Source organism: Mobula hypostoma, chromosome 4 (assembly GCF_963921235.1).
Source record: "Mobula hypostoma chromosome 4, sMobHyp1.1, whole genome shotgun sequence".
NCBI lineage: Eukaryota > Metazoa > Chordata > Chondrichthyes > Myliobatiformes > Myliobatidae > Mobula > Mobula hypostoma.
This window is the reverse complement of record NC_086100.1, coordinates 48,792,203-48,936,381: the sequence shown is the minus strand read 5'-3', so window position 1 is coordinate 48,936,381 and position 144,179 is coordinate 48,792,203. Positions and strand designations below refer to the sequence as shown.

General features: G+C 40.3%; 1 protein-coding gene and 1 long non-coding RNA gene across 3 annotated transcripts; one reads left to right on the top strand and one right to left on the bottom strand.

The window, feature by feature from the left end:
- The first annotated feature begins 29,944 nt into the window (after nucleotides 1–29,944).
- Nucleotides 29,945–103,387, top strand: pde6d (phosphodiesterase 6D, cGMP-specific, rod, delta). 2 transcript variants are annotated; one of them, XM_063045751.1, is made up of 6 exons: nucleotides 29,967–30,199; nucleotides 74,384–74,428; nucleotides 78,354–78,442; nucleotides 81,830–81,955; nucleotides 86,178–86,283; nucleotides 100,946–103,387. In XM_063045751.1, the coding sequence occupies exons 3-6, from the start codon at nucleotides 78,361–78,363 to the stop codon at nucleotides 101,025–101,027; spliced, it is 396 nt and encodes a 131-aa protein (XP_062901821.1). In that variant the 5' UTR covers nucleotides 29,967–30,199; nucleotides 74,384–74,428; nucleotides 78,354–78,360; the 3' UTR covers nucleotides 101,028–103,387. The 2 variants fall into 2 exon arrangements, with proteins under 2 accessions (XP_062901820.1, XP_062901821.1); XM_063045750.1 differs by lacking the exon at nucleotides 74,384–74,428 and having other exon boundaries at nucleotides 29,945–30,149; nucleotides 100,946–103,385.
- LOC134345303 (uncharacterized) lies at nucleotides 78,739–130,267 on the bottom strand. The gene is made up of 3 exons (XR_010017654.1): nucleotides 130,111–130,267; nucleotides 98,495–98,630; nucleotides 78,739–80,506 (listed from the first exon to the last, which is right to left on the bottom strand). It is a non-coding gene; the product is annotated as an uncharacterized LOC134345303 (long non-coding RNA).
- Between the last annotated feature and the right edge of the window lie 13,912 nt (nucleotides 130,268–144,179).

Here is a 144,179-nt window from a genome sequence, read left to right as displayed (position 1 = left end):
ATTATGTATAATAAAAACAATGTGCCATTACGTGCCCAGTATTAACACATAGAATCATATGGATAGCCCTGTAAAATTATCTGAAAAAACTGTGGCTATTTTTCCCTTCTTGTACTTAGATTGTACAAGCTGTTGTGCTGTAACTTTTGTTGTAATATATTCCAACAGTAACATCCTGTACTCGGGCCTATCGCGATATGGGTTAGAAATGGAGGGGTCAAAGTACTAGAGAGAGGAAATATTAAACACAGTGTAATTGAGTTATAGAATAAGGAGGAGTCCAGAAGGGGTCAAGCGAAGAAAGTAAAGAATGATGAAAAGGTAACAGGATCATCACTGGAACAACAGTTAAAACGTGCAAATTAATACAAAAACTATGGTGGTGCAGATGTAATGCCTCAGATGGCCAGAGACCCAGGTTCAATTGTCATCTTAGGTACTGTCTATGTAGAGTTTGCATGTTCTCCTCATGAATATGCGAGCTTCCACTAAATGCTCCTATTTTCACCCACATCCTAAATACATGAGGGTTGGTGGATTAATTGCCCCTAGTGGAGGTAAGTAAGAGGGCCTAAAGGGAGATAACGAGAATGTGGGAAGCATACAAACTAATTTATATGAAGCTTATGGGGACATTGTAAACAGACGAAGAGAAAGTGTAGTGGGAGAGGCTCTGTAGAAATCTGGGACAAAACCACCTCATGGATACATGGCAATGTCTAGGTTTGTTGTGCATAGTAAGCCATAGGCTACCCAAAAGATATCATATCAGTGGGTGTTCACTCACTGTCTCAAATCTGAATCTGCAAGAAGACCAAGAAGTGGAAAATTAATTATGAACCAGCAGAGGTCAGCAGTCACTTTAGTGTTAGGAATGCACATAGAGAATCTATGATGCTGCTACTGAAACAAGATATAAAAGACGCAATGCCCAAAAACCAACTCTAATGAATCTCAAGGAGCCACATTATTGTTAATTGAATATTTCAGTAAAATTTGAATAATATTATAATATATTGTTTGATTAAGTGTTCTTTGTTTGTTACATAATTCATTACAGGCTATATGTAAGGTAAATAAATGGCATATGTCATTATGCCACATATGTGAACGCCTCACTAAAGTAAAAATCTAAGTGTACATATTCTCACAGGCTCCTGGGTTTTTCTTCCAATTAGTTGTATGTTTTGGAGTTACAAAACATAACAGTGGTGTTGAGGAAGTTTCAAACAAACCCAAGACAACTACCTTCCCATTGAAGAGCAGTGAGACGTTTGAGTTTTTAAAAAAAGCACAGCACAGTTTTTCTTCAGAAAGGGGGAGAGAAAAACAGTTGAGTTAAAAATAAAGGCAGGAAACAGATGAAATTCACGGGCTCCTAAACTATGAGGACTGGGAGATGATAATAATAATAAATAAATGAAAGTACAGAAATTGCTGGCTACGTGGGAAAGATAGACACATTTGACTGCACAACAGATATCTGGATTATGTATACTGAGCGAATTGAGCAGTATTTTGAAGCAAATTATATAGCCAATGAAAAGCAAGTACCAGTGCAACTGAGTGCAATAAGTGGAAGAGCATACAGTTTGTCTATAAGATTGACTCTTCCAACCAAACCAGCCAAAAGTTTTTGCTGATATTGTGGAAGTAATGCAGGAACATTGAGAACTGAAACCACAGTTGATTGCAGAACACTTGATTGAAGAAATTGCCCGAACATTGCCAGTTCAGTGATGGGGGTTAATGATGCACTGAGAGGTTGTTTAATTTGCAGAATCATACAAAAAAAAATCAAAAATAGCTCCTAAATGGAGCACGACTCACATTTAAAAGAGCAGTAGAAATTGCTGTATCAATGGAAACAGCAGACAGAGACACAACTGTGTTGTAATCAGGAATGAAAGTGAGCTCAAACAAAATGACATCTGAACAGAAACCTGCCTGGCTGGACAAATTGCATTACCATTGTGACAGGGACAGACAAACACCAGACCAATGCAGGTTTAAATGCAAAACTTGCAAATAATGCAACACAGTAGGACACTAATAGCATGTTTGGCAGACAAAAATAAATGGACTGCACGGGGAAGAGAAAAAGACAAAAAGTCAAGTTGCAGTTTCAAAAAGAGCACTAATATGCACGCTGTTGGTGAAAATTCTGATAATGATAAGGATGTCACAGGATTGGTAGCCGTGAGATTTACAAATGTGAAAACTAACTATAGGCAAGCAATAGGACTTACACCAGAAGTGAACAGCAAATTTATTAAAGGGGAATTGGACACTGGCTCAGCTATTTCAGTCATTCATCAAAAGGAGTTTGAATGGCATTTCAAAGATGCTGAACTGAAACCTGTGGATATTCAACTAAGAACTTATACTGGAGAAAAGATAACTCCTGTGGGAATGATATTCATAACAGAGAAATACAATAACCAACAAACCACATTGGTCTTGTATGTGGTAAAAACAGGAAGCCAGTATTGTGGGCTGTGATGGGCTGAGACAACTACAACTTGATTGGAGATCCATCCACCATTTGCATGCCATATCCCCAGTAACAGAGTCAACTGAAAGTGAATTAAGAAAGTTACTGGATGGTGCGACAGAAGTGTTCAAGGATGGCAATGGAAAACACAGACAAATCAAGGGTAAAATAGTGTTACATGAAAATGCCACATCCAAGTTTTACAAAGCCTGTCCAGTTCCTTAATAAGATCCATGATAAAGTAGCCAGCAAGCTAGGTTGCATGGAGGCTGCAATAGACACAATGAGCTGGAGGAGCTCAGCCAGTCAGGCAGCATCTATGGATGGGAATAAACAGTTAATGTCTTGGGCTGAGACCCTTCTTCAGGACTTGAAAGGAAGGGGAAAGAAGTCAGGTTAAGAAGGTGGGAGGAGGAGAGAAAGAAGTACAAGGCAGCAGGTGATAGGTAAAACCCAGAGGTGGGTTGGGGGTGAAGTAAAGAGCTGGGAAGTTAATTGGTAGAACAAATGAAGGGCTGGAGAAGGGGAATCTGATAGGAGAGGACAGAAGACCATGGAAGAAAGGGAAGAGGGAGGAGCACCAGAGGGAGGTGATGGACAGGTAAGGAGATAAGGTGTCAGAGGGAAACAAGAATGGGGAATGATGAAGAGAAGGGGAGGGGCCATTACAGGAAGTTCGAGAAATTGACGTTCATGTCATCAGGTTGGTGGCTACCCAGATGGAATACAAGATGTTGCTCCTCCAACCTGAGTGTGGTTTCATCTACTGTCCTGTGACAGCAGAAGAGGCCACGAACTGACATGTCAGAATGGGAATGTGAAGTAAAATTGAAATGGGTGGTCACCAGAAGATCCCGCTTTTCGTGGCGGGTGGTGTAGGGTGCTCGATGAAGCAGTCTCCCAATCTAAATTGGGTCTCAACAAAATATAGGAGGCCACAGTAGATGGCCCCAACAGACTCTCAGGTGAAGGGTTGCCTCTTCTGGAAGGACTGTTTGGGGCCCTGAACAGTAGTGAGGGAGGAGTAGGGGCAGGTGTGGCACTTGTTCCACTTGTTCAGCTTGCAAGGATAAGGGCCAGGAGAAAGATTAGTGGGGTTGGATGAGTGGACAAGGAAGTCATGTAGTGAGCAATCCCTGTGGACAGTGGAAAATGGTTGGGGAGGAAGATGTGCTTGGTGGTGAGATCCAATTGGAGATGGCAGAAGTTACAGAAAATAGTCCCCTGGATGTGGAGGCTGGTGGGGTGGTAGGTGAAGACGAGGAACCCTATCCCTGGTGTGGGTGAGGGAGAATGGGGAGAGGACAGATGTGCATGAAATGGAAGAGATGTGAGTGAGGGCTGTGTTAATGGTGGAGGAAGGGAAGCCCCTTTCTTTGAAGAAGGAGGACCTCTTAGTTGTTCTGGAATGAGAAGTCTTATCCTGAAAATAGATGAGGCAGAGATGGAGGAATGGAGAAAAGGGAATGACATATTTACAAGTGACGGGGTGGGAAGAGGAATAGTAAAGATAGGTGTGAGAGTCAGTGAGTTTATAAAAGATCAGTAGATAGTCTGCCTCCAGAGATGGAGACAGAGAGATCAAGAAAGCGGAGAATTCTTTCCAAGGCTGAATGGAGCCCATGGCAATGCTAATGGTCCCAGTAGCCAAGAAGAAAGGGTCTGTCAGGATCTGTGGTGATTTTAAGGTCACCATCAACCCAGTACTGAAAGTAGATCAATATTTCTGCTCAGGATAGGATATCTTTGCAAATACTTCTGGAGGGAAACATGTCAGTAAAGTGGACTTAGTTGAGGCCTACCTACAAATGGAGATAGAAGAAGAGTCCAAAATATTTCTCACCATAAATACTCATAAAGGGCTTTCTTGCTATAATAGGCTTATTTTTGGAATAGCATCTGCTCCTGCACTCTGACAGAAAGCTATGGACCAGGTGCTACAAGGCTGCCCAGGCACTCAGTGTCACCTCGATGACATCATTGTTACTGGTAAGGACGACAAGGAACATCTCCCAAATCTCAGAACGGTACTTAAAAGATTAGAAGATTATGGGGTTAGAGCACAATGTAACAAGTGTGAGTTCTTTATTCCAAACATCACTTACGGTGGTCACACCATCAACACACAAGGTTTACACAAATGTGCAGAGAAAATTCATGCCGTGGTGGATGCCCCAATTGACGTGTTATAATTGCAGCCCTTTTTAAGAACTTGTCAATGTTTGTTACTATAACAGGTTCCTGCCAAACTTGGCTACTGTGCTCCATCCCTTGAACTCATTACTATAGATCAGGAAGAAGTAGCAACGGACAAAACAGTGTGAGATGGATTTCCAAAAGACAAAGGAAATGGTGACAGCAGACACTGTACTCACACGTTATGATCCACCTTATCCAGTAAAGCTTGCCTGTGACACCTCGCTTTATGTATTTGGTAGGTGCAGTCATGTCACATGTTATGTGTGATTGAAATGATCAGCCTACAGCCTTTGCATCACGTTCCCTTACCATGCAGAGAAAAATTGCACACAAATTTATAGAGAGGTCTTGAGTCTAGTTTGGGGTTTAAAATATTTCAACTAATACCTATATGGGAGAGAGTTTACCCTCATTACTGATTGTCAACCACTAGTGTCCATTTTCAACCCACAGAAGAGTGTTTCACTAACAACAGCAGCACAAATGCAGAGTTGGGCTCTGCTTCTTGGAGGACACAATTACAAGATCGAATTCAAGAGGACAAGCAGCTGAGACAAATTGAGAGATCAACAAACAAAGAGGTTCTATGTTTCATTCCTGGACAAGCAGTCCTGGTGAAGGAGATTGTTTCACAGCCATGGCTCTCACATACTAAGCAGAGTGACCCCCTCCCCCACCCCCTGTCAAAAAGGATGTTATCCCACAAGTGTAAGAAATCCTCCACAGTGATTAAAACTTTAGGCCTGAATGGGAAAATTTTGAATTTACTGTGCTGTGGATGTGTCTCTCAGAGTTGTATTGTTATATTATATAGCATATTGTGTGCATATAGGAGCATTGTGTATTTAATATTTCTGTCATATTTGAGTAATATTGTAAGTATATTGTTTGATTAAGCATTCTTTATTACATAATTCTTTGAGTTTTATGTAAAAGTACATGAATGACATACATCGTTACGCCACTATGTCAAATGTGCATGTCTCACAAAATTAAAAAAAACTGTATGTACACATTCTCCTGGGCTTTTTCAGATAGTGTAATGTTTTGGAGTTACAAAACATAACACACATGACAGTAAAAAATTACGGTATCAGTGAAGGTGAAGCAACTGCAGAGTAAAGAAGGAACAAATGAGTAGTGGCTCATTGAACTCAGTCCTGCAAAGAATCATTCTAAGGGATGAAGGGAAAGAAAACAGGAAACAACAGAGCAAATGCAGCAACAATGCAGAAGGGTCCTGTGGGAAGCAAGAAATGAATTTGCTGGGGCCCTGGTTTCTTCTTATTTGTTCACCACAAGTGAGGATAGCTAATATTCCTTCATTTAAGCAGGGCCACAAGCCAGGTTACTGCAGACTGATGAGCCTTATAATCAGTCATAGGGGAAGTGGTGGAGAAAATTTGAAGGGACAGGGTTTACGTTCATTTGAAAATACACCGACTGATTAGGGAGAGTCAGTATGGTTTAATGAAGAGGAAATTGTTCTCAGTAGTTTGATTGAGCTTCCTGAGGAAGTAAAGAAATTGATGAAGACAGGAGTGGTTTATGTTGCCTGTATGGACTTCAGAAAGGCATTTGACAAGTCCCTATGTGGTGGGTTGAAAAGATTAATGCACATGGGATCAAAGGTGAGCTACTAATTGGATCCAAAATTGGCTTGGTGATAGAAAACAAAAGGGATCTGTGGTAGAATGGTTTTCTGATCAGAATTAGGACTTTTGTTGCTTGTGGTATATATTAATGACATAGGTGCAAATGCTGGAGGAGAGACTAATCAGTTTGTGAATCACATGAAAATTGTTGGAGCTGTGAACAGCAAGGAAGGTTGTCTAAGACTACAACAGGATAGTAATCAGTTGAACAGTTGAGCAGAAAGTTGGCAGATGATATTTAATCCCAACGATGTAAGATGATGCATTTTGATAAGACAAATAAAGAAATATTAATTTTATTTATCACATGTACATCAAAACTTTGAAACATACAGTTGAATGCATTGTTTGTGTCAATGACAAAAAACACAGTCCAAGTATGTGCTGGGGCAGACCGCAAGTGCTTCCGGCACCAACACAGTATGCCCACAACCCACGAGCCTTTCCCAAGCTGTATGTCTTTGGAAAGTGGGAGGAAACCGGAGCACCCAGAGGAAACCAACGTGGTCACAGGAAGAACTGCTTACAGAGCAACAGAAATTGAACACCAATCACTACAGCTGTCAAGTGTTGCTGCCCTAAAGGTAATAAGGGTACAACAGTGTATCCTGAAGGTGACAACGCAGGCTGTTAGACCATAAAGAAGGTGCATGCTTACCTGCATAGCCTGCAGCTACTGAAACTCTACTAAACATTGATTAGAGTGCACTGACCGCTGTATGCAGTTCTGGTCACTACCATAGAGGGCGCAGTCATAGGGTGACAGGTAGGAGATGTGAAGGTTTTAGTGGTAATTCCACTCACGAACCACTGCACCCCGGTTATTATCTGGAACTTGCTGCGAGAGAAGATAGTGGAATTAGATACAATTATGATGTTTAAGACACAAACACAAGAGGTTCTGCAGATGCTGGAAATCCAGAGTAACATGCACAAAATGATGGAGGAACTCAGCAGGTCAGGCAGCATCTATGGACAGGAATAAGCAGTTGACATTTCAAGCCAATAACCTTCAACACGACTGGAAAGGAATGGGGAAGAAGCCAAAATAAGAAGGTGGGGGGAAGGGGGAGGAGTAAAAGTTGGCATGGGATAGGTGTGTCCTAGTGAGGGGGAAGGTGGGTGAGTGGGGGAAGGGGGTGGTGAAGGTGAAAAGTTGGGAGGTGATAGGTGGAAAGGGCAAAGGGCTGAGAAAGAAAGAATCTGATAGGAGAGGAGAGTGGACCATAGGAGAAGAGGAAGGAGGAGGGGCACCTGAGGCAGGTGATAGGAAGGTGAGAAGAGAATCTTACCCCTCAATTTACCAGCAAGTACACCACCAGATGTTGTAATAATTATGTGCTGCTCAATCAGGTCGCCTGTGATTAACACAAGAGTATAACCACTCCATATACAACAAACTTGCTATCTTCCTGGAACCCCTTACTTCCAGTAAGATAGCGCCATTAGTGAAAGATGGCCAGCACTACCAAAGGTGACATCTTCAAGCTGATTCATGAAGCCATTCCTTTCACTTCTTTTACATCTTTTTTTAAAAAAATTCAGATATGGTTCTGAACTGTTAGAACCGATTCACAAACAAGAGAAAATCTGCAGATGCTGGAAATCCGAAATCCGAGATCCGAGCAACACACACAAAATGCTGGAGGAACTCAGCAGGCCAGGCAGCATCGATGGAAAAAAGTGCAGTCGACGTTTTGGGCCAGGTGCCAAGGGCGAGCAAGTGTTCAGTGCTGTCTACCAGCCTCTCCACCACTGCTGCCGGAGAAGGTGTCTGCATCTGGTGATCTTGCTTCCTGCTCCAGAGGGAAGGTCCTCGAGTTTGAATGATCTCTCTCTCCCTCGATGCTGTCAGCGGATGGTGCCAGAGCAAAGTTTAATCGATGTGGATTGTGGATTTTGACTAATTCAGTGTTATGACGTGTTCTAGTTTCTAGTTCTAATTCTGGTCGCTCTTTTTTGTTACTACTTTTGGGCAATTATTGAATTAGGGTGGCCTGCAGATAACGAGCGGAGTTGAACTGTACTGAAACACATCTTTAGATGTTGTGTTTTATAATCCGTGGTTTTGCTCATTTTCTTTAATGCTGTTTGTGCAATTTTTTTGTGTGTGGGGGAGGGGGGTTTTGAAGCTTGATGTTTTTCTTTGAATGGTTCCAAGGTTCTTCTTTGTTTTGTGACTGTGGGGAAAATGCATTTTGAATTGAATTGAATGGCAACCGTTTGTGAGCAGCTCTGATCAAATAGTCCCATTTAGGCTACAGCTGAAATCCATAGTCACAGCCATGGGTTCTTCAGTAAGAAGCATCTTAGTACGTCAAAAATCTATCGATACTCAAAATTGACGAACCTTGGACAGCCGACTCAGCAAGTACAGTTCCCCTTTAAGAAAATGGAAGTGTGGAAAGCAGGCTGGTCTGCAGAGGCCTTCGACTTTCACTCCCAGCTACCCTGCTGGTGAATGTACAATCCCTGGAAAACAACATTGAAGACCTCAGAGTGTCATTGCCATACTAGAGGAGCATCAGGGGCTGCTGTGCACGTTGCTTCATTGAAACATGGCTATCCCCTGCTATTTTGGACACAGAGCTGCAGCTCAATGGCTTCACCATTCTCAGCAAAGAAAGGACAGCTCAGTCTTTTGAAGACAGAAGAGCTGGAATATGCTTTATGTTTAACTTATTGTGATGTACCAACATGGCAGTTCTTTCTCAGTGCCGTCCAACTGATCTGGAACATTTAACAGTGAAATGTCATCCATTTTATCTGCCAAGGGAGTTTTCTGCCTTCATTCTGGTAATGGCATACATTCCACCTCAGGCCAATGTCAGGCACGTACTGGAGGAAATGAACAACATAATCAGTGCACCCTGATAGATTTCAACCAGACCATTTTGAATAAGTCTATCCAACATATCATCTGTGGAACCAGGGGAGCCAACACACTTGACCACTTTTATACCAAAATCAAAAATATTTACCACGCAACACACATCAAAGTTGCTGGTGAACGCAGCAGGCCAGGCAGCATCTCAAGGAAGAGGTACAGTCGACGTTTCGGGCCGAGACCCTTCGTCCTGACGAAGGGTCTCAGCCCGAAATGTCGACTGTACCTCTTCCTAGAGATGCTGCCTGGCCTGCTGTGTTCACCAGCAACTTTGATGTGTGTTGCTTGAATTTCCAGCATCTGCAGAATTCCTCGTGTTTACGTATTTACCACACCATCCCACGTCTACATTTTGTAAAGTCTGATCACCTGGCTGTACTTCTACTCCCGGCAGATAGGCAAAGACTAAGGACCCCAGTACCAGTGGTGAGGACCAAGAAGGTTATAAGTCAAAGTAAAATTTATTATCAGACTACATACATGTCACCACATACAACCCTGAGATTCCTTTTCTGCAGGCATACTTAACAAATTTACAGAGCAGTAACTGTAACCAGGATCAATGGATATTAAACTGTGTAAATGCAGATACAAATAAATAGCAATAAATAACGAGTATGAAATAACAAGATAAAAGAGTCCTTAAACGAGAGCAGTTACCCCCTTTTGTTCAGGAGTCTAGTAACTGTCCTTGAACCTGGTGGTGCGGGTCCTGAGGCATTTGTATCTTCTACATGATAGCAGCAGAAAGAAAAGTGCATGGCCTGGGTGGTGAGGATCTCTGATGATGGATGCTGCTTTATTATGGCAATGTTTCATGTACTGCAGATGTGCTCAATGGTTGGGAGGATTTTACTAGGCCGAATGTACTACTTTTTGTCGGATTTTCTGCTCAAAGGCATTGGTGTTCCCATACCAGGCCATGATGCAGCCAGTCAGCACCCATTCCACCGCACATTTATAGAAGTTTGCCAAGGTTTTCAATGATGTGCCGAATCTCCGCAGACCCCTGAGGAAGTAGAGGTGCTATCGTGCTTTCTTAGCAATTATATATATATATGATGGGACAAGGACAGGTCCTCTGAGATGGTAGACACCCAGGAATTTAAAGTTACCAACCCTCTACCTCTGATCCTCCAATGAGTACTGGCTCATGGACCTCTCGTTTCCCTCTCAAGTCTACAATCAATTCCTTGGTCTTATTGACAGTGAGAGGTTGTTGTTATTACACCACTCATCCAATTTTCAATCTCCCTCCTGTATGTTGATTCATCAGCAGCTTTGATACTGCCCACAACAGTGGTGTTCTCAGCAAATTTGTATATGTTGCTGGAGCTGTATTTAGCCACACAGTCACAGGTGTAAAGTGTGTAGAGCAGGGGGCTAAGTACACAGCCCTGAGGTGTTCCTGTGCTGATGGAGATTGTGGAAGTGTTTTTGTCAATCTGGACAGACTGGGGTCTACGTGAGAAAATCCAGGTTCCATTTGCACAAGGGAATATTGAAACCCTGGTCTTGGATTGAGGGGATGATAGTATTAAATACTGAGCTGTAATCGATAAAGAGAATCCAGATGTACGCATCTTTGCTGTCCAAATGTTCCAGGGCTGTGTGAAGAGCCAACCAGATAGCATCTGCTGTAAACCTGTTGCTTTGGTTGGCGAATTGGAGTGGATCCAAGTCACTACCCAGCCAGGAGCTGATGTACTTCAACACCAGCCTCTCAAAACACTTCATCATGTGGATGTAAGTGCTACTGGGTGATAGTCATTTAGACAGGTTACCCTGTTCTTCCTGGGCACCAGTAGAATTGAAACCTGCTTGAAACAGGTGGATACCACACACTGCTGGAGTAAGAGGTTGAAGCTATCTGTGAATTCACCAACCAGGTCTTCATTACTTGGCCAGGTACCCCGTTCAGATGGGATGCTTTCCTTGGATTCACTCTCAGGAAGGAAGCCCGCACGTCATCTTCAGAAACTGAGACCAAAGGAACATCCGGAGACATGGGGATACGCAATGGTTTGTCCCTGTTCTGGTGGTCAAAGTGAGCATAGAAGGCATTGAGCTCATCTGGAAGTGAAGTTCTGCTGTCCCCTATGTTGCAAGATACAACTTTTTACGAGGTTATGGCATTCAAATCCCGCCACAGCTGTTGATTATCCCTTGTTGATTCCAGTCTAGTCCAGAATCTCCACTTCACCCAAGAGATGGCTTTCCGGAGATCATACCTGCACCTCTTGTAGCATTCTTGATCTCCAGACTTGAATGCCTCTGATCTAGCTTTCAGCAGATTCCAGATTTCATTGTTGATCCAGGGCTTCTGATTGGGAAACACCCTGAATGATTTTTGTGGGGGCACACTCATCCACAGCTGTTTGAATAAAGTCAGTAATGACTCTGGAGTAGTCATTCAGGGCATCAGATGAGTTCTTGAACACAGTCCAGTCCACTGACTCAAGCCAATCCTGTAACTGTTTGTTGGGACCTCTGGTGCAACAGGTTATGTGCTGGTAATAATTGGCAGGGTTTTCTTCAAACAGGCCTGATCAAAGGAGACAGAGGAGAACTTACAGGACTACTTTGAGTCAGTGGACAAGACAATATTCAAGGTTTCATCTTTGACTCTAAATGATTATGCCACATTTGTCAGAACTGTGAGGATCAGTGTGTGCCTTCGACAACATATCAGATATAAACAAAACAAAAGCCATGGATGAACCAGGAGATTTGTAGTCTACTAGGGCCTAGGTCTATGGCATTCAACAGTGGTGACCCAGAACTAAACAAAAGTCCAGGTATGACATACGGAAGGCTATTTTAAGGGCAAATAAATAATTTTGCTTTAGGTTAGAGGCAGAATCAAATGCATGTCAGCTCTGCCAGAGTATGCAGGCTATTACTTCCAAAAGAATGAAACCTAACATCATGAATGGCTGTGATGCTTCACTCCCAGATGAGCTCAATGCCTTCTGTGCTCACTTTGAAAAGGAGAATAAAGCTACACCTGTGCGAATCCTTGCAGCTTCTGGTTACCCTTTGATCTCTGTCTCAGAGGCCGACAACAGAACATCCTTCAAGAGGATGAACCCTAGCAAGGTATCAGGCTCATGAAACCTGTGCCAACCAACTGGCGTGAGTGTTCAAGGATGTCTTCAATCTCTCACTGCTGCCGTTGGAGGTTCCCACCTGCTTCAAAAGGGTGATAATCGTACCAGGGCCCAAGGAGAGTAGGGTGAGCTGCCTCAACAACTATTACCCAGTGCCACTTACATCTACTCTGATGAAGTGCTTTGAGAGATTGGTCATGGCTTGAATCAACTCTTGCCTTAGCAAGGACCTGGACCCACTGCAATTTGCCTACTGCTGCAATAGGTCTACAGCAGATGCAATGTTACCTGGACAATAGTAATACTTACACTACATCAGTCTGCTGCTTACTGACCATTGCTCAGCACTCAGTGCAATCAAACCCTCAGTTCTACTCAACAAGCACCAAACCTGGGCCTCTGTAACTGGATCCTTGATTTCCTCACCAGGACGCCACAGTCTGTACAGATCGGAAATAACATCGCCTTCTTCACTGACAATCAACACTGGTGCACCTTCACCCACAGCTCTACTCTCTCTACACCTATGATTTGGTGGCTAGCCACAGCTCAAATGCCATCTACAAATTTGCTGACAACACAGCCACTGTTGGCAGACTTTCAGATGGTGATATGGAGGCATACAGGAGAGAAATAGATCAGCTGGTTGAATGGCAGCAACAACCTTGTACTCAATGTCAGTAAGACCAAAGGAGTGATTGTAGACTTCAGGAAGGGGAAGTCGAGAGAACACACCACAAGTCGTCATTGAGAGATCTGAAGTGGGAAGGGTGACCAGCTTCACGTTCCTGGGTGTCAGCATCTCTGAGGATTTATCCTGGGCCCAGCATATTGAAGCAACTACAAAGAAGGCATGACAACAGCTGTATTTCATTAGGACTTTGAGAAGATTTGGTATATCACCAAAGTCATGTGCAAGTTACTACAGATGTGCCATGGAGAGCATTCTGACTGGTTGCATCACCATTTGGTACGAAGGGGCCACTGCACAGGATCAGAAAAAGCTGCAGAAGATTAAAAACTCTGCCAGCTCTATCATGGGCAATAGCCTTCCCAGCATCCAGGACACTTTCAAAAGGCGATGGCTGAAAAAAGTGGCATCCATCATTAACGACCCCCATCACCAGGACAGCCCCTCATCTCATTGTTATCATCAAGAGGAGGTATAGGAGTCTGAAGGCAAACACTTAACATTTCAGGAACAGCATCCTGCCCTCCGCCATCAAATTTCTGAATGGATAATGAACCCATGAATACCACCTCAGTATTTTTCACGTCTCTTTTTGCGATATTAAGCCTGATTCTGATTCAATCCAGTGAATTTACAATCAAGTGAACTTTGTTTATGTAGTGCCCTGGTTCATATTTTCACAGTTATGCTGTATCATTTTGAGAGTTCTGTAAGAACAGCTTGTTTTCAGCGTCTTTGGGTTATTGTTGAAGATAAAGGACGATGTGGAATGTGTGCCATCCAATTAGCGGTAGGTTTTCTTGGTGAGGAACATAAGGTTGAGCTTGGGGCTTTTGTTTAGCAGGAGATGTATAGAAAAGACACTGGGGAGAACTGGTCGTAGCATTCGATCCGGTGAGAGAGCCGCTTGTTGGAGATGGATCGTGAGTGACGTTTGGAAGGTGGTGTGGGCATTCACGCCGACTGAGGGCCATCGCACGAGTGACAGAGAAGTTCAAGATGAGCTCCATCAGGTGTACATTTGACTGTTTAATTAGAATGCATCCTTTTCTTTTCATTATCCTTTACCAACCCTTTAGTTAAGATTCATAAATATAATCCCTTTAATCATATGCTGTGTACCGTCTGTTATTTTGTGGCAGTAATTTGTAACAGGGTAGCAAATTACACAGCACCCACACAAACCGGGGTTTGGGGTGGGATCCAGCTGTCTCAATCTCATGAGTTTGCCGGGACTTGAGAGTGTCTTCCCTAGACTTATGCAGCCAAGGAAACCAGGGTGTTTCATTTAATTCGCAAACAACAGGAATTCTGCAGATGCTGGAAATTCAAGCAACACACATCAAAGTTGCTGGTGAATGCAGCAGGCCAGGCAGCATCTCTAGGAAGAGGTGCAGTCGACGTTTCAAGCCAAGACCCTTCGTCAGGACTAACTGAAGGAAGAGTTAGTAAGAGATTTGAGTAGAGATTTCAAATCTCTTACTAACTCTTCCTTCAGTTAGTCCTGACGAAGGGTCTCGGCCTGCAACAGCTAGCTGTGGAATGACAATTGCTTTGGTTTAAATATTGTAACACGTTCCTTTTATAAATAAACAAAAGGTCGTCCTTCAGCCTTCTCTCACTCCACCCCCATTTCTGGCATTTCCTTTCCGTTAATGCCTCATTCTATTCTGGTATTTTACCTTTTATTTAAAACTTACCATTAAAATCTCTGATAAAGAGGTCAGACCTAAAATGTCTTCACTGCATTCCTTGAGCCAGATCTGGTCGGACCACACTCAGGATGCTCTATCCAACTGCAAGCCTGAAAAACATGTTTTACAAACTGCAGTTTTCCATTTAGTTACCATGCCACTCCTTACCCAAACATTATATCGATGGATTAAAATTCAAAGATTTCCCTCACATTGATCTCAAATTTGCAACTTGTGTTCTAGAACAACAGTCCCTTTGGCCACGATGCGCAGGGGTTATATACAAGTGTGTTTATTCTCGTTCTAAATGCCTATTCAATTTTGCTGTTGTAATTGCTTCCTCCACTTCCCCTGGTAACACATTCCAGGTGCCTTCCAGTGCAAAATCTTACCTTACAAATCTCCTTTAAACTTTTCCTATTTCATCTTAAAGCTATGCCCTCTATTATCAGACACTTGACCTTGACAAAAAAGGCTTTGACTTTTGTCCCTATCTACATCTCTCATAATTTTATGTATTTCTATCAGGTCACACCCCTCCCCCGCAAGCCTGTAACATTCCAGGGAAAATAATACAAAATCTCCTTATAGTTTCTAATCCTGGAAGTGTCCTGGTATACCTCTTCTGCACCCTGTCCAAAACTCCACATTCCTTCCTGTAATGTGGTGACCAGAACTACACATAAAGCTCTACATATACAGCTGCAACATCTTTCCAACTTTCATACTCAATGCTTCAATCAATGGAGGCAAGTATGCCCTATCTTTTTCTTTAGGCACCCGATCTACTTGTGTTGCTGCTTTCAAGGAGGTATGGATCTGAACCCCAAGATCCATTTGTAAAACAATGCTCCTACGGATCTTGCCACTTAATGTATATTTTCCTCTTTTGAATCTCAAAGTGCAACACCTCATACTTATCTAGATTAAACTGCCATTTTTCTGTTCATGTTGTCTACTGGTCTGTATTCTGCTGCATCCTTTGACAACCTTACTCACTATGCACAATACTGTCAATTTTTATGTCATATGCAGACTTACCAATCAGCCCACCTACATTCTAGTTTTTCTCCGGTCCTTTGTCACATCCCCACTGAGCACAATGTGGCATTAGACCCACCTGCTGCTCCCTCAACCTTATTCTGCCAAAGCTGTTCACCACCCAACTTCACTTTCCAGTTGCAGTCTCCCAAACTGCAATCTCCCAAATTATACTGTCCATTTCTTATTATGCCCTTTACTCAAATATCTCCAAGTAAGAGATTCAAATGAAGGAGAGGGGTGTTAATGAGACATTAAATTTTGCAGTTAGCTTGCAGTGACACCCTACCACAGCAATGAAGTGACTAATATCTAGATTAATAACATCTTATGATTATGTCAAAGGCATTAAGCATTGTAGTTAAGCATAACATGCCATTTGGGTATATAACGTAACGCTATCATCATGTGCATGACCTAAGCTCTGCTGTTAGTTCTTAATAAAGTACACACCCTTGTTGTGAATCTCCTGGCACCCTCTAGACATTATTGTAGTTATCATGTAATCCACAATCCCAGTATAGTCCAAATCCAAACCAAAATTCATTATAATTGGTGACAAGGATCATCTTTAGTTCCAATATAGATCAGTAGAAATGTTGTTGAGAGGAAAAGCGGTGTTGCACATCCCAAGCAATGCTCATTGTGCAAATCTAAGAAAACTGTGACAGTGAGGTAGAGCTAGGGGAACCACAACCGAGTGCTAGAGCTGTTAGCTGTGCATGGAGGGGCAAAGGGAGCAGAGGAGAGGGAAGAAATGCAAACATCAACAATTGCTTTTAGCACATCAGTATTCATTCTCAAATCTTCACCAATGGCTTTCAAATCAATAATATAAGGAAAATAGACCTTATTAGAATGATACATAATAAGATGTTTTGAGCACAAAGTTCAAAAGCACATGCTTGCATGAAAATTGTTGAGCCAGATAGCAAGGAAACAGGCCATTTGGCCTGCTCAGCCGATAATGACTATTGAGCACCCATCCCATTTTTGTTCTCCCCATCAACTTCTCAAAGTTCAAAGTAAATTATCAAAGTGTGTGTATGTATGTGTGTGTATATGTATGTGTGTGTGTATATATATACACACACACACACACACAATTTATATACTGTATATATGAATAAAATCGAACTCTTACGATTCATTTTCTTAGGAGCATACTCAACAGATCCAATAACCATGATAGAATCAACAAACATAAACACGAGGAATTTTGCAGATGCTGGAAATTCAAGCAACACACATCAAAGTTGCTGGTGAACGCAACAGGCCAGGCAGCATCTCTAGGAAGAGGACGGGTCTCAGCCTGAAACGTCGACTGTACCTCTTCCTAGAGATGCTGCCTGGCCTGCTGCGTTCACCAGCAACTTTGATGTGTATAGAAACAACAAACTGTGCAAAGTACCAAAAGAAAGAAGAAATAATAATAATACCACAAGTCATATTATGACCGATTCATGACTGCAGATAGGACAACACATAATAACCATCCGGATATAATAATACAGGATAAACAAGCAAGAACAATTATTCAATAGATATAGCCATTCCAAACACACATAACTTAAAAAAAATCAGTAAGTGAAAAACACCAGAAATATGCTGAATTAAAAGAGGAAATTTGAAACATAGAACATAGAAACATACAAAACCTACAGCACAATACAGGCCTTTCAGCACACAAAGTTGTGCCGAACGTGTCCCTACCTTAGAAATTACTAGACTTCCCCATGGCCCTCTATTTTTCGAAGCTCCATGTACCTATCCAAAAGTCTCTTAAAAGACACTATCGTATCCACCTCCACCACCGTTGCTGGCAGCCCATTCCACGCTCTCACCACTCTCCGAGTAAAAAACTTACCCCTGACATCTCCTCTATACCTACTCCCCAGCACCTTAAACCTGTGTCCTCTTGTGGCAACCATTTCAGCCCTGGGAAAAAGCCTCTGATTATCCACACCATCAATGCCTCTCATCATCTTATACACCTCTATCAAGTCACCTCTCATCCTCCGTCACTCCAAGGAGAAAAGGCAGAGTTCATTCAAAGCAACACTTTCAGTACGCTGGATGAACTCAACAGGTCAGGCAGCATCAGTTAGAAATGATGAGTCAACGTTTTGGGCCGGAACCCTTCGTCAGGACTGAAGAATGAAAGATGGGGAAGGATTTGAAGAATGCTTGTAGCTTCAGTTGAAAGACCAATGATTTGAAAGACAAAGGGGTGGGAGAGGGGAAGCATTGACATCATAGCCCTGAAAACAATGGGTAGTAGGAGAAGGAGGCAGAACCATGAGGGAGCTGGGGGAGGGGGTAGAGTGAAATAGGGATAGAGGAAGGGAGGGGGAGGGAATTACTGGAAGTTGGAGAATTCTATGTTCATACCAAGGGGCTGGAGACTACCTAGACGGTATATAAGGTGTTGCATTCTTCAAATCCTTCCCCATCTTCCATTCTTCAGTCCTGACGAAGGGTTCTAGCCCGAAATGTCGACTCATTGTTTCTAACTGATGCTGCCCGACCTGCTGAGTTCATCCAGCGTACTGAAAGTGTTGCTTTGATCACAGCATCTGCAGCTTATTTTGTGTTTCCGAGTTCATTCAACCTGTTTTCATAAGGCCTGCTCCCCAATCCAGGCAACATCCTTGTAAATCTCCTCTGCACCCTTTCTATGGCTTCCACATCCTTCCTGTAGTGAGGCAAGCAGAACAGAGCACAGTACTCCAAGTGGGGTCTGACAAGGGTCCTATATAGCTGCAACATTACCTCTCGGCTTCTAAATTCAATTCCACGGTTAAGGCACCGTATGCCTTCTTAACCACAGCATCGACCTGCGCAGTTGCTTTGAGTGTCCTATGGACTCGGACCCCAAGATCCCTCCGATCCTCCACACTGCCATGAGTTTTACCATTAATACTATATTCTGCCATCATATTTGACCTACCAAAATGAACCACTTCACACTTAACTGGGTCGAACTCTATCTGCCATTTCTCAGCCCAGTTTTGCATCCTATCAATGTCCCGCTGTAACCTCTGATAGCCCTCCACACTATCCACAACACCTCCAACCTTTGTGTCATTAGCAAACTTACTAACCCATCCCTGCAGTTCCTCATCCAGGTCATTTATAAAAATCATGAAGAGTAAGGGTCCCAGAACAGATCCCCGAGGCACACCACTGGTCACCGACCTCCATACAGAATATAACCCGTCTACAACCACTCTTTGCCTTGGGTGGGTAAGCCAGTTCTGGATCCACAAAGCAATGTCCCCTTGGATCCCATGCCTCCTTACTTTCTCAATAAACCTTGCATGGGGTACCTTATCAAATGCCGTGCTGAAATCCATATACACTACATCTACTGCTCTTCCTTCATCAATGTGTTTAGTCACATCCTCAAAAAATTCAATCAGGCTCGTAAGGCACGACCTGCCCTTGACAAAGCCATGCTAACTATTCCTAATCCTAATCCTACATGCTCAGACTTTTCAGTCTGCTGCAAGTCAGCACTACAATCACCAAGATCCCTTTCCATAGTGAATAATGAGGTATTCATTAAGTACCCCTGTTATTTCCTCTGGTTTCATACACACTTTCCCACTGTCACACTTGATAGGTCCTATTTTTTCACGTCTTATCCTCTTGCTCTTCACATACTTGTAGAATGCCTTGGGGTTTTCCTTAATGCTGCCTGCCAAGGCCTTCTCATGGCCCCTTCTGGCTATCCTAATTTTCTTTTTAAGCTCCTTCCTGTTAGCCTTATAATCTTCTAGATTTCTAACATTACCTAACTCTCTGAACCTTTTGTAAGCTTTTCTTTTCTTCTTGACTAGATTTATTACAGGCTTTGTACACCACGGTTTCTGTACCCTACCATAACTTCCCTGTCTCATTGGAACGTACCTATGCAGAACTCCACACAAATATCCCCTGAACATTTGCCACATTTCTTCCGTACTTTTCCCTGAGAACATCTGTTCCCAGTTTAAGCCCCCAATTTCCTGCCTGATAGCCTCATAATTCCCCTTACTCCAATTAAACACTTTTCTCACTTGTCTGTTCCTATCTCTCTCCAATGCTATTGTAAAGAAGATAGAATTATGATCATTATCTCCAAAATGCTCTCCCACTGTGAGATTTGACACCCGACCAGATTCATTTCCCAATACCAAATCTTTCTTTTCTTTATTAATCTTTTTATTGATATAGAGAAAACATATATACAGACAAGGGGAGAATTATCTCAAATATACATCAGCAACAATATAAACAAAAGATAAAATAGATATTATCATAAGCATACATAGTAATAAGCAAATATGCAATATACAATAAAAAAAGGACAACTAATTCTCCTATTATCAATTCATAAGGAGAGGAAAAAACTTTAAATTGAAAATAAAGAAAAAAAACCCCACTGCACTAAAAAAAAGAGGAAAAAGTAAGGACTGGGCAGTCCATTAGGAGGATACAACCAAGAAAAAAGGAAAGACTTTCTGATCAAATTTAAAACTTCAAAAACAATGAAATAATTGGAAGAATAATAAATCAAATGAAAATATAATAAAAGGTTGCCATATTTGCTCAAATTTAAAGGATGTATCAAATGTCCCACTTCTTATTTTCTCTAAACTTAAACAGGACATAATGGAGGAAAGCCAAAAAAAGACAGAAGGTGGATTAGATACCTTCCACTTCAATAAAATGGCTCTCCTAGCCAATATAGTCAAAAAGGCTATCATATGTTGAGCAGAAACAGGAATATTTCCTGATTCCGATGGGATAATCCCAAAAATTGCCTATGTAAATTAGGTTGTAAATCCAGATCCAAGACTTTTGATAGTATTTTAAAAACATCTTTCCAAAAGTTATCTAGCTTTATACAAGACCAAAACATATGAGTTAAAGTGGCCACCTCTATATTACATCTGTCACAAGTAGGATTAATATTGGAAAAAATATGTGCTAGTTTATCCTTTGACATATGGGCCTGATGCACTATCTTGAACTATATCAAGTAATGACGGGCACAAACAGATGAGTTATTAACCAAATGAAAAATTTTACTCCATTAATTATCTGAAAAAGACTCTCGAAATTCCGATTCCCAAGCACGTTTAATTTTATCATTAGATATTATTCGTGAATTCAATAACTGTTTATAGACTATAGCTACTAACCCTTTTTGAAATGGTTTAAGCTGAAAGAGAGCATCTGTCATATTAGGTGGATAAGCAGAAGGGTAATTTGGCAATGAACCACGTAAAAAAATTCCTAATTTGTAAATATCTAAAAAAGTGTACATCAGATAAATCATATTTATCCACTAACCGAGAAAAAGACATTAAACAATCCCCTAAAAACAAATCTGAAAAAGTTGTTATTCCCTTGGTTTTCCAAATTAAAAAGGCCTTATCCAAAATTGATGGTTTAAAAAATTAATTGAGATGGCTATTACTATAAAGAATAAAATGATTTAACTCAAAAAATCTACGAAACTGAAACCAAATTCTTAATGTATGTTTAATAATGGGATTAAAATCTTGCTTACTAATCTTAGAAAACAAAAAGGGAAGGGGAGCTCCCAGTAAAGAGGCCAAAGAGAAGCCCTTCGTCGAGTTTTCCTCCAAATCCAACCATGAAGGACGTTCATGTATATCTGAATAGTGAATCCAAAAAGTAATATATCGAATGTTAATTGCCCAGTAATACATTCTAAAATTTGGCAAAACCATACAACCATCCTTTTTAATTTTTGCAATAAGGGTTTACTCAATCTAGGATTTTTATTGTTCCAAATACAAGATAAGATTATAGAATCTATTCTGTCAAAGAACATTTTAGGAACAAATGAAGGAACTGATATATATATATAAAAAAGAATTTTGGTAAAACTATCATTTTAATAGCATTAATTCGACCTATTATTGATAATGTCATAGGTGACTACCAAATCATCTCTCCTCTTGTAGGCTTATCTACATATTGTGTCAATTAACCTTCCTGAACACACCTAACAAACTCCACCCCATCTAAACCCCTTGTTCTAGGGAGATGTCAATCGATATTTGGGGAATTAAAATTTCCCATCACAACTCTGTTATTATTACACCTTTCCAGGATCTGTTTCCCTATCTGCTCCTCGATATTCCTGTTACTATTGGGCAGCATATAAAAAACACCAAGTTATTGACCCCTTCCTGTTCCTAACCTCCACCCACAGAGTCTCCATAGACAATCCCTCCATGACGTCCACCTCTTCTGCAGCCATGACACTATCTCTGATCAACAGTGTCATGCTCCCACCTCTTTTGTCTCCCTCCAAAATGTTGACTGATTACTTTTGTCCATAGATGTTGTCTGGCCTGCTAAGTTCCTTCAGCATTTTGTGTTTAGATTTTTGGCACCCGCAGATGTCCTCCTGTTTGAAAGACTTTGGAACATGAACAGGGTATATATTGTCCTGATAGTAATACCTCCAACTGGTATCATCCCAAAGGCCTACACAATAGCATTAGACAATTAGGGCTACACAGTAATATCTATGTAAATCTTCAGAAAGTCACAATACTAACCACCACTAGAATAGCCTAAAAGTTCCTAGCAATTGACAAGTGAGCATGCTTGGCTATGCCCATACTTCAGGTTTTACCAGCTTGAGCTGAGAAAAAATAAACAATAATGAAAAATAAATAAGCGATAAATATCAAGAACATGAGATGAAGAGTCCTTTAAAGTGAGTCCATAGGTTGTGAAAATATTTCAGTGATGGGGCAAGTGAAGTTGAGTGAAGTTATCCTCTTTGTTTCAAGAGCCTAATGGTTCAAGGGTAATAATTGTTCCCCATCAACTTCTCAAAGTTCAAAATAAATTATTATCAAGGTATATATATGTTACCATATACAACCCTAAGATTCATTTTCTTGGTACTGGGAAACTTGAGGCTCTTGTACCTGCTTCCTGATGGCATTAGCGAGAAGAGAGCGTGGAACACACAAAATGATGGAGGAACTCAGCAGGTCATCTAGCATCTATAGAAAAGAGTAAACAGTCAATGTTTTGGGCCCGAAACGTTGACTGATTACCTTTTTCCATGGATGTTGTCTGGCTTGCTGAGTTCCTTCAGCATTTTGTGTTTAGATTTCCGGCACCCACAGATGTTCTCCTGTTTGAACAGGGAGCATGACCAGGGTGATGTGGGTCCCTGATGATGGATGCTGCTTCTAAGACAACACTCCATGTAGATGTGCTTAATGGTGGGGAGGGCTTTACACGTGATGGACTGGGCCCTATCCACTACTTTTTGTAGTATTTTCTGTTCAAGGGCAATGCTATACTAATGACAATTTATAGTGGCCAATTAACTTACCGTATTGTATCTTTCTGGGAAGTGCAGGAAGCTAGAACATCCAGAGGAAATTCAGTCATTTGCATACTTTGGACCGCCTCCAAGTTCAGGGATGAAGCTGTTTTCTGTGTTGGACTCCAACTTTGAAAGTATTATTAGCTGATGATAATAATTCTACTCTCTCTGTGTAAAAGGTGAATAATTTGCAAGGGTAGCAGAAGTTCCCAAAATTCCTAGCTCCGATGGATGGGGATAAAAGCACAAAGAATACCTGGTAAAAAATTTGCTTCCCCAAGTTGTCATGCTGGATGCTGGATGACAAAGGCAAAAAAAAATAATTTGACAATTGATCTGATTTCCATGGGTAGTATGGAGGATATGTTATGTGGAAGAACGGAAACAATATAACTGAGTTTTCATACAGCCAGAGGCAGTGCATTTGGGTTAATAGAGAATGATTCAATGGGTTGGTTCATCTAATTTAGCCAGCTCGCTGATAGATGGTGCCTATAGAACACTGATTCCCAGAGCACTGGATCTTTGGTAAACTCTGCACCTGGTGATTGCAAGGATTGTAGGTCAGATGTCAAACCACTTAGTTCTATTAGGTGATTGACAGGGAAGTCCTTGGAGGTATTTCAGCTTCTCAGCTGTGCCTTTTTACAGGATGAGGTTTGGCCATGTACTCAATCCCACTTCAAATCAGGGCAGGGCTGAGAGACTTCGTTTTCCATGTTAGTGACTCAGAGACAAGAACATATTAAAAAAAAACTGACAAACTGTCTTAGAATGAATCAGTGTTCCTCACACTTTCTGACTGTGAGGCCAAAGATCAGTACTGCATTCTTTTTCCAGACCTCAGGTTCCACCCTGAAGGAACTGAATCCCATCCTTCCTACATCAAGGATCCATCTCTAAATATCCTCCTTCCAGCCTCCTGAACTCAGAGACTGAGCCAAAACATTGTTCCTACTCACTCAGTCAAAGCTTTCCACTCAGCAGTCTAGATTTGTCATGACCCCCTCCGCAGTGCCTGGATCACTGAAATGGGAATCAGCCTGCTAATGCACAAGCCAAGAGATTGATGTCCCTTCCCTACAGATCAATGAGGAATTTAATTGACTGATTGGTGGTTTGGTGATTGATAGGTTATACCACAACTGTGGTCATCTTCCAGTTTCCATTACTGCAGGTTAATTCTTACCTGATCTTGTGATGGGCATGATACCATTCCATGAACACTTTCAGCAAATGTGAATTGGCAGTGAACTGATATGCATCAGAAACTACTATACACATTAACACTAATTGAGTAGTGATTCTCTGCTGGTTGATATTTAATGAGAATTCCAAACGTTGCATGCGACACTTCAAGTTGTAAACGTAACTTTGCTGGATCAAATAACGACAGCACAAAAAGATTGTTACTTATCTTTTCACCAGTTTATTTCTTCGAGCTCAGCCGGCGAGTAAACTTGGACCGGACATCAGGGAGAGACTCTTTGTCATCTCCCCAGCGGTTCTACAAGTTCACTGCCTGATGTCAGAATTGTCAGAAGTTATAAGGCCACCGATACAAAAGAACAATCAGTTTGATAACCATTCCGGTCAAGTCAATGGACTATTGATACAGAGAACAATCAGTTTGATAACTATTCCAGTCAAGTCAATGGACTATTGATACAAAAGTACAATCAATTTGTTAGACCCTTCAGCCATCTTAATTAAAGAAAAGAATATCCTACCTGGTTTGCTGGAGCCACAACTTGATGACAAGGATAAGAACATCCGTCAAATTTGTGCTTTAATTAAGAAAGGAATGTTCTGTCTAATTTCCATCAGGTACTGCTCTTTGTCAAAATCAAAAGGTGTGAAAAGCCCAGAAACATTATGTAGATCTGGGCGAACTTTAATCATCTTGCTCCAAAGAAGGCAGCTGTGAGACATTATTCAAACTCACTGCAGTCACAGACATAGTACTGAATCCATTGTTTACAGGGATCTGAGAATCCCCCATTCCCTTAAACTTTATCAAAGTTACAAATTAAGATGCTATCATTAGCCAAGTTACTGATGTGGGCAGACACTGCAAACTCCATTTGCTTCGTTCTTAACAAAAGCAATTGTAATTACATGTAAATGGAAGGGAGTGTGCTAGCAATTATCTTCAGTGTTTAGAAATTCTATCTGCTCCTACTGGGAAAATTCTTTGTTCTTATTAGAGAATAAAAACTGTCATTGGTGATCCTGAGGCAGAAATTCCAACAATGCATGCAAAATGGAACATGTTTGCTGTCATTCTCTGTTCATATAATTATATATTATTCAAGAAATCAAAATTTAATTGTACTCTATCCAGACTATTGCATGAACTCACCGATCAGGCAAATGAACACAAGATTTTCATGCTGCAAATAGATGGTGTGAATTCTCTGGCTGAACACACGAATTCCTGATGTGTGTCCTTGAACATATTCTGAGAGCATATCAAAATAAAGATCTACAAGCATGCAACAATAGAAAGCACGAACTATCAACTGACCAAAGTTGTTAGAAACAGGGACATTGAGTAAATAAATGTTCTCAGAAAATGAAGCCTAGAGGAGTTACATGGAGTGTACTGACATTGTCAATATAAAATCCATTACTGTGAGCTCTGAGTAGTGATCAAATTTTAATAAGACATTGTCAGAAATAGTTTCAATGTGTGAAGTCAGCCAGCAATGTACAGCAGTATCACACAGGACATTACCATAACTGACCTGGCCATTCCAATGACTGGTCCACTTCAACATTTTTTAGAAAAGGAAGAAAATGTTCTTATTCTTATTGATGCAAATCTTGGATCAATGTGGAACATTCATTTACTTGTAAAGAGCATACTGTTGAAGATGTGGATCTTTACGATACATGGACGTGTTATTGCTCAATTACCGAAACATTATCAAACATCCATTGATTAATCCATTTAACTTTGCTCCAAAAGAGCAAAGCTGTTAACGTATTATTGTCTTTGCATGTGATTGAGCTTGGTACCACCTAGAATGGAGGGCAAGTGTAGGTATTAGGCAAGAGAAGCAAAAGGTAGTGACTGAAGGCAAAGCAATTCTGAATACAGTCACCAAATCAGTGAGCAGGAATGATAGTCAGCAAAAGGAGTTGATGAAGTATTATGAAAACACATCAGGTACACATGAGAAATAAGATCAGAACTGTACTTATTGACCAGATGCTCACAGTAAGAGATCTACCTGAAGGAACTGAAGTGATGTGAAATGATAACTCTATTCATGAAGTCAATACAGAATTAATTATCATTGAAGTTACTGAAAGAAAGTAAAATCAAGGGAGTGGCAGCTCTTTAGTTCCAAAAACAAGTTCAACATCAGAAATAGATATAGAAATAGTCCTGATATGATTGAACTAACTAAGGAAGCTAGTTAAAAGACTGAATCTGTAGTGGCTCTGTATACTGTATTTTAAAACAGGGATATTGAAACTATTTTTCCAAAGCCTTATGGCGTATTTATATACACAAAATACTGTGCAGATGCTGGGGTCAAAGCAACACTCACAACATGCTGGAGGAACTCAGCAGGTCGGGCAGCATCTGTGGAAACGATGAGTCGACGTTTCGGCATGAAGGGTTCCAGCCCGAAACATCAACTCATCATTTCCACGGATGCTGCCCGACCTGCTGAGTTCCTCTAGCGGGTTGTTGGCATATTTATATTATGTGAATAAGCTATTTGGGTACAATGTGCAATGGCATCAACTCTTGATATTTGGTATATATGGCGCATGTGTCATGTGTTGGTGCGCTCTGCTGTTACACATGAACAAACTGCACATTTTAAAGCTTTTGATCTATAGATACTATAGTGACTAGAATTTACAAGCATAATTGATAGAGTCTCAGGTTCATCTGAAATACAATACACATTCCATTTATCTATCCTTTCTCATTCTTCACATACTTTGATACCACACAACCTTCCTTCAATTTGTAAACAGCTCAGTTAAATGTTTCAGCTGAAATAACAAATTTCTGCTTCTTATTTCTCTAATGCTGCACAAAAGATTGGTCTTAATTATCTGTTCTTGTGAAAAAGGAGGAAGTCCGAAATCAGTGATTCTGAGACACACCACCATCCAGCCAAGTGAAAAACTGATTGTTGCCTACTGTCTGCCCATAGTTAGGGCCAATATGATTCATAAACCAAATTAGACAATATTCTCTCTTACAGATTTAGGTTATATTTGTACTCCAATTCTTGTGTTATTACAAAATGAGATCCCTGCACCACTTTCACAGTAATGTAAGTTTGCCCTTAAGTATTAAATTTCAACTTGTTTGGCTTTTGGTTTCTGAGTCACAATTCATGAGATGCCTTCTTTGGATTTGTCTTTTAATCTCATTTGGTCACTAACCCATTGCATTGAGAATATTTTTTCTTCAGCTTTGCTCATAGTGTTAGCGGCTGACCACTGGCTGTGGGCCTGGTGATGACAATTCCAATCAGCTGACGCAGCCAAGATGAACTAGAAGCTATTGACACCATTATGCCAGCTGTTGAGTTGCACTGTATCAGCTAGGTTAGAAGTGGTCATAAGTTTTCAACAAAGTATACTATGGTCAACACACAACCAATGGCAGCACATATTTAAATAAGTCTACTTAAAAGGGAATCTACAGCAACAGATCGAATGATCAAAATCTGGTTATCTCATGTCACTTTGAAATACTTCAAAAGAAAAATCTCATGAGTCAAAGAGAACCACCCCTAGATCATACCTGAAAAATTCTTCCCATGCCATCTTTTCTTCTTGTAAAGTTTAATGGCGGTTGGCAGACCAACATAAGGTGCATTACTGCCACCTACTGAGTTGGAGTGTGGAGCAAAGGGACAGAAAGTATACCCACTAAATTACCCCCACCAAAAAACTCAAATAATATCAAAAAGTCAAAGACACACTCAAATATATTGCGATGGCAGTGATATCCTCAGAGCTCTTCCCTGTTAAACTCTGTCTGTCCCTAAAATCTCAAATTAGCAATTAGATATTTTCTTTGCAAATCCTAGGATCTGCATTCAAACAATAGATGCTGCACCGTTTTTTGACAAGTACACTCCCTACTGATGCCAAAATCATGTATATTAATTCTGAACAGGGAATTATTCAACCTAGTATGTTCAACAGATAAACATGTAAGTATAACAACTTTTCTCCTGTTATACCCATCTATGTTGAGTTCCCACCATTGTCTGAATTTTATATAAATGCTGTCCTTTCTTTTCCTTATCCCAAATTTGTTGCCACAGTGATTGAATAGACATTTTAATTATGGCTTTAATCTCCCCCTTATGCAAAAGCACCGCTACTTTTATATCCTTAATTTTAAGTGATTGCTTGACAAGAATGTCTGTCACCTCATGAACTTCAATTCCAACATGTGGAGGAACCCATATGAAATGTGTACACAGGCTTAGACCCTGCAGTCTCAACAGACGTTGGCCAATCTCAAGAAGAATGTCTGGCCTACAAGTTGAAGTACCTATTTTCATAGATGTCTAATCCGAGAATGAATCTGAGCACAGAAGCACGTAATCAAGGCGTACTTCTTCCAACCATTCCAAGGCTAAGATGATAGCAACCATCTCAGACATAAATACTGATACTTTGTCTGATAATCTTTTCTTCATAGTCACCTGAAACTTTGGAACAGAAACACATGTACAACCTGTCACTGGATCTTTTGAACCATCTGTGTAGATATGTAAGAATCCATAATATCTGCCTTGTATATATTGCTGAACTTCCTGTACTATTGATAAACAATCACTTCTCATTTTGATCTTTTCCTGAAAGCCCAAATCAACCACAGGCAAAGGGAAAAACTATGGCAGACTAACAGAAAAGGGTATACTGGGACCATAATCCATATTAAGCAACCCAAGACTTTGTGCCCGTTTACTTCCCATCCACTTAAAACTGAAGATCTTACAAATACAGTGCCTCCAACACTCTGATAATGTTGCCAATGATGGATGACCAATTTTATGTCCTCTTACATTAACCCAATAAACCAATGCTAACTGTAATCTACGTAGATATAAAGTTACTTCACGTATTTCCACCAGTAATGCCAGAATTGGGAATGATTTAATAACACCACAACATAATCTCAATGCTTGAGCTTCAATTTTATCTAGGGGCTTTAAGATTGCTAGTGAGACCGACCCATAAGCAACACAAAGACAGGTCTGATTTAAACAATATACAGTATAAGCAGAGACCTCCTACTTACACCCCAATCACACCCAGTTAAGCACCTGAGCACGTTAAGTGCTTTTTAAAAAAAAGTCTCTGAATTTTATTCACATGCACTTTCCATGCTAGCCTTATGTCCACTCACATACCTGGAAACTTTACCACGGACTCTTGTTTAAGAGATTTACCATACTGAGATCAATTGTGGGTGTAATGTTCCTTTTAGAAAAACAAATAATTTGGAGTCTTTGCAATAGGAAATTTAACCCCCCTCACCTACTTTTCCATTCCTCTCCTTCATGAATAGCTGCCCAGCCCATCACCATCAAATCCGATTTGTAGGGATGATTGACAGATAAATTATCCAATCAACTCTGTTGTGGCGACGAAGGGCGCGGTTATTAGATATAGCCGAATTTAGCATCTCCAGTTCCTGCCTACAAATGCGAATATGCGGCATCATTTGGCTACCTCGAAGTAGCGTCACGGGTTTTATTGGTTAATATGCCTGTCAATCTTGGTGCGACCAGCGCTCCCCCTACCCATTGGATGAGGTTGGGTTGATCTCTATGAGCGGAACGTTGCTGTGGCGATAATCGGCTTGTTGTTCGTTTTTTTAGAAACATATTGACATTACACTTTTGTGCCATTTAATCTCTTTTGTTCTGATTTATCAGAGGACTATCAGAAGATCTGCAATGTCTTCAACGGAAGACAGGGCCAAAGAGATCCTGAAGGGCTTTAAGCTGTATCCTTTACTGTGTGAATATTTCACTCCATGAAGTGGCGGTTCCTATGGTAAGTGAGGCCATGGATTCAGGCCTGGGCCTGCTGAAGGTGTGTGCAGCTAAAATGATTCAACCGTCCGGCTGCTATTGCGGATAAAGAGCTGAAAGTGACTTTAGCCGCAGAGTAGGGACGAGAAGACTGTGCCTAAATCCCCTCCATGCTTCAAGGAGAGGGATTTAGGGCAATGACAGCGACAGCAGAGGAAGCTGGCGAGATAGTTTTGTTAAATTTGGACGATTCACCTTTGGAATTAAAAAGGAGGCTAAAGGTTTAGCCGAAGTCTCAATATAGCTATATTTGTAAGAAATTGATTGGATGGTAGGGCTGCAAAGAATAATAAAAAAGTATTCTTTTTCACACTATGATTTGAAAAGCTTAATTTAGGTCGTTTTACATTGCTTTAATTGCCATTTCAGAACCATCAGAATCAAATTATTAGCACCAATTTTTCTGACGTGAAACTTGTTTTTGTGTCAGTTTTATGTTTTAAGTTAGGTATGATGTGTGATTAGATTGCAAATTAACTATGCTCAATCAAAGAATACTGTACTTTTAAACCTAAAATGAATATTGCAATATGCTAAATTTACTATTTTAAATCAAGGGACAATCAAGATTAGTTCGTAAGTTCTAATGGCATTTTAACTAAATTAAACAGAAGATATGAAGCAAATTATAAACTGGAGGGAAAGGACTCTGGATTACTGCCTGAGCCTTGTCCAAACTGTTATAGGGTAAGTAAGACCAGAGAACTCAACCTGTGACTCAAAAGATTAGTGTGGGGATAACATTTCAATCAGTGGGACACTAACGCCAGTATGGGAACATGGGAACTCTTACATAGGAATGTACTTCATTTGAATTGGGTTGGTACCAGTTTTGCAGTATATTGACTAACCAGTTCTGTAGATAATGCTTTCATAATCAGATTTATTATCTTTGTCTTGTATGATGTGAAATTTGTTGCTCTGCAGCAGCAGTACAGCACAAAAGCATAACTACTATAAATTACAAATAAGTAAATAGTGCAAATATGAAGTAACGAGGTGGTATTCTTGGATTTCCTTAATACTGCGTTTGGAGGCAGGAGGCTTCCAGTGAAGGGAAAATTAGTAAGCTGAAAAATAATAGATGTTGGCGCAGTGTAGAAAGTAGGTAATGATCGCCAGAGTCTAATGGAAGAACAGGGCAAATAAATGTGTAAGTACAGTATAACCAGTTGGAATCAGAGTGGAGAAAAATGGTAACAAGACAAAGTTGAGAGTTTCATTGATTGTATGTAGCATTCGTGACAAGATAGGTTCATTAATAGCACACTAGACATTAAGGGGCATGATCTGATAGCCATTAGGGAGATGTTGCAAAGTGATCAGCTTTGGGAATTAATTACTCCAAAATGTGTAGGTTTCAGACATGATGGAGAACACGGTGGATGGGGCTGAATTGCTCTGACATTACAGGATTGGATAAAGGCTGCAGTTAGAGAGGAAGATACTTAAATCAGATAATTAAGAAGTGGTAGGTGAATCTAAGAAACAAAGAGGCAAGGTATTTGTGTATGGTAATGCAGGATATAGTATAAATCAGGTGTGTAACAAAGATCTTAGGGAACATCAATCTGCATAGACTAGATAAACCAAATAAGTAGTAAAAGTGTGGACAATAAATTTGTGCTCTATTTAAGAAATGGTTTTCTCGTTAAGTATGTTAGGAGCCTGTATGGGAAGAAGCTACTATTGTATAAAATAGTTGATAACCTGATAGTTAGAGTCTTTAAGGAACAAGGTTCATGATTTTCCATTGAGAGTGAGGGAGATTCAAACAAGAGGACATGAGTTGAGAGTTAAAGGGCAAAAGTTTAGGGGTAACATGAGAGGGAACTTCTTTACTCAGAGAGTGGTAGCTGTGTGGAATGAGCTTCCAGCAGGAGTGGTTGAGACAGGTTCGATGTTGTCTTTTAAAGTTAAATTGGACAGCTATATGGACAGGAAAGGAATGGAGGGTTATGGGCTGAGTGTGGGTCGGTGGGACTAGGTGAGAGTAAGCGCTTGGCACAGACTAGAAGGGCCAAGATGGCCTGTTTCCATGCTGTAATTGTTATATGGTTATATGATTTAATATGAAAACTGAAAGTGATTGTAATTCAGTATGAAACTGGGATTCGAAATCTCAGTAAAGTACTCTGAAGATGTGAAATGGCACAGATACAGTAAGCTGGGAAACTCCTATTTTTCAAATGCAGTTGTAGTTACTTTTTTTAAAAAGTTGCCCAATTAGATTGCAATGTGATTTGTTAATTTTTGTATACTTTTTCGGTTTCATTTTGTCTTTGACTTCCATTGTCTTCCACACTTGCCTCATCATCCATTGAGATTATCACTGCTTTGGGAAGAAATGATCCTACATCTTCACCATTGCTGTTCTACAATCTTTCCTGCTAGGGTCCCTTTCCAATCTTCTTTGGCCAGCTCCCCATTGGGACTCTGTAGCTGCTTTACTCAACTGTAATACCTACATATTTTAGTTTCTCCTTTTCAAACAGCAGGGTGAATTCTATCACTGCTTCCTAGGGGTTGTCTTACCTTAAGTTCCCTAATCAAATCTGGTTCACTGCACAACACCAGATCCACAATTGCATTTTCCCTAGTGGGCTCATCCATAAGCTGCTCTTAAAAAGTAGGTATTCTGCAAATATCTTCTCCTGGGATCCTGTCCCAACCTGATTTTCCCAGTCTACCTGTGTACTGAAGTCCCTCATGACCACCTTAACAATTCCTTTCCTGCATCCTGTTGTAATTTGTTCCCCATAATCTGGCTACTATTTGGACTACATTTAACTCGCATCAGGGTCTTCTTACCCCGACAGGTTGTTAACTCTACCTACAACAATTCTGCATCTCAGATCCAATGTCACTTCTTGCTAAGGAGTTGATTGCACTTTTCACCAATAGAGCCAGCCCCACACCCCTCTGCCCATGTTCTTGTCTTTTGATAGGATGTGTATCCTTGGATGTTTATCTTTCATAGCTGATTTTCTTTCAGCCAGGACTCTTGCGGCCCACAGTGTCATACCTGCCAACTTATAATTGCACTATTAGCTCACCTACCTTGTTTTGTGTATTGCTTGCATTCGAGTATTACACCTTCAGTCCTGTATTCACCGACCACTGACCCGCTTCTCAAATTTGTCTCCATGTTGCCTGAAGTTAAATTCATATTCCCTTCCAGACAGTCTTATTTTTAATTCTGGAGACCTTTGTAACCTCTCCTGTGCACTGCTTCCCTTAACTTTTCCAATCTGTTGAAACCCACCTCCCCACTATTTAGTTTAATGCCCAATCCTTAGTCCTTGTTATGTGAATTGCCAGGATCCAGTCCCATCATGCCTTTGGTAGAGTCCATTTCATCAGGACAGCTCCCACCTTCCCCAATACTTGTGCCAGTGCCCCACAAATTGAAACCCACTTCTCCCATACCAACCTTTGACCCACACATTTAACCTTCTCACCTTACTGACCCTATGTCAATTTGTACACTGCTTGGGGAGCAGCCCAGAGATTATTACCTTTTTGGTTCTGCTTTAATTTAATCCTTATCTGTTTATCTTTTCTCAGCAGAACCTCTTTCCTTGTTCCACTTACATTGTTGGTACCCATATGGACCATGATAACTGGATCTTTCCCCTCTCAATCAAGTTCCCCTTTTTGGTCTGATGAGATGTCGTGAATCTGGGCAACTGGCAGGCATGAAGCCTTAAGGAGTGTCAATCCTTGTGATAGAGAATTGTGTCTACTCCATCGACTATACTATCTCCAATTATAACTACATTTTTCTTCCCTTTCTCTTTCTTGAATCTGGTGGCTTCTGCAAAATCATACTCAATCTTTCTAACTGATGGCAGAATCAGTATAGGGCTTCCCAGATTTAGCAATAGACATAGAATAGTACAGCACAGTACAGGCCCTTCAGCCCACAATGTTGTGCTGACCCTCAAACCCTGCCTCCCACATAAACCCCCACCTTAAATTCCTCCATATACCTGTCTAGTAGTCTCTTAAACTTCACTAGTGTATCTGCCTCCACCACTGACTCAGGCAGTGCATTCCACGCACCAACCACTCTCTGAGTAAAAAACCTTCCTCTGATATTCCCCCTTGAACTTCTCACCCCTTACCTTAAAGCCATGTCCTCTTGTATTGAGCAGTGCTGCCCTGGGGAAGAGGCGCTGGCTATCCACTCTGTCTATTCCTTTTATTATCTTGTACACCTCTATCATGTCTCCTCTCATCCTCCTCCTCTCCAAAGAGTAAAGCCCTTGCTCCCTTAATCTTTGATCATAATGCATACTCTCTAAACCAGGCAGCATTCTGGTAAATCTCCTCTGTACCATTTCCAATGCTTCCACATCCTTCCTATAGTGAGGTGACTAGAACTGGACACAGTACTCCAAGTGCGGCCCAACCAGAGTTTTATAGAGCTGCATCATTACATCGTGACTCTTAAACTCTATCGCTTGACTTATGAAAGCTAACACTCCATAAGCTTTCTTAACTACCCTATCCACCTGTGAGGCAACTTTCAGGGATCTGTGGACGTGTACCCCCAGATCCCTCTGCTCCTCCACACTACCAAGTATCCTGCCATTTACTTTGTACTGTGTCTTGGAGTTTGTCCTTCCAAAGTGTACCACCTCACACTTCTCCAGGTTGAACTCCATCTGCCACTTCTCAGCCCACTTCTGCATCCTATCAATGTCTCTCTGCAACCTTCGACAATCCTCTACACTATCTACAACATCACCAAGCTCTGTGTCATCTGCAAACTTGCCAACCCACACTTCTACCCCCACATCCAGGTCATTAATAAAAATCACGAAAAGTAGAGGTCCCAGAACAGATCCTTGTGGGACACCACTAGTCACAATCCTCCAATCTGAATGTACTGCCTCCACCACGACCCTCTGCCTTCTGCAGGCAAGCCAATTCTGAATCCACCTGGCCAAACTTCCCTGGATCCCATGCCTTCTGACTTTCTGAATAAGCCTACCATGTGGAACCTTGTCAAATGCCTTACTAAAATCCATATAAGATCACATCCACTGCACTACCCTCATCTATATGCCTGGTCACCTCCTCAAAGAACTCTATCAGGCTTGTTAGACACAATCTGCCCTTCACAAAGCCATGCTGACTGTCTCTGATCCGACCATGATTCTCTAAATGCCCAGAGATCCTATGTCTAAGAATCTTTTCCAACAGCTTTCCCACCACAGACGTAAGGCTCACTGGCCTATAATTACCCGGACTATCCCTACTACCTTTTTTGAACAAGGGGACAACATTCGCCTCCCTCCAATCCTCCAGTACCATTCCCGTGGACAACGAGGACATAAAGATCCTAGCCAGAGGCTCAGCAATCTCTTCCCTCGCCTCGTGGAGCAGCCTGGGGAATATTCCATCAGGCCCCGGGGGCTTATCCGTCCTAATGTATTTTAACAACTCCAACACCTCCTCTCCCTTAATATCAACATGCTCCAGAATATCAACCTCACTCATATTGTCCTCACCGTCATCAAGATCCCTCTCATTGGTGAATACCGAAGAGGAGAATTCATTGAGGACCTTGCTCACTTTGACAACCTCCAGGCACATCTTCCCACCTTTATCTCTAATCGGTCCTACCTTCACTCCCGTCATCCTTTTTTTCTTCACATAATTGAAGAATGCCTTGAGGTTTTCCTTTACCCTACTCGCCAAGGCCTTCTCATGCCCCCTTCTTGCTCTTCTCAGCCCCTTCTTAAGCTCCTTTCTTGCTTCCCTATATTCCTCAATAGACCCATCAATAGATCCTTGCTTCCTAAACCTCATGTATGCTGCCTTCTTCCACCCGACTAGATTTTCCACCTCACTTGTCACCCATGGTTCCTTCACCCTACCATTCTTTATCTTCCTCACCGGGACAAATTTATTCCTAACATCCTGCAAGAGATCTGTAAACATCGACCACATGTCCATAGTACATTTCCCTGCAAAAACATCATCCCAATTCACACCCGCAAGTTCTAGCCTTATAGCCTCATAATTTGCCCTTCCCCAATTAAAAATTTTCCTGTCCTCTCTGATTCTATCCTTTTCCATGATAATGCTAAAGGCCGGGGAGCGGTGGTCACAATCCCCTAGATGCTCACCCACTGAGAGAACTGTGACCTGACCCGGTTCATTACCAAGTACTAGATCTAGTATGGCATTCCCCCTAGTCGGCCTGTCCACATACTGAGACAGGAATCCATCCTGGACGCACTTAACAAACTCTGCCCCATGTAAACCCTTGGAACTAATCAGGTGCCAATCAATATTAGGGAAGTTAAAGTCACCCGTGATAACAACCCTGTTATTTTTGCACCTTTCCAAAATCTGCCTCCCAATCTGCTCCTCCGTATCTCTGCTGCTACCAGAGGGCCTATAGAATACCCCCAATAGAGTAACTGCTCCCTTCCTGTTCCTGACTTCCACCCATACTGACTCAAAAGAGGATTCTGCTACATTACCCACCCATTCTGTAGCTATAATAGTATCCCTAACCAGTAATGCCACCCCTCCTCCCCTTTTTCCGCCCTCTCTATCCCTTTTAAAGCACTGAAATCCAGGAATATTGAGAATCCATTCCTGCCCTGGTGCTAGCCAAGTCTCTATAATGGCCACTACATCATAATTCCATGTATGTATCCAAGCTCTCAGTTCATCACCTTTGTTCCTGATACTATTGCATTACGGTACACACACTTCAGCCCTTCTACCTTTCTATCTATAAACCGTTTATTCTGCTTCTCTTTCCTCAAAGCGTCTCTATATGTTAGATCTGGCTTTATTCCATGCACTTCTTTCACTGCTCTATTGCTCTGGGTCCCATCCCCCTTGCAAATTAGTTTAAACCCTCCCAAACCATGCTAGCAAACCTACCTGCAAGGATATTGCTCCCCCTCAAGTTCAGGTGCAACCCATCCAATCTGTACAGGTCCCACCTTCCCCAGAAGAGATCCCAGTGATCCAAAAAATCTAAAGCCCTGCCCTCTGCACCAACTCCTCAGCCACGCATTCAACTGCCATCTCCTCCAGTTCTTACCATCACTGTCACTTGGCACTGGCAGCAATCCTGAGAATGCCACCATTGAGGTCCTGTTCTTCAGCCTTCTGCCTAGTTCCCGAATCTCACACTTCAGGACCTCATCCCTCTTCCTGCCTATGTCGTCGGTCCCTACATGTATCATGACTTCTGGTTGCTTTCCCTCTCGTACCAGGATGTCGTGCACCCGGTCAGAGACATCCCGGACCCTGGCACCCGGGAGGCAACAAACCATGCGGGTGTCCTTCTCACGTCCACAAGATCTCCTGTCTGCTCCCCTGATTATAGAGTCTCCAATGACGACAGCTCTCCTCTTCTCCGTCCCACCCTTCTTCACCACAGGGTCAGACTCAGTGCTGGAGGCCCTGCTACCGTGGCTCACACCTGGTCGGTTGTCCCCGCCAACAGTATCTAGGACGGTAAACTTATTAGTCAGGGGAATGGCTACAGGGGTGCTCTGCACTACCTGTCTGCTCACCTTCGTTTTCCCCCCTCTGACTGTCACCCAACGACCTGCTTCCGACAGCCTTGGTGTGACTACCTCCCTGTAGCTCTCATCTGTGACTGCCTCATTCTCCCTTATGAGTGGAAGGTCATCCAGCTGCTGTTCCAGACTCCTTACATGGTTTTCCAGATTGCCCAGCCGTATGCACTTCTGGCAGATGTGACTCTGTGGGAGAGGGGAGTTCCCCCAAGACTGCCACATCTCATATGAGAGGCACATCACCGTCTCAGGAGACATTGTAAAAACTAACTGCGACCAAGCTCGTCCTCCGCCTCTTCTCGTCAAAGCCTCAAAGCTCCACTCCTTCACTGGCCACTTTCCACAGGCCGCTTTGCTTGAGCTATCCCTCTATTTATCTGTTTGAGCTTTTCAAAATGTTTGGTCACCTGACCTCAACTGCCCAATCAGCTGCTTTCTGCTGAGTCTAAGCTATTCAAATCTTGATTGTCTGATCAACGGCTTTCTGCTGATCTATTCAAATCTTGATTGACTTGATTGCACAGACCAACTGCCAAAACTGCCAGAATCTCTCGAGTCAAAGCCTCAAAGCTCCACTCCTTCACTGGCTCACTCACTCACTGGCCGCTTTCAATGAGCAATGAAATGTTGGATGAAGCATGCAAACCTTAATTATTTTGTTGTGATGTGCTGGCAAACATTTTTTGAAGTGTTTTACTTTCTGAAAGTTTTCATGAAGTGACTGAAATTAAGCCAAGTTCTTATTTGCTCTATTCTCTTCAAATGTTCAAGGAGCCTGGATAGTTTCATTGCCTCATTTGAAAAACTTTTTCACACAACAGACACATTGGCTGCTGTTGCTTGCTTGGTGCTGGTATAAATCCATTTTTCTGATACTCTACAGCAGGGGTCCCCAATCTTTTTTGCACCGCGGACCAGTTTAATATTGACAATATTCTTGCAGACCTGCCAACCGGGAGGGGGTTAAACTCACCTCAACATGTCTTTTATAGTTAGGGTTGCCAACTTTCTCACTCCCAAATAAGGGACAAAAGTAGCAGTAAAGTGTCCAGGACTTGACCCCAGAAAGACTACCATGACCATGAAGCCTTGCGCGGGCACCTGTGTGCGCATGCGTGACGTGCGCATGTGATGTCCGTGTGTGGGTACGTGCTGATTTTTTTCCCCACAAATCAGTTTTGCCTTCATCTTCCCAACTATACTGTATGTACATTATTTTGACTTTATATAGGCTGTGTATTTATCATATCACTCCTGCTTTTACTATATGTTAGTGTTATTTATTTTCGGTTTTATGTGTTATTTAGTATGATTTGTTAGGTTATTTTTTGGGTATGGGAACACTCAAAAAATTTTTCCCATATAAATTAATGGTAATTGCTTCTTCGCTTCACGCCATTTTGGCACAAAAGGTTTCAGGGAATGAACAAAGTGCAGCTGACTCATATTGCTTCCTCGCGGCCCAGCGGCACATGCTTTGTGGCCCGGTACCGGTCCATGGCCCAGTGGTTGGGGACTGCTGCTCTACAGTATACTGCCTACACTACTTTTTCATTTAGTCTGTTTCTGCCATTTTCATTATGGGTTAATGACCACAGTCAATCGCCTATTGTTTAAGTCCAACCTCAAGCACTGCATTCAGCAAAAGGAAAAGTATGATGTCATTATAGCTCAGGCAAAACCTGACTCTGTCTGAAGGTATATAAAGTGGGGCAGCAATATCTGTTGGGCTGTGAGCTAGAAAAATGTGGTCAAGGCCATTCGAAAGGGCAGATTCTGAACTTCACCTGAATGAATGCCATACCTTAATTCACATGAACTGTGTCACTGTGTGATTAGAGTATGGGAATATCACCAGCTAATAGAGTACTCCTACATCAGTGAACAGTAATAATACATAGATCTGGCCAGGAAAGACGCAATTTCTTCAGTCCAGATTTCTCATGATAAGCCAAATACAGAAATGTCGCATTCATTTTCTACAATTACAATGTGCTTTGAGCAAAGTCTAAGAGAGTGGTGGGTTATCAAGAAATGAGTTGATCACAGTCCTGTTGAAGGGTTTCGGCCTAAAACGTTGACTGCAGTCTTTTCAATAGATGCTACCTGGCTTGCTGAGTTCCTCCAGCATTTTGTGTGTGTTGCTGTTGATAAATATTTGGATTTTCAAAAGGCATTTCACAATGTGCTCAAGAGTTTATTAAACCAGAGTGCAAAATTTCTGTCAACAATGTACTGGTGTGGATTGAAGGCTGGCAGAAGGAAATTGGTTTGAATGAGTTTTGACTAGTGAGGTGCTGCAGGAATCGGTACTGTTCACAATCTGTACCAATGATTCAAATGAAATGGCCTTGTGTGATATATTGAAGTTTGCTGACAATACAAAGCTGGATAGTAGAGCAGCTTAGGGAACATAGACAGGTTAGTTGATTGGACAAGTTTGGAGTATTATTTAGGAAAAAAAATGTGAAGTAAAACTAGTAAGAAAACTTCCTAATGCAGAGAAATGTTTAAATAGTAAAAGATGGAAAGGTGTTGCATTCACAGGGACCTGGGTGTCCATGTACACAATCAAAAATTTAACACTCAGGTTTAGCAAAAAACCAGGAAGGCAAACTGTATGTTGGCTTTCTTTGCTAGAGGACCTGAGCACAGAAATGGAGATATTTCATTTATATAGTGCCATGATATGACTACATTTGGAATATTGTATATGGGGCTGTTATCTCTAAGGAAGGATATTCCTATGATAGAAGCAGTGCAGTGTAGGTTGCTATACTGACTTTTAGGATAGTGGATCTGTCATGTGAAAAGATATTGAATAGATTGACTCATCCTTTCAGTTTGGAAGAATGAATTGGGCAAAATTCTTGCAGGGCTTGACAAGATAAATATGGAGTTGATATTGCCCCTTGAAGGAGTGTCTAAAATCAGGGTTCATATGCTCAAAATAATTAGGGAGGGGTTGCTTTCAGAACAGAGTTTACAAGAAATTTTTTTCTACAATGTTTGGATTTATCTACTCATGACTGACTGAGTACTTTCAAGTGAGAGGATTGATGCATTTTTTAAGATAATGAAGGAATGGGGGCAAGAGCGTTGCTGATGGAAAAGATCAGCCATTACGTAATGAATGGCCCACCCCTGCTTCAATTTATCTTGTTTTCATATGCATTCTGTTATTATTTTTCTCAAATCAAATTGTTAGAATAAATAATTCAAACCAAAATAAGGTACAGAATTCTCATTTTAAAAATATACCTACTTAAGGATTAGATTTATTATCATTGATTTATATATGTGATTTTTTTTTGTGGGAGCACTACAAAGCAATGTCATAAAATTACAAAAATAATAGTGCAAAAATAAAATAATAAGGTAGTGTTCGTGGACAATTCAGAAATCTGATGGTGGAGGGGAGGAAGCTGTTTCTAAATCATTGAGTCTTTCTTCAGGCTACTGTACCACCACCCCAATAGTATAAATATCTGGGAATTTGTTATTTTTTTTCCCTTGCTAGTTTGTTGACTATCTTCTACATAGCTACTGCAATTTCCTTCTCGTCCATGTAGTTCAGTGATAGTGATAGGTTTCTCAAAGATACAAAGTCAATTATGAAATATTAAGGAGAGTAACAAAGAAAATATGAAGTGCAAAGAGACGGCAAGAGAAGGCTAATATAAAGGTAAATACAGCTATAGCGTGGAAACAGGTCCTTGGCCCAACTGTCTTGCTATCCTGAGCTAATTCCATTTGCCTGTGTTTGGCACATATCCCTCTAAAATAAAAGCCAACAAATCAGTTTGTGGGTACTTGAGACCAGAAAAACTGAAGTAAGAGGAGAAGAGCAGCTGATCAGACAGCAAAAGGAAATTTCTCTCAGAATAGAGGCTATGGTTGAATTAATAAGTGAATATACTGTACACTTAACCAAGAAAGAAGATATTGCTGGAGGCTTAGCTGCAGATGCAGATGAAATTCTGTGGCCTAAGAATTGATTAAGAGAAAGTACTAGAAAGGCTAAATGCATTTTAAATGATTAAGTCTTAAACCATAAGGCATAGGAGCAGAATTAGGCCATTCAGCCCATCAAGTCTGTTGTGGCATTCCATCATATTAACCCTCTCAACCCCCATTCTCCTGTCTTTTCCCTGTAACCTTTGACATACTTACTAATCAGGAACCTGGCTACCTCTGCTTTAAATATACCCAATGACTTGGCCTCCACAGCTGTCTGTGGCAGTGAATTCCACGGATTCACCAACCTCCGGCCGAAGAAATTCCACCACATCTCTATTCTTAAGGGATGCCCCTCTATTCTGAAACTGTGCCCTCTGGTCTGAGACACCCCCACAGTAGAAACATCTTCACATCCACTCTATCTAGGCCTTTCAATATTTGATAAGTTTCCATAAGATCCTCCCTCATTCTTTCAAAATCCAGCAAGTACAGGCCCAGAATCATCAAACGCTCCTCATAAATAACGTTTTCATTCTTGTGAACCTCCTCTGGACCTTCTCCAATGCATCACATCTTTTCTTGGATAATAGACACAAAACTGCTCACAATTCTGCAAGTGCGGACTGACAGGTGCCTTAAAAAGCCTCAGCATTACATTCTTGTTTTTGATTCTAGTCCTCTCGAAATGGATGCTAACATTACATTTGCCTCCTTTATGACTGATTCAACCTGTCAGTCAGTCATTAGGAAATCCTGCACCAGGACTCCCAAGTCCCTTTGCACCTCTGATTTCTATATTTGCTGTCGGTCTAGAAAATAGTCTACATTTTTATTCCTTCTACCAAAGAGCATGACAATACCCTTCACTACTCTATGTTCCATCTACCAAATTGCCCGTTCCCCTAATCTGTCAAAGTCCTACTGCAGACTGCTCCCTCAACACTGCCTGCCCCTCCACCTATCTTTGTATTGTATGAAACTTGGCCGCAGAGCCATAAGTCCTATCATCACTGGTCACCAGCAGCCAGCCAGGAAAGTCCCATTTATTCTCACTCTTTACCTCCTGCCAGTCAGCCAGACTTTTATCCATGCTAGTATCTTTCCTGTAATATCTTTGGCTCTTATCTTGTTTGGCAGCCTAGTGTAGCACCTTGTCAAAGGCTTTCTGAAAATCCAACTCAACAACATTCACATATCTCCTTTGTCTATCCTGCTTGTTATTTCTTCAAAGAATTCTGACCGATTTCCCTTGAAGGAAACCATGCTGACTTTGGCCTATTATGTGCCTCCAAGTACCTGGAAACCTCATCCTTAATATTGGATTCTAATATCTTACCAAGTACTGAAGAGAGGCTAACTAGCCTATTATTTCCTTTCTTTTGCTCTCCCCTCTTTGTAAAGTGTGGAATGACATTTGCAATTATCCAGTCCTCTGGAACCATTCCGGAATCCAGTGATTCTTGAAAGATCACCACTAATGCATCAACAATATCTTTGGCTACCTCTTTCAAAATACTGGAGTGTAGTCCATCCGGTTCAGGTGACTTACGTACCTTCAGACCTTTCAACTTCCCAAGCACTTTCTTAGTACAGGTTTCCCCCGCTATCCGAAAGTAGAGCGTTCCTATGAAACCTTTCGTAAGCCGAAATGGTGTAAAGTGAAGAAGCAATTACCATTAATTTATATGGGAAAAATTTTTGAGCATTCCCAGACCCAAAAAATAACCTACCGAATCATACCAAATAACACATAAAACTTAAAATAACACTAACATATAGTAAAAGCAGGAATGATATGATAAATACACAGCGTATATAAAATAGAAATATTGTACGTACAGTGTAGTTTCACTTAACAGAATCGGGAAGACAGCACACTGGAACACCACGCTTTGTACACCCATCAATCCACTCAAGCAATAGACTTTCCATTTTATCCATTACTGGATGCCGACTAAAGGAGACCACTTTGCTACTAGCAGAACCATTAGTAACATTGGCAGCTTTCAAGATTCTTTCTCTCTGTGTGTAAATAGTACGAATGGTGGATGCAGGCAAGTTCAATGCACGCACAATGTCTTTATTTCGTTCACCATGATCAAAACGCTTAATTACGTCCAGCTTTATGCTAAGTGTAACACCCTTACGAGCTCTCTTAGGCTTTTCTGTTACCTTAGGGCACATCTTGCTAATGGATTCACAAAATAAATCGAGATAAAGCACAGATGCTCACAGGCACAGTTCAAAGTTATGGCAGCTTGATGCTGAGTGTAGTTCCCGGGGAAGGAGCTTGGCGGCACCACTCTCGCTGCTTGGGGTGCACGCTGCCACTGTAACGGCTCGCTGCAAAACAAACACTGAACTCTATTTTTGCTTTTCACCTTTTTTCGTAAAAGTGAAAATCCTCTTCGGATTTCTTTCAGTTAGCGAAAACAGGTACTAATGTAGGTCTTTTGTAAAAGCGAAGTGGCATAAAGTGAACTTTCGAAAAGTGGGGGATACCTGTAATAGCAACTACACTCACTTCTGCCCCCGATACTTACAAACTTCTGCATACTGCTGGTGTCTTCCATAGTGAAGACTAATGCAAAATATTTATTTAGTTCACTTACCAGTTCTTTGTCCCCCATAACAACTTCTCCAGCGACATTTTCCGGTGATGTAACATCGACTGTTGACACTCTTTTACTCTTTGGTATAGCTGAAAATCTTCTGTTATCTTTTATATTATTGGCTAGCTTACCTTCATATTTCATCTCTACTTACTGCTTTTGCCTCTTTTTTAAAGCTTCTCAACTCTCTGACTTCCTGCTGATTTTTGCTATATTATATCCCCTCTCTTTTGCTTTTAGGCTTTCTTTAACTTCTCTAGTCAGTCATAGTTGCCTCATCCCCCCTTTAGAATCCCTTTTTGGGGATGTATCTCTCTTCTGAATTGCACCCTGAAACTCCAGCCATTGCTGTTCTGCTATCATTCGTGCTAGTACCCCCTTCCAATCAACTTGTGCCAGCTACACTCTCATGCCTCTACAACTTCTTTTACTCTTCTGTAATACTGATACATCTGATTTTAGCTTCTGCCTCTCAAACTGTAGGGTGAGTTCTATGAGATTATGATCACTGCCTCGTAAGATTGTTGCTTGCATTTAGTTTCCTCTTTTGGTCCTGATGGGATACTTCTTTGGTTGCTGAAGAAAACAAAGCAGGAATCTGCAGAGATCTTAACCATAATTATCCAAATGTTCAGTATTGGTGCCAGAGCTCCAGAAAATTGCACATCTTACACTCCTCTTTACAAAAGGGTTTGGATATAATTCTAGAAAGAAGCAATTATTTGGTTTAATCATTATGAAGGTGGATGTTCTAGAAAAAATAATCAGGAACAGGATTGGTAGATTGATTAGTGTCAAATTTTTTTCTGAAAGTCAATCTGAAACTACAAAGTGATCTAAATTACGTTTGTACAAATATAAAACAAAAATTGATTGCATAAGTATTCACATCCCCCTTTTTAATATGATACACCAAATCATCACTGGTGCAGCCAATTAATTTTAGAAGTCACATAATTTGTTAAATGGAGATCTGTTTTTGGAGACCTAGGTGCATTCAAGGTCTTTCAATTGATTGTAGTAAAACTACATCTGTATCTGGAAGGCCCAACTGCTGGTTGGTCAGTACCCTGGCAAAAACTACATCACGAAGACAAAAGAACATTCCAAGCAATCTATGAAAAGGTTATTGAAAAGCACAAGGTAAGAGATGGATACAAGAAAATATCCCTTAAAGTACAGTTAGGTCAATCATCAAGAAATGGAAAGAATATGGCACAGCTGTAAATCTGCCCAGAGCTGCCATTCTCAAAAGCTGAGTGACTGTTCAAGAAAGGGATGAGTGAGGAAGGCCACCAAAAGACCAATAACAGCTCCAGAGGAGTTACAGACTTCAGTAGCTGGGATGGGAGAGACTGCGCAAACAACTACTGTTGCCTGGGTGCTTCACCTATCAGAACACTATGGGACACTGGCAAAGCGAAAGCCACAGTTGGGGGGGGAAAAAACTGAAGTGAAATTTTGGCTAGAGTTTGCCAGAAGGCTTGTGGGAGACTGTGGTATAATGAGCTTTTTGACCATCGGACTAAAAACTGCACATCACCAAAAACACACCATCCCTACTGGAAGGCTTGTAAAAGTGGAGGGTAAAATGAATGCAGCAAAATACATGGAAATCCTGGAGGAAAACCTGATGCAATCTGCAAGAGAACTGCAACTTGGGAGAGGATTTGTTTTCCAGCAAGACAATGACCCCAAGCGTAAAGCCAAAGCTTCACAGGAATGACTTGAAAACAACAAAGTTAGTGTCCTGGAGTGGCCAAGTCAAAGTTCAGACCTCAATCCAATTGAAAATTTGTGGCTGGACTTGAAAAAGGCTGTTCACTCAGGATCCTCATGCAATCTGACAGAGCTTGAGCAGTTTTGTAAAGAAGAATGGGTAAAAATTGCAGCGTCCAGATGTGCAAATCTGATAGAGATCTATCCACACAGACTCAAGGCTGTAATTGCTGCCAAAGGTTCATCCACTAAATACTGACTTGAAGTGGGTGAGTACTTCTGCAATCAATTGTTTTTTTTAATATTTGTAATTAATTTAGATCACTTTGTAGAGATCTGTTTTCAATTTGACATGAAAGTCTTTTCCTGTTGTTCAGTGTCAAAAAAGCCAAATTAAGTCCACTGTCATTCAGTGTTTTAAAACGGGTCGGCAACCTTTTTGCCTCTGTGGGCTGGATCGCGTATTAATGAGCAGACGGTGGGCCAGATAAATGCCATAAAAAAACCTTGAAATATGGGAATTATCCATTTAAATACATCTAGTTATGTTTTGCCTCAAATTAATAAATAACACCTGCTAGAAAATCATTTGTGCTTAACCAAGGATGCCAATTAGTAATCAAAGAACTCAGTTTAGTTTTTCTGTCCCACCACTGCTGGTGCCCCATCAGTTGTGATGCCAATTAGCTTCGACACATTGTTTCATTTCTGACATCATTTTTAGCAAAGCTTTAAAAATGTCTGCTCCAGTAACTCTGTCCTTCATAGGAATTAATTGAATAAACTCTTCAAAAATTTGAAAAGTTGAGGTCATTCCTCTCACAAACACCAAGTTGAGCAGTGTCTCTCAAGTCTGTACTCTCATCAGGTGCAATTGGAAAAAAAATGCAATTCGTTGCAGGCATCCGTTAAACAACTTATAACATCTGACATTTCTTCAACTCGCCGTCTGATTGTTCTTGCTGACAGGCTGATAGATGCAAATAAAGATTTCTTTTCAGAACAAACGGTATCCATCACTGCCAGTAAACATTCTTTGACACTCTCTCCATTTGTAAAAGGCTTCATCTTTTCTTTAATACGTTTTGAGACTCCGTAGCTGGCATTTTCCTTCATTTTCACTGCTTTTTCGGCACTCAGCGTTTACCTTCCTGCACTTTGCATTCATTGCATTGGAATTTGTTTTCTTTGATCTTATTTCAAAACACGAGTTATTCAACAAGTATTGTAGCACTGCTGTTTCTGTTTACAAATTTGAACGATCCCATCTGAAAACCTGAGCGTTCACGGAGAGTACCTAATACATATTAATAAGGTTCTGCCTTCCCGTCATTCATATATACCAGTGTTTGGTTTGGAACAAAACAGAACCTGGGGCCAGTGTAACAAGGCGCCATGCATGTCCATCAGTGTGGTCGCGTGAAACACTGGAAAAATCGCTCGCGGGCCGGATAAGCATAGTATCTCAATATTTGCTTGCAGGTTGGTCAAAATACCTTCGTGGGCCGGATTTGGCCCGCGGGCCGTAGGTTGCCTACCCCTGTTTTAAAACAATAATACATGAAAATTTCCAAGGGGCACTATATATGGATTTTCCAAAGAGATCTGATATGGTTCCTAATAGTAAGATTTAATATTGAAGGCTATGCAATGAAAGGGGGTGTCATAGTGTAGAAAGTGGGCTAAGTTGGTTTTTCAAATCTGAAGATGTGTAAAGTAGATTTCACTGGGAGATGGTACCAGAATTGTTTTTCTTAATGATTATTAGTAATTTGTAAGGATTTTAGGGCATAATTTTTAAACCTTCAAGTGATGCAAAAATGTATGCATGGTAAATTATGATAAGGTTTCAATGAGCTATGGGTAGACAGATGGAAAGTGAAGATCATGGTGTATAAAATTTAATGCAGAGAAGTGCTGAAATGTTGCATTTTGGTAGGAGAGAATGTTAAGATGCCATGTAAACTAAAAGGCACAATTATGGTAGGGTATGCAAAAAAACATAGAAAACCTACAGCACAATACAGGCCCTTCGGCCCGCAGAGTTGTGCCGAACATGTCCCTACCTTAGAAATTACTAGGCTTACCCATAGCCCTCTATTTTACTAAGCTCCATGTACCTATCCAAAAGTCTCTCAAAAGACACTATCGTACCCGCCTCCACCACCGTTGCCGGCAGCCCATTCCACGCTCTCACCACTCTCTGAGTAAAAAACTTACCCCTGACATCTCTTCTGTACCTACTCCCCAGCACCTTAAACCTGTGTCCTCTTGTGTCAACCATTTCAACCCTAGGAAAAATCAATGCCTTCATCATCTTATACATCTCTATCAGGTCACCTCTAATCCTCCGTCGCTCCAAGGAGAAAAGGCTCAGTTCACTCAACCTATTCTCATAAGGTATGCTCCCCAATCCAGGCAACATCCTTGTAAATCTCCTCTGCACCCTTTCAATGGCTTCCACATCCTTCCTGTAGTCAGGTGACCAGAACTGAGCACAGTACTCCAAGTGTGGTCTGACCAGGGTGCTATATAGCTGCAACATTACCTCTTGGCTCCAAAATTCAATTCTGTGATTGATGAAGGCCAATACATTGTACATCTTCTCAACCACAGTGTCAACCTGTGCAACTGCTTTGAGCGTCCTATGGACTTGGACCCCAAGATCCCTCTGATCCTCCGCACTGCCAAGAGTTTTACCATTAATACAGTATTCTGCATATTGATGGATTTGAGAGAATGTGTACATAGTTCACTGAAAGTGCATAATAGGTTGATAAAGTGGGTAACAATTTATGCAAAATTCTGACTTTTATAAAGCGAGGAAGAATATAAATGCAGGAAAATCATGACAAAGCTTTATAAAGCACTAGTAGGTTAACCACTAGCAGTCCTGAATGTCATATATTAGGAAAGACGTTTAAAGTGCAGATATGATTTACCAGTCATTCCAGTGATGAAGAAAGTAACTGGAAAGAGTGGGAAAGGTCCAGGCTGGTTTCCTAGGACAGAAAAGGTTGCAAGGAAATCTGGTTTCATTACATAAAATGATAAACGATATACAGTTGATTGCAGTTAATAGGGACACATCAACACCAGGACAGTTTGACCCAGTTAAGTGGCTGCCACAATTAGCCAAAGTTTCATGGAACTAATTAAAAACATTTTTTAAAAAAGAAAATATACCATTTAACTGAGTAACAAATTGTGTATTGAAATGCAATACGGAACAAATTAGAAAACTTAATACTATTACAGTACTATAAAACTGTATTAATTCCTGATAGTTATTGATGGAGTTCATCTGTCACATTCTTTAGATTGACTGTAAATGAACAATATCTGCACAGACAACTAGTGCAGATAATAGACTGCCTTCGTACAATACCATTGACAATGGCATCCTCCAAATCTTCAATTGTCATTGTAACATTCAAGATGATTGTTGATAGCTTTAAATTCTTCATAGTTCCTAACTTGTAAAAGTGGTGAATTCATTTCATTTTCACTCCCGGACATTTCTGGCATCTCCAAGCCTCAAAGCTTGAAACCATAGTAAGCAAAATAATTCTTAATTGTATTGCTGCTTATTTCTTGCCATATTTCAGTGAAAAAAATTACTGCATTTTGAACACAAACACAAGTAACTGATGCTGTTTAAAAACTATTTGCTCTAAGCACAGTGTAGAGTCCAGTGGCCACACATGTGCATGCATCTGATGCTAGTTAGAAATTAATCGGCAACAGTCTCCTGCCCCAGTTAAGCAGCAGAGTGTCCCAAATAAACAAAGGGAATCCTGTCTACATTCTTAATTTATTTTTTGTTCTTTAAGATTATCCCAGATAAGCAGTTGCTCCGATTAACTGATGGCCCAATTAACTGGAATCCACCTTTACCCATTATATAGAGAGAAGCTGTCCCTTTGATAAGAAGGGTCAAAAACTAGGGGACATAGGATGAGACTTCTTGGCAAATGATGCAGAAATGACATGATAAAAACTTGTTTTACACAGCAAGTAGTTAGATCTGGAATATACCACTGGCTAGCAGTGGAGGTAAATTCGTATGTAGCATTCAGAAGGAAGCTTTGATAGGTATCTGAAAGGAAAGAATTTGCAGAGTTGTGGGGAGAGGGCAAGGTTGTGGAACTAATATATAAACTTCATAATGAAGTGTTTACAAGCTGATTCCTGCATCACTGTGTTATCCTTGGACAACTGAGATAGTTTGGATTCAAAATGGGCTCTTTTCACACTGGAACCTTTCTGTAATGTGAATTCTGAGTGAAATATTTGTCGAGATATCTCTCAAGAGGAATGCCGCCTTGTATGACAGCTTTGTGATATTTGCATTTACAGGTGGCCCCCGTTTTCTGAACATTCACTTTATGACACCTCGCTGTTACGAAAGACCTGCATTAGTTACCTGTTTTCGCTAACAGAAGGTGTTTTCACTATTACGAAAAAAGGCAGTGTGTGAAAAATGGCAGTGCGCGAAAAAAGGCAGCGCGCGCCCAAACAGCCAAGCTCCTCCCCCGGAACTGCATTCTAGCCGGCATTGCTTAAATACGTGCTTTATCTCGATTTACTTTGTGCATCCGTTAGCAAGATGAGTTCTAAGGTATCAGAAAAGCCTAAAAGAGCTCGTAAGGGTGTTACACTTAGTGTAAATCTAGACACAATTAAGCGTTTCGATCATGGTGAACGAAGTAAGGACATTGTCCGCGCGTTGAACTTGCTTGCGTCCACCATTCGCACTATTTATACGCAGAGAGAAAGAATTTTGAAAGCTGCCGATGTTACTGTTGGTTCTACTCGTAGCAAAGTGGTCTCTCTTAGTCAGCATCCAATAATGGATAAAATGGGAAGTCTATTGCTTGAGTGGATTGATGGGTGTACAAAGCGTGGTGTTCTGTTAAGTTTTCTTATACTTAAAGAGAAATCAGTCAGTCTTTTTAATAAGCTGAAACAGAAAGCACTGGACGATGGTGATGAAAGTGTTGCGAAAGTGGAATTTAAAGGTAGTCATGGGTGGTTTGGTCGGTTTCTGAGGCGAGGGCAGCTTCATAGTTTAAGCAGTGGTCCCCAACCTCTGGACTGCGGACCGATACATTGCCGCAAAGAATGCAGGGGTGCAGCGGTAGTCAGAACGCACCCAGCACATCTTTAAGAAAAAAGCCGAAATAATCAAGCTAATTAGTTAGGTGTCACCTGGCACGTAAATGTCGGCCCAGATCAGAGGCGATTGCCAATTGCGTCAGGTGGCTATTCATATAAGCAAGTGTTTAACTGTGACGAAACTGCAATTTATTGGAGTCTTCCTGATTCAGGTAAGTGAAATTTTACACTGTACATACATTATTTCTACTTTATATAGGTTGTGTATTTTTATGTGTTATTTGGTATGATTTGGCAGCTTCATAGCTTAAAGATTACTGGAGAGAGTGTTTCTGTTGAGAGCGCTTGCGCCGTGTTTCTGCCGAGAGTGCTTCCACAAGATTTTCGCTGCGCTGGACCAGGGTCCCCAACCTTTTTTGCACTGCAAACCGGTTTAATATTGACAATATTCTTGTGGACCAGCTGACCGGTGGGTGGGTGGGGGGAGGGGGCGGGTGTTCAAGTAGGGTTAAACTCACCTCAACATGTCTTTTACAGTTAGGGTTGCCAACTTTCTCACTCCCAAATAAGGGACAACATTAGCAGTCAAATCCTGGGACACTTGCGTTTACCCCAGGAAAGACTACCATGACCATGAAGCCTTGCGCAGACACCTGTGAGCGCATGCGTGATGTGTGCATATGTGACATGCGCATGCGCGTATGTGCCGATTTTTTTTTCCCACAAATCGATTTTGACTCAATCTTCCCAACTACACTGTACATACATTATTTCTACTTTATATAGGCTGTGTATTTATCATATCATTCCTGCTTTTACTATATGCTGGTGTTATTTTAAGTTTTATGTGTTATTTAGTATGATTTGGTAGGTTATTTTTTGGGTCTGGGAATGCTCAAAAATTTTTCCCATTTAAATTAATGGCAATTGCTTCTTTGCTTTACGCCATTTCGGCACGAAAGGTTTCATAGGAACGCTCTACCTTAGCGGGGGAAATACGGGACAAGGGCGGTCCCGTCTGGGACAAACCAATTTAGCCCAACGTACGGAATGTCCCGGCAAATACGGGACAGTTGGCAACCCTATGTTCAAGTTCAACAGTGCGTGACGGAATGAGGAAAGGTGCAGCTGACTCATATCGTTTCCTCGCGGCCTGGTAGCACATGGTTTGCGGCCCGGTGGTTGGGGACCGCTGTGCTCAACAGTGCTGCAGAAAAGTATTTCTACTTTATATAGGCTGTGTATTTATCATATCATTCCTGCTTTTACTATATGTTACTGTTATTTTAGCTTTTATGTGTTGTTTGGCATGATTTTGTAGGTTATTTTTTGGGTCTGGGAACGCTCAAAATTTTTTCCCCATATTAATGGTAATTGTTTATTCATTTTACGACATTCTGGCTTACGAACCGTTTCATGGGAACGCGCTACTTTCGGGTAGCGGGGGAAATCTGTATCTCAAAAGATGTGTGATTTACCTTTTAATATTGGTGATCACTGAGATTTTGCTTAGAATTCAACGAATATAAATTGCCCCTCAAAGGTATGTTTGAAACTTTCACAATAATTATTCTTCCAAGGATTTGCAATCAGATTTATTGCTTTCCATTTGCTGCAGTACAATGATATCCAGTGCCTTGAAAAAGTATTCAGCCTGCAACCCTCTGTTCACATAAATGAGTTTTACAACCAGAGAGTTTCACTATTTAACTGAAATTTTTATTTATGAATCACATACTCCTAACTTCACAGTAGAGCCCAAAACACAGGGAAAATTAGAAAGCATGTAGAACTAAAAATTCAAAAACTGAAATGTCAGTAGTTCAAAAGTATTCATCCCCCTTTGTTCTAGTACTTAGTTGAACCACTTCTCACGGCCATTACAGACAGTAGTATTTTTGGATAAGTATTAGCTTTGCACAGTGTGGTGGAGCAAGATTTACCCAATTCTCCTTGCAAAATTGCACAAGCTGTGCCAGGTTAGTTGGGGAGTGGCGGTGGACAGCAATCTTAAGGTCTTGTCAGATATGTTCTATCGGGTTAAGTTCAGGACTCTTGACTGGACACTCAAGGACATCAATTTTCTTCATTTGAAGGCCTCCGTAGCTGCTCTGGCCATGTGCTTTGGGTTGTTGCCCTACTGAAAGATGAACTTCCTCCCCAGATTAAGCTTTCTGACAGAGGCTAGCAAGTTTTTATCCAGGATCTCTCGGTATTTAGTAATGTTCATATTTCCATCAATCCTGACCAGATTTCTAGGCCCTGCTGCTATAGCATCCCCATAACACGATGCTACCTCCACCATACTTTACTGTCGGGATGATGGTACTTGGCTGCTATGCAGTATTAGATTTATGCCACAGGTACTGCTTAGTGTTGGGGCCAAAAAAATTCCACTTTAGTCTCATCTGACCACAAGACCTCCTTCCGCATCTTTACAGTATCTTCTAAGTGATGCTTTGCAAAGTTTTTATGGGGAAGGATATGGTTTTTTTAAGCCAGGGCCTCTCCCTTGCAACTCTTCCATGGTACCCTTTTAGGGTGGGAGAAATCAGAACACTTACACTTTTGGAAGTTATAGCTTCCACTCCAGTATAGAAACATAGAAAATAGGTGCAGGAGTAGGCCATTCGGCCCTTCGAGCCTGCACCGCCATTTATTATGATCATGGCTGATCATCCAACTCAGAACCCCGCCCCAGCCTTCCCTCCATACCCCCTGACCCCCGTAGCCACAAGGGCCATATCTAACTCCCTCTTAAATATAGCCAATGAACTGGCCTCAACAGTTTCCTGTGGCAGAGAATTCCACAGATTCACCACTCTCTGTGTGAAGAAGTTTTTCCTAATCTCGGTCCTAAAAGGCTTCCCCTCTATCCTCAAACGGTGGCCCCTCGTTCTGGACTTACCCAACATCGGGAACAATCTTCCTGCATCTAGCCTGTCCAATCCCTTTAGGATCTTATACGTTTCAATCAGATCCCCCCTCAATCTTCTAAATTCCAATGAGTACAAGCCCAGTTCATCCAGTCTTTCTTCATATGAAAGTCCTGCCATCCCAGGAATCAATCTGGTGAACCTTCTTTGTACTCCCTCTATGGCAAAGATGTCTTTTCTCAGATTAGGGGACCAAAACTGCACACAATACTCCAGGTGTGGTCTCACCAAGGCCTTGTACAATTGCAGTAGTACCTCCCTGCTCCTGTACTCGAATCCTCTCGCTATAAATGCCAGCATACCATTTGCCTTTTTCACCGCCTGCTGTACCTGCATGCCCACTTTCAATGACTGGTGTATAATGACACCCAGGTCTCGTTGCACCTCCCCTTTTCCTAATCGGCCACCATTCAGATAATAATCTGTTTTCCTATTTTTGCCACCAAAGTGGATAACTTCACATTTATCCACATTAAATTGCATCTGCCATGAATTTGCCCACTCACCCAACCTATCCAAGTCACCCTGCATCCGCTTAGCATCCTCCTCACTGCTAACACTGCCACCCAGCTTCGTGTCATCCGCAAACTTGGAGATGCTGCATTTAATTCCCTCATCCAAGTCATTAATATATATTGTAAACAACTGGGGTCCCAGCACTGAGCCTTGTGGTACCCCACTAGTCACCGCCTGCCATTCTGAAAAGGTCCTGTTTATTCCCACTCTTTGCTTCCTGTCTGCTAACCAATTCTCCACCCACACCAATACCTTACCCCCAATACCGTGTGCTTTAAGTTTGCACACTAATCTCCTGTGTGGGACCTTGTCAAAAGCCTTTTGAAAATCCAAATATACCACATCCACTGGTTCTTCCCTATCCACTCTACTAGTTACATCCTCAAAAAATTCTATGAGATTCGTCAGACATGATTTTCCTTTCACAAATCCATGCTGACTTTGTCCGATCATTTCACCGCTTTCCAAATGTGCTGTTATCACATCCTTGATAACTGACTCCAGCAGTTTCCCCACCACCGACGTTAGGCTAACCGGTCTATAATTCCCCGGTTTCTCTCTCCCTCCTTTTTTAAAAAGTGGGGTTACATTAGCCACCCTCCAATCCTCAGGAACTAGCCCAGAATCTAACGAGTTTTGAAAAATTATCACTAATGCATCCACTATTTCTTGGGCTACTTCCTTAAGCACTCTAGGATGCAGACCATCTGGCCCTGGGGATTTATCTGCCTTCAATCCCTTCAATTTACCTAACACCACTTCCCTACTAACTTCAATTTACCTAACACCACTTCCCTACTAACATGTATTTCGCTCAGTTCCTCCATCTCACTGGACCCTCTGTCCCTTACTATTTCTGGAAGATTATTTATGTCCTCCTTAGTGAAGACAGAACCAAAGTAATTATTCAATTGGTCTGCCATGTCCTTGCTCCCCATAATCAATTCACCTGTTTCTGTCTGCAGGGGACCTACATTTGTCTTTACCAGTCTTTTCCTTTTTACATATCTATAAAAGCTTTTACAGTCCGTTTTTATGTTCCCTGCCAGTGTTCTGTCATAATCTTTTTTCCCCTTCCTAATTAAGCCCTTTGTCCTCCTCTACTGAACTCTGAATTTCTCCCAGTCCTCAGGTGAGCCACTTTCTCTGGCTAATTTGTATGCTTCTTCTTTGGAATTGATACTATCCCTAATTTCTCTTGTCAGCCACGGGTGCACTACCTTCCTTGATTTATTCTTTTGCCAAACTGGGATGAACAATTGTTGTAGTTCATCCATGCAACCTTTAAATGCTTGCCATTGCATATCCACCGTCAATCCTTTAAGTGTCATTTGCCAGTCTATCTTAGCTAGTGGGTATGTGGGTTCTAAGATGGTTGATGAGGCCATTGTGGAACTGGAAAATTATGTCACATGTGAAGCAGTAAGTGCTTGATAGATTGAGTGAGTAGTGTGCTAGTTCTATCACTTGCATTTGTGTGCTTTTAGTAAATGGACTCTGGGTTTCTGATGTCATCCTCTATCCTCTTTGTCCATTTTGAGTGAAGAGTATACCCGGGTTTCTGTCAAGACAGCCGGACAGTTCCCCTTTTCCTTGAAATGTTTCCTATGTCTACCTGCAGATCTTGCTGCCTGTTAAGTTTTGGTTGACAGCAGTCTTGCAGTGAGATTAGCTCTTTTGTAGACCTGTTGATTAAGATTGTGGCTTGCAAGTTATTATGTACCAGGCTTAAGATGGAGATGAATTTCTGTAAGTAATCAAATTTGAGGAGAATGCTTAGTATTCATCTCACTTAGTAGAGTCAAAGGCTTTTGTGAGCCTATCAAAGCGGCATAAATGGTTGATTTTTCTCTCAGCATTTCTCTTGGAACTGACAATTGAAGGCTATTTTTTCGGATTGATCCCTATAATCGCCAGTCTGTTGTCTATGCCTGGTGAACATTCTCAGGGCAGTAAAGATTTAATCATAAGATATAGGAGCAGAATTAGGCTATCTGGTTCATCTCGTCTGCTCTGCCATTTCATAATGGCTGATTTATCAACTATGTCAACCCCATTCTCCTGCCTTCTCCCCGTAACCCTTGATGCCCTGACTAATAAAGAACCTATCATCATCTGCTTTAAATATGCCCAATAATTTGATCTCCACAGCTGTCTGTGGCAATGAATTTCACTGATTCACTGCCCTCTGGCAAAAGAAATTCCTCCTCTTCTCTGATCTAAATTGATGTCCCTCTATTCTGAGGCTGTGCCCTCTGGTCCTTGATTCACCCACAGTAGGAAATAATCCTCTCCACATATCTGGGCTTTTCAGTATTTGATAGGTTTCAATGAGATTTCTTCTATACGGCAGTGAGTACAGGCCCAAAGCCATCAAATGCTCCTCATAAGTTAACCCTTTCATTCCTGTAATCATTCTCATGAATTTCCTCTAGACCTTCTCCAATGTCAGCCCATCTCTTCTTGGGTAAGGGACCAAAAATTCTCACAATACTCCAAGTGCAGTTTGACCAAAACCTTATAAAGCCTCGGTATTACATCCTCGCTCGTATATCCTAGTCTTCTCGTATTGAAAGCTATCGTTTCATTTGCCTTCCTTATGACTACAAGCTGACCTGTAGAGAATGATGCAAAAGGACTCCCAAGTTACTTTACAACTTTGATCTTTGATTTTTTTTTTGTTTAGAAAATAGTCCATGCCTTTATTCCTTCTACCAAAGAGCCATGGCTATACTCTTTCCTAGATTGTATTCCATCTACCACTTCTTTGTCCATTTTCCTAATCTGTGTCTTTCTGCAGACTCCCTACTTCCTCAACACTACCTGCCCCTCCACCTATTTTTGTGTTGTTCATCATCTAAATCATTGACATATAATGTGAAAAGAAGCGGTCCCAACACTGACCCCTGCGGATCATGATTAATCACCGTCAGTCAACCAGAAAAGGCCCCCTTTGTTCCTACTCTTTGCCTCTTGCCAGTCAGCCAATTTTCTATCCATGCTAGCATCTTTCCTGTAATACCATGGGCTCTTATGTTGCTTAGCAGCCTCATGTACGGCATTTTGTCAAAAGCCTACTGAAAATCCAAACAAACAATATCCACTGACTCTTCTTTGTGTATCCTGCCTGTTATTTCCTCAAAGAATTCCAACAGATTTGTCAGGCAAGGTTTGCCCTTAAGGAAACCATGCTGACAACAGTCTATTTTATCATGTGCCTCCAAGTACCCCGAAACCTCATCCTTAATAAGGAACTCCCAACATCATCCCAACTGTTGAAGTCCAACTAACTGGCCTATAATTTCCTTTCTTCTGCCATCCTCCCTTCTTAGAATGTGTTGACATATACAATTTTCCTATCCTCCTGAACCATTCCAGGATCTAGTGATTCTCGAAAGATCATTACTAAAGCTTCCACAATCTTCAGCTATCTCGATTAGAAGCCTTGGGTGTAGTCTAGTCTATCTGGTCCAGGTGACTTATTATATCTGTAGTGACAGAATCCATACTGAAACAGGGAAGAAGCAGTCAAGAAGAACCCTTGAGGTGATTTTTCCCAGAGGTGGGATTTTTTCCCAAGGACACAACTCTAGTTTTCACAATAGAATTGGTTCTTTCTTGAAGTTGATCATGATGTCAGCAGATCTGAGGCTGCCTAGCACATCCTGGGTCTCCCTAGGTATGGAAAATGAGGATATACATCTGTGTCTAAAGTTCCTTTAAGTTTTAAAATTTCAGTAGTAATACCACCTGTCCTTAAAACCTTATTGCTTTTTAATTTGCCCTCTTGATCATCAGGTATAGTAACAAGGTGGACCCAATACTCAGCAGAGTTGAGTACAGCGTCGTTGTTGAGTTTTTTGGTATGACCCCTCCACCAGGAGCCGACTGTCTCTTTCTTGATAAGTTCACCTTCAGTTCTTTGCTCTCAGAAGGGTAGGATCTACCCACTTTTGTAGAACAAAAATGGACTTGGTCTAATTTTGGTTGACTGCTTACAATCAATTTGTTCCTCTCCTGGACATGGGGACATCCCAGATAAGTGGAAAAACAAATATATTGGTCTAAAGGACATTCAGCCTTGGATCTTAGGAGGAAGCAGTGCTGTTTTGCACTTTTGGCTGAACATTATGTGAAAATCTTATTGTTGTCTGTAACACTCACATGCTGTGCACTGGTGTTTTGGGGATGTTCTTTCTCTGGATAATTGTTTAATTGTTCACTATTTGTGATAAATGTGTCTGGAGGATAGATGTTTCAACAGATCCTTTAGCTGTGGGATCACTCATCTCTTTCTATTACACACTGTTCATGGTGAGAAGATGCTTCCCCTTAAATTCGTGGGTGTTATCTGAGAATAAAGCAGACCACTTAAGATGAAATGAAGACAATTCTTTCTCAAGACAATGCTTGAGAGTTGAAAATGCTGAGTCATTAAGTATGTTCAAGTTTGAGGTACATTTTAGGACTGCAAGAGATTCAAGGGCTTTAAAGATTTGCTGGAAAATGGAATTGAGGTCAGTAATTGAATCAACCATGTTCTTATTGAATAGTTGAATTGGCTTGTAGGGCTGTTTGGCCTTTGCTGCTGCTGCAGGTTATGTTTTTAAATCAGCTTGCTGTGAACTTTGACTGCCATATATTGTCCATTTAAATGGTACCTACACTTCAAAATATTTAATTGGCTATCATTTGCTTTGAAATATCATAATATTTATCTATATATGGATAAATATTATGTTTCAAAGCAAATGATAGCCATTGAAATATTTTGAAATATATATATATATCTATCACAAAATTACTTTTGAGTTCTACCATCAAAGTTGTGTGTAGAAGTGAGAATTTAATTATTCTACTTCAAGTATGATATAATCTGAGGGAAGGCTTCCTGTTTCTGTAACTGTAGTGTTCTTTGCTACTCACCCAATGAACAGAATTTATTCTACTTTGTGAAACCACATGAATGCAGAATTTATAATTGTTTTGATGCCCTCTTTGATTTTTTTTTGAAAACTTAAACTTCTGCAAAATAGTGCATCAGTAGAGGAGAGGAGGTGGCATCTCTGATTTTGATGTGTCTGTTGTTTGCATGTTCTTGAATTTCCATATTTCAGTTGATTAAACTGCAGCAAATCTAATTTAAAAGTGACATCTGGGCAGAACTCTGATTTTTATCATAAGAGAAGAAACAAAGGTGCATTTGTAAAAACACTCACATCCACAAGATGCTTTAAAACACTTTGTGGCTAATGAGTTACCGTATAGCAATTGTGAGATAGATAAAGTTTGCATTTAATTTCTAATAAATTAAGTTTTGAATTCTGAGGTTGAAAAATGCCGTAATATATTAGCTGAATTGGGAATATCTCATCTCAAAGACAACAACTTTGATAGCAATGCAATAATAGGTAATACAGGTGTCCCCTGCTTTCTGAATGTTCTCTTTACGACATTTTGCTTTTACGAAAGACCGACATTAGTACCTATTTTCGTTAACGGAGAGGATTTTCGCTTTTACGAAAAAAGACGCTGGCTTTAAACTTGTGTTTACCCCGAGAAAGACTACCATGACCATGAAGCCTTGCGCGGGTAGGTTTGTGTGCATGCGTGATGTGCGAATGTGTGTACATGTGCATGCGTGATGTACATGCGAATCCGTGATGTGTACATGCGTGTACATGCCGATTTATTTTTTTCTTTTTGACAAATCGATTTTGGCTCAAACTTCCTGATTCTGGTAAATGAATACTATAGTGTAGATACATTATTTCTACTTTATATAGGCTGTGTATTTATCATATCATTCTTGCTTTCACTATATGTTAGTGTTATTTTAGGTTTTATGTGCTACCTGGTATGATTTGGTAGGTTATTTTTTGGGTCTGGGAACGCTCAAAAAATTTTCCCATATAAATTAATGGTAATTGCTTCTTCGCTTTACGCCATTTCAGCTTACGAATGGTTTCATAGGAACGCTGTACATTTGGTTAGAGGGGGAAACTTGTATATGTTAACTGAATCTTTGACGGGACTTAATGGTAAGCTATGTATAGTAACTGAGCCTGAGGTGACAGTTCAGGCTAAATTGATCAATGAAGCAAAGATGGATCCTATCATGCAGCTGGATTGTCTTACTTGCACTTTCAGCTATGAGCTCTGGCATTTGAGCCTTTTAAACCTGGATAACTCTATCCAGTTTGCACATTCTTGGAACTTTGAAATCAAAAGTTTGGACTTTCAGTGCACTGTCAATTTGTTATCTCGTTTTCTGAAAAATTCATCTTCTATCAGAGACTTGTGTATAAGTGAGAATTTAGTTAATCTACTGAAAGTAAACTAAGCAATCTGATAGAAGGCCTTCTGTTTCTGTAAGTTTAGCTTTCTTTGATGATGGAATTCATAGTACCTTGTGAAACCACATGTGCAGAGTTTAGAATTGTTTACTCAGATGTCCTCTGAGATTTTAAAAATGATTAAACTTTTGCTAAGTATTACATCAGTGGTAATGGGGGAGGGACTACACCTCTGCTTTTGATATGTCTGTGGTCTGTCTGCATGATCTCAAACTTCTAGATTTCAATTGAGTAACCTGCACCAACTCTTTAACATTTGCATTGCATATTTTCTTGTACTAAGATAATAGTGTATCCTACTGCTCCTCTCTAAACCAAGTTAAACAACAGAATTTGGGTGGCTGAAGGGAAATGGGCGTGGAGTTGGGTTATTTGGTTTCCTGGAGCAGGATATTCCTCTCTTATAGCTATAAAAGTGTCCATGATGATTCATTGTGGTTTATGGCAGGATAGTATGTGTTGAGTCTAAACTAAAGCTACAATAACTGAGATGTTCCATTTAGTTCTACTAAGTCAAAACTAAACAGAGAATTTCAACTTTCATGTGGATGTAGCCAAAACTGAGACTGGCAATATTTCCTTGAATTATACTGATGAGGTTATTCTGATCCCAATCTTGGTAACTACACATTACTTACTGATACTATTTTAGATTTCCCTGAAGTGGTTTGTCTTTTTTCTTTACAAAAGATGTTTTTTTTCCCCCTTTTATTTCTCACCTTCCTGTAGATCTGACCCTTACTTATCCCAAAATACCTAATCAAATTGTGCAGAGCTCCTCTAGTTTCCTGCTTCAGTTCTAGACAGCCTGTTGCTTACCAAATGTGTGCACTGATTGGCTATTGGAATTATTTGCTCTAGTATACAACTTTACTGTTGCTTTCACCTACTTTCTCTGACAGTGAAAGTGGGAACCCACTTGACTTATAAGTCTCATCTACGACCACTATTCTTTACATTTCTCCTGAGAAGCCTTCCTTCCAACATCCCTCTCCTGAAATTTCTTTTCTTGAGGATAAATGTTGCCTAAACTGTCTTACTTTCAAAATCCCATGTCTATCCTTTTATATGCTCTAAATCAGCACCCCCCCCAAAAAAAAAAGCTTTGCACTTCCTTCTACTCCACCTGGTTTTACCCCAATTTCTGCACCTTGTCCAAGTAACAATGGCTTAAATTGTTTTGCTAAATAGGTAGTTTAAACATTTTTGGATCTAATTGGGATGTGTAAAGTAATAATCAGATCTTGTTCCTCTGCAATTTGGCACATTGGGTATCAAATATCAGGCAAACAATCAATTGAGATTTCTTTCATCTAAGCATCTGGAATACCAAAGTTTCTGTCTCTGTTTCCTGCTGCAAGTTATGTACTCTGCTTTTTAAATGAAAATGATCTTTCTTATCAGTACCACAATGTAAGATCTGTACCTCTCTGGGTATAATATATATCAGCTTAAAATTTTTGCTGGAGATGCTGAAAAAGGTGCAGCAAAGAAGTGATTCAGCCGCTAATTTCAATCCCTCACAAGGGTTTAATTTTCAGATCTGCACGTAGCTTTTTTTAATCAAGAGTTTTGGCCAATTTAAATTGGATTATACATAATTAAGTCATTGAATTAAAAGGCTAAGTCTGAAATGTGTACACATACTGCAAGGTATTTAGATTGTGTAGATAAGAGATGAAGTCATATATATGTTGCAGCAGTGTAACGGCAGGTAGAAGGTTGTGATCACAGCTAGTTCAGAGTGATGGCAAAAATAGAAAGTGGAATCAGGATCAGATTTATTATCACTGGCATATATCGTGAAATTTATTGTTTTGCAGCGGCAAAACATTGCAATACATAATAAAATTTGAATTGTAATAAGAAATGTATTTTAAAAAATTAAGTAATGCAAAAAAATCACCTAGTAAGATGGTGCTGATAAGTGGTGATGCTTTGGGTGCAGCTCTGGGAATCATAAAATACAGTGGACTCCGATTAATTGGGGCATATTGGGGCCAATACATTTTGGCCTGATTAAGTTGCTGCCCCAATTAGTCAAAGTTTGATGGAAATAGTTAAAAGGGTATAAAAATGACAAATTACCGTTTAACTGTGACAAATTGTATATTTAAATGAAATACAGATCAAATTAGGACACAACTAATACTGTTACAGCACTATAAACTGTATTAGTTCCTAATAGTTATTGATAGAGGAATTCATTCTGTGTATGCTGCCATATCCTTTGGTTGACTGTAAGTGAACATAATCAGCACATCTGTACTGTACCTAGTCCAGGTAATGAACTGCCTTCATATAATGCCTTTGACGATTGCATCCTCATTCATTTTCATTGTAACATTCAAGATTATTGTTAATACCTTCAAATTCTTCATAGTTCCTAACTTGTTGAAGTCATTAAACAGTTTCATTTTCACTCCTAGCCATTCCTGGCATCTTGAAGCCTGAATGTTTGAAATTATTAGTGAGCAAAAAAGTTTGGAATTGACTTGCTGCTTATTTCTCATCAATTATCAGTGACAAAAATCCCTGCTTCTTGAAAGCACATGCAACTAATGCTATTTAAAAACTGTTTGCTCTATGTACTATGTGGTGTCCAATGGCCACACAAATGTACGTGACTAATGTTAGCTAGAAACTGTTTGGCAAAAGCCTCTTGTCCTAATTAAGTGGCACAGTGTCCTAAATAAAAGGAGTTCTGGTTATTTTCTTGATTAATTTTTGTTCTGTAAGAGTTGTCCCAATGGTCCAATTAACTGGAATCCTGTTTAGGACTACTTCAGCTGAAATCCACAGTCATAGCCATGGGTACTGCAGTAAGCAACATAGTTTTAAGATGGTTGGAAAAATCTAATGATCCTCAAAATCAACAGAGTCCAGACCACAGACTTGCATTGTGAATGCAGTTACCCTTTTAAAAAAAAAATCGGAAGTGCAGAAAGTGGGCCACTCTGCAGGTTCAGCTGAAACGCAGAAGCCTTAGACCCCCGCTCCTGAATAACCCGCTGGTTGATGTACAGCAAGTAAGAGAACAGTAAGCATAAAAGGGAATGCAAAATATCCTATGGGCAATTGGGAAAAGGATGTTAGAAGACAAGAGAAACTAAAATAGTAATTTTCTTTTGGAGGCAGAGAGCATAGCTGAAGTACAAGTGAGTACTGTTCTTCCTGGGTGAAGAGTGATGCTAGATGCTGCCCGAGTCTCAACAAAGGAAAATGCAAGTAATATTCTGTACCCAGAGGAGGTACTAGAGAGGTTACCTACACTTAAACTGAAGACAGTCAGGGAGGAAGTTGTAGAGGCTATGTTGTATAGCCTCTAAATTGTATCTGACTATGATTTTTCCAAACACATAGATTCAGAGGGAATTGAACTGTTTATTTGCCCACAAGAAAATGAATCTCAACGTTGTTTATGGTGACATTTGTACTTTGATAATAAATTTACTTTGAACTTTAAAATGATTGCAGATGAGTCAATTTAACTCTTGTTAGTGAAAGTTCTAGAAGCAATAATAAGGACAGAATTAACTGTCATTTGGACAAATGTGAATTAATTAGAGAAAGCCAGAATCGATTTGTAAGAAGGCAAATCATGCCTAACTAACTTAGAAATAATAGGCTTGTGAAGGCCATCGAATATAGAGGACTCTGGCATCATGGATGGAAAAATGGCTTTGTAACAAGAAGCAAAGAGAGGTTATTTTTGAGACTTGAGAGAATTGTGTATTACATTCTCCTTGAGTTGGCATTAGAACTACTGTGCTTTTTGTTGTCTTTTAGTGATTTGGGCTCTGATGTGTAGGTACGGTTGTGAAATTTGCAGATGACAAAGCCTGGAGGCATTGTTTATTTTTGATGTTACTAATAGATTTCAAAACGGGCAGATGGAATGGGATGGGAAGTGACAGATGAAATTCAATACTGTGAAATGTGAATTATGGTTTGTTGTGAAGAATGAGAAGAGCCCAAATTACCTATAGGGCACAATTTTAAAATTGATATTATATAAATATGAAGTTCAAGGTAGCTTTGAACCAAGAATGATATTATATGAATGTACAGAATAGATTGAGGGAAATGATAGGTATAGAATTGAGGACTGATGCAGGGATTTGACCCAAAACATAGACAATTCCTTTCCCCACACAAATACTGCTCTAGCAGATTGCTGATTTTTGCAGATTCCAGCATCTGCAGTTTCTTGTGGCTCCTCTGTAGTAATTAAATATTGCTTTTATGTCCTCAGGGAATCACAAAAAGCTTGTTAATCAATTATTGATGTTGGAATGCAATCGTTGTTGCAGATAAGTACCATAGCCATTCTTTGTGTACAACTTGATTTCCCAAATAGCTAATGATATTAAAAGATTAGTGACTTAAGAGGGAAATCAAGAGGGTTATAAGAAGCAATGAGGTTGCTCTGACAGACAAGGTGAAGGAGAATCCCAAGGCCTTCTACAAATATAGTAAGAGCAAAAGGATAGCAAAGGACAAAATTCCACTTGAAGACCAGCATGGTCATCTGTGCTTGGAGCACAAAGAGACTGGGGGTGGGGAGATCTTAAATTGATTTTTTTGCATCTCTATTCCTTTGGGAAACAGATACAGTTTATAGATTTGAGGCAAAAAAAATAGTGAAGTCACGGACCACATCGGATTACAGAAGAGGAGGTGCTTGCTGTCGAGAGATAAGTTAGTGGATAAGTTCCCAGGGCCTAACAAGGTGTCCCCTCAGACTTTGTGGGAGGTTAGTGCAGAAATTAGAGGGGCCTTGGCAGAGGTATTTAAAACATTCTTAGTAATGGGTGAGGTGCCAGTGGATTGGAGGATAGCTGATGTTATTCTATTCAGGAAAGACTCTAAGCATAAACTTGAAATTGTAGGCCAGTAAGCCTGACGTCAGTAGTGTGCAAATTATTGGAAGGTGTTTTAAGGGATAGGATATACAAGTATTTCGATAGACAGCACCTGATTAAGGATAGTCACCGTGGCTTTTTACTTGTTAGGTTATGTGTAACCAACCTTAGATTTTTCTTGAAGGTTACCAGGAAAGTTGATGAAGTGGATGTCAAAGGCCTTGCTAAGGTCCATGTAGTTAAAGTCCCGCAGAGGAGGCTGGCACTAGGAATGTTCAGTCACTTGGCATTCAGGATGAGGTAGTAAATTGGACTCTACATTGGCTTAGCAGGTGAAGCCAGATGGTTATCTCTCTGACTGGAGGCCTGTAATTAGTGATGTGCCGTGGGGAGCAGTACTGGGTCCCTTGCTTGTCAATATTGGGATTGATCGATTTTTGCGGGCTTGTCCATCTATCACTTAATGTTTGACTTATAAATTCTGTGCATGTGAACTTTTTCATTGTTTCTGGGTGACTACAAGTCAAGCAGACCTATTTGGCTGCACTGGACAAAGATTAAATCTGTGGCACTAACTCTTTTGGAATACATACTCACCTTGGCCCAATGAGAATAATTGGAAAAGCTGAGGAATACTGTTATTCACAGTAACCCTGAAATATTTACATTGAATGTTTTGACTGATTTTATTTTCATGGCAAACACATTCAATGAGCCAAATTTAAAAAAAAAAGCCGGCATCATGCTGAGTGTATGAGATCTGAAAACACATGACATCGTGATTTCATATGACGGACCAATTGGCAGATAGGTCTCCGGTGTTAATCCAATTTGTACGTCATCCTGAATGCCAAGCAACCAAACCTTATTGATCAACTTTCCACGCGGGACCTTGTCTAAGGCTGCCCAAGGTCCACAAAGATAATATCCTACTGCTTTGGCTTGAACTTCCCTGGTAATTCTCTCAAGCTTTTTAAGATTGGTTAGACATGACCTGCCACGCACAAAGCTTTGTTGACTATCCCTAATCAGTCCATGTCAAACCAAATACTTATTTTTCTGGTCCCTTAAAATATCTTGCAACAACTTTCCCACTACTGATGTCGGGCTCATTAGTCAATAATTTCCTGGCTTATTCTTAGAATATTTTTAAAACAACAGAACAACATTAGCAACCCTCCAATCCTCCAACACATCACAAGTGTATAAGGGTGCTTTGTTTATCTCTGCAAATTCTGCACTAGCCTCCCACAGGGAACACCTTATCAAGCCCAGGGATTTATCCACCCTTATTTACCACAGGACAGCAAACACCCTCTTCTCTGTAATCTGTATAGGGTCCATAACCTCGCTGCTGTTTTGCCTGAATTATATAGACTCTGTGTTTAACTCCTGAGTAAATACAGATGCAAAAAATTAATTTAAAATCTCTGCTATGTCTTTTGGCTCCACTAATTACTACTTTGATCTTCCAGAGGATCAGTTGTCTCCCTTCCTACCCTTTTGCTCTTAAGTATTTGTAGAAGACCCAAGGATTTTCCTTCACCTTGTTGCTAGAGCAACCTCATGCCTTTTGGCCCTTCTGATTTCCTTCTTAAGTGTTCTCTTGCAAGTCTTGTAGTCCTCAAATACGTTATCTGTCCCTACCTGCTTTGCATCGTTGCTGCTTTCTTAACCAGGGCCTCAATATCTCTCAAAAATGAAGGATTCCTAAAACTGTTATCCCTGCATTTTACTTTGCCAAGAACATACAAATTTTGTACTCCCAGCATTTCGCTTTTGAAGGCCTTGTTATAAGGATTACCGTCAACAATGATGATCAGTTAGGTGTAGAATGGTTCTATTTACTGGTAGGTACATTTATTGGCTCGGTTCACAAGCACGTGCATTACACAACTGAATATGTAACCTTCCACCAACAGCTAAAGAAGAGAAAAGGTAATACCTGGGAAAAAGAACTTGCGTTAGGCAGGCGTTCAGCGTGGGTCCTGATGTGATCTCCACGTGACCGAAGTGGGGTCTTCCATATCAACGATTCTTGATCTCTGAAGCTGCCTGTGTTCCAAAATCCCTCACTCATTCTTTTCCTTATCGAATTAATCTATGATATTTCAGGCAATTAAAAAAGCTATTAGATGGTGAAAGATGAAATATGAGGGCAGACGAGCCAATAATATAAAGCAAGATACCAAAAGCTTTTTCCAGTTATATGAAGAGTAAAAGGGAGGTGAAAGTTGATATTGGTTCACAGGAAAATGATGCTGGTGAGGTAGTAATGGGGGACAAAGAAATGGTAGATGAACTTGATGGGTACTTTGCATCTGTTTTCACTGTGGAAGACACCAGCAGTGTGTCAGAGATCTGTGAGTGCCATTGCTATGACAAAGGGAAAAGTGCTAGGCAAACTCAAAGCTCTTAAGGTGGATAAGTCACCTGGACCAGATGGACTAAATCCCAGAGCCCTGAGAGAGGTTGCTGAGGAGGTAACAGATGCATTGGTCATGACCTTTCAAGAATCACACAATTCTGGCATGGTCTGGGAGGACTGGAAAATTGCAAATGTCGCTCCACTCTTTAAGAACAGAGGAAGGCAAAAGAAAGGGAATTGTAGGCCAGTTAGCCTAACCTCAGTGGTTGAGGAAGTGTTGGGAGTCTATTATTAAGGATGAGGTTCGGGGTACTTGGAGACTGGTGGTGAAATAAGTCAAAGTCAGTATGGTTTCTGCAAAGGAAAATCTTGCCTGACAAATCTGTTAAGAGCTCTTTGAGGAAGTAACAAGCAGGGTGGACAAAAGAGAGGGAGTGGCTGTCACTTACTTGGATTTTCACAAGGCATTTGATAAGGTGCCACACGTGAGGCTGCTTAACAAGATAAAGTTCTAAGGCATTTCAGGAAAGATGCGGACATGGATAGAGAAACGGCTGACAGGTAAGAGGCAGCTTGTGGGAATAAAAGTGGCCTTTTCTGGTTGACTGCTGGTGACTAGTGGTGTTTCTTGGGTCAGTATTGTGACCACTACTTTTCACATTGTTCGTCAGTGATTTGGATAATGGAATTGATAGCTTTGTGTCCAAGTTTGTGGATGATACGAAGACAGGTGGAGGGGTAGGTAGTGCTGAGGAAGCATGTGTTTGCAGTAGACCTTGGACAAATTGGAAGAATGGGCAAAAAAGTGGCAGATGGAGTACAGTGTTAAGAAATGTATGATAATGTATTTTGGTAAAAAGGAACAATAGTGTGGACTATTATCTAAATGGGGAGAAAATTCGAACATCAGAAGTGCAGAGGGACTTGGGAGTCGTCGTGCAAGACCTCCAGAAGGTTAATTGTGGTAAAGAAGGCAAATGCAATGTTGGCATTTATTCCAAGAGGAATAGAATATAAAAGCGAGGAGATAATGCTGAGCCTTTATAAGACACTAGTCAGGCCACACTTGGAGTATTGTCAATGGTTTTGGGTCCCATATCTCAGAAAGGATGTGTTGTCATTGGACAGAATCCAGAAGAGGTTCACGAGAATGATTCCAGGGACGAAAGTGCATGGGGATCTCATTGAAACCTACCGAATGTTGGAAGAACTAAATGGGATGGATATGGGATGGATGTGGAGAGGATGTTTCCTGTGCTGGGGGGCATCCAGAACTAGAGGGCACAGCCTCAAAATTGAGGGATGACCTTCTAAAACAGAGGTAAGAAGGAATTTATTTAGCCAGAGTAGTGAATCTGGAATTGTGTGCCATAGACTGTGGTGGAGGCCAAGCCGTGAGTATACTTAAGGTGGAAGGTGATCGTTTCCTGATCGTTCAGGGCATCAAAGGATATGGCAAGAAGGCACGAGTATGGGGTTGAGTAGGATCTAGGATCAGCCATGATGGAATGATGGAGTAGACTTGATGGGTTGAATGGCCCTCAAGACCTGTATCTCTTTTCCAGATTACTGATAATGTAGTAAACTGGATCAGCAAATTTATAGATGATACCAAGATTAGGAGCATAGTGGACAATGAGGAAGGCTGTCAAAGCTTGCAGTGAGATCCGGATGGCTGGAAATATGAACTGAAAAAATGGCAGATGGAATTTAATGCAAACAAATGTAAGGTGTTGCACTTAAGGAAGACAAACCAGAGTAGGGGATTGAGGAGTGCGGAAGAACCAGACATATTTGGGAATTACAGATCCATAATTCTTTGAAGATAACGTCACAAGTAGGTAGGGTCATAAAGAGAACTTTTGGCACATTGACCTTAATAAATCAGTGTATTGAGTATAGGAGTTGGGATGTTATGTTGCAGTTGTATAAGATGTTAGTGAGGCCAAATTACCAACCTACAAAAAAAAACCCAATAAAATTGAAGGATACTGAGGAAATTTACAAGCATATTGCTGGGACTTGATGACCTGAGTTAATTGGAATTGTTGATAAGGTTAGGGCTTCATTCCTTGGGCCAGAGGAGAATGAGGGGAGATTTGATAGTGGTATACAAAATCATAGAATAAATGCACTGAGGTTGGGTAAGATTAGAACTAAAGGTAATGGCTTGAGAGTAAAAGGTAAAATGCTTACGAAAGGTTCAGAGAGCTAGGTCATGTTAGAGATCTAGAAGATTATAAGGGTAAAACAAAGGAGCTTAAGGAAATTAGGAGAGCCAGAAGGGGCCATGAGAGGCCTTGGCGGGCAGGATTAAGGAAAACCCCAAGACATTATACAAGTATGTGAAGAGCAAGAGGATAAGACGTGAAAGAATAGGACCTATCAAGTGTGACAGTGGGAAAGTGTGTGTGGAACCGGAGGAGATGGTCAGGACTGGATGAGGTGTACCTCAGGTTACTGTGGGAGGCGAGGGAGGAGATTGCTGAGCCTCTGGCGATGATCTTTTGAATCATCAATGGGGATGGGAGAGGTTCCGGAGTATTAGAGGGTTGTGGATGTTGTTCTGTTATTCAAGAAAGGGGGTAGAGATAGCCCAGGAAATTATAGACCGGTGAGTCTTACTTCAGTGGTTGGTAAGTTGATGGAGAAGATCCTGAGAGGCAGGATTTATGAACATTTGGAGAGGTATAATATGATTAAAAATAGTCAGCATGGCTTTGTCAAGGGCAGGTCGCACCTTATGAGCCTGATTGAATTTTTTGAGAATGTGACTAAACACATTGATGAAGGAAGAGTAGTAGATGTAGTGTATATGGATTTCAGCAAGGCATTGATAAGGTACCCCATGCAAGGCTTATTGAGAAAGTAAGGAGGCATGGGATCTAAGGGGACATTGCTTTGTGGATCCAGAACTGGCTTACCCACAGAAGGCAAAGAGTGGTTGTAGACGGTCATATTCTGCTTGGAGGTCGGTGACTAGTTGTGTGCCTCGGGGATCTGTTCTGGGACCCTTACTCTTCATGATTTTTATAAATGACCTGGATGAGGAAGTGGAGGGATGGGTTAGTAAGTTTGCTGATGACACAAAGGTTGAGGGTGTTGTGGATAGTGTGGAGACCTGTCAGAGGTTACAGTGGGACATTGATAGGATGCAAAACTGGGCTGAGAAGTGGCAGATGGAGTTCAACCCAGATAAGTGTGAAGTGGTTCATTTTGGTACGTCAAATATGATGGCAGATGATGGTATTAATGGTAAGACTCCTGGCAGTGTGGAGGATCAGAGGGATCTTGGGGTCCGAGTCCATAGGATGCTCAAAGCAGCTGCGCAGGTTGACTCTGTGGTTAAAAAAGGCATACGGTGTATTGGCCTTCATCAGTCATGGAACTGAATTTAGGAGCCGAGAGGTAATGTTGCAGCTATACAGGACCCTGGTCAGACCCCACTTGGAGTACTGTGACACACAAAAAATGCTGGTGAATGCAGCAGGCCAGGCAGCGTCCATAGGAAGAGGTCGCTCTTTATTGACTGTGTAAATCTCTTAGACTTTCGAATTTACCATTCTAAGAACTGTGTTCGAATTTACCAATTTAAGAGCTGTTTTAGCATTTACCCTTTTAAGAGCTGTTCCAGAGTTGCTGTATAGCAGTTAACTTCCAGTTAAGTTAGTCATTTGAATATATTTTCCACTGTTGTTGAGCAGAGTTTAATAAATGTTTGTGTTTGTTTAATATAACCTGTCTCAATTTGATATTCATTGTTGCCGGTCACGAGACAAAAATTGGGGGCTCGTTGGGATTGTTCCGGTTTTGAGTTTAAGTGCTTGTTTAATTATCAATCTGATTTGGAAAAGGGAAATACCCAATTCTTTTGTTTGATTGGTCTGTGGGTGGTATTCGGCAGCAATGACGATTGACAACTTTATGGAATCGCCAAACCGGAGTTTTTAGCGAAGGCGAATAAGGGTGATGTATCCGAGGTTGCTAGAAGGTTGGACCTTAAAGGAATTACGAAGGTTACAACAAAGCCCGTAATTCAGAGAAAAATCGTGGAACACTATATACATTTGGGTGTTTTTGATGAAGCGGAGTTAGATAGGTTCCCTGTAAGTAAAGCAGCGATCCAGTTACACCTGGAACAGGTAGCGTTAGAAAATCTTAGAGTAGAAGCTGCTTAAAACAGAAACAATTAGAAGCTGACTTGGAACGGTATCAGTTAGAAGCTGCAAGTAAACAGAGGGAATTTGAAGAAAGAGAAGCAAATAAAAGGAGGGACTTTGAGCTACAGATGGAGAGATTAAAATCTGAGAATCAGGCTTCTGGTTCTAGGAGACAGTCTATTGCTAGTCGAGAGGTTATTTTGGCTCCTCCATTTAATGAAACAGAAGTGGACAAATATTTCCAACATTTTGAAATTATTGCTCTGAGTTCGGGGTGGCCAAAAGATCAATGGCCAGTGATGTTACAAAGTATAATTAGAGATCAGGCACAACAGGTTTATACAGCTTTAACTGCTGAGCAAGCACTTGATTATGATATTGTGAAGCAGCATATACTGAAAGCGTATGAACTGGTTCCAGAAGCTTAGAGAGAGAGAGATTCAGAAATGTGAAGAAATCCGTGGAAAAAACATATGTGGAATTTGGCTACAAGAAATCTGTGTTTTAAGAGATGGGTTTCCTCTAAAAATGTGAATGGGGATTATAATAAATTGAAAAAGTTGATTTTTATTGGAGGAATTTAAAAGGAGCATTCCTATTGAAGTAAGGACATACTTAAATGAGAGGGACATTGCTACATTGCAGGAGTCTGCTAAATTAGCTGCTGAGTATGCTTTAATTCGTAAGAGTAAATTTTCTCCAGGTAGGACTTTTAAAAGGAAAAATAGCACAGAGAGTCAAGGTAAACCAGAAATTAAGTCAGAAGTTAGTGAGAAAGGTAAAGCTGAAGGGAAACATGTGAAGGAAAGACATTTTGGTCTTATTTGTAATTATTGTAAGAAACCTGGTCATGTAATAGCTACCTGTTTCCGATTGAAGGAGAAGGAAGCAGTCCCAGATGCTTGGTGGTGGGATCCCGTTGGAGGTGGTGGAAGTTACAGAGAATTATATGTTGGACCCAGAGGCTGGTGGGGTGGTAGGTGAGGACAAGGGCATCCCTATTCCTTGTGGAGTGGCGGGATGATGGGGTGAGAGCAGATGTGCGTGAACTGGGAGAGATGCGTTTGAGAGCAGAGTAGATGGTACTGTGCTCAGTTCTGGTCGCCTCACTACAGGAAGGATGTAGGAAACCATATATAGGGTGCAGAAGAGATTTATACCAGGATGTTGCCTGGATTGGGGAGTATGCTTTATGAAAATGGGTTGAGTGAATTTGGGCAACATACATCAAAGTTGCTGGTGAACGCAGCAGGCCAAGCAGCCGGGTGACCTGATAGAGGTGTATGAGGTGATGAGAGGCATTGATCGTGTGGATAGTCAGAGGCTTTTTCCCAGGGCTGAAATGGCTGCCACAAGAGGGCACAGGTTTAAGGTGCTTGGGAGTAGGTGCAGAGGAGATGTCAGGGGTAAGTTTTTTTACGCAGAGAGTGGTGAGTATGTGGAATGGGCTGCTGGCAACAGTAGTGGAGGCAGGTACGATAGGGTCTTTTAAGAGACTTTTGGATAGGTACATGGAGCTTAGAAAAATAGAGGGCAATAGGTAACCCTAATAATTTCTGAGGTAGGGACATGTTTGGCACAACTTTGTGGGCCAAAGGGGCTGTTTCTTTGCTCTAGTGTTCTATGGTTCTGTGACATGATCTGTTCTCTGTGGCTTTTATTGAAACAGAAATATTTCTTCAGGAGATCAAAGGGATCTTGTGTTCACTATTCTTGTCCCTAGAATGGAAATGGAATCCAAACTTTCTCAAATTTATGTTTTCTTATTTGTGCATTATAATATTTTAACATAATTGTAAGGAAATATTCATTGTCATGTTCAGTTAATCTTACCTGATCAAGATCAGTAAATCTTAAAATGGTGAGAAATGGTTAAAAGTCTAGTTTTATGTTAAAATCAAGTTATAAATTTATGGAAGAGAGATAGTCAGTGATCCTCCATTGAGTTGATTTAATACTGGGAACTTTTTTTTACAGGATCTGTCCAGATGACCACTGAACCGCCAGCAGCTGCTGGAGACAGTGAGTACCAGAAAATGTCAGAAACTCATGTTTTGTGAAATCAAAGAAGTACTTGTGCTACATTTTCTGTACAGTTTGTTTAAATCTGAAGTCTCCTGGTAGGTTGGCTTATGGATTTATTCCAGAATAATCTTGATAATAATAACTGCTAGGTATTTGGTATTTTCAAGGGTATAATTTCATATTGGTTTATAAAATAGAACACAGGATTTTAAATTTCAACTTTCTTCTCTTTATGCAATCCTTTATCTGCTTTCTAATCACTGCTGTTCAACCTCAACGATTCCCATTGAAGTATTTTTATAATGCAAGTTAAAACGGCTTCTCAATCTCCTTTGCATGTGAGAAATACAGACTGAAATCTTAAGATGAAATAGGATTATATGTTAAAGTCGGACCAGAGTGGAGAAGGGAAGGGAGGTTATGCAATCTTGAATGTACACATTCAACATTACTGAAAGTTAAAGGATGCTTAGTGGTGTTTCCATTTCTGATGAAAAACATGTACCAGACACAATATAGTCTGCACAGATCACTTTATAGGGTGGGTGATGTGCTGCACATTTTCAGGATTTTCTTTGTTAATTTTAACTTTTTCAGCTTTTGTGTTGCATTCAAAATATTATTATAGAAAACTTTTGTTTTCCATATTTGTGAATTACCATTTAGTTTTTGTTCCTATAAAGTTCAGTTATCTTCTATTTTGGGTAAATCGTGTTTTTAAGTCTTCTGTTCAATTTCCTTATTATCTTCTACCAGAATCCTGAGCAGGGCTGAACAGATATAGTTTGCCTATTAATAGAAACAATATCTGCTAAGCAAGGTAAAAGAAATCCAAAGACGCTTAAGTACATTTCAATCAAAAAGAATTTTTTTCCCCTGTCTCCAGCTTATGCTTTTACCAGAGGAGCCACAGGAGGGTAGAACTCTTTCCCTCAGTACTTCAGGAGCTAAATAGTATCAGAACTACTCAAGATGAGATCTTAAAATTGCACTGTATAACTGTGGTTGGATTTCTCTCATTTTTAGTGCAGTAAATGGGCATTTGTACGAAATACGGAATAAATGAAAAATGAATAGCCAGCAGTTACCACTACTTTTCCAAGCTCCAGTGACCTCATTTTAATCCTGACTTTGAGTTTTGAATATGTGGAGTTTGTATGTTCTCTTTATGGCTGAATGGCTTTTCACTGGATGATCCAATTTCCTCCCTCATGCTTGTATGTAGTTGACTGCTATAATAGGTGAATTGCAGGAAGATTGGAAGTAAGTTGGTGGGGATTTTAAAAAAGATTGTTTAGTGATGCAGCAATGAGCCTTTGCCACCCAACTATACCTATGTGACCAATGTGGGAGGAAAAATGGGACTTGAATAGATGAAAGCTTTGTGGTTAATGGTGGACTAAAGGGTCTGTTTCCATGCCATACCAGTCTATAATTCAATGCATTCACAGCATCTTGTTCATAAAGTTCTACAGTATGTAGCAGTTTCACTAGGTCAGCATCTCATTTTTAGCTATGTCTCAACTTCTGCTCCCCAGGCGCTTGGCCTCCATATTCAATGGATTATTCTGTTATTATTTCCACTTACTCCAAGATGGACCATTAGAAGTGTCTTCCCTTCCACTTCTCTTTAGAATTGAAAGCTGAGGAAGTGCTACCTCCTTGGACTCGCATTCTCATATGTTTTCCCATACAAACATAGCAGGTGCAACATCTAGCCTTTAACTACTTTCCTTTCCAGCATCCAGGGGCCTAATCACTTTCAAGTGAGACAATGATCCACCTGCATATCTTCCAGTGTTGTACACTACACACAGTATGGTCTCTACATTGGAGAGACCAAAAGCATATTAAGTTGCCACTTTTGATTAATTTGTGAGTGTGATTAAGTTTTATGTTGCCTTTCAATTTAATTCTCCATGTCACTCCCACTTCCCTATTTTTGGTCTCCACTGTTCCATTCAACTCTTAATATAACCTTTTTTTTCCCCCCCAGAACCATTCTTTAAGATCATTAACCAGACAATCAATTCTTTTGCCATGAATCACTTTTCCTTTGTATGAAGCTCTGTGTTTCAGCAGCACGTTACCCAAACAAATGTCTTTTGTTTAGGAAGCAGCTCCAATTGTGTTTATAATTAAATTGCCATTCCCTTGCACTTTGAGCTCTAAAGCCATGAATGTTGTTGGGTGAAAAGAAACATCCTCTAGTACATAACTTCCCAGAGAAACGTTAGCTTTAGTTTCAAACCATGTAAGTCCCTCAGTCATCTGAAAAGCAAGTTTGATTGTGGTCATTAAGCAAATGTTCAGATAGCCTAATCCTACTTGGGAAGATTACTCTTGCCAAATTGATAAAAACCTTTGAAAAGAAATTCAGCAGCATCAAATTCTGTAATATTGTTGCCATGAGTTTGACCACTTATGATTGAGGATTCATCATTATTTTCAAGTAATCCTTTCAGCTTTTCTGCAACAAGACCATAATCTTTAAGGAAAGGCTATAAATTCCCCCACTCCACTATGCAAACAATTAAGACATTACAGAACTGAGAAATATTGGACTATTTGCCACTGTAATTGTGGGCATCTTACTAGAGGCTTGCCTTATTCTGGTGCTTACAGCATTGGCATTTTTAGACTGTGGTTCCTGATGACCCCACTGAAGATGGACCAGCTCAGCATGGGCTTCAGTAGTCTGGACCAGCTAGCTGTAAAGTATTTACAAGATTAATTATGGAAAGTTGTGAAGGAAGAACCAGCACCGGCCCCTAGAAAGAGGCCAGTATATTTTTATTTATATGTTAAAGGTGGAAATGAACTCTGTCCCTGTAACTTGTCCTTGTATGCTTCCTCACTTGCCTGTTTAAATAGAATGGTCAAACTCAAAATTACTGCAAATCCCTTATGGCCATGGTTAGCAAGTGGAAAGGAAGGCCTCCATCTTGAGTTGCATACCATCCCGACTTGGACATCTGTCATTGTTCCTTCTTTGTTGTAATGTCTAAATCCTGAAATGCTCTACCCATTGTAGCTAGGGTGCAGAAGTTTAAGATGGCACACCACCACTTTCTTGAGAGCATTTAGAGCTGGGCATTAAACTCTGGCCTTGCCGGTGACCTCAATATCCTGAAAAATAAAAAGGCTCAATCTAGGCTTCCAAACAGATTTTTCTGAATAATATAGTACCCATTTAGCAAATGTTTTCATCATTTTTATCAAAATAAATCCCTGTAACTTACAGTTGGTTTTGACATTGATGTCATGGCTGGAATATTGTCTTCCCAATTTCCCCCTTCTAAAGCCGCATAATTGTGACTTAATGAGTGGGTTTTAAGACTTGCTGCTTATTTTTAAGTATCTATTTTTAATGTTACTGAACCATCGTTAAAAGAATACTTTTCAATGCAAATATTGCAATTGATAAGCAATAGATAACCTAGAACTGGAAGTAGTTAAAAAGAAATTATTGAATTAGTCGTCGTCTTTCCCAGACGTGAGAATATGGCAAAATTTTCCAAAACCAGTATCATGGCAAACAGAATATCTAATGTTTACCATTGTTTCCCTGCAGTCGCAATTCATTGCAGATAAAATGCACATTCTGATAATTTCATATGAACTATTTACATTCTGAAGTGAAATGATTTTGTTTCTGTGGGGACATGGGCTGTATTCTGTCTGAGGTGTGTTAAAATGTCAAGCTGTTAACACAAATGCAGAGATGTACGACTTGATATTTTCATGTGGGTTTTCTGCAATTTGGGGTTAGTTTATGTATAGTAACATTAAAGCTAATTTGGAAGTATGGGAAAATTATATTGTATGATAAGCAGTCTTGCATTAACTGGTTATGATGTTCAAGAAGTATTAAATTCTTGATGTACCCAGCTTGTATTTACTTAACAAATGCATTCTTCAGTAATTGGATGAACCTTCGTGATGCTGAGACAGGAAAAGTTTTGTGGCAGGGCACAGAAGATCTCTCATTACCAGGAGTGGAACATGAAGGTATTTTATCAGATTCTATAAAGGTGCAATGAGTTATCTTTGGTAATGTATTAGAATATATAGGTAAAGATATGGATAAAAATGTTTATTTTTGGATTGAAATTTAGATCACGCAGAAGACCTAGAGCAAGATTTGTTACTCATTCTTAATCCTGGTAAACAATGATTCAAAACAACACCCTCAACTTAACCTTTCCCAAATTCAATTTTGAAGTACATTTGTGGTAAAAACAGTTTTTCCTAGGTTTTGTCATCCTTTGTACCTAATTTAACAAAATTTCTTTAGAGGTTTTCTGTCTATTGTCTTCCATATACTCTAGAAAACTATTAAACAATTAGTTGATGCTATATATGGTTATTTCTCTAGCATTTGCTTTCCCATATGACTAATTTTTTCTTTCTCTTATTGATTACTAATATTGATTGAATCAATATTGAGTGAGCAACCTGGGCAATTTTAGTCCTAAAAGTGAGTGGATTGAATGTTAAAATTGGAATCAAATGCAGAAATGGGTGAATTGGATTTTTCTCAGAGGTAGACATGTGGTTGCTAACCAGTCCACTATCTAGAGCAGGGGTTCCCATCCTTTTTTTTAATGCCATGGACCCCTACAATTAACTGAGGAGTCTGTGTACCCCAGTTTGGTAACCCCTGCTCTAGAGGAATTTAAGAAAGCAGTCAATTTTTGTTTAATAGCGTTTTTATTTTGTCTGTTACTACCGCATGAATATTGCCTCCCACCCAAAGACCCAAACAAATTCTTCATTATCATTTCTGATTTTTTTTTTCCCCAGAACGTAATCACTGTTCTTTGTGTTGAGTGAATTTTATCCAGTTTAAATAATTTGGAAGTACTCTCCTTACTCTTCAAAGGAGAGCTTCAGCAGTTGCTGCTCAGTTTTTTCACATCTACTGTCCACTCTTCTCTTGGCTCAAATATTCTTACTGTCTCTTTCCGTACTCGTATCTAACCATTGTACTTTCCTCACTGCTACATTGTGAAGAGCAAGTTAATACAAATGAAAACAAATTCAAATCCAGTGCCCTTTAGTCTCTCTTGGCTTTGCATTGTTTCCAATCCTTGTCTATCTATCTCCATTCTATGTTGAAATAGTTTGAAAATATTGAGGGAACTGGTAATATTGGTAGCCTTATTTAAATGTCCAACTCGTGCACAATAAAAATCAACAAAATTAATTTTAACGAAGAATAGAATAAGTTGTTGAAAAGTCATGATTGAGTCACACTTTAACGCACTATGTGCTGTTCTAATGTCAAGAATATTGACATGTAAAAATGACTTGTATTTAAGCTTCCACTTAAAAAGGCATCTGATAGGTTATTTGGCAGAAATATTCAATATTTCTAAAAAGTATAATACTTAAACTGTGAAAGTTGAGAAAGAAGGATGTGGAGTTGTGAAAACGTGGCTGGAAATGTATTCAAACAAAGATTGATCAACTCTGATATGGACTCTCCTACAGACTATCGGGGGGGTAGAGTTATAATTAGATCAGATTATGAGGACACGCAGTCCTCTTTTATTGTCATTTAGTAATGCATACATTAAGAAATGATACAATATTCCTCCGGTGTGATATCACAGAAACACAGGACAGACCAAGACTGGAAAAACTGACAAAAACCACATAATTATAGCATATATTTACAATAGTGCAACAATACCATAACTTGATAAAGAACAGGCCATGGCACAGCAGAAAAGTTCAAAGTCTCTCAAAACTCCCACATCTCACACAGACGGGAGAAGGAAGAAAACTCTCCCTGCCATGCCCGACCACAGTCCGACTCTGAGTTGTCCGAAAACTTCGAGCTCTGATCAGCCCTCCAACACAGAGTACCGAGCACCATCTCTGCCGAACGCTTCGACCGCAGCCTCGGTAGCCAGTAGCAGGCAAAGCCGGGGATTTTGGGGCCTTCCCTCCGGAGATTCTCAATCGCACACTAGCAGCGGCAGCAAACCGGGCATTTCTGAAATTTCTCCGGATGTTCCTCTGTGCTTCTCACGTCTGTCTCCATCAAATCAGAATTGTCCACGGCCCCTATTTAACAGATAGGATATCATCTGTTAATTAGATATTATAGATGCAAGAAATGTCACATGAAACAATTTGCAGTTATGGTTACTTGCAATGAGTTACAGGTTTATCAGTTTCAAACTGGGAACACCAGTTTACCATTCAGCCCAGCATGTTTGTACAGGAGTTTGCACATTTACCTCCATGCTGTGAATAGAACAGTTAATCCTGAATTCTTTATAGACTTTAATAGTGACTGCCGTGTGTTAATGACACCAGATATGATTTCAACTACCATTCTTCATCCATCATCTTAAAACTGTCTCTAAATGAAAAGAGTAATCTGCCTTGGGGAGAAAAGAACATCAGCTTGTTCAGATTTTCCTGATTGTTATGGCTATAAATTTTATAAGAAAAAATATACCTTCTCTAGAGCTTCTATATATTTTGTATAATAGAAAGAATTGAACTGTGCAGTATTTTCTGACTATAGGCTTTTGCAGGTTTCATACACCAGGACTGCCGGCTGGCAGTGTAGGGGCATCCACACAGAACTTTGAGGCGAGTGGTCCCAGGTTTGAATCCGGCTAGCTGCTTGAAAGCATTCTATCCATGCTGGGTTGAGTGTCAGGCTAGCAACTTGGGCTCTTGGAAAAACAAACAGACAAGTGCTAAAGAAACAGCAAGGTTGCTGCCCATTGTGCCACAAGATGCGGAAGGAACAACAAAGCTGGGATAACATATTTTTCAGTTTTTTTCAATTAGAGATTAATTCAATCCCTTTACAGTTTATTGTGGTTTATTTATCTGCTGGCTTTACTGATTTTTAAAAAAAATCTATATTCCTTGAACCCCTTGCATTTCAAAAGCATAATTTAGAGTTGTGTTTTAAAGATTTTGTCCACGAAAGGCAACATGTTTGAATAGTTAAGTCTTTCTGTATATTTAAATTATATAAAAATAAAATGAGAGTAAACTAGAATACATTAAAACTCTATGCAAAGTATTGTTGAACTTTTGCCTTTTGAGAGCAAATCTGGCCCTTTTATTCCTTACGAAACATAAAAACAAACGGTTGATTTTGATCAGAAACATTTGGATTGTCCTTTTTTAAAAAATATGAAGTCCTTAGAAATTCAAGTTACTGGAGGAAATTTTGCACTCTTCTCCTTTTTTGTAATTTAAACATGTATCTTAATTATACATTTTACATGTAATTTGATTTGTGTTTGCTTCCTTTAATCACCCACTATGTGTCAACTCATTGTTTATACAGCTAGTAAATAATTCAGAGTTGGAAATTTATATGGTTATGAACAAAAGTCTTTTGTTTTGATCTCTATGCAGCTCGGGTTCCGAAAAAGATTCTGAAGTGTAAAGCTGTTTCCAGAGAATTAAATTTTTCTTCATCTGAACAGATGGAAAAATTCAGGCTAGAACAAAAAGTTTTCTTCAAAGGACAGTGCTTAGAAGGTGAATTTCTCATTTATAATTTTACTATAATATGTTAATAATGCTCTGCATTAATAAATATGCAAATATTCAATAATTCATGTAATAAATATAAGAAGTAAAAACAAGACTGGAGCAAATCAGCAAGTGAGCAGCATTTATGGAGGCAATATGTGTAAGTCAACATTTTGTGTCAGAACTGCATCAGAACTGAGCGGGAACAGAGAGAAAAATAATAAGATTTGGGTATAATTTTTAGATTAACAACAAAACAAAAGATGGTACTTTGCAAATTAAGGAAATTCAATTGGAACTTTCTTCTGGAACTGAAAATCTTTCCTAGAGGTGGCTTCACCTTGATTAAAAAATCAGATTTGGTGTACAAATTTTCAACAATTTATTAAGCTTGATGTTATACATTCTACTTTTGTCTTGTACTTGCACACTGAGATTAATGTTAGCTCAGTATGCAACATATTCACTTTCAGTAGTGTGCTGCTGTGGAAGAAGGGCTTGACTTGATGCCTTTTGCTATTTAGTTTTAGTCCGCTGAGCTGATATTTCACCTGTGATTCTGCTTCACTCTGCACTTCATGGCTATGGCCATTTGCATTACAACATTATAGAGCTAAAATTTAAAAAAATAGATATATTACAATGCTCCAAATCTTTAAAGCTTAGATCGTGCATTTAGATCCAGTGGTTCATTGCATCTGCTCTAGACTTCAACTTTCCCAGTACAAGAAATATTTGTCAAAATCTCTGGAGTTTGCTTTTCATGGCAAGGGTGCTTAGTGGAAGAACTAAACCATCGTGGTTTTGATAATCCTTCTGAGAGAAGGAAATCTCAACAATTCAAAGTTTCAAAGGTCCAATTTAATGTCAGAAAATGTATACAATATACACCCTGAAATGCTTTTTTTTCCCGCAAACATCCACGAGAAACAGAGGAGTGCCCCAAAGAATGAACAACAGTTAATATAAGAAACCCAAAGTACCCCCCCAGCTCCCCTCCCACACTTAAGCGGCAGCAAGCAACGATCCGCCCTCCCCCCACCAGCAAAGAAGATAGCATCAGCACCCAAGACACAGACTTGCAGTTACCCCAAAGACTTTGGGTTTCACCCGGCATTCGACATACCCTATAGGCACTCTCTCTCCCTAATAAGGGAGAAAGGGGTGTCTTCGTTTTTCCCAGTGAGCGGGGAGATATAACAAACAATTAGCTGGTTTACGATGTTAAAAGTTCGTTATGTTGCTTTTTCCGAGCTCTATTCCCAAAAATCTAAGATCCTGGGTCTTTGGACACAGCAGTAGATTTTCCGACTCCTCTGACGACAGATAGTTCTCCTGCCATGACAGCAACCCTCGATCTTTGGCTTCCAAATCCGAGCCGGATTCTCAAACCAAACCCTTGGCATACCGATCAACAGCCAGTCCTGAAACCCCGAGAACGGGTCCCATTCCCGCAAAGAACCGAAGTCAGCGTGTAACTCCAGGTCAGGGTCTTCAAAAGAACCCTGAAAGGGAAACATAAAGATATTGAAGATGGAAATAGAGCTGTTTCCAAAGATGCAAGCAAAGGAGTTGCTGTTTAGCGCCATCTTAACTCCGCTCCGCCTTCTCAGTTGTGAATGAAAGTGCAATAACATCTTCAAGTACTCGTCGTCTTCCATAACAAAAATACGCTGGCGTTTAAAGTATCTTATGTGCTTTCTTCAGCTGGACTTTTGTCAGAAAACTGCTTGTGGATTGGACCAGTAATGGATTGCTGTTTCATTTGTATCAAAATTAATGGAGAAAGTCCTAAGGGCAAGAATTTGTTGTACATTTTTGGAAAGTTGGGGATGATCAGGCATAGTCAGCATGGCTTTGTCAGGGGAAATCAAGGTGAGGCACAGCAGGATACAGCCCTAATGCAGGCAAATAGGATTAGTGTATATGGGCAGAAAAGTTGTCATGAATGTGATGAGCCAAAGGGCCCAGTTCTGTACTAGATAACTCTATGGCTTTAAGTTATTTGTGTTTTTTCTTATTTCCTGGAGTTAATGCCTTTACTTTCACACTGTTCAAAGTATGTAGATTTATAATCAAAGCATATATGTCACCACATGCTACTGTGAGATTCATTTTCTTGTGGACAATTCATATTGGATACAAAGAAACACAATAGAATCAATGAAAAACCCCACACAAGACAGATCAGAGGGATCTTGGGGTCCGAGTCCATAGGACACTCAACGCTGCGCAGGTTGACTGTGTGGTTAAGAAGGGATATGGTGCATTGGCCTTCATCAATCGTGGGATTGAGTTTAGGAGCCGAGAGGTAATGTTGCAGCTATATAGGACCCTGGTCAGACCCCACTTGGAGTACTGTGCTCAGTTCTGGTCGCCTCATTACAGGAAGGATGTGGAAAGCATAGAAAGGGTGCAGAGGAGATTTACAAGGATGTTGCCTGCCTTATGAGAATAAGTGAGTGAATTCTGCCTTTTCTTCTTGGAGAGACAGAGAATGAGAGGTGACTGATAGAGGTGTATAAGGTGATGAGAGTCATTGATCATGTGGATAGTCAGAGGCACTTTCCCAGGGCTGAAATGGCTAGCACAAGAGGGCACAGTTTTAAAATGCTTGGAAGTAGGTACAGAGGAAATGGCAAGGATAAGTTTTTTACACAGAGTGGTGAGTGCATGGAATGGGCTGCCGGCGACAGTGGTGGAGGCGGATACGATAGGCTCTTTTAAGAGACTCCTGGATAGGTACATGGAGCTCGGAAAAGTAGAGGGCTATGGGTACCCTAGGTAATTTTTTAGGTAAGGACATGTTCGGCACAGCTTTGTGGGCTGAGGGGCCTGTATCGTGCTGTAGGTTTTCTATGTTCTAGAAGAGAACAAACTGTGCAAATGCAAAAAAGGGGTCGGGGGGAAGCAATAAATATCACAAACAAGATCCGAAGAGTTCTTTAAAGTGAGTCCATAGGTTGTGGGAACAGATCAGAGTTGGGATGAATGAAGTTGTCCCCACTGGTTCAAGAGGATGGTTGAGGGGTAATAACTGTTCCTGAACCTGGTAATGTGGGTCCTGAGGCTTCTGTACCACTTTCCTGAATTTGGCAACGAGAAGAGAGCATGGCCTGGATAGTGGGTGTCCTTGACAATAGTTGCTGCTTTCCTATGACAGTGCTCCTTGATTTGAATTGAATTCACTTTATTACTTACATCCTTTGTATACATGAGTAAAAATCCTTGCATTACTTCTCCGCCTGAGTGTGCAATGTGCAATTTATAGAAATTTATAATGGTATGTACAACAGGACAGTCAATACAACATAGAAATATAGTTGTATCAGCATGAATTAATCAGTCTGATGGCTTGGTGGAAGAGCTGTCCTGGAGCCTGTAGGTCCTGGCTTTTATGTTGCGGAACAGTTTGTGGTTGGGGTGACTCGAGTCCCCAATGATCTTTTGCGCCCTTTTTATACACCTGTCTTTGTAAATGGCCTGAATAGTGGGAAGTTCATGTCTATAGATGTGCTGGGCTGTCCACGCCACTCTCTGCAGAGTCCTGCAATTCAGGGAAGTACAGTTCCCATACCTGGTAGTGATTCATCCAGTCAAGATGCTCTCAATTGTGCCCCTGTAGTAAACTCTTAGGATTTGGGGGCCCATTCCAAACCCTTTAATTGTCTGAGGTGAAAGAGGTGCTGTTGTGCCTTTTTTTTTACCACACAGTCGGTGTGTACAGACCACGTGAGATTCTCAGTGGTGTTTATGCCGAGGAACTTAAAGCTGTTCACTCTCTCAACCCTAGATCCATTGATTTGCTGAATAGTGGAGAGGGCTTCATTCATGATGGACTAAGCTCTATCCACTACTTTTTGTAGGCATTTCTGGTTCTTTAATTGCCTTAATTATAGAGCAAAGTCTCTGCCATCTCTATCATCCACTGGGGAGAAAAGATGGAAGCACTTGCAGTAATATAATGCAAATTAATTGCTGGCTAGTTAACGTTTTTTTCAGTTGTGTTGGTTGGAAGATTATTGATGGAATGCCTTATTCTACAAGCAATAAGATGGGATTTTATTGTTAGTTCACATATAACATAAGGGACTGAATCATACTTAATATACTCTGTTGCCCATATGAAATGCCAGAAGACATCTTGTAAAATTTAATTGTTTTAAATATTATAATGAAAATGATATTTGTTGTAGGTAACTTGTTTGAAATTGTTTTTTCAAACTAGAATGGTTTTTCGAATTTGGTTTTGTCATTCCTAATTCAACGAACACTTGGCAATCATTAATAGAAGCAGCACCAGAATCTCAGATGATGCCAGCTAATGTTTTAACGTAAGTAGCCTGTATGATGTCTTGCTGTGTTTATTTTGTTATTGTCATAGAACTAAAAATTGGATTATCTACTGTTGGATTTGTTTCCTCTCATTTTTTTTGTTGTTGGGCTCCAACATTCCTATTTCAAATTCTTGATAGCTCTTATTTGTTTTTTCTACAAATAAGTAAATACTAAATTAACAAATAAATATTCATTAACTGCCCTTCATGTCTCACCTGCATCTTTTTTTATGATTTGTACTCACTATAGTAAACTTAAGTCAGTTTTCTAGAATTTTAATCCACTTTTCATAAAATCTTAGGAAGATGTAGCAGAGAAAGAGACCTTTCACAACCATGCCAACTGTGAATTATTTGGATATTGGAAATCTGAAATGAAAAGACAACTTTGTGTACAAAATTATGAGGTGAATAGATATTGTGAGGGGTATAGATCGAGTAAATGCAAGCAGGCTTTTTTCACTGAGGTTGGGTGAGACTGTAACTAGAGGTAATGGGTTGAGCACATTCGTGCAACACACACAAAATGCTGGAGGGGCTCAGCAGGCCAGGCATCTATTATAGAAAAGAGTAATCAGTCAATGTTTTGGGCTGTTCGACTCCATTTCGCTGATTAAAGCACCATTAATCGCCGATTAAAGCGTCGCGGAAGATGGAGACATTGTGGCGAATGCAGAAGGCAAGCACTGACCGTCTTCCTTTTCATCGCTGCTGGAGAAGGAATCTGCGAGTGGCCTATCACTGTGTGGCTCGTGCCAAGCGGGTATGCCTCTCTGCCTCTTGTGATGTCCCTCTTTTGGTAAACGTCAGTGATATTGGAGGATGGTATCGTGGTTCTGCATTTATGGATAGGACTATTGCGTTTATTGTGGTCTTTTTCAGTCTTATGATTTTTTTTATATTCTGTTTTTTTTTAATCATCTATTCCTTTTCTGTTTTGTTGTGCGAGGGGTGGGGGTTTTGGGGTTGATGTGTTCGGTTAGTCTTGTTTGAGTGGGAGAGGGATTGTTTTTTGGGGGGTCAGTGTTCCATTTTGTGTGAAGGGAGGGGTTCTGGTTTTGATGATCCTGTTGTGCTTTTTTTTTGCAGGGGGGTGGTTTTGATGTTTCTCTCTGAACGGCTTTAATGTTTTCTTTGTTTTGTGGCTATCTGGAGAAGACGAATTTCAGAGTTTTATATGGATATGTGCTTTGATAATAAATGAACATTAGAACCCTTTGAAAAATGACATGTTTAAGGGGAACATGAAGGGGAACTTCACCCTTGAGACTGGTGAGAATGTGGAGCAAGCTGCTAGTGGAAGTAGTGGATGTCAGTTTGATTTCAACATTTAAAAGAAATTTGGATTGGGCAAAATAATATTGTGACATGGACTAGATAAGCCAAAGGGCCTGTTTCTGTGCTGTAATGTTCTATAACTATTTTATGACTCGTAACGCTAGCAATATTCAGTAGTCATGAGGAATCTGTGGAGACAAAAACAGCTTGTATTTTAGGTCATCGCCCTCTTGTCAGCACTGATTAACACATACTCTCTCTGTCAATGCTGTTTGACCTGTTGAAAGTTTCCAATTTTTGTTTTCATTGAAGGAGGTATCTCATTATTCCTACTGTACACTTATTCTCCAAGATTTCTTTTGAAAATTCATTTTATTTAATTTGGGATAGGTTCTTTTCAGTTTATGGGTAATTTCACATTTAATTCCTCTGCTAAATCTGCACTAAACTTTTGTAGTAGTGTCAGTGACAAACTTGAAATTATCCTTATTCCATTCTGTTAAATTTGTATTTGAATCACATGAATTTCTGTTCTCAAAGGAAAGTATATACAGTCCCTATAAAAGTATTCACCCTCCTCTCCCCACCCCCCTGGAAGTTTTCATGTTTTATTATTTTACAACATTGAATCACAATGGATTTAATTCGGCTTTTTTGACACTGATCAACAGAAAATGACCCTTTCGTGTCAAATGAAATCAGAATCAGGTTTATTATCACTGGCATGTGTCGTCAAATTTGTTAACTTAGCAGCAGCAGTTCAACGCAATACATAATCTAGCACAGGAAAAAAAATAAACAAGTAAATCAATTATGTATTTGGAATAGATTAAAAATGTTGCAAAAACATACTGTATATTTTTTTAAAAAAGTGAGGTAGTGTCCAAAAATTCAATGTCCATTTAGGAATCGGATAGCAGAGGGGAAGAAGCTGATCCTGAATCGCTGAGTGTGTGCCTTCAGGCTTCTGTATCTCCTACCTGATGGTAACAGTGAGAAAAGGGCATGCCCTGGGTGATGGGGGTCCTTAATAATGGACATTGCCTTTCTGAGACACAGCTCCGTAAAGATGTCCTGGGTACTTAGTAGGCTAGTACCCAAGATGGAGCTGACTAGATTTACAACCTCCTGCAGCTTCTTTTAGTCCTGTGCAGTAGCCCCTCCATACCAGACAGTGATGCAGCCTGTCAGAATGCTCTCCACGGTACAACTATAGAAGTTTTTGAGAGTATTCGTTGATATGCCAAATCTCTTCAAACCCCTAATAAATGTAGCTGCTGTCTTGCCGCCTTTATAACTACATCGATATGTTGGGATCTCTAAAGTGATCTAAATTAATTACAAATGTAAAACAAAAAATAATTGATTGCATAAGTATTCGCCTCCTTTAATATGACACAAAAAATCACTGGTGCACCCAATTAGTTTTAGAAGTCACATAATTAGATAAATGGAGATCACCTGTGTGCAGTCACGGTATTTCAATTGATTGTAGTTTAAAAAAGACACCTGTAGCTGAAAGGTCCAACTGCTGGTGAGTCAGTATCTGACAAAAACTACACCATGAAGACAAAAGTGAAGCATGATAGTGGCTGCAATATGCTGTGGGGATGCTTCACTGCAGCAGGCCCTGGTAGGCTTGTGAAGGTAGAGGGTAAAACAAATGCAGCAAAATCCACGGAAATTCGGGAGGAAAACCTGATATAGTCTGCAAGAGAACTGCAACTTGGGGAGAAGATTTGTTTTCCAGCAAGACAATGACCCCAAGCAAAGGTCTAAGCTACACAGGAATGGCTTAAGAACAACAAAGTTAATGTCCTGGAGTGGACAAGTCAGAGTCCAGACCTCAATCCAATTGAGAATTTGTAGCTGGACTTGAAAAGGGCTGTTCGCTCACAACTCCCATTCAATCTGACAGAGCTTGAGCAGTTTTCTAAAAAGAATGAGTAAAAATTGCAGTGTCCAGGTGTACAAATCTTATGAGACCTATCTACACAGCTGTAATTGCTGCCAAAGGCACATCTACTAAATACTGACTCGAGAGGGGTGAATACTTAAGCAATCAATTATTTTCTGTTTAATGATTGTAATACATTTAGACCAATTTGTAGAAATTGTTTTCACTTTGACATGAAAGAATCTTTTTCTGTTGATCAGTGTCAAAGAAGCCAAATTAAATAAAACATGAAATCTTCCCGGGGGGGGGGGGGAGGGTGAATACTTTATATACGGTAGGTAGTGTATTTGCTATAAGAAATTGTTATTTGTCTTGTTTGGAAAGACAGGATTGGTTAGAGATGCATAATGCTTAAAGAAGGTGTTTTTGTCTTCTGTCACCTCTTAAATTTAAGTCTGCAATAACTGGATGATCTGAATAGGAAAATAAAACTAAAGATGTAAGAAATTGCCACACATGAAATGTAAGATTGTATCTGAACTACCAAATCAGATAACATTTTCTTTTTAAATATAGAACACAACCGCTCCAATTGGTAATTATTAAGGATTTTCTGTTTCTGTCATTAGTATTGTTGCAAAGCTTTAAAATGCTATTTACAGAAACAGTTTCCTGAGATTACTCTTTATAATTGTGTCTTTCTAAAGTTTCCTGAGTCTTAAACCTCAAGTATGTGTTTGTTCTTTCTTTAGGACAAGTATTACTTTTAATATTGCTTTCCTTTCATCACCTAACTAGATAAGTGATCTATTCCTAAGACAATGCATTTAATAGCTTGCCAGAAAATGTATAACAGTTATCTTTTGTTTGTAATTCTGTATCTTTTCCTCCCAGCATTGCTGCTGAGATTAATGATATGATAATAAAGCACAAGGTTAGAATCGAAAATAAACTTTGCTGTCTTGAATGTTAGTTGGATAACATTTTTGGCACAGAGCATGATTGGCACTGTTGCTCTGCAGCTACAGTGATCAAATTTGATCTTGACCTTGGCTGCTGTGCACAGTTTGTATGTTTTCTTTGTGACTGCATGGGTTAACTCTAAATACACTGGTTTCCTCACAAAACCAAAGACATGCAGGTTGATAGGTTAATTGGCTACTATAAATTGCCTCTAATGGGTAGCAGGAAGCTTAATGGCTTAAGGTGCAGAAGGAAGTTGATGGAGATATGAGAGAAACAATGGAATTGGTGTAAGATCAATGTAGATGGCTGATTGAGCAGTGCGTAGATTGTGGGTTGAAGGGCCTGTTTCTGTACTCAATGACTCAGCATTATATAATTAAAGCTTTCTTATTTTTAAAAGAATGTGGAGGCATATGGAGTTCACTGTAAAGGTTTATAAGGCTAGTAGCAGAAACGTGAGATTGTGATCTATCGGGCAAGGGTGAACAGCATTCTGCTCTTAAAAAGGGAGGGTTGAATTGTGACCTCCACAGTAGGTTTTACAACTATGAAAAAATATTATTCTAACACACACTGTAAGCACAAGACACTGGAGTAGAATTAGGCCATTCCACCCATTGTCTGCTTTGCCATTTAATCATGGCTGATTTATTATCCCTCTCAGTCCCATTTTTCTGCCTTCTCCCCATAGACTTTGATGCCCTTACTAGTCAAGAACCTACCAACCTTCATATTAAGTATAGTCCTTGACCTGGCAATGAATTCCACAGATTTCACACATTTCACCCCCCCCCCCGCGCACTAAAGAAATTCCTACGTCTCTCCTCTGTTTTAAAGGGATACCCTTGTATTCAGAGGTTGTGTCCTCAGGTCGAACACTCCCCCATTATAGGAAGCATCCCCTCATGTTGACTCTATCTAGGCCTTTTCGATATTCAATAGGTTTCAATGAGATCCACTCTCCTACTTCTAAACTCTTACCAAATATGGGCCCATAGCCATCAAATGCTCCTCATACGTTAAACCTTTCATTCTTTAATCCCCCTCGCCCAAAACCCCTCTAACTCTTCCTATAGTTCAATTTATATCCTCTGGTTATAGACACTTTGGATGGAAGTTGTACCAACTAATACTTTCATGTACTCAATCCCAGTGCAGATCAGAGAACAACCAGGGGCCAATGATATGGCTCTTCCAGTTCAATGACCAAGGTAGCATAATTGAGCAGCTGGGGACAGCTCAGTCATGCAATTCTTGGAGCTGCTGTCCCACAGTTCAAGTGAACTGGGTTCTTTATACAACTCATTAATGTATTGAATTTAATTTTTCTCTTTAGAATTAAATCTAATAATATACTAATATCCACTAGCTATAGGTATTTTTACTTTGGTTCTTCAGTGTCAGTTCTTTCAAGTCTTTCCAAAAAAGTTCCAACAAAATGTCAAAATGTTACTGTGTCATCAGTCAGTATCCATAGAATAGTACAGCACTGGAAAGGCCACTCAGCCCACAATGTGAGTTGATCAATGCCAATTATATCAAATATCTTCCTCCTGCTTATCATCCATAAATCCTCCATTCTCTTCATATTCATGTGTCTATCTAAAAGCCTTTTTAACTACTAGGAAAGTAGTGCCTGCTTTCACTACTATGCCTAGTAGCCTATTCCATGCACGTAGCAAAAAATGCATCTCAAAAAAATCTTGCCCTTCATGTCACCTTTAAACTTTCCCCCTCTAATCTTAAAAGTATGTCTTCTGATGTTTGACAATTCTACCCTGAGGAAAATATTCCTATTGTCTACCCTATATGCTTCTCATAATTTAAAAGATTGATATCAAATCTCTCCTCAGCTTTAGGGAAAACAACTCGTATTTGTCCAACCTTATAGCTCATGCCCTCTAATCCTGGCAAAATCTTGGTAAATTTGATCCATGTACATACAGTGGCATGCAAAAGTTTGGGCACCGCTGGTCAAAATTTCTGTTACTGTGAACAGCTAAGTGAGTAAAAGATGAACTGATTTCCAAAAGGCATAAAGTTAAAGATGACACATTTCTTTACTATTTTCTGTTACTGTGAACAGCTAAGTGAGTAAAAGATGAACTGATTTCCAAAAGGCATAAAGTTAAAGATGACACATTTCTTTACTATTTTAAGCAAGAAAACTTTTTTATTTCCATCTTTTACAGTTTCAAAATAACAATAAAGGAAAAGGGCCCAAAGCAAAAGTTTGGGCACTCTGCATGGCAGTACTTAGTAACACCCCCTTTGGCAAGTATCACAGCTTGTAAACGCTTTTTGTAGCCAGCTAAGAGTCTTTCAATTCTTGTTTGGGGGATTTTTGCCCATTCTTCCTTGCAAAAGGCTTCAAGTTCTGTGAGATTCTTGGGCCATCTTGCATGCTCTTTTGAAGTCTATCCACAGATTCTCGATGATATTTAGGTCAGGGAACTGTGAGGGCCATAGCAAAATCTTCAGCTTGCACCTCTTGAGGTAATCCATTGTGGATTTTGAGGTGTGTTTAGGTTCATTATCCTGTTGTAGAAGCCATCCTCTTTTCATCTTTGGCTTTTTAACAGATGGTGTGATGTTTGCTTCCGGAATTTGCTGGTATTTAATTGAATTCATTCTTCGCTCTACCAGTAAATGCTCCCCGTGCCATTGGCTGCAACACAAGCCCAAAGCATGATCGATCCACCCCTGTGTTTAACAGTTGGAGAGGGGTTCTTTTCATGAAATTCTGCACCCTTTTTTCTCCAAACATACCTTCGCTCATTGCGGCCAATAAGTTCTATTCAAAAGGTTCAAAGGAATATCTAAACTAGCCTGATGCATTTTGGAAACAAGTCCTGTGGACTGATGAAGTTAAAATAGAACTTTTAGTACCTCAGACATTTGCTCTAAGCACAAATTCTCCTCTTTATCCTTGAATGGACTTGCACTATCCAAGGTTATGCCTTTTTATCGAGTCATAGAGCATTGCAGCACAGCAACAGGCCTTTCATCCAATCTGGTTCATGCCAACTAGTTTATCTGTCTAGTTATATTGACCCGCACCTGTACGATAGCCCTCCATACACTCCCACCCATGTATCTATCCAAACTTCCCTTGAGTCTTAAGTGTTGTAATGGACCCCCCCCCCCAGACCATAAAACACAGGAGCAGAATTAGACCATTCAGCCCATTGAGTCTGCTCCCTCATTCCATCATGGCTGATTTTCATTTTTTTTATTTTTAGAGAGCTCATAGTTGAGCCCAATAGGGGATCAACTATTCTGGATTGGGTGTTGTGCAAAGAACTGGAATTGATTAGAGAGCTTAAGGTAAATGAACTCTTGGCGGGGGGGGGGCAAGTAATTATAATATGATCAAATTTGTCCTTAAATTTCAGGAGAATCTAAAGTCGGGTGTATCAATATTATAGTACAGTAAAGGGGATTACAGATGCATGAGAGATGAGTTGACCTAAATTGATTAGACAAGAACACAGGCAGGGATGACAGGAGAGCAGCAATGGCTGGATTTTCTGGAAGCAATTTGGAAGGCAGAAGCTATATACATCCCAATGAGGAAGAAGTATCTTAAAGCAAAGATGACACAACTGGGGCGAACAAGAGAAGACAAAGCCAACATATGAACCAAAGACTGGGTATATAATAGAGCAAAAATAGTGGGAAGTTACAGGATTGGGAGGCTTTTAAAAACCAACAGAGGCTTTTAAAAACCAACTAAAAAAGTCAGTAAGAAGATAAAGATGGAATACAGAAGTATGCTAGCCAGTAATTTTTAACACAATGCCAAAAGTTTCATCAGATACATAAGGTGTAAGAGAGGCAAGAGTGGATATCGGACCGCTGGAAAATGATGCTGGAGAGGTAGTTCACTGTGGAAGACATTAACCGTATGCTGGAAGTTCCAGCGTGTCAGGGGTTACAAGTGTATGAAATTTCCATTACTTGGGCGAAGATTCTTGGGAAACTGAAGTCTGATGTTACCTGGACCAGATAGTGTACACCCAGGGTTCTGAAAGAGGTGTCTGAAGATATTGTGGAGGCTTTAGTAATGATCTTTCAAGAATTCTGAAATGATTCTGGAAGACGGGGAAAATTGCAGATGTCACTCCACTCTTTAAGAAGGGAGAGAGGTAGAACGGAAACTAGGCCAGTTGGTCTGACCTCGGTAATTGGGAAGATTGTTGGAGTTGATTGTTAAAGGATGTATCTTCAGGCTACTTGGAGGCACAAGATAAAATAGGTCCTGGTCAGTATGGTTTCCTCAAGGGAAAATATTGCCTGACCAATCTGTTGGAGTACTTTGAAGAAATAACAAGCAGGATAGACAAAGGAGAATTGGTTGATGTATACTTAGATTTTCAGGATGCCTTTGACAAGGTGCCACACATGAGGCTATGTAACAAGTTAAGAGCCCATGGTATTGCATGGATAGAGCATTGGCTGATTAGCAAGAAGCCAAGAGTGGGAATAAAGGGAGTCTTTGCTGGTTGGCTGCAGGTGACTACTGGTGTTCCACAGAAGTCTGTGTTGAGACAGCTTCTTTTTACTTTGTATGTCAATGACAGAATGGATGGCTTTTTTTTTACAAAGTCTGTGGATGGTAACGAAGATAGGTGGAGGGGAAGTTGTTTGAGGACATAGAGAGGCTACAGAAGGAATCAGAAAGATTAGGAGACTGGGCAAAGAAGTGTCAGATGGAATACAGTGTCAGGAAGTGTTTGTCATGCACTTTGGTAGAAGAAATACAAGGGTTGACATTTCTCTAAATGGAGAAAAAATTCAAAACTTGGGAGTCTTTGTGTAGGATTCCTTAAAGGTTAATTTGCAGGTTGATTCTGTGGTGAGGAAGGCAAATGTGATGTTCACATTCATTTCAAGAGGACTAAAATATAAAAGCCAGGATGTAACTTTGAGGCTTTATAAAGCACTGGTGAGGATTCACTTGGAGTATTGTGAGCAGTTTTGGGCCCTTTATCTAAGAAAGGATGTGCTGACATAGGAGAGGGTTCAAAGGATGTTCATGAAAATGATTCCAGGATTGAATGGCTTGTCATATGAAGAGCATTTGATGGCTCTGGGCCTGTGAACACTAGAATTCAGAAGAATAAGGAGTGACCTGATTGAATCCTACCGAATGGTGAAGGGCCTTGATAGAGTGGATGTGGAGTGGATGTTTCCTATGGTGGAATGGTCTAGGATCATAAGATATAGGAGCAGAATTGGGTCATTTGGCCCATTTAGTCTGCTCTGCCATTTCACCATGGCTGATCCAATTTTCCTCTCAGCCCCAATCTCCTGCCTTTTCCCTGTATCACTTCATGTCCTGACCAATCAAGAATCTTACTGCCACTGCCTTGAATATACATAAAGACTTGGCAAAGAATTTCACAGATTCCCCACTCTCTGGCTAAAGAAATTACTCATCAAAAGGGACACTCCTCTATTCTCAAGCTACATCCTCTGGTCTTGAATTATACCACCATAAGAAACATCCTCTCCACATCCACTTTATCTTGTAGAATTCAAATAGATTTGTCAGGCAAGATTTCCCCTTAAGGAAACTGTGCTGAGTTTTGCCTAGTTTATCATGCCTCGAAGTACCCTGAAACATTATCCTTTCTTCCAACATCTTCCCAACCACTGAAGTCAGGCTGTTTGCCTATAACTTCCTTTCTTCTGTCTTCCTCCCTTAAAGAGTAGAGTGACATTTGCAATTTCCCAGTCCTCTGGAACCACACTAGAGTCTAATAATTCTTGAAAGATCATTAATGCTTCCTCAATCTCTTTAGCCACCTCTTTCAGAACCGTGGGGTATAGTGTCTGCTAGTGTCTTCCACAGTGAAGACTGATGCAAAATACTTATTCAATTTGTCCACCATTTCTTTGTCCTCCATTACTGACTCTCCAGTGGCACTTTCCAGCACTCTGATATCCATTCTCACCTCTCTTTTATTTTTTTTAATGTATCTGAAAAAAAAAGATTGGTATTCGCTTTGGTTAGCTTACCTTCATTTTTTGTCTTTTCTCTCCTTGTGGCTTTTTTATTTGCCTTCTTTTGGTTTTTAAAGCTTCCTGATCCTCTTACCTTCCCACTAATTATTATTATATTATATCCCTTCTCTTTTGCTTTTGTTGTCTTTAACTTCCCTCGTCAAGCCCTGGGTTACTTCGTCCTCTCTTTAGAATACTTCATTTTGAGATGTATCTAACCTGCACCTTCCCAATTGCTTCTGGAGACTCCTGCCATTGCTCTTCTGCCATCATCCCTGCTAATGTCCTCTTCCAGTCAACTTTGGCCAGCTCCGCTCTCATGCCTCTGTAATTCCTTTTACTCTTCTGTAATACTGATAATGTTTGACTTTATTATTTCCCTCTCAAACTGCAGGATGAATTCTATCATATTATGGTTTCTGCCTCTTAAGAACTTGCCAGTCTTGCTGGCAGCTTATTCCACCCTCTGAGTGAAGAAGATTCCCCTCTGGTCCCCTTAAATATTTTACCTTTCACCCTACAACTATAATCTCTAGTTCTTGTCTCACCCAACCCCTGCATGTATTTAGCTTATCAGTTCTCCTCATAATTTTGTACACCTCTATTCAATGGAATGTAGTAGAATGAGGGGAGATCTTATAAAGTCGTAACCTTTCCCTATTACCTCAGGTCCTCCAGTCACAGCAGTATCCTTGTAAATCTTCTCTGCACTCTTTCAAGTTTATTGCTATCTTTCTTGTAGGTAGGTGACCAGAACTGCGCACAGTATTCCAAATTTGGCTTCGCCAACATTTTATTCAACTTCAACATAACATCCCAACTCCTGTGCTCAATAGGCCTATTTGCTAAAAAGCTCTTTATGACCCTATCTACCTCTTACACTGCTTTCTGGGAATTATCAATATGTATTCTTAGATCCTTTTATTTTTCTGTGCAGCTCTGTGCTCTACCCATTCACTAAGTCCTACCTTGGTTTAACCTTCCAAAGTGCAACACCTTACACTTGCCTGCATTAAATTCCACCTGCTATCGTGTTGCAAGCTTTGATTTTTTTTCTTAAAGGCAAGTATAAAATGCCTTGGGATTCTCCTTGATCTTACTTGCAAAGGACATTTCACTGGCCCTTTTGGCTTTCCTAATCACGTGCTGGAGCTGAGATGTGCTGAGGTTCTGCCAAAGGTGATTACTTTCCTGTTGTGATGGTCACAGATTTTCATAACTTACCCACTCCTTTAATAGATCAGTTTAGCTAAAAATAAGATCGGTTTTATGCCGGGTGTAACAATTCTCCGAGTAGAATAACTGAAGATGTGTAGTGGAAGCTTGCAGATTTATATTTTAAAGCTATAATGTTAGGGTATGATTATCTGGGCCCATCTGATGGGATGGGTTAACCAAACTCTGAGTAGGTGCAAATACATCAATAAATGAATTTCGACATTATTTGAGATGTATAGACTTCCAGAGACCAAATAGTACACTCATAGTTAAAGGTGCAAATTACAGGATTTGCAAGTATTTTCCCCTATTGTAGAGTTATGCTATCCCTATAGAACACTTAAGTTTTTGAGTTATGAAATCTGATTTATTGATGGAATAGAATCAAATGTTAGCTGCTTTTGGAGAGTTTAAGTGTAAAAATAGGTTTGGCAGAATTGCAGCATATTGAATCAATCAAATTTTGTCCAATGATATTTGACAGAGCATGTGAAAGATGGAAGGATCCTATTGCAGATCAAGTTATCAAAGCAAAAACATAAATTCTGTAATGCAAGGTGAAGTGGCTATTGAAAATGGGTTTATTATATCTGACTCAGTTCATTGTAGGTTTGTTCTGCATAGAGTCAGGTATTCCACCAGCTGTACCTCAAAGTTATGGAACACCCAGGTTCTGTTTTTAAACTATTTCCTTTGGCTATTTTGCATATGAATAGAACATATTGTTTACTCATCTAGCAAAAATTGCCCTTAATTTCTTGTTTTGCATAACAATGATGTTGATGATAAAGGTTTCCATTAGGAAGATTCAACAATTGTATTACCTTATGAAATTCTTACCTTTCTTAGCAGCAATGTCTTTTCCAAGGTGGTATCAGAAAATTGCATTCTCTCTGATTCTTTTAGATCACCTTGAATTCAGTCACCAATCAATGGCAAAATTTGAAGGCCAGCACAAATCTTCAGCTACTGATACCTGTGAGACAAATTGGAATTGTTTAGAACCATTTTCAAACAGTTATTTAGATATAGCTCCAGTATAGCTTGTCATTTTGGTTTCCCACTCACTCACTTACTTTCTTTTGGTTTTATGGTAATGCTTTTGAAGATCACACACTCCTGCAGTCCAGTCAAGAAAAATTCTTGTACTCTTTAACAATTTGCTGATCAGTTAGTGTACTTGTTTATTATTTTAATGTGTTCTTTTTAGTACTTGCCGCAACTGGATTAAATACCAATTACAGTGGGTAATTACTCATGTACCTATTCCACTTTGTGTTAAAAATTAGTTTAAATTAGCATTTTCTAATGTCCATTGGTGCTGAAATTCTAGATAAAATATTCAAACTATGGGATAATAAAGTATTTGGCACTCAACAATATATGGAATCTAAAGCATGAAATTTGTTGACTAAAAGGATGATGTTTCACTCTAACACTAAACTGTGTTTCATAAAAAATTCACTTTGCCAGTGCAAATAAAACGATGGCCCAGCAAGGATCTTTTAAATTGTATAAAATGTCTGAGCTGCTGTGTGATTTGCTCCTTGCTTAACTGGATAACATGGGTTATAACTTTACGATCCTATTTACGTGCTGTACATTTTGATGATGTCTTTGTTCTCATGAAATATGATAGGGACATGACACCAATGTTAGGGTCAATTCTATCAGTGAGCGCCTGGTTCAAATTCCACTGAAGAAAAACCGATTAGTTTTCTAATTCACTTTCTCAGTTTCATGAGAAACAATGGCTTCTAAAGAATATTGTCCAATTGATTGTCTTAAATACTGGACTTCAACCCCACATTGTACCATATGCTTTCACATTTATTTATGTCATTACTAATAATTGTAACTTTTAAATAACAATCCAAAATCTGTCATTGATGCTGTGGACAAGCGCACCAATATTGCTGCTTTGTTGACATGATATCATTATTTCAAGCCAGTCATTGAATTTATTGCATTTAGAGATTATATCTCCAAAGACTGCAATGTCATTGCCCCATGACTATACCAATCCACTTTTGTCTCCTTTCAAAGGATTTTTGTGGTAGATCCATGGTTTATTTGGAAAGATCTGCTTTGTTACTTTTGAGGTTCCCACCTTCTCCTTTCTCTGATCCAGTGATCACCATGTCAGTTCATCTTCTGCTGTCTCTGAATCTTTTCCATCCTTTTCTCATCTTCATGAGTAATTTCTAAATTATCTGCATTTCAGAAATAAGATAGTAACTACTGACTCCAAAATTTTGACTGAAGTTCCTGCTGTGCTTACAAAAGGACTCTATTCTATTCTTCTAGTTCCTTCATCTGTTATAACTATCTCCCTTCCATACCAGTACTTCTAATATGCTGTCATTTTTATTCAGCTATTGATTCTTCCCAATTGTAATTGACAGAAACTTTAAACATGTCTTTTCCATTTCCTGCCCTTCTTCACATCTCTTGGACCAGGATAAGATATAGCCTTGTCTTTGCTCTCCATCCCACCAATTAAATTCAATTTAATAAAATTACCTTTTGTAATTTCAAATACTCCCAGTGTGATATCACTGCTGGATGCATTTTTTCTTCTCTCCTTTCACAGTTTTGAGGTGACCATTCTTTCCACTTGTGTTCCCATACTACCAATACCCAGACCCCTTCCTTTGACGCTTTCCAATGCAATGATTGGAAATCCAGTACCTGCCCTATACATTTTTCTACATAATGTGGCAATATACTTGTCCTTTTTAATTTTGTATCACTGCTCTTTCTACCTTTTGGAAAGAAATTTATGTTAGGTGACTACTTTTGTTATTTAATTCACTAGTCCCCCTCCCATTCTGATCACTCAGTCCAATAGTCCTAACCTTTTCTAACTTGCTCATGGAAGTTACTCATCCTCCAACAAATTGCATGTGGTTTTCCAGATTCCACATTTAAATCCAAAAATTTCAAATAATAGTTATCCAGAAATGTTTATTTCTGATTTCTAATACTCTCTCAATGTTCATTTTATAATTTTGGATCATTATTCTGTGTTAACAGCACCTATTATCTGTTATATCATTTAAGTTGTCTGAATTTCCATCTTTTCAGACTTCCCCTTTTGTTCCCTCCTTTTCTCACTCTGCTTTTAAAATCTGTTTCTCTCTGTTATCAGGATCAATATAAGATCATTTACTAGAATATGAACTGTTTCTTTCTCCACAGGTGTTGTGAGAATTACCAAGTATTAATAATCATGTTATTCAATGTGATTTTGTTGAAGCTTATTACTTTCCCTTTCTTTTATACCTGCAGTGGTAATGTAGTCATAGAAACCAAATTCTATGATGATGATCTCCTTGTAAGTACTTCCAAAGTCAGACTTTTCTATGTTTGAAGTGAATTGTCTGCAGCTTAGTATGAAATGTCTTGCTGATGGCAGATGGATGAGACACTTTTCAGCCTCGTGACCAATGGATCAGCTGTATCTGGATGGCAACTGGCAAATTAGGTTCCTCAGAAATGATTTAGAAGATTGAAGTAAGCAAGACTCAGCGCAAAAAAAAAAGACTCTTGTAAAAGAAGAATGAGCAGTGACAGTACTGTATTTTCTTGAGACCAATGTTGTACATTATTTTAATTGCTACTTGTTTTGCTTTGAATCTGTATACACTGCTTTGCTTCCATATTTATATATGTAGTTGCACTTCAAGTTTATTTAGCAGTTAGTCCATGTTAATTAGTTTCATTCATTGACAATTGTGACATATCATTGTAACAAAGTGTAAAATACTCCTTGTATGTTATATAGTTATACTGAGAGGTCTGAGCAACATTTCAGTCTGATTGAAATAAAGGCTGTTGCTTCTGTATTTTACAGTCAAATGTAGTTAGTTTGTACTGTATATATTGGTGCAGTAATATTTTATAACATGTTTTCAGTTTATAATTTGTTTGCTAAGTTACAATATTAAACAAGTTAGCTTTGAATAACAATTTTAAGTAAATCTTTTTTTAAATCTAAGGATTTTCTTGGGATAATGTTGCTGTACTGTTAGAGATACAATATAAAGTATATCACTGGGAGGTAGGAAAGATCACTTATCCAACAGAAAGTTAACTGCTGTGAACCAGTGCATTTTGTTAGTAATCTAATTGTCACTCTTCCCAGCAATTTTACATAGGTAGTATAGTTTTCATCTTGAAGACCAAAATTAAGAAAGCATTAAATATTTTTTCCAGGAATGCTAATTTCATCAGAAAATCATCTAGACTGTAATTCAATATGTAAACAAGCTCTTGTTCCTCTTGTTATCCTCTCTTCCTTCGATAGTCTGACCAGCTGTGATTTCCTGTTTGAGAATTTTTCCTTTGTAATTCCTTATAGTAAAATAACACATTGGCTCACCAAATCAGTTGTCAAATTTCAGTGGAATAGAAATTGTAAAATTTAATTTGATGGATTTATTATTTTAGGTCTCTAACAAATTTTCCTCAACTAGCCCTTCATCATCCAAAATGAAGGCCACACATTGATGATGACTATTCAGTGTCTGTACCTTATTTGGACAAATAATATTTAAGATACTTACTACTTACAAGCTTTCAGAGGAACATGTATAAACTATTTTGTTGGACATGCTCTTATTGCAATTTCCTCCTGCATGTTGTGGTTTTGTACTCTTAATAGAACTTGGGTGTTGTATGTTTAACATTAAGATATATTTAGACAAATCTGGGACAGATTGCTGTCCATGAACAGTGGGTATAAGTTCCTTTCAGCATGCTGACTCTGCCTAAGCCTAACTATCTATCTAGAGAAACTGTTTTCCACTCCAACAACAAATTCATTGTTGAGTCAATGAATCCACACTTTATTTGATTTCTTGTTTGCTTCTTGAGCAGCAGGAACAAAAAAGAGAAGATAATCAGTTGGGATTAAATGTTTATTATTATTGCACACTGGAGATCTTGACTATGACCTTTTGTTTGCTGAAGGGGAATGTATTGTGCACCCAGCTTGTCTTATAAAGATCTGTCTCTCAGGGTACAGGTTTATTTGTAACTATCCATTTTAATAGTTTGAATGATATTTATAGATTAAATGTGAGTTATTGATGGCTGGCTATGACTTTGCTTTGAAACTAATTTTCTATTTGAATTTACAGCATATATATTTTGAATGATTTAAGCAGAAATTACATGTTTGAAGCTGTTGATGTGAGATGACAGTGAACAACAATGATTTTAGCTGGCATGAATTGAGTTCAACACTGGCCTGTGAGTGACATTCAGCTATTAATTTCTGAATCAACTTGATACATCCGGTTAATGGAAACCAGCACTTTGTGGAATGTACTTAATGTGGGAGGATCTGGAAACCATAAATCCAGGCAAGAAGAGCTTCTATTGGCATTACTTGATTTCCCACCTCACAGCTCTCAAGGGAAGAGGGAAATGTAGCAGTAACATTGGATAGCTATCCACAGATCAGAAAAATATGAAACTGGTGAATGGAAAATGCCCTCTCTTGCATACCATGCTGAAGAGTTCCCAGTTATTCTGGAGGTTTTAATTTACCTGTGTCGAAGATAAAAGCACACAGCCTGAGATGCAAGAGAGAGAAAGAAATCACAAGCAGTATGTTAAATTGGCTGCATGAAAATAAGGGGGAGCAGAAGAAGAACTGTTGCTGTTAAAAGAAGATGCGAAGTATTCTATTGGTGGAATAGATGACTGTGAACAGTGGGGAATTTTGTCCAATAATCATTCTGGAGTGTCACTGATTTAAATCACATGTTTGAATATCCTAATTGCAATGATTCTGTTTAAACTTCAGTGATTACTGAGATATTTAATCAGCCATTCTGGAAGGAGCAATTTAAGTGTGAATAAATCTTGATATTTTGGCAGTGATCTGAGATTAATATCTGGCAGATAGAAGACGGGGAATAATAGATCCAACAAGGAAGTATGTTAAATGTATATGGGTCAGAGGTACCAGGAGTTCTTACAATTTTGTAAGAATGTATTTACCAAAATCTATCAACTTAAGCATATAGATCAGGTCCACAATAATTGAATTGCACAATAGAAGAGGCTTGAGAAGCTGAATGATTTACTATTTTTGTTTCTTCATTCCATCTTCTGCAGTGATTTGTTGAGCCTAACTCTCCTTATCCTTTCCTACTGCCTTTCCAAACCTGCATTCTCCCACCTTCCTTTTTTCCATTTGCATATCTGAATATCCAGCGCTTAATGAATTAACATCACCAAGGAGTAATCTATTCTGGTTAACATAGATGCCAGTTATGTGCTTTGTTCTAGCTCATACGCCTAGCTGGCTCTCGCATAGGTTCAGGACAAACTAATAATTTGCAATGTTGCAATTCATCTGCTGTTGCTCACCTTTACCAGCACATGCTGAGTTCATCTTCCTTTTGCAAGTTACTTAGTCTGCCCAAATAAAAACTCAATAGTTGTACAGCACATCAGCAGACTGGTTGGTCCATGTGAACCAAGATTCTCCATCCATGCTAGTTCCATTTGGCAGTGTTTGGCCCATAACCTTCTACATACTTGTATATCTAATCTATGTACCTGTGTATTTTCTTTAAGTTGTCATTGTACCAGTCTGAACTACTTCCTTTGGCAGCTTATTCCATAGAGAGACCATCCCTTGTCTAAAAAAATAACAGAAATTTGAGTGGCAATTTATTTTAAATCCTCCCCCCCCCCCACCTTAAACCTAAGTCCTCTAGGGCTTTTTATACAACAAACGCAGAAGAGTGCAAAGACCCACTCCATATAACCAAATGCAAATATTGAATTGAGTACTGTATAGCAGGTGGTAAAAGAATGCTTTACAAATAAAGGGATAACTCAGGGTATTGCTGGAGGATGAGCATGACTCTTAATTAAAAGTCGACCATCAATGGGCTCATTCTTTTACAGAAACTAGCTGTCTGCATGTGTAATGTTGTTAGACACTTGCGTTTTAGGTTGGCCTTCTGCTAATTTGAATGATAGAGGACAGAATTATATGGAATTGGGCCCTTTGGCCTCACTTGTTTATACCAACCACGAACAGACGTTGCTGTAAGCCTGCACGATGGTCTGGCCTGTGGAGTTGTCTCTATAACCTAATCTCACAAGTGATCCCAAGCCCCTGCAAGCTAAGGGCTTGAGAATAGTGGTGATGGGACCTTGAACAGGTGCAAAATCTAGAGATGCTGAGATCCTTGTCATTAGTGCTTGTAGGCAAAAGTGGAGCGCAGAGGTTGTGAGCTTTGCAGACTCTTGACTTATGGAGTCATAGAGCTGTATAACAGAGCCATGGGCCCTTCTACCCACCTTATTCACAAGAACCATGATGCCTATTACATTTGCTCCATATCCCTATAATCCAGGGATTCCAAACCTTTTGGATGCCATGGACCAATACTATTAAGCAAGGAGTCTGTGGACCCAGGTTGGGGACCCCTGCTTTAATTCTTTCGTATCCATCGCTTGTCTTTAAACATTGTGATTGTACTTGTTTCTGCCCGCCTCCTCTGGTCACTTTTTTTCTATATACTCACCACTGTCTGTGTAGAAAATGTACCCCCTCAGTCCCCTTTAAATCTGGAAACTATGCTCTCCAGTTTTAGACTTCTCTACCCTCTAAAACAAATGTGACCACCTACACCTCCCATAATTTGATAAAACTATATAAGGTCACCTCTTGGTCTTCACTCTAGGCAATATTCCTGTGGTTCTTTTCTGCACCTTCACTAGCATAGTCACATTCTTCCTATAGTACAGTGACCAAAACTGAACACAGCACTCCAAGTATAGCCTAGCCAATGATCAGAATCAAGTTTATTATCACTGATATGTTGTTAAATTAGTTGCTTTGTGGCAGCAGTACAGTGCAACATGTAAAAATAATTACTATGTTACAATAATATAAAATAGTGCAAAAAAGAGCAAAATAGGTAGTGTTCATGGGTCCATGGACCCTTTGAAATCTGATAACGGAGGGGAGGAAGCTGTTCCTAAGATGTACCTGTACCTCCACCATGATGGTACTAATGAGAAGTCCTGGATGGTGAAGGACCTTTATGATGGATACCACCTTGAGGCATCATTTTTTTGAAGATGTCCTTGATAGCAGGAAGATTAATGTCCATTGATGGAGCTAGCTAAGCAAACTGTACAACTGTACTGTGAGTTCTCAACACTTTGACTCAATGCCTTGGCTGATGAAGCCAAGCATGTGAGACGCCTTTTTTTTTAATCACTCTGTCCACAATGTTCCCATTTTCATGGAACTATGTACTTGTTCAAAAATACTCCTGCCATTCACTGTGTATGTGCTGACTTAGTTTAATTTTACAAATACATCCGTTTGTAATACACACCAAATGCTGGGGAAGCTCAGCTCAGGCAGCAGCTATAGAAAAGAATAAACAGTCGACATTTCTGGCTGAGACCCTTCTTCAGGACTGAACTTGTCCAAGGTAAATTCCTTAAGCCATTCATTTAAAAACTTTTTCAGTAGATCAAGATCCTGTTGAAACCTTAGACAACCTTCTTGGTAGTTCACTATACCACCAATTTTGGGTGATAACTACAAATATTCTCATCCAAATAATTAATAAATGATGAACCATCCTGGCACCAATCTCTGTGTCTCCAATCTGAAAAGTAACCCTAAATTACTGCCTTCTACCACCAAGCCAACTTTGTATCTTATTTGCTATTTCAAACCAGATCCCATGTCTTCAAACCTTATGGTGCTGAGGAAGAACTCTTGTGATATATTGTGGATCATGGGGTTAACTATGGATATACAATCAAAGGTTTACAGCAGTAGTCTGTCTCATCGATTGATAGGACATCCATTGGTAATCAAAATGGGATAATTATGGTGTTGTGCCTTGTGAATGCTGGAGATTCACGTGGAAAAAAATCACATGAGTTGCTGTGTTTTGTTTTTATGCATTTACATGAGAACAATGATCTACAGTCTATTGGAAGGGCAGTGGTCCAACAGGATACACATATTGCCTTTCTCAGAATAACATCATATCTGCTGTGACTAGCTGTTCAAATATTCTATCCCATGGCATCATTGAACAAACAGCCAAGTAGAGATACTGCTATGGACCTGAAGCTCAAACACCTGAAATCTGTAGATCAACTCTGAGAATGAAAGCAACATTGTCAGCTGATCTGTGTTCCACACACTTCTAAATATTCCACATTTCTAAACATACAAATTTATCTTACAGTCTTTGACCTTTACAGAAATTATGAGTTCTGTGATGCGCTATGGAGCACAGGGTTATTTCTGGGGACTCTTTCTGTGCAGGAAACTAAGGTGTTATTTCTGTGCAGAGAATCAAATGGCCCAGAAAGCATCCCAATAAAATTTTCAATGAGATGCAGCTCCTTAATCTTTCAATATAACAAACGGGCATTATGGAAATGTGTCGGGCATTTCTGTACCAGAAGTAACGTTGTGACTGAAGAACCACCCGAATTGTTTTGAAAATCTCAGAATAAGTTGTTTCTCACCACAATACTGTCAATAAGCAATGAAAATGTTTTTTATTTAGCACAATACCTTGAAAACATCAAAAGGGTTTTGATCTCAAGAATTTGAATCCATGGCTTGTAGTTTTTTAAAATACGTTTTGATGCAGAATTATAAAAGTTTACAGAAGTTAAATTGGGAGAAGTATACCATCACAAATACTGTGAAAGACTTACTGCAGCAGGCAGGGTGGGCAACAAGGTATATTTAGTAAACACAAGGAATTCTGCAGATGCTGGAAATTCAAGCAACACACATCAAAGTTGCTGGTGAACACAGCAGGCCAGGCAGCATCTCTAGGAAGAGTTAGTCCTGACGAAGGGTCTTGGCCTGAAACGTCTACTGTATCTCTTCCTAGAGATGTTGCCTGGCCTGCTGAGTTCACCAGCAACTTTGATGTGTGTTGCAGGTATATTTAGTAAATAGCTTTCTGAAATGCTGGAGACTATATTCACATGCTCAGTTTAGCAATAGATATATTAAATAAATACACAACACAAAGCAGCTGTTATTGCTATTTATTCTTCACATTGTTTGTGCTAAGCATTTTGGATTTTATACAATCAAGTTAGTGTGGGTTTGACCCCAAATTGAAGTAGACAGAGTTCTTGATAGAGCAAATATAAACTTAGTTTAACATGAATTCAGGCATACATATAATTTTTAATCAAATAGGTTTACAGAGTACTTGAAGAGATTTTGGGATTCTTGAACTATTTGTAAATCTTATCCAACATGAAATGTTAAGAGAGTTGATTCTTCTGACCCACTTTTTCAACACAATTGTATTTTTATATGCAAACAACAGGAATTCTGCAGATACTGGAAATTCAAGCAACACACATCAAAGTTGCTGGTGAACGCAGCAGGCCAAGCAGCGTCTGTAGGAAGAGGTGCAGTCGATGTTTCAGGCTGAGACCCTTCATCAGGACTCAAGGGTCTCGGCCTGAAACGTCTACTGTACCTCTTCCTACAGATGCTGCTTGGCCTGCTGTGTTCACCAGCAACTTTGATGTGTGTTGCTTGTATTTTTATATGTTGGTGGAAATTAAAACACCTAAACACAATCATGCACTCAACTCTCCTCCATGGTTTAGATGTTTTATCAGGCAATGCAAACATTTTATTATCTGTCTAAAATCTAAGTTACAGCTGCAAGTTTGAAAATGCAAGTTATTATTGCAGCAAGTTCTGGTCATTAGAAAATGGGTTCCTGGTAAAAACAATATCCCTTCATGATGCAGTTATACAATGGTCTACTGTAAAGTCTAATTGAAAACTAAGAATGTTTTTTAGAATCATCGCCTAACTGATACAAGGATAGTTTCTTGGTTCACACTTTGGGATTAGCTGTGGATTTAACTGGTCAGATGAACTCAGGAATATCTCGTACCTGTGATTGTATTTCATTCTGTTTACTCAGTTGTGGATAAGCTGAAGCACCACAAGAGGTCACTATTATTTTAAAAATGAGCCTGATTGGTGTCCTGATGCTGCCCAGTCTTCCACTTCACTGCATCTTTCATATACTTCCAATCTTGCAGATGCCTGAGTCTGTGTCGAGGTTTCCAACCCACAATGAATGGTTGTACTTTCACTATATTACTTTGCTGCCACATTTAGCCCGGTCCATACCTCTACCACTGGGTTCTTTATGCTGAGTATAATGGGCAAACATAGGGAAAGTGTCAACGTCACTGAAACTGTCTGCAATAGCAACATCTTCTGAGAGTCCAGAAGGAATCAGAGATGGGGAAAAATATGGAAATAGTGGCAGGTAAAGACTTCTGAGCATGCATGAAAGTAAAGCCCCAGTCCACTGGTATCAAACTGTTATCCATTGCAGGAGTGTTAGACTCTTCCTGCAGAGACAACCTTACCTACCTTCACGGCCAAGGGCAGATCATGGGACTTCTGTTTCCCATTGCTAGGAACCTCCCTATTACAGTATCAAAGAAACATATTCTGCACTGGTATAAGAACTCACTCCTCCTTACGGTTAATGAAACTGTACTAGACATCCCAGATAAATGTTATAGTTTCCAGATTCTTCATGAGTTGCACAGATTGTAGTTTTGAGGATTTGTAAAATATGCTTAAAGCCACACAAATTGGTTTCTCTTGCGTCTGATGTATTCTTAATCTGTACATGTTATTGATTTATTTGTACATGTCCAATAAGAGCAAAGTATAGACTCTGCCTTTACAAACACTCATTGGACTTCCTGAATGTTATATTTTACATCATTTCATTCAACTCTGTTATTTTGATTTTTGTGTCCATTATTATTGAGTTTCAATTTCCCATATTTCGAGAACAACATCACAGGCAATACAGGTAAGAGATTTGTCTGACATCTGCACATGATGGTAAGAGTGTTAAGGTTCTTGGCAATTTCATTTGTTTGGTTACAGAATATCAGAAATATAGTTGTACAGAAACTACATTACTTTGGAGTGTGGCACAGTAGTTAGTGCTGCTGCCTCACAGCTTCTCCAAAAGGGTTTGATCCTAACCTAGAGTGCTGTCTGAATGAAATTCACACATTATTCTTGTGATTGTCATCTATGTACTTATGCTGTATTGGTTGGTAGGTTAATTGGTTACTGTAAATTATCTTCTGTGTAGGTAGGGGCAGGAACAAACGAGGGGAATTGACTGTCTAGCAGAAATTACAGCAAAGTAACAAGGGAAATGGAAGTGATGGAATGCTCTTAGAACTAGCACTCAATGGGCCAAATAGTCTCCAGCTTTTCAAGAAAGCATATAAAAACAAAATATAAACAAAGGAATCATGGAATTCGAATTGATCTACTATGAATGTTTACTTTTGTTGGAGGAAGAGCTATGAGATATTCCAGAGGCACTTAATCACATTCTCAAGGAACTTCTCATTGTCACCATGGGGCTCTAGGATTCAACTACAAATGTGCTGCAGAAGTCTTGGTGAACTAGTGTTGCAGTCCTGTAAGATGTTAATTTATCACCAAAATCATTGATTTTAGCCAAAAACAGAATGATGAATTATTATTAAAATACTGAAGTATTTCTTTAAAAATGTGCACTAGTTATCATTGATTTTGTATGTTGATTACCTGTTGTTACATATATTTTGCTTATTACAAAAAACAAATAGTTGTTAGTATCTGTGTGAAATATCTAGGTATCCCTAAGATAAAACATCTTCTTTTGCAGATTTTCATGTTGTAATTATTGCTCCCTGTGCTTTTCCAGAGCAATATCAGCACGATTCCTTCTTTCTTTAATTCATTTGCCAGTTTTAACATTACTGACAAGGTGTAATTATTAGCTATTCCAAACTTTTGAAGCACTACAGTCCTTTCAGTGAAAGGACTTGCATGGTGTTATTGGGTGGGAATTCCAGGACTTAAACCCATTTATAATAGGTTCCTGACATTACTGTAAATGAAAGGATAGAACTATCCTGAAAGATTTAATAAACTGTGGCTCTGTTTACTTGAAGACAGCTTGAGTGTCTTATGATTTTCTAAATATGTTACTAAAAATGGATTCTAGCATTTTCTCATTGACATCTGTTAGGCTAACCAGCTGATTGTTTCCTGCTTTCTTCCAAGAGTTCCCCAGAATCCAACAAATTCTGGTAGATCACAATCAATACATCCTCTATCACTATAGCCACTTCCTTCAAACCTGAGGATGCTGGCCATCAGGTCTAGGTGACATTGGCTTTTAACCCCAGTAGTCTTCAAATTAGTTTTGCTCTAGTCATAGATACTGTTTTAAGTTCCTTCTTCTCTACAGCACTTAAATATCTCTTAATATTGGGAAGTTTTCAGTGTTTGCTACCACGAAAGCCTATCCAAAATAATTATTTAGGATTGTCGTCATTTTCTGTCTATTTTCCATTATTAATTCCCCAGTCTCATTCACTTAAGCACTAATGTTTACTTTGGCCACTTCCTTTTTATGACAATGTTGTAATCATGCTTTCCTGGAGGAGTCTGTGCAATGAAATCATTAATTGTCTCATAACACAATACCAGATCAAAAATAGCCTGTACTCTGGCTCTGTACTGTATTTCTCTAATAAACTATCCTGTGTTCACTGCATGAACTTATTTTCCTTTATTAACAAACCTACCTCACTGCCTTTTTCTTTCTGCCAATACGCCTGAAGTGTCACACATCCTGAGTACTTGCTTTCCAGCCTTGGTCACCTTGCAACTAAGCCTCAGTATTGGCCATTAATCATATCCATTTATTTCTACTTGTGCTGTCAGCTTACCTATCTTATTACAAAAGCTGTGTGCATCCAGACAACAGCCAAACACAAAGTCAGAGGCATACGAGAGAAAAAAACTTGTCCATGCCTGCCATTGTGTACCCTTCTATACCAATCCCTTTTTCCAGTACTGTACTCAACATTCTTCCATGCTAAGTTGGTCCAAGTGCTCATCTAAATGTTGTGAAAGTACCTGCCTCCACCTCATATTTGAGTAGTGGGTCTCAGATTCTAGCCACACTCTTGGTTTAAAAAAAAAGAATTCTTCCTCTCTTGGTCTTCTACTACTATGCTCTTTTGTTTTAGATACTTCCGATAGTTTCTCACTATCTAACTTTTAGAACAACACAAAACAGTACAGGCCCTTCAGCCTACCGTGTTCCTTTTAAATTACTCCAGATTGATCTAACCCCTCCCATATAGCCCTCTATTTTTCTTTCATCCATGTGCTTATCTAAGGACCTCTTAAACATCTAAGATACCTGCCTCTACCACCACCCCAGGCAGTGTGTTCCAAGCACATACTGCTCTGTAAAAAGGTTATCTCTGACATCCTCCTATATTTTCCTTCTATCATGTTAAAAGAATATCCTTTCATCTTAGCCACTGTCACCCTGGCAAAAAGACATTGGCTGTCCACTATATCTAAGCCCTGTATCAGCTTATACACCTCTATTAAGTCTCTTCTCATTCTCCTTTGCTCCAAAGAGAAAAGCCCCAGCTTGCTCAGCCTTTCCTCATTAGATATATTCTCTAATCCAAGCAACATCCTGGCAAGTGTGCTCTGTGCTCTCCCCAAAGCTTCCACATCCTTCCTTTAGTGAGCCACAAGAAATGAACAAAATCCTCCAAGTGTTGTCAAACTAGAGTTTTATTAAACTGCAAACATTACCTTATGGCTCGTGAACTCAACCCTCCAACTAACAAAGGTCAACACACCTTCCGCCTTCTTAACTACCCTATTATCTTGGGTGGCAACTTTGAGGAATCTATGAATGTGGAGCCCAAGACCCCTCTGTTCCCCACACTGCTAAGAATTATGCCATTAACTTTGCCATTAAGTTTGACCTTCCAAAGTGTATCATTTCACACCTTTCCAGGTTGAACTCCATCTGCTGATTCTTCACTCAGCTCAGCATCTCAACATCCCAAAGTAACCAATGACAACTTTCCTCACTATCCACAATCCACCAACTTCCATGCCATATGCAAACTTACTGACCAACCCTTCCACTTCCACATCCAAGTCATTTACAAAAAAAAAATTAGAAACAGCAGGGGTCCCAGGAAAGATCCTGCAGAACACTTGTAGTTGTGGATCTCAATGCAGAAGACACTCATCTACCAGCAGCCTATGCCTTCTATTGGCGCATGGTCAAGTAGTTAAGGCGTTCGTCTAGTGATCTGAAGGTCACTAGTTCGAGCCTTGTCTGAGGCAGCGTGTTGTGTCCTTGAGCAAGGCACTTAACCACACATTGCTCTGCGATGGCACCGGTGCCAAGCTGTATGGGTCCTAATGCCCTTCCCTTGGACAAGATCGGTGGCGTGGAGAGGGGAGACTTGCAGCATAGGCAACTGCCAGTCTTCCATACAACCTTGCCCAGGCCTGTGCCCTGGAAACCTTGCAAGGCACAAATCCATGGTTTCACGAGATTAACGGATGCCTATTATTATTATTATTATTATTATTATTATGCCTTCTATGAGCAAGCCAATTCTGAACCAATGCAGCTGAGTTCTCTTGGATCCCATCCCTCCTGGCTTTCTGAATGAGCCTACCATGGGAAACCTTATCAAATGCCTTGCTAAAATCCATATACACCACACCCATCTTCATCAGTTACTGCTGGGGGAGGATGACTTATTCTCCAGGCCAGTGGCACTATGGCTAACTTTGAGGTTCAGCAGAGAAGGGTAAAGTCAGGCAGAGTGATAGTGATAGAAGATTCAATAGTTAAGAGGATGGCAGGAAATTCTGTGACTACAAAAGAGAAGCCAGGATGGTGTGCTGTCTCCCAGGTGCTAGGGTGTCTCAGAGTAGCTGCAGAATATTCACAAAGGGCAGGGTAAGCACCCAGAGGGCATGGTGCACATTGGCACCAGCGACATGGGTAGAAAGGGAGAAGAGGTCCTCAGCAAGGAGTTAGGAAAGTGGCTAAAGGTGGACCTCCCAGAGTCACGTGATGGTCAGGGCAGGATTAGGATGATAGTACAGATAAATAAGTAGCTGGGGAACTGGTGCATGGGGCCAAGTTTCAGGTTCTTGGATTATTAAAACAACTTCTGCAGCATGGGTGACCTGTACAAGAGGGATGAGTTGCACCTAAACTGGAACGGAACCAGAAGGGTTTAAACTAGTTTGGCAGGGGTTGGGAACCAGAGCGCCCCGTCAGAAAGTGGAGGACTGAAGAGGAAGTAGATTTCAAGACCAGTAATATATATAATGAGATAAATAGTTTTAAGTGCTAGGGGTATTATGGGTAATTGTAATTAATTTAGAACATGGCTCAGTACACGGAACTATAATGTTGTGGCCATTGCAGAGGCTTGGTTGAGAGAGGGATAGGAATATTATCCCTGCTTATTGTCCCAGGATTTTGATGCTTTAGAAAAGATATAGAGAGGGAGGTAGAAAGGTGGGGTGGGGGTGGAGTTACTCTACTAATCCCAACTGCACTCAGGGGCATAATGGAGGGCTTATCCACTGAATCTATTTAGATATATCTCAAAAATAGGAAGGGTGCAATCACTCTGATGGGATTGTACCACAGACTCTGCAATAGCCACTAGGATATTGAGGAACAGATATGTAGGCAGATTAAGGAAAGGTGTAGAAGCAATAGGATTGTTATCATAGGAGACTTCAACTTCCCTAAAATAAATGGATCTTTTTAGTCCAAGTCATTTAGATGGGGCAGACTTTGTTAGGTACATCTAGGAGGATTTATGTGGATAGTCCAATAAGAGGAGGGATTGTCTTGAACTTGCTGTTGGGTAATGAGCCTGGCCTGGTGACCAATATTTCAGTGGGTGAGCAGTTAGGGAACAGTGACCACAACTCCTTAAGTTTTAAGATAGCTACTGACAAGGATAAGTATGGACCTTGTGGGAGAGCATTAAATTGGAGCTGGGCAAATTTCGAAAACATTAGGCAGGAACTAGGGAGAGTTAATTGGGAACAGCTGTTTTTGGGCAAGTCCACATCCAACACACGGATGGTGCTTTAAAGACCAAATGCACAGAGTACAGGAAAAATATGTTCAAATCAGAAGGAAGGACAAGGATGGCAATGTAAAAATGTCAAGAGAGGTGATAAATTTAGTCAAGAAGAAGTATGTAAAACTAAGGAAACTAGAATCAATCAGAACATTTGAGGATTATAAAGAAACCAGAAAAGAACTCAAGAAGGGAATTAGGAAAGTCAGGAGAGGCCATGAAAAGTCCTTGGCAAGTAGGATTAAAAAGAATCCCAAGGCATTCTATACTTATATCAAGACCGAGAGCAAGAGGATATCTATGGAGAAGGTACAACCACTCAGGGATACAGGGGGGAACATTTGTTTAGATGTGGAGGATGTGGGTGAGGACCTTAAACAGTACTTTATGTCTGTATTTACTAAGGAGAAGGATTGGAGGACAGTGAGATCAGTGCCGAGCATATTGATGTATTAGGCCACTTTGAGGTAAAGAGCCCAGTTCTTAGTGCCTGATGGGATTATCTCAGGTTACTGAGAAAGGCAAGAGAAGAAATTGCTGGGGCCTTGACCAATATCCTTTTGTCCTCTCCAGCCACAAGTGAGGTCCTGGAGCACTGGCCAGTAGCTAATGTTTCATTATCCAAGAAGGAAACCAGGAATAATCCTGGAAACTATAGACTGATGAGTCTCATGTCAGTGGAAGGGATATTTTTGGAGAGAATTGTTAGAGATAGGATCTGGAAAACCATGTCCTGATTAGACAGAGCCAGCATGGCTTTGTGTGGGCAAGTCGTGTCTTACTAACTTGGATGAGGTTTTTGATGAGGTGATGAGGGTGATAAGAAGGTTGAGCAGTTGTTTATCTATCTGGATTTTCATAAGGTATTTGACAAGGTAACTCACGGGAGGCTCATCCAGATGATTAAGATGCATGGGATCCATGGTGAATTGGCCATTTGGATTCAAAGCTGGCTTGGCCATAGAAGGCAGAGGGTAGTGGTTGAAGGGACTCATTCTAACTAAAGGTCTGTGCTTGGTGCTCATCCACAGGGATCAGCACTGGGACCTCTGCTGTTTGTGATGTATATAAATGACCTGGATGAAAACGTAGATGGGTGTGGTAGTAAGTCTGCAGATGATACAAAGATTGGCGGCTTTGTGGATAGTGTCGAAGATTGGCAAAGAGTTCTGCAGGATATATAACAGTTGCAGATATGGATGGAGAAATGACAAATGGAGCTTCAAAGTTCAAAGATCAAGGTAAATTTATTACCAAAATACATACATGCAACCATATACAACCCTGAGGTTCATTTTTGTGGGCATTCACAGTAAAAACAAAGAAACACAATAGAATCAATGTAAAGCTGCACACAAGGTGGACAAACTACCAATGTGCTAAAGACAACAAACTGTGCAAAGACAAAAAGAAAGAAAAACAAAACGATAGTAATAATAACAAATAAGCAACAACTATCGAGAGCATGAGATTGAAAGTCCTTGAACGTAAGTCCATGGGAAGAGTTCAGTGTTGTGGCGAGTGAAGGTTATCCCCTCTGGTTCAAGAGCCTGATGGTTGAGGGTTAATAACTGTTCCTGGACCTGGTGGTCTAGATCCGGTGGCTCCTATACATCCTTCCTGATAGCAACTATGAGAAGAAAGCACGGCCAGGATGGTGGGGGTCCTTGATGATGGATGTTGTTTTCCTGTGATAGTGCTCCTTATAGAGGTACTCAATGGTGGGGATAGCTTTACCCATGATGGACTGGACAGTATCCACTACTCTTTGTAGACTTTTATGTTCAAGGGTATTGGTGTTTCCAAACCAGGCTGAGATGCAGTCAATATATTCTCCACTATACAAATATAGAAGTTTGTCAAAGTTTTAGATGACATACTGAATCTTCACAAACTTCTAATATAGTAGAGCAGCCATGCGGTCTTTGTAATGACACATGTGCTGGAGCCATGCTAGATCCTCTTAAATGATAACACCAAGGAATTTAAAGTTGCTGACCCTCTCCACCTCTGGTTCTCCCATGACGACTGGCTCATGGACCTCTGGGTTCCTCCTCCTGAAGTCAATAATCAGCTCCTTGGTCTTGCTGATATTAAGAGAGACGTTGTTGTTATGGCACCACTCAGCCAGATTTTCAGTTTCCCTTCTATATCCCTACCTATGACAATGGTGTCACCAGCAAAATTAAATATGGCATTGGAGCTGGTGCTTAGCCTCACAGTCATAACCATGAAGCCAGTTTAGCAGGGGGCTAAGCAGACGGCCTTGTGGTGCACCTGTGCTGATGATGATTTTGGAGGAGATGTTGTTGCCAATCCAAACTGACTGGGGTTTGCAAGTGAGGAAATCGAGAATCCAGTTGCACAAGGAGGTATTGAGGCCTAGGTCTTGAAGCTTGTTGATTAGTTTTGAAAGGGTGATAGTATTGATTGCTGAGCTGTAGCTAGTGAATAGCATCCTGATGTATGCATCTTCACTGTCCAGATGTTTCAGGGTTGAGTGAAGAGGCAATGTAATGGCATCTGCTATGAACCTGTTGTGATGGTAGTCACTCAGCAGTTGATATTTCATTACCAACCTCTCAAAATACTTCTTCACAGTGAGTCTAAGTGTTTCTGGACTATAGTCACTGAGGCAAGCTACTACATTTTTTGGGCACCAGTATAGTTGAAGCCTGCTTAAAGCAGGTGGGTACATCAGACTGCCGAAGTAAGAGGCTAAAGGTATCAATGAACACTCCAGCTGGTTGATTAGCACAGGTACCCTATCTGGGCCAGATGCCAACCCAGACAAATGTGAAGTATTACACCTTGGTAGTCAAATGTACACATGGCCCTTAACAGTGTTGATGAGCAGAGGCATCTTGGGGTTCAAGTTCATAGGTCCTTGAAAGTATCTATACAGGTTGATAGGGTGGTTAAGAAGGCATATGGCTTGCTCACCTTTATTAGTTGAGGCATTGAGTTCAAAGGTCAGGAAGTTAGGTTACAGCTTTATAAAACTCTAGTTAAGCAGCACCTGGAGCATTGCATACAGTTCTGGTTGTTCCATTATAGGAAGAATGTTGATGCTTGGGAGATGGAGCAGAAGGGGTTTACAGGGATGTTGTCTGGATTAGAGGACATGTGCCATAATGAGAGGTTGGAGAAGCTTGGGCTATTTTTTCTGGAGTAGAAAAGGCTGAGGGGAGATCTGATACAGGTTTATAAGATTATGAGAGGCATAAATTGAGTAGGCAGATAGTATCATTTTACCATGGTTGAAATGTCTAATACTAGTGGGAATGCATTTAAAGTGTGAGGGGGGCATTTCAAAGAAGATGTGAGCGGCGAATTTTTTTCCACAAAGACTGGTGAATGCCTGGAATGCACTTCCTGGGGTGATGTTAGAGGGAAATATATTCGAGAGTTTTAAGAGACGTTTAGATAGGCACATGAATGTTAGGAAAAGGGAAAGATATGGACATTGTGTAGGCGGAAGGGATCAGTTTAGTTGACCATTTGATTACTAATTTAATTGTGGGCTGAAGGGCTAGTTCCTGTGCTATACTGTTCTATGTTCTAATAACCTTTGCTTTAGCAATTTCGTTTACCTCAATCAGATCCTTATTCAGTCTTTCAGCCTTTAGGGAAAACAAACCTAGCCTCATTGTTGAAATACCCTATACCATATAACATCCTGGTAAATCTATTCTACACCCTCCAGTGCAGTCAAACCCTCCTGAAAGCTGGCAACCAGTGGTACACAGAACTTCAAAAGTCGTCTAACTTACGTTTTATACAGCTCTACCTTAATTTCATTGCTATTACATTATTTCCCCCAGCTGATGACAAAAAGAATCCCATATGACTTCTTAACTCCTGTGTTGTTGCCTTTGGGGATCTTTGAACATGTACATCAAGGTCCTTCAGAACGTCCCAGAGTACACCCTTCCTTGTATATAGAGTATATCCTAACCAATCGGTCCTTCCAAATTGTTTCAACTCACAGTTTATAAGGATTAAATTTCATTTACCATTGCTCTACTCATCTTACAAACTCAACATTATCATTCTCCAGCCAAGGACTAACCTGCAATCAACACCATCACCAACTTTGTACCATCTGCAAACTTAATAACTGTACCTCCTTCATTGACACCCAAATTGCTCGAATATATCTAGCAAGCAGTAAGGTTCCCAAGCAGCACACACAAAATGCTGGAGGAACTCAGCAAGTCAGGCAGCGTCTGTGGAAATGAATAAATTGTTGATGTTTCAGGCCAAGACCCTTCTTCTGAATTGGAAGGAAAGGGGAAGACACCTGAACAAAAAGGTGGGGGGAGGGGAAGGAAGACAGCGAGAAGGTAAAAGGTGAAGCCAGCTGGGTAGGAAAGGTAAAGGGTGGGAGAGGTGATAGGCAGATGAGAAGAGGTAAGAAGCCAGTGTGGGGAATAGAAGAGGAGGGAAGGGGAAAGGAAAGGAAGTATTTTATTACTGGAGGCAGAAATCGATATTCATGCCATCAGGTTGTAGGGTACCCAGACAGAATATGAAGTGTTGTTTCTCCACCTTTTTATCGCTGGGGGATCGCTCTGCTGCCAGAGAGGGGAGACTGCCTTTTTATTGCTAGTGAGAGTCCTCTGCTACCGAGAGAGAAGACTGCCCTTTTGTCACAGGTGAGATTGCTCTGCTATGGAGACGGAGAATGTTGCCCAAGTTTCCTGAGTTTTGGATGTGGACTTGGACTGTTGACTTTGTTTCAGCCTTATGGTTTTTTTCTGTTGTGTTTTTCACCCAATCTTTCTCTTTTTTGGGTGTGGGGGAGGGGGAGCAGGATGGGGGGGTCAATGTGCCTCTTTCATTTTTGTTTGTTTTTTTGTGCGGGGAGGAGGGATTTGGGGATTGATGTTTGTGCTGCTGTTCTTTTCTTTCTTGGTTTCATGGCTACCTGGAGAAGCAGCAGCTCAGAATTGTATACTTTGATAAGAAATGAACCTTTGAACCTTGAGGACGGCCTCATCGTGGCACAAGTGGAGGCAATGAACCGACATGTCGGAATGGGAATTAAAACGTTCGGCCACCGGGAAAGTTCTGCTTTTTGCAGATGGAGCGGAGCCGCTTGACGCAACTGTCCCCAATTAACGATGGGTCTCACCAATGTAGAGTAGGCCGCATCAGGAGCACCAGACACAATAGATGAATAGAGCAGGTTCACAGGTGAAGTGTTGTCTCACCTGGAAGGCCTGTTTGGGCCCTGAATGGAGGTGAGGAAAGAGGTGAATCAGAATCAGAATCAGGTTTACTATCACCGGCATGTGACGTGAAATTTGTTAACTTAGCAGCAGCAGTTCAAGACAATACATAATCTAGCAGAGAGAGAGAGAGAAAAAAAAATAAAATAAAATATAATAATAAATAAACAAGTAAATCAATTACGTATATTGAATAGATTATTAAAAAATGTGCAAAAACAGATAAACTGTATATTTAAAAAGTAAGGTAGTGTCCAAAGCTTCAATGTCCATTCAGGAATCGGATGGCAGAGGGGAAGAAGCTGTTCCTGAATTGCTGAGTGTGTGCTTTCAGGCTTCTGTATCTCCTACCTGATGATAACAGTGAGAAAAGTGCATGCCCTGGGTGCTGGAGGTCTTTAATAATGGACGCTACCTTTCTGAGACACTGCTTCCTAAAGATGTCCTGGGTACTTTGTAGGCTAGTGCCCAAGATGGAGCTTACTAGATTTACAAACTTCTGCAGCTTCTTTCGGTCCTGTGCAGTAGCCTCTCCATACCAGACAGTGATGCAGCCTGTCAGAATGCTCTCCACGGTACAACTATAGAAGTTTTTGAGCGTATTTGTTGACATGCCAAATTGCTTCAAACTCCCAATAAAGTATAGCTGCTGTCTTGCCTTCTTTATGACTGCATCAATGTGTTGGGACCAGGTTAGATCGTCAAAGATCTTGACACCCAGGAACTTGAAACTGCTCATTCTCTCCGCTTCTGATCCCTTTATGAGGATTGGTATGTGTTCCTTTGTCTTACCGTTCCTGAAGTCCACAATCAGCTCTTCCGTCTTGCTGACGTTGAGTGCCAGGTTGTTGCTGCGGCACCACTCCACTAGTTGGCATATCTCACTCCTGTACGCCCTCTCGTCACTACCTGAGATTCTATCAACAATCAGCAAATTTGTAGATGGTATTTGAGCTATGCTTAGCCACACAGTCATGTGTACACAGAGAGTAGAGCAGTGGGCTAAGCACACACCCCTAAGGTGCGCCAGTATTGATCGTTAGCAAACAGGATATGTTATCAACAATTTGCACAGACTGTGGTCTTCTGATTAGGAAGTTGAGGATCCAATTACAGGGAGGTACAGAGGCCCAGGTTCTGCAACTTCTCAATTAGGATTGTGGGAATGATGTATTAAGTGCTGGGCTATATTTGGTGAACAGCATCCTGATGTAGGTGTTTGTTTTGTCTAGGTGGTCTAAAGTCATGTGAAGAGCCAAGGAGATTGCGTCTGCTGTTGACCTATTCTGACGATAGGCAAATTGCAATGGGTCTAGGTCCTTGCTGAATAAGTTCACTCTTGTCATAACCAACCTCTCAAAGCATTTCATCACTGTCGATGTGAGTGCTACCGGGCGATAGTCATTAAGGCAGCCCACATTGATCTTCTTAGGCACTGGTATAATTGTTGCCTTTTTGAAGCAAGTGGGAACTTCTGCACGTAGCAGTGAGAGGTTGAAAATGTTCTTGAATACTCCCACTAGCTAGTTGGCACAGGTTTTCAGAGCCACAGCAGGTACTCCATCGGGACCTTCTGCCTTGCGAGGGTTCACTTTCTTTAAAGAGAGTCTAACATCGGCCTCCGAGACAGGGTCATCCCGTGCAGCAGGGATCTTCACAGCTATAGATTTGTTCTCCCTTTCAAAGCATGCATAGAAGGTGTTCAGTTCATCTGGTAGTGAAGCATTGCTGCCATTCATGCTATTGGGTTTCGCTTGGTAGGAAGTAATGTCTTGTAGTCCTTGCCAGAGTTGCCGTGCATCTGATATCACCTCCAACCTCATTCAAAATTGTCTCTTCGCCCTTGAAATAGCCCTCTGGAAATCATACCTGGTTTTCTGGTACAGGCCTGGATTGCCAGACGAATGCCACAGATCTAGCCTTCAGCAGACAACGTACCTTCTGGTTCATCCACGGCCTTAGGTTTGGGAATGTACAGTATGTCTTCGTAGACACACACTCATCCACACAGGTTTTAATGAAGTCGGTAACAACTGCAGCATACTCATCCAGATTCAAAGATGAATCCCTGAATACAGTCCAGTCCACTGATTCAAAGCAGTCCTGTAGGCATTCCTGCGCTTCCCTTGTCCAAACCTTCTTGGTCCTCACTACTGGTGCTGCAGTCGTCAGTCTCTGCCTATACTCAGGAAGTAGAAGTACAGCTAGGTGATCAGACTTAATGGTAGTGTAACAATAGTCCAGTGTGGTGTTTCCTCTGGTATTGCAAGTGATCTACTGATGGTAATTGCTTAGTGATTTTCTCAATCTGGCCTTGTTAAAATCCCCCAAAACGATGTTGAAGGCGTTAGGGTGCGCAGTTTCGTGCATGTTGATCCCATTGCTCAGATCATCTAAAGCAGGTGTAGCACTTTGGCTGCTTGCAGGGAGAAATGCCAGGTGGGAGGTCAGCAGGGTGGGACGAATGGACAAGGGAATCACGGAGGGAGCGATCCCTCCAGAAAGTGGGGGCGGGTGGGGGAGGAGGTAAAGCAATGTTTGGAGGTCGGATGCCTTTGGAGATGGTGGAAGTTGCAGAGAATAATGTGTTGGCTTCAAAGGCTCATGGGGTGGAAGGTAAGGACAAGAGGAACTCTATCACTGTTAAGGTAGTGGGAAGATGGGAATTAGTGCGGATATTTGTGAAATGGAGAAGATGCGGGTGAGGGCAGCATCAATGGTGGAGGAAAGGAAACCCCATTCTTTAAAGAAGGAGGATGTCTCTGATGTCCTGGAAAGGAAAGTCACATCCTGGAAACAGATGTGGCGGAGTCAAAGGAACTGAGAAAAGGGAATAGCATTTTACAGGAGACAGGTTGGAAGAAGTATAGTCACAATAACCATGGGAATTGGTAAGTTAAGTGTCCCAGCTCCAATCTTTGTAGTAAATGCATTCCAATCATAACAACAATTGTGGACCATTATCCTTTGCCTGAATTTTCCATACCCTATCTTTATTTGCTGAAACCCTTGTGTGCTTGCATGCTTTATCCCTTCCTCATATACTTTGTTTACAATTTTCTTTATCATGGCCTTGCACCATTGCCTAATTTAAATCTGATTTAAGTCAGCAAACATTCCTCATAATGATATTGGTCCTTTCCCTGAAGAGGTGCAACATATCTGACTTGGTACCCTGGTCAAGTTATTTAACTTTATTTTGCTATATGTTCAGATGCTGATTGTGACCATTCAACTTTGAGGTTCTGGCACATCTTACAGAAGCTTCTTTGAATCTATTGGAAAAAGAATCTGACACTTTCCTCACATTTCCTATGGATGTAATCTAGACAGCTGAGCAAGGACCTGCAAGAACATGATTTTGGCTTATTTTCAAAACCACCTCTTTGGAATCTATTTCCACCAGAGAAGGCAGAATGGGCACAAAGCTTAACTGAACAGGAATATCAATGCAATTTTGTCTGGTTCCTTAGTTTTATACTTTATTGTTGCCAAACCATTGATACTAGAACGTACAATTATCACAGCGATATTTGATTCTACGCTTCCCGCTCCCTGGATTACAAATGGATAGTAAATATTAAAAATTTAAGTTATAAATCATAAATAGAAAATAGAAAAATGGAAAGTAAGGTAGTGCAAAAAAAATCGAGAGGCAGGTCCAGATATTTGGAGGGTACGGCACAGATCTGGATCAGGATCTGTTCAACAGTCTTATCGCAGTTGGAAAGAAGCTGTTCCCAAATCTGGCTGTACGAGTCTTCTCCCAGAGGGAAGAACTAAAAGTCTGTTGGCTGGATGGGTCATGTCCTTGATTATCCTGGCAGCACTGCTCTGACAGCGTGCAGTGTAAAGTGAGTCTAAGGATGGAAGATTGGGGTGTGTGATGTGCTGCGCCGTGTTCATGATCTTCTGCAGCTTCTTTCGGTCTTGGACAGGACAACTTCCATACCAGGTTGTGATGCACCCTAGAAGAATGCTTTCTACGGTGCATCTATAAAAATTAGTGAGGGTTTTAGGGGACAGGCCAAATTTCTTTAGTTTTCTCAGGAAGTAAAGGCGCTGGTGGACCTTCTTGGCAGTGAACTCTGCTTGGTTGGACCAAGTCAGGTCATTTGTGATATTGACCCTGAGGAACTTAAAGCTTCTGACCTGTTCTACTTGTGCATCACTGATGTAAATTGGGTCCTGCGGTCCACTACTCCTTCTGAGGTCAACAACCAATTCCTTCGTCTTGCTGATGTTGAGGGATAGGTTACTGTCTTCACACCATACCACCAGGTTCTTAATTTCCTCTCTGTGATCAAACTCATCATTACCCGAGATATGGCCTACAATTGTTGTGTCATCAGCAAACTTGTATATTGAGTTTGATGGAAACTTGGCTACACAATCACAATGCCATTTATCTTTATTTTCATTTTTAAAATAGTTATGTAATTATTTATTTCAATTTTAATTGGTAACTGACATTTTTTAAGTTTTTAATTGCCAAAGATTTTTTTTAGTAATGATAAAATCATCCACAACTTTAACAAACAGCAAAGCTGATGCATGGATCTCTGCTGGCTTGCAGGACATTTCTGGAACAGACCCCTTCAATGCATTGTCAAAATCTCTGTTTGCCTCAGGCTCTGTCACTGATCTCAGGAATAACAACCTAAGTGGGAGTAGCAACATGGCATTAGGCTCTATGAGCCAGCTTTTCTATTTCTCAAATTCATGACTTTTATTCTACCTCAACATTATTTTCCTGTCCAATCCTCAAAGCCGTTGTTTCCACACATATCCTGTGTGTGACAGCCTACCATGTATGAGAATTGTAAAGACTTGCCCTCTCACTGAGTGAAAAAAAATCACCTCAGTTCTCAATTACATAGTATTTTGATACTGCAAGCCCTTGATCTAGATCCCTTAGTTAAAGGAAACATCTCCCCTGATGAGTTCCCAAAGAGTTGTGTACTGTTTAATTAGGTCACCTTTCATGTTGGTAAAATCTAGAGAAAAGAGGCCTATACTATTAAATCTGTATCCATCACATGATGGAGAAAGGAGAAATTGAACGAAGCGAATACAGACAGGTATGTTGGGGGTAGTATTGTGTACAACAACTCTGAGCAAATGGACAGGGAGAAAGATTTGATCCAGCAAGGAAATGGAAATGAAAGATTCAATTACCTTCACAAAATTTGTAACGCAGGTAAAATAAAGGACACTGATGAAGCTGAATTCCCAAGATGCATCGTGTGATCAGTTTCATATCAGCCCAAAACAAGACAAGTAGTATTGAACTGTTTTAGGGACTGGACCCGGGAAGGTGGAAAGGAGCAGTGGCTTACCATTGTGAGGGCAGTAATATTAATTCAATTAGATTTATCCTGCGAAAGAGGCCCAATGAGATTAAAAGTAAAAATTTTAATTTGGGACAAGACCAATTTAATCAGAAACAAAAATAGAAAATGCTGGAAACACTCAGCAGGTCAGGCAGAGTGTCTACGGACAGAGAGACGGTTAATGTTTCAGGTTCAGACACTTCATCAGCGTCATCAGTTCTAACAGAGGGTAACAGATTAAATAAAATTTAACCATTTATCTTTCCACGGGTGCTGCCTGATCTGCTGAATGTTTGTAGAATTTTGCTTTTTTTAAGATTTCCATCATCTGCTGTTTTTGTTTCACTTTCATTTACTAGCAATCTGTTAAGATTTGAAAAAGGTGCAATAGAAATAACTAACTTAAAGGCAGAATTGTGACAGATCATGAAGAAACAATAGCCCAAAACCTAACTAGGCCAGCTACAGCTAAGTTGTGTCTGTCAGAACAGGCCAGAAGCTGAGTACTTGACAACTTGTGAGTTACCTCTTGAACTCTGCCCTTAGTCTTTCCAACTTCAGAGCACATCAACTGGTTAGTGTCTGCTGTTTTCAAAATCAATTTTATTAATGTCCATAAAATCAAAGTACATATATGTCATCATATACAACCCTGAGATTCATTGTATTGTGGGCACACTCAATAAATCCATAGAATAATAATCATACAGAATTAATGAAAGATTACACCAACCTGAGTGTTCAACCGATAAATAAGCAATAGATATTCATAACGTGATATGCAGAATCCTTGAAAGTGAGTCCATAGGTTCAGGGACACCTATGGCAATTGAAGTTATCCCTTTTGATTCAACAGCCTGATGGTTGAGAGGTAGTAACTGTTCCTGAACCTGGTGAAGTGAGTTCTGAGGCTTCTGTACCTACTTCCTGATGGCAGCAGCAAGGAGTGAGCAGGTCCTGGGTGGTGGGGTCCCTGATGATGGATGCTGCTTTCCTACAACTGTGTTTCATGTGGATGTGCTCAGTGGTGGAGAGGGCTTTAACCGTGATGGACTGGGCCTTATCCACTACTTTTTGGAGGATTTTCCAACACTTCACTACACATCTATAGAAGTTCGTTACAGTTTTAGGTGTCATGCTGAAACTTCGCAAACTCCTAAAGAAGTAGAGGCCCCACTGTGCTTTCTTCATAATTGCACTTACATGCTGGGCCCAGGGCAGATCCTCTGGAATAATAACAGGGAAATTTTAAGTTACTGACCCTCTCCACCTCTGATCTTCCAGTGAGGACTCAGCTCATGGACCTCTGGTTTCCTTCTCCTTAAATCAATAATCAGCTCCTTGGTCATGCTGACATTGAGTAGGAGGTACCCTATTTACCGGATCGACCATTACTTCCTCCATTGCATCCCATTGTTGATCCAATGTGTAAATTTAGAGCAAACACAGAAAATAGTGGAAATTCTCATCAGGTCAGGCTACATTTGTGGGAGAAGAAACGGAGTCAGGGTACTAGGTCAGATATCATTCATCAGAATTTGGTTTCTCCAACCTGAAACACAACTCTGTTTCTCTCTTCAAAATGTGTCTGATCTATTTTTCTCTTTTTGCTTTTAGATTTTCAGCATCTGAATATTTATTTTACTTCTGTGTAAATTTAGAAGGTGCATAACAGACTCGCTGAGACTTCTGTAATAGCATTTCCCAAACCCATGATCTTGACTACCTACTAATATCACAGGGGCAGTAGGAGCATGGAAACACCAACAACTGTAAATTCCCCAGCAAGTCATCAACCATCTGTCTCAGATATATTACTGTTCCTTCCTCAGTGCTGGGTCTGGAATTTCCAACCCCGCCCCATTAATATAAGAATGCAGTGGGTTATAACAGCCCTTACAGCCACCTTATCAGCAGCTATTTCGGACAGCCATTAACTATTATTCTTTCTGCATATCACAACTATTAAATGTTTATTTGTTGGATTAAAAAATCATTGTATGATTCTGTTTATCTTATTGCTATGATCAAATTTCTGCATTTTGAAACACTTAAAAAATAATCACCTTTCTGTGAAGACCCTATTTACCTGTTTGATCATTCGTCGTGTGAATATTACAAACGCAGATTTTTTTTTCTCTGCAGAGTTAAAATTGCAATTAGTGCAATTTTAATGAAGTCAGTTGCTGCCTGTGATGTATGTGGGTGTCTGAAGCACCAGGTGGCAGCAGATGCAGGCAATTTTCAACATACTCGGCGCTCCAATCAGCACAACAAAGAACCAACCATCTTTGCCTTTTCCCGGTATTGTTTACAGTCGAATACATTTACCTAATTTAATAAGAAACTACCGAATATTTGTTCAAAGCTGTTAAGAGATACCATCATTTGAATATATACAAAGCTCCCAAATTACTACTGCACCTAACGTTAGAATATCCTATGCAAATTGCTTGTTCACATCTTGCATTCTCGTTTGCGGGTCTGATCATTAGCTTTTGAAAAAATCCCGTAAAATTGCATTATTTTGTCAGTGAATTTCGCGGCTTGACTGGAGGAAAAAGAATTAAGTGCAGCTGCTGAACCTTCACGAATGTGTTGCTCATGACAAAATCCGAAGCAGTACTGCCTCCCCCACAAAAAGCCAATTTAACACAAAGCAGCCGGCATCTGGATTCACGAAATAAACATCAATTCGGGGACCCTTCTCCCTCCTCCCCGTTACAGAATGCAGACCATCATTAAAGGGTCGGACCAGCACACACCCAACCCATCTCCATGGAAACATTGACCTCATGCTGCGACATGAAATCCAGGCTCATTGCTATGGAAACTATCCGTGACATCAAGCCCGAAATCCGTTACCATGGCAGTCCACCTACTGATTTAGCAGCTATTTATGTCTCCGTGCTCTGCGCCAGCACGCTGCACTCGAGATGTTTCTGTTCCTGTGTGCAAACGTTGCCATTTGCCAAATGATTAAACTAGAATCTGCTGATTTATATTGGGCACGAAAAAGCCCCATCATTTGCTTTGTAAAGGCTCCAACACAATGACCTGTTTGTAAAACGCCACTGCTCAGCTGAGACAAGTTTATGTCCGTACAAAGGAGACACAAGAACAGTATTCAAACAAAGCAGGGCGTTAACCGGCTGCACTGGCACTTCGCACAAACGGCGTAGCGAGGGCGGTGATACTTATGTTACCATCTTCACGGGCTGGTGAATTATTTGTACAAACATATATAGACAAGGTAACTGCGTGATTTCACATGCAGTTTTTTTGACTAAACGGTTGCCCTTCGTGGGTGAGGGGAAGCAGAACTCGTCCCTGGGGAGTGCATGGTTATCATCCAGTCTTCGCTGTGTAACTGCTATTGTTGCAGCAAGAGGTTCAAAGCAGATAAATGTGCTAGCGATAGCAGTGAATCACTAAGGTCCCGCCCTCGTGTCTGTATTGGATAATGGTTGCAGTGTCTGTTGCTGGTCCCCGCACGCCCAAACAGGCGAAGCTCAAAAGAAAAGCCTCTAATTTTGTTTCGATTTAATATATTAATTTATTTTGGTTAGGTACTATGATGTAATTTCGTCGTAAACTTAGTGTTGCGGACTTCCATAAGGGACAAAATGTGTGGTTTGTCGCGATAGCGGATAGTAAAATGCTTTGTTTTTGCATGAAGCCGCTTTTGGGGAAGTTGCAGTTGCGGAATTGACCGCCAGGGTTTAAACATTTTCAATTAAATGTATTTCTAAACATCGATCCTTTTTTTTAAAAAAAAGCTTTGAATACAAACACTTCAATCTGACCTTTGTTAAACTAATTCTCATGATTGCAGATCCATATTTCGAAATAATCTGACTTAAGGCACTGAGGTGCTCGGCAGCCTGCAGTGCTGGTTGCTTGCCGAAGTCTCGAATTTCGCATTATCTTCTCCTGGCAGACAGAGTGAAGCTGAGAGCTTGCAAAATGGCTTCTGCTGATGTTTGGGATAATGCGGCTTTTCTCCATGGGTGGTTCTTATTGCACTGCAGGCGGGTGTACGCGGGGGTGGGGAAGGTTTTTGTCTGTGTTTGAAGCAAGAACAATGCCCCCAGCTGCAGATGTGGAGATTGTTGTCCTCATCAATAAATAATGGTGGAAATTAGCAGCCAGAACAATGCGCTGTTTCTTCGCAAGTTAAAGCTTGTTTTCATCCTATCGCCATTTCCTTGCGTTTATTGGCCATAAAGAAATACGAGTGCAAAGCTCAATGTTTTTGTTCTTTATGAGGCGGCTGCAGTTTATTAAAGTATTGATGTGCGGCTCTGCCCTACAGCGCCCCTTTGCAATGGTCCGGTCCGGTCCGCGCCGCTGCCCGCTACTATTACTGTTGGAAGGTTTCTGCGTAAACAGCAGGCACAGGGAAGCTCAGCATTTCCTGCCTGGGTGAGCTGGCGGTTTCAAGAGAACCTTCTAGAAGGTTTAAGCATGTGATCACATTTTTTGTTTTTTAGAGAAATCCGAAGTGTAACAGACAGCAAGGCTTTTTTTTGCTAAAATTGTAGGGGGAAACAGCTTTTGTTTCTCAGCTTCCCTAACCGAGTTTGAAACAATTGAATAAATTGCAAAGCAACGTGTTATAAACATTTACAGATGCTTCTCGACGATTCTATACTTTCAAGGCAATCTGATAGAGTCAAGCAGAAGGTTAAAATGGTACATATGTTTTGGCGTTCTTGATAATTGATAAAATAAATTATAGTAACCGATTAAAACTATATAACCTCGCAATAATTTCAACAACTATAAAGTTATGATTAGAATGCAGCGGCGGAAACCACTCACGGTTTCTTCTGCAAACACACTTACTTACGATCAATAATGTAAAACCTTCCGGTTATTGCATCTTTGTCTCTTGGGTATCAATATATAATGCATCCAGGCAGCCAACACCATTAAAGGCACACTGAGGTAATTTAATCAAGTAAAGGAAGACATTAACCAATGCAGTAAGAGATGAAGGCGATCACTTGAATTCACAATATCAATCAAGTATTAACACTGAATATAGCACATCCATTACCGAATCCCCTTGCTCTCCTTAAAATCCTACAAATGTAACAACTCCCACTGCTGATTTTTTAATGGTCGAATGAACAAGCAGCAAGACCTACAACGGTACAGTTTTTTTTTAAAACCGGTGTCACATTGTGCTGTTCTCGGTTGCGCGTTGCAAGAAAGTCCGCGAAGACACTTCTATCCCCTCCCATTTTTAGGGTTTGCATCACCAAAATCAATTGTGGGAGATGACACCGGATTTGCTATATAATGGAACTCGTAATCGAAATGCAAGGATTAATATTTCAGCCATCCCTGCCAGTTGAGCAAAGATTGGTGTTTATATTTCATCTATCAGGAACACTCGGAATTCGCTTCCTTGTACTGAAAGCATGAACAAAACATTTTCCCCAGTGAAATTTAAGCGTATTTGATTTTATTATCAACAGTTACTGAGGTAAACGTTTTTTAACCGCAAGTAGCTTCCTTAGTGTTCGCAAGGGCTAAATATGGTTCTCCAAATAATGAAAGAAGATTTAAAATGCGAAAAAAGCGCCACATAAAACGCTGATTAGAATTATCTATAGGTTAGGTAGCATATGTGGAGAGAGAAACATCACTAATGGTTTAGATTGATGAGATTAAATGAGAACTGGTGGAATGAGAAAACCAGTTAAAGAGGGGAAGAGGTGTAGCATGAACACAGATTGTCTATTAGCGCGGAGACTGAGAGGATCTTCAAGCAAAAATGCTCTGCCTCTATCAGAGAGGGTAAATCGTCTGAACAGTGAGATACAGAGCACAAAAGAGTTGAAATCCAGAATAAAGAAGAATGCTGGTTAGGAGAGAGGAAAAACTGAATTAATATTACAATTGATGGCCATCAATTAGGTTAAGGTGTTATTCCTCAAGCTTACACTGAGCTTCATTGTAAGTGCAACTCTAAATCAGAATCCCTTATTAAAACTTGGACACACACAAGGGACTGCAGGTGCGTAAATCTGGAGCAACATACTAACTGCTGAAGGAACTAAGTAGGTCAGACAGTATCTGCAGATGAAAAAGGGCAGTCGACATTTTAGATTGAGATCATTCATCTGGATGTTGCCTGACTCACTTTTTTCTTTCAATTCCAAGTCTTGTGCAGCTGATGCTCACATGAATACCAGACTATCAATGACCAGTTTTGACCAAGCCACTTCCACCTGAAATATTAATTCTTCCCTGGGTCCCCTGCTCCTTCCCTTTCTCCTATGGTCTGCTCTCCTCCCCTATCAGATTCCTTCTTCCCCAGCCCTTCACCTTTCCCACCCACCTGGCTTCACTTATCACCCTCCTGCCAGCCACCTTCCACTTCCAACAGGAAGTCTGCATTTGCTGGAAATTCAAGCAACACACACAAAAGTTGCTGGTGAACGCAGCAGGCCAGGCAGCATCCCTAGGAAGAGGTGCAGTCGATGTTTCAGGCCGAGACCCTTCGTCAGGACTAACTGAAAGAAGAGCTAGTAAGAGATTTGAAAGTGGGAGTGGGAGGGGGAGGGGGAGATCCAAAATGATAGGAGAAGACAGGAGGGGGAGGGATGGAGCCAAGAGCTGGACAGGTGATAGGCAAAAGGGATATGAGAGGATCATGAGACAGGAGGCCCAGGGAGAAAGACAAGAGGGGGGGGGACCCAGAGGATGGGCAAGGGGTATATTCAGAGGGACAGAGGGAGAAAAAAGAGAGTGAGAGAAAGAATGTGTGTATAAAAATAAGTAACAGATGGGGCACGAGGGGGAGGTGGGGCATTAGCGGAAGTTAGAGAAGTCGATGTTCATGCCATCAGGTTGGAGGCTACCCAGATGGAATATAAGGTGTTGTTCCTACAACCTGAGTGTGGCTTCATCTTTACTTCCACTTTCCCCAGCTTTTTTTATTCTGGCATCTTCCCCCTTCCTTCTCAATCCTGAAGAAGTGTCTCGGCCTGAAACGTCGATTATGTATTCATTTCCACAAACGCTGAGTTCCTCCAGCATTTTCTGTGTGTTTGCTTTGGATTTGCAGCATTTGCAGACTTTCTGGTGTGAATATTAATTCTGTTTTTCTTTTTCATCGATACTACTTGATCTGCAGAGCATTTGCAGCATTTTCTGTTTCATTTCATATTTCCAAAGTCTACAGTTTTGTTTAATTATAATTAACAATTCTAGCATTAAGGGTTTATTTGTTTTGGGTTGCTATCAGCCTTTGCTATATTGGCATATAAATATTATATATTTTTTAGTGATAGTTGTGTGCTGTTTTAAAATAAGTTGTTGTCTCATATTACTGTTGATCACTTCTGATTTGAAACTCTTTAAATCAAATAAAACCAGAAACATTTCAACTTCTACTATTAAATCGTAAAGATAATTTTAATTGTCTGATTTCCCAGAAAACAGAATTGGTACTAATTATATCCAGTTAGCTTCACAAAGATGTCCACAATTGTGGGGTCAGGAGGGGAATTAGTTCTATTTTATTTCTTATAGTAGTAGAGTCTTCTTAAGGAAACCTCATTATTACACAGAATGTACTGCATGGAAACAAGCCAATTGATTTGGGGCCAGGTTTTATTATTTGTACGGAACATTGCTTAAACCACCTCATCTTCTGACTCTATTAATATAGCATTATCCTCTTTTTTCTAAAGTAACTCAAGAGGTATCAAGAGTCAGCGAGTTTTACAGCATGGAAACAGCTGTTTCCTCCTCCCTTATTGTCCATGTTGACCATGGTGCCTAGTTGAGCTAGATCCATTTGCCTGCATTTGGCCATTCCTCACCTTGTACCTGTCCAAAATGGCCTTCAGATGTTGTATTTGTCCCACCTCTACCATCTCCTCCGACAGCTTATTCCATATACCCACCAACCTCTGTGTGAAAAATATGCCCCTCAGATTTCTTTTGTATCTTTCCTACGTTACCTTAAACCTATGCTCTCTAGTTTTAAACTCCTCTTCACTGAGAAAAGACAGTGGCCATTCATTTATCTAAGCCCCTCGTGATTTTATATACCTTTATAAAGTTACCTCTCGGCCTCGTTCACTCAGAGGAAAATAGACTCAGTCTTATAATTCAAGTTGTCCAATTCTGGCAACGTCCACTTGAATCTTTGCTGCGCTCTTTCCTGTTTAATGACATCTTTCCTTTAGCACACAATTTTCTCAATGCAGTCTTACCTGCAACTTGTACGTCTGTAACATGACATCTCAGCTATTGTACTCAATGCACTGATTGACGAAGGCCGCCATGATGAGCATCTTCTTTGCCCTCTGTTTACCTGTGTTTCCACTTTCAGGGAATTATGTACTTGTACTCCTAGGCCTCTCTGTTCTACAAGCCTCCAGGGCCTTCCATTTCAGTCCTGCCCTGGTTTAACTTCCCAAAATGCAATACTTTGCACTTGTCAGAGTTAAATTCCAAATGCCATTCCTTGGCACTCTTTCCTACTTGATGTAGATCCTGTTGTAATCCGAGATAACCTTCTTCACTGTCCAATATACGACCAATTTGGTGTACTCTGTAAATTTACTAACTTTGCCAACTGTATTCTCATCCAAATGTTGGAAATGCAACTCTAAATAAGAATTTATGAAGTAATATAGCATGGAATCTGGCCCTTTAGCCTAACTCATTCTTGCCGACTGTGATGCCTATATAAGCTGGCACAATTTGATGGAATTTGGCTCAAGTCCTTCTAATCCTTTCCTATACACGCATCTCATCTGCCAGTGTCTTTCAAATGTTGTTATTCTACCTGCCGATTCCTTATTAATACTGCTCCATGTCTTTCTGTACTTTTGAGCCTTCCATGAACAGCTGTATTTTAATGGCCAGTTCTGACAAAAGGCCTTGATCCTAACTTATTAATTTTGTTTTTCCACAGATGCTGTCCGATTTGCAGAGCATTTATTGAATTTTCTATTTTGTTTCAGATTTCCAACATCTACAGTTTTAAAAAAAATTATAGTTGACCATTTTAGCTCTAATGGTTTACTTGTTTTCTCTTTGCTCCCGTTTCACCGTCCTGCAGAGACTGTGAACATCAGGTTCATTTTTCCATCTTGTTTCTCTGGGTATCTTACGATACAAAAGTAGGAGGTACAATATCCATCCTTTTACCACTTCCCTCTGGGTAAAATGGCATTAATTTGTACGATGCTTGCAATGTAGTCTGGGTACTGGGGAAACCAATGAAGATCAATGAACACTTTGCAGAGCAGCTGTTCAATGCAAGGGTGATCTTGTTTGCTTACTACTTCAATTCTCCTTTCCACTCTAACTCTGGACCTGTAGTCTGTCCAAGGAAAGCGAAACATAAACATTTAGGAACAACACATCATCTTTTTTACTTGGCATGCTATAGCTTTCCAGACTCCAGCGTTAAGTAGCTATTCCAGTCATATATTTCAAATTTCCAGTATTTCTTTCTTTATTTCCTGAATTATATCTCCAGATACATTGTTATTATCCACTCCCACCACCTTTCTCAAGTACTGCCTCCTGATTCCTGACAATCTTCTCTTGTTATCTTCATCTCTCCATCTCTCTAGGACTTGAAATCATTAACTTAAGATAAGCGGCTATTAATATTGAAGTGAACTTGTCATAATCTTTGTCAATGTAACAATAATCTTGATGGTTGATATCATGAATACCTGTCATAAAAGAATGAATTTTCTATCAAGCCATGAAGTCCATGTGGGAAGCTTTAGTAGATAACTGTGAATGCAAATAGAAAATTCTTGCAGATTTTTTTTTAGATAAATATTGTAAGTTAGGTTCATAGAGTAAATGTTCCGAGAGGACACAGTAAAATATGGAAACGTTCTCACTTCCTTTGCCAGCCAGTACCAGTTTGCTGGAGCCTTTCATCTCTCAGTAACCAATAAAGTGAAAAGACAGGTCCTTGGCTGTCATTGAGGACACAGCAACCAGAGCTTCAAAATTGTATTCAGATGAAACATTAATCTGAAATGTTAACTCTCTTTCTATCTCCACATATAATGTGTCGAACCCATGAATATTTCTAACAATTTCCTCTTTTGCTGCAGAGGACATTTCTAGAACCCCTAATCAATTCATATCATACAATATTGAGGATCAACAGTGATGATTTATGTCATTGTCAGAATTCAAAAGGGCTGTGGCAGTTTTCTAGCTGAGATGAATTCTCATGCATTTGAAGAGAAAGAAATATTCTCAGCTGGCACCACTTACAGATTAAACATTAATGGAGTCTGTTGATCAGACTGAGGATGTTTTTATTCAGGTTTGTCAATGCATCCCAAGTTCCACTAATATCACCTTGTTCCTAGGGAAATCTTGTGAAATCCCACTATATGTTCATATTACTCAGCAGAAGCCATAGAAACTTTGGTATTGGAAGCTAAACTGAAGACAGAAAACATTCTCTTCTTGTTTACTGTATGTTGATTTGTATGACTGGAATCAGTTTAGGCTGCCTATAAAGGAGCTGATGACATAAACATTCAAGTGTGTTGTCATTTTACGACAAAGACTACTACTAAAAGCAGTAAATTATACCTTGTGAATAATTGAGGCGAATATGCAGTCTGACATGGGATTATAATTTTGCATGTTATATATTTTCAGTAGTTTCTTTTTGTACTCACATATTATCCTCCTCATCCATGAGATAACAAAACTTATGCCATTGCTAACCTGAAATCTTCAAACAACTCAGAAGAAAGATTGACACAGTGAACTTCCTGGTCACTGGATTATAAATCTGTACCACCCTTAGTAGTGCATTTAAACATTTGTGTTAGCCCCTTGTGGATTTTCAAATGTATTCCTTTTTCTTTTAATTTGATTCCAAGTATTTTTTGGAAATTTTCAGCCCTTATATTTAGCATTTCCGGATTTTTCTTGACATGGAAAGGGGCTATTTGGCCCTTTGAGTCTGTATTGGCTCTTAGCGCATTCACTTTACTGTGGTACCATTCCCCACTCATTTCCCTGTAAGTAATCCTAATGCTAATCATTTTCTCTGATTCATCTAACACCTACAGACGTTAGGATACATTTTATAGTAGCCAATAAATCTAACAACTCACGTATCTTTAGCATGTGTGAGAAAACCAGAGCAACCAAGCAAAACCCTCACAGGTGCAAACAATACACTAGCAGCACTGGAAGTTTGGATTGAAGCTAGGAGGCAGCAGCACTATCCGCTGCCTAACTGTGTCACTAGTCAACAAATTCATAATTTCAATTAAAGTGTCTATTTTGTGGGGAAAGATAGCCATTTACTGTTTTTATTAAGTATTAGTCAACAAATAAGTTAGTCAATCATTTATGTGTTCAGTTATGGTACCTCAGAAAAAAAGTTAAGGAAATGTATTTTTATCCATAATACAGTTGTAATAATCAAAATTCTTTTAACTACAGTATTTCAAAAAGACTGTCTTGAATATAAAATGTAAAGAGAGGTGAGAGTAGATATGGGGCGCTGGAAAATGATGCTGGTGAGGTAGTGATGGAGTCCAGGAAATGGCAGATGAACTGAATATGCATTTTGCAATTAGTCTTCACTGTGGAAGACACTAACAGTACGCCAAAAGTTCGACAGTGTCAGGGCAGAAGTGTGTGAGGTTGCTATTACTAGGAAGAAGGTCTTGGGAAACTGAAAGGTCCAAAGGTAGGTAAGTCACGAGGACCAGATGATGTACAGTTCAGGCTTCTGAAAAAGGTGGCTGAAGAGATTGTGGAGGTATTAGTAATGATTTTTCAAGAATTACTAGATTCTGGAATGGGTTTGGAAGACTAGATAATTGCAAATGTCACTCCACTCTTCAAGAAGGGAGAGGAAGAAGAAAGGAAATTATTGGCCAGTTAGTCTGACCTCAGTGGTTGGGAAGATGTTGGAGTGGACTATTAAGCATGTGGTTTTGGGGTACTTGGAGGCACATGATAAAATAGGTCGTAGTCAGCATGGTTTCCTCAAGGGAAAATCTTGCCTAACAAATCTATTGGAATTCTTTGAAGAAATAACAAGTAGGATAGACAAAGGAGAATTGATGGATGATGTGTACTTGCATTTTCAGAAGGCCTTTGACAAGGTGCCACACGTGAGGTTTCTTAAAAAGTTAAGAGCCCATGGTATTACAGGAAAGATACTAGCACGGATAGAGCATTGGCTGATTGGCAGGAGGGAAAGAGTGGGAATAAAGGAAGCCTTTTCTGGTTGCTGCTGGTGACTAGTGGTACCAAACAACAGGAATTCTGCAGATGCTGGAAATTCAAGCAACATACATCAAAGTTGCTGGTGAACGCAGCAGGCCAGGCAGCATCTATAGGAAGAGGCGCAGTCGACGTTTCAGGCCGAGACCCTTCGTCAGGACGCAGTCGACGTTTCAGGCCGAGACCCTTCGTCAGGACTAGTGGTACCACTTCTTTTTACGTATTGTGTCAATGATTTGGATGATGGAATTGATGGCTTTGTGGCAAAGTTTGTGACTACATGAAGATTGGTGGAGGGGCAGGTAGTTTTGAGGAAGTTGAGAAGCTAGAGAACAACTTAGACATGTTAGGAGAATAGGTAAAGAAGTGGCAGATGGAATACCGTGTTGGAAAGTGTATGGTCATGCACTTTGGTAGAGAAATAGAAATGTAGACAATTTTCTAAATGGGGCAAAACTTCAAAAATCCGATGTGCAAAGGGTCTTAGGAGTCTTTGTGCAAGATTCCCTGAAGGTTAATTTGCAGGTCTGTGGTGAAGGAGGCAAATACGGTGTGAGCATTCACTTCGAGAAGACTTGAATATAAAAGCTAGGACGTAATGTTGAGGCTTTATAAAGCAATGGTGAGGCCTCACTTGGAGTCGTGGCTATCCCTCGAAGTCGAGGATGATGGTCTTCATTCCATTGATCTACTTATGGGCTCTCAAGTGGCTTATGAGTCCAGTCTTGGCTTTGAAAATTCTTCCGCATTCAGGACAGGTATTTCCAGATGACAGATCGGGCTTTGGTTGTTGCTGCTTCTTCTTCCATTTTCTTCTCTTTTCTTCTAATTCTGCACATCTGTTGGCTTTGAAAGTTGTTGTTCCTTCTTGGAAGATGGCTTGCCAGAGCTTCCTGTCCTTGGCATTGGTTTCCCAGTTGTTGATGTTGATGTTACATTTCTTCATGTTGGCTTTTAAGGTGTCTTTGAATTTCTTCTGTTGTCCGCCTCTTTTACATTTGCCTTCTTTAAGCTGGGAGTAGAAGATTTGTTTCGGCAGACGTTCGTCTTTCATCTGAACAACATAACCACTCCATTTTAGTTGGTTCTTGATGACGTAGGCTTCAATGCTTGTTGTTTTTGCTTCATTTAGCACACTGACGTTGGTTCTTCTATCTTCCAAGCTGATATTTAAGATGTTTCGAAGACAGCATTGATGGAACTTTTCAAGTGCCTTCAAATGTCGTCGGTATGTTGTCCAGGTTTCTGATGCATGCAGGAATATTAGGATCACCACTGCTTTGTACACTAACATTTTGGTGTCTGTTCAAATGTCACGATCACGAAAGACTCTTGTTCAGAGATGTCCAAAAGCTGTTCCAGCGCATTTAAGACGATGTTGGATCTCGTCATTAAGATCGACATTGGAGGAGAGGTGACTTCCAAGATACAGAAAGCGGTCCACGTTTTCCAGGGTTGTTTTGCCAAGTTGAATTGATGGTTCTATCCGACTTGTCTCAATTGGCGATGGTTGATAGATGATCTGAGTCTTCTTGGAATTGATGGTAAGTCCAAGTTTCGTGTATGCACGGTTGAAGGCAGTCAGAATCTGTTGCAGTGGTTTTCTGAGGGAGCTGCAACACTGTTGTCATCTGCGTATTGGAACTCAATGAGGGAACTCGTGGATGTCTTGTTTTTGGACTTGAGACGGGCAAGATTGAAAAGTCTGCCATCTGTTCTGTAGACAACTTCGATTCCTGGGGACAGGTTGTCCTTGATGATGTGGATAATTATCGCAATGAAGATGGTGAACAAAGTTGGGGCAATCATGCATCCCTGTTTTACTCCTGATCTAACTTGAAAAGGCTCATAGTTACTGTTCCTGACCATGACTGTGGCAAGCATGCCATCGTGGAGGAGTCTCAGGATTCGAATGTACTTTTCAGGGCATCCATAGGTGGATAGGACGTCCCATAGGAGCTTGCTTGATACCGAGTCAAAGGCTTTAGTGAGGTCAATGAACGCCATGTACAAAGGTTGAAGTTGTTCTCGACGTTTTTCTTGTAGTTGTCGCATTGTGAGGATCATGTTGATTGCTCCACGTGATGGTCTAAAACTGATTTGTGTCTCCGGAAGGATCTTCTCGGCTAAAGGCTTGAGCCGGTTGTTCATGATGCGGGTGAGGATCTTTCCTGCTGTTGCTAACAGGGAAATTCCACGATAGTTTACGCGTTCGGATCGATCGCCTTTCCTTTTGTGGATGGTAATGATTGCTGAGTCTCTAAAGTCTGCTGGTACGTCTTCATTTATCCAGATCATGATGGGAAATTGATGCAGTTGGTAATGAAGTGGGTTACCTCCAATTTTGTAGACAATGGCTGATATTCCATCGAGTCCAGCGATCTTGTTTTTCAAGGTTTTGATGGCTTCCTTGACTTCTTCAAGTGTTGGTATTTTGCTTAGGGAGTCATCAACCGGCTGTTTTGGAATGTTGTTAATCACATTCCTGTCAAATGAGATGGTTTGATTTAAAAGATCTTCAAAGTTCTTCCTCCATCTAGAATTGATGTCAGAATTGCTCTTCAGGATGGTTGAACCATTTTTGCTTTTGAGAGGGGCTTGACCATGAGTGGATGGGCCAAAAATAGCTTTAGTTGCATTGAAAAAGCCTTGAGTGTCATTGGCATCTGCTAGTTATTGGATTTCCTAAGCTTTCTTCCTCTACCATTGGTTTTTCAGGTTTCAGGTGCTCTTCTGGACTGCAGCCTTGCATTCCTGATAGCATTTCCTTTCGGTAGCTGATTGTTGGTCATTTTGTAAGGTGATGAAAGCTTTTCTCTTTTCATTGATGAGTTGTTGGAGTAATTTGTCATTATCATCAAACCAATCCTGATGTTTTTTCTTCTTGAACCTAATTGCTTCTTTGCAGGAGGTGATGATAGCATTCTTCAATTGATTCTAGTGTTCTACAGATGGTGGGATTTGTTGAGGCAGTTGTTCTTGAAGATTTTGTTGGAACTTCTGTACATGGTTGATGTCTTGAAGTAGGTCAACATTGAATTTCTTAATAATGTTCTGATTTTGGTGTTTCCTTTTGGGCTGAATCTTCATTCTGATGCTGGACGAGATGAGTCGATAGTCTGTCCAGCACTCATCGGCACCAGTAACCGCTCTTGTAATCAGTACATCTTTTTGGTCCCGAGATTGTGCGATGATGTAGTCGATGAGGTGCCAGTGTTTGGAGCATGGATGCTGCCAGGAGACTTTGTGCCTGTTTTTCTGGCGAAATAGGGTGTTTGTAATCACCAGGTTGTGTTCAGCACATTTGATGAGAAGGAGTGTTCCAATGGTGTTGACCTTGCCAGCTCCTTCCTTGCTTATTATTCCAGTCCGGAACCTATGATCTTTCCCGACTCTGGCATTGAAGCCCCCCAAGAGAATGATCTTGTCGTTGTTGGGAACAGAGGAAAGGACCTCGTCAAGTTGGGCGTAGAAGTTCATCTTTACTTCATCTTCAGCGTCCAGAGTTGGCGCCTAGGCGCTGATGATGGTGGTGTGTTGGTTCTTGACAAACTGGATCCGCAGAGTCATGAGATGTTCGTTGATTCCCAGTGGTAGCTCTGGCAGCTTCTGAAGTAGGCTGTTTCAAATGGCAGAACCTACTCCATGGATCCTCGGTTGTTCAGGATCAAGTCTTTTCCAGAAAAAGGTATATTGACCTTGCTCTTCCTTCAGTTGTCCTTCTCCAGCTCTGCAGGTCTCACTCAGAGCAACAATGTCAAAGTTGAATTTTTGGAGTTCCCGGGCAACAAAGGCAGTTCTCCTCTCTGGTTGGTCTGAGTTTGGGTTATCCATCAGAGTTCGTATATTCCAGGTTCCAAATTTCATAGTTTCACTTCTCGATATTTTTCGACTGCATGATGGTGATCCCTCTGGATGCAATTTTCCAGACAGGATGGGGTGAAGCAGACTATTTTTAGGGCACCTTTTCTAGCCCCTTCCCAGTTCAGCCTGAGCAGAGTGGATCCTAAATAGGGCTGCTCAGATGTGAGTACTGCTACCGAACAACTTTTTTGCTTCTGTCCAAAAGTTGGGCGACTGAATCAAGTATTCACTGCTTTCGTGCCGGTTCTTGACTAGGAGCTTCCAGCCATCACATTACCTGCTCCCGTCGCCCTCCCCCGATCGCCGAAAGACTTGAAGAAGTGGCCCACAGAGCAGAGACGCCTCTGTCTGTATTTGTTTAACATGTACTTGATGTTGTCTCTGGGCCAATACTCACTGGAATTCAGAAGAAGGGGTAACTTCATTGAAATCTATCGAATGTTGAAAGGCCTTGATTGAGTGGATGTGGAGAGGATGTTTCTTATGGTGGAGGAGTTTAAGACCAGAGGACACAGCCTCAGAATAGAGGGGCATCCTTTTAGAAGGGAGACGAGGAGGAACTTCTTTAGCCGGAGAGTACTGAATCTGTGAAATTTGTTGCCACAGGTGGCTGTGGAGGCCAAATCACTGGGTATGTTTAAGGCAGAGGTTGATAGCTTCTTGATTGGTCAGGGCATGAAGCGATATGGGGAAAAGGCATGAGAATGGGGCTGAGAGGGAAAATGGATCAGCTATGATGAAATGATGGAACAGACTCGATGGGCCAAATGGCCTAATTCTGCTTCTATATCTTATGGTCTTATAGAATAGACTTCTCTGAGTGAAAAAGAGAGGGTGCCATGGTAGTGTAGTGGTTAGCGTGACACTATTACAGCTCAAGGCGTTCCAGAGTTCAGAGTTCAGTGTCAGCACCATTCTGTACGTATGTTCTTCCCGTGGAATGCATGGGTTTTCTGAGGGCGCTCCAGTTTCCTCCCACAGGCTAAAGGGTTCTGGCTAGGTTATTTGGTCATTGTAAATTGTTCCATGATTGGAATTAGGTTTGTTGGGGGTTGAAGGGCAGGAAGGGGCTACTCTGCGCTGTATCGACTAATTAAAAATGAAATAAAATGTTCCTGCTCATCTTCCCTTATTTCTTCTGCCAATTACTTTAAATGTGCACCCTTTATTTTCTGACCCCTCTGCTAGGAAAAATAGATCCTTCCTGTTTCCTGTGCCTGTATGCCTCATAACTGAGAGAGTGAGTGAGGCCTCTATCGGTCAGGGTGGACTGTGGATGTTGCATCCTATCTGTCTAGGTGCACAAGCTTGGGTAGTGCGATATGAAGAGCAAGCTGTTGCCCATGTAACAAGCTCCCCCTCTTTGGATGAACCCAAACGAATGGCAGAGACTGATACAGTTTGGTACCAGCAACGTCGCTGAGTTGTTTGTCAATGTTGAACTCAACATAGGGACTCCAGCTCCGGATTTTTCCCTCGGTGTTTACTCCCATGAGTGAGTATAGCCACAAGGCAGTGGAGGTTTGAGATCAGAGTTTTCCTTCTCCTAGATGAGCTGCCAACCATGGCTGATGAGGCCCATCTGCCCGAAGCGACTTGTCTTAAGGCGACAGTAACCTGCCTTTGCCCCTTCTCCTGTCAGTAGAAACAGTTCCGTGGGCTTAGTCACTAAGCCTCATGTGAAGGCCAGGAGCTGGACTTGGTTGTCAGAGGCTATTTAAGGCACATGCCATTAGGAGTATTTAATAGGTAGTGGGAGCTTGTCTTTATTACTACCCCTGACTATAACAACCCTAAGGAACCACCTCATAATTATAAACACATCAATTCCCTCACTTTCCCCTGTTCCAAATAAAAACAGCCCTTGTATAATCTAACCTTACCCGTAGCTAGAATTTCCCAATCCTGGCTATATCCTTCAAAATCTCTTTGGCAGTCTCTCCAGCACAATCATATCTTTCCTGAATTGTAGTGCACTGTATTCATGCTGTGCCTTTATTTGTGTTTGCATGCAGCTCTAGCACAATCTCCCTGCACTTACTGTATATCCTACGACATATATTCAAGTTAATCAAAATCATATTGACAGCTGTAATCACTGTCCAACAGCTTCTGTTGTCTGACTCTGTAAATCTTCAAATACAAGGTCATTCCCAAATATTCATCTTTTAACATCATCATCTAACATTAGCTATTTTCCATTGCATAACCAAAATAATTAGTTTAAGCTTTGTAGATCTTTCTAATTCACTTTATACATGCTAACAATGAAAGGGATGCAAGGAATGCATGAACTGGTGACAAACGTGTTGATATATCTGTGCTATACCATTAAATCTCTTATTCCTAATTGTACTTTCTTACACAAGTAGTCTTTAATTTTGACCCTCATGGTGATCAGAAGTTTTGCTTAACTATATATTTTAAGGAGTTACAAAACAGATATTGAGTGGGGTACTTTTAATCGAACACATTAGGTAATAATCCTGAGAGTTGGGTGAGCAACAGAGCTACACAGAGGATAAGCTTAGACCAGGCGTAAAATCAACGTCTCGCTCTTCCATTTCTTCAAAGAAGGCCCAAAGATTTGGGTGCTTGGATTTGGAGAATGTCGAGAGCATTCTCAGATACACCATGATTTTAAACTGGAAAGACTTGTACTGATCAGATAGACTATTAATAGATGCATATGTGTAAAGTTAATAGTCTGTTCATACTCTAGACCAGTAGTTAATACTCTAGGTCAGTAGGTATTTGTTATCAAACTGTTTAAGTGAAACACTTCCTTCTTGT

Bases quoted from the DNA above. Each gene is read 5' to 3' on its own strand.
- pde6d (XM_063045750.1), top strand. From the start codon at position 30,100: ATGTCTTCAACGGAAGACAGGGCCAAAGAGATCCTGAAGGGCTTTAAG. The intron at 30,150-78,353 runs GTATCCTTTACT...TGCATTCTTCAG, and splicing joins ATCCTGAAGGGCTTTAAGCT to TAATTGGATGAACCTTCGTG. The intron at 81,956-86,177 runs GTGAATTTCTCA...TTTTCAAACTAG, and splicing joins CAAAGGACAGTGCTTAGAAG to AATGGTTTTTCGAATTTGGT.